Source organism: Lontra canadensis, unplaced genomic scaffold (assembly GCF_010015895.1).
Source record: "Lontra canadensis isolate GAN:19392208 unplaced genomic scaffold, GSC_riverotter_1.0 scaffold7, whole genome shotgun sequence".
NCBI classification, from domain to species: domain Eukaryota; kingdom Metazoa; phylum Chordata; class Mammalia; order Carnivora; family Mustelidae; genus Lontra; species Lontra canadensis.
In genome coordinates, this window is record NW_022631001.1 from 36,432,590 (window position 1) to 36,576,768 (window position 144,179).

The following is a 144,179-nucleotide window of genomic DNA, read 5'->3' on the forward strand; positions in this document are numbered from 1 at the left end:
AGAGCCCAACATGGGCTCAATCTCACAACCCTGAGATCACAACCTGAGCTGAGATCAAAAGTCGGACAGGGGCACCAGGGTGGCTCAGTGGGTTAATCCTCTGCCTTCGGCTCGGGTCATGATCTCAGGGTCCTGGGATCGAGCCCCACATCGGGCTCTCTGCTCAGCAGGGAGCCTGCTTCCCCCTGCCTCTCTGCCTACTTGTGATCTCTCTCTCTCTGTCAAATAAATAAATAAAATCTTTAAAAAAAAAAAAAGTCGGACACAACTGACTGAGCCACCTAGTTGTCCCAGAATTCTAGAAATTCTTATCTAGCTTAATATTATGATCTGCAGTTATCAGAAACCTGTATTCTAGAGTGCTTGTCAGGGTCTTTTCAACAGATCTCCTTAGAGATGAAGCGTATTTGCCTACAGTTGATGGAAAATGCTCTCAGAGAATAATTAAGAGTAAGACAATGGTTTATGAATGACAAAAAAAACCTTAAAAATAGCCATGGTTACAGATCTGGTGAGAGGTCACTATTAAAAATATGATACAATTTATAATAACATTTGGTTATTTTTGTAAAATGCAATGTTTTCAAGTAATAATTGGAATTATGACTGATTATATAGGTGGTAAGGGCAGTGACAGATTTCTAGGAATTCTATACAATTTTAAATATTGGTAACATCTATTCATACAAATATGACCTAAAGAAAGTTAATTATCACTTTTATTTGACAATGTTTCCCATGTAATTTCACATCTCAAACAAGCTATTAGTTTAATTTCTTTTTGTAAGGACAGAGAACAAATCTTTAAGATCATTTAGGGACTCTGAGAAATTCCAAAGTTAGCTGAAGGTCAAGAGACTCATTTTGAATTTGATTTTGGGAAATTTGTCAAAAATATCTAAAGGTTTGGATCTCCCCTTGACATGGTGCTGAGGTGGCAGCCAGCGCTCTGGGTCTGTGGCCAGTTCTCGAGCTCTGTGCTCAGCTGCCCTACTTCTTCCTGTTACTGCTTTCCAGGGATAAGAAAACTAAGACCTAAGTCAAATGTCCTTTCCAAGACTGCATTCCAAATTTATTTGTTTATTTTTATTTATTTATTTTCTTTTTTTTTCTATTGTGTTATGTTAGTCACCATATAGTACACCATTAGTTTTTGATGTAGTGTTCCATGATTCATTGTCTGCCTCTAACACCCAGTGCTCCAAGCAATGCATGCCCTCCTTAATACCCATTACCAGGCTCACCCATCCCCCAACCCCCTTCCCTCTAAAACCCTCAGTTTGTTTCCATGTCTCTCATGGTTGGTCTCCCACTCTGATTTCCTCCCCTTCATTTTTACCTTCCTTAATGTCCTCCATGTATTTCTTTATGTTCCACAAATAAGTGAAACCATATGATAATTGTCTTTCTCTGTTTGACTTGTTTCACTCAGCATCATCTCCTCTAGTCCCACCCATGTTGATACAAAAGTTGGGTATTCATCTTTTCTGATGGCTGAGTAATATTCATTTGTGTATATGGACCACATCTTCTTTATCCATTTGCCTGCTGAAGGGCATTTTGGCTCTTTCCACAGTTTGGCTATTGTGGACATTGGTGCTATGAACATTGGGGTGCATATGGCCCTTCTTTTCACTGTATCTGTATCTTTGTTTATTTTTAGAGACAGAGTGCAAGTTGGGGAGGGGTGATGGAGAAGTAGTGGAAGAGAATCTCAAGTAGGCTCCCTGCTGAGTGCAGAGTCCAAGGTGGGACTCAATCTCTCCACCCTGAGATCATGACCTGGGCTGAAATCAAGAGTCAGAGGCATAACTGACTGAGCCACCCAGATGCCCTGAAGGAAAGTCTCAGTTACCACTGTTATTTTTATAGACAATATTAAAAATTTATTGGCATATAATGAGGTGATCCAAAATCCTAAGATGCAGGAATGATTGTAGAGTACTAAGGAGTTAATGAAAATTTTGTTATAGGTTTAGATTTTGTGATATTTATGTGGCCATCTTTTAAAATTTCTAATTTTTTGTGATTTTTGTTCTCATTCTTAATAAATATTCACTTATTACCTAAAAAAACAAAAAGCCTAAAGGTTTAAAAACACTTGATTAAGTAGTATCCCAGTGACAAAATACTTAGTTATCCATCTAATTAAAGTGACCATTAAAAGGTTTTAAAGGTAAATATAGAAAGTCACATAACTGTAAACAAACAAACAAACAAACAAACAAAAACTCCTCAGCTTCTTTAAGATTGAAGACTCAGTTTTCCTAAGTAATCAAAGATCTAATAAAGACAATGTGAAGCACAGGAAATTACTTTGATAAGACATAGAATCTTTATCTCCTTGGCAGATGATATAAAAGGTAAAGAAAAACCTTTTATAATCTCTTATTAAAAGCAGACCAATAATCTAAGAAACTTTCATTTTAATGGGGAGAAAATTAAACTTATTTTGTATTAGTATATTATTGAGCTCATTTTGTAAAACTCTGATAAATTATCCATTTAATTTTGGCCAGCTTTGACCTTGCAACATAAAATTTCTTTTCCACAAACATGCAATTTTCTACATCCATTTGATTTTGTCTTATTCCTTTCCTCTTTCTTATTCTGGAACATTTAATCATTTTGCTGAAGGACAAAATTACTTCCTTTTTGCTTAACAAAAACACATCATCGTATACTCTTTATATAATAACACATCCCATTCTTCTTTTATACTTTGTACACGAAGTTTTTTTTTCTTCACCATTTTTAAGTTTTATTTTCATATATAGATTGTAAATATTATTATTCTAAATATTTTATTTATTTATTTCACAGACAGAGATCACAAGTAGGCAGAAAGGCAGGCAGAGAGAGAGGAAGGGGAAGCAGGCTCCCTGCTGAGTAGAGAGCCCGATGCAGGGTTCAATGTGGGACTCGATCCCGGGACCGTGGGATCATGACCTGAGCCGAAGGCAGAGGCTTAACCCACTGAGCCACTCAGGTGCCCCTATTATTGATTACAAATTTTAACCACTTAGTAATCTTTATTTTCTAGTGAAAATTAGGAAGCAGGCAATTGTGAACTATTATATTTGTTAACATTTTCTAGTAGGTTAGTAAATTTCTAACTACATAATTATAAATGTTTATAATTTTTGAAGACTTAGACTTTTTCATAGTACAGTTTCTTAATGTGGTAAAAGATATGCTTACTAACAGACCCAAATATCTTTCTTCTCTCTATAAGAATTGAAAGGCCAAAAGCAGATAAATTTATAGTTAGCAATTAATGTTTTAGTGTATTATCTTATTTAAATATTCAGTGAATATCCATCATTTAATTTAACTTAATATGACTTTAAGGTTTCAAGTTTCCTAAAAGATTTTGGAAACTATTTTTAAGTAGACATAATACTTTGTTTAATGAAACAAAGGTAGCATAATCTTAAGTTACTCTTCTTTAGATAATCACAGGAGGGAAAACATATGGCTCTCTCCAACTTTTATTTTTATATTGCTGTGTTTTATTGTTTTTTTTTTTTTAAGATTTTATTTATTTATTTGACAGACAGCGATCACAAGTAGGCAGAGAGTCAGGGAGAGAGAGAGAGGAGGAAGCAGGCTCCCCGTGGAGCAGAGGGCCCGATGTGGGGCTCCATCCCAGGAGCCTGGGATCATGACCTGAGCCAAAGGCAGAGGCTTTAACCCACTGAGCCACCCAGGCGCCCCTGTACATCTTGTTTTTAAACTGAATTTTATTTAAACTCAGTAATAGTCTTAAGCATCTAGTTGAGATAAACTCATTTGATTAGTAAACCTAAGAAGAAAAAGATGTATCTCTTCATTATGTTTAATATTTACAACTCTGAAGACATTATTGTTTTTATTAAACCAACAAACTTTAAGCTAGCTTTAATTTACCAAAGATTGTCCTAGATCTTGTGAACTTGAAAAACATTTAGGTTAATTTCTATGTTTCTGAGAGTTTTAGGAATACTTAATTTATGTAAGTGCTTATTTTTTTAAACTGGTTAAATAGAGCTCTTTTACAAAGTAATTATGGCAATATAATATGAAAGTATAAAGATAACACATTACAAAATATGTATACCTAGATGCATACAGACATACAAAAAGAGATCTTAGAGTTTTCATTTTAAATCTCATTTATGAGTTAGATATAAATTCAGAAACACAAAATTTACTAACTTATGTAAGAGTGATCTTTGCCTTATTATTTTTCATTTCAATTTGATCTTCTTACATGTAACAATAAGACATTTGTTTAAGATGAGAAATCTCTAAAAAATCCTTTTAAAATAAGGGTGCCTGGGTAGTTCAGTTGGTTAAGCATCCAACTCTTCATTTCAGCTTAGGTCATGATCTCAGGGTCCTGGGATCAAGCCCTGCAAGTGACGCTCTACTGGGCGTGGAGCCTCCTTGGGATTCTGCTTCCCTCTCCCTCCAGCCACCCACCCCCACAGCTTGCACATGCAAGCACTCTCTCTCTCTCTCTCTCAAAAAAAAAAAAAAAATCCTTTTAATTATAAAGTCCAAATATTCAAAAGTATACCTTCTTTTTAAAATGAAGTAAAATTGACGTACAATGTTATATTAGTTTCAGGAGCACAACACATTGATTCAACAATTCTATACATTTGCAGTACTCACCATGATACATGTAGTTACCATCTTTCATATAATGTTATTACAAAATCCCCTATGCTGTACTTTTCATCACCATGACTTATTATGTATAATAAATGGAAGTTTCTACCTCTTAATCCCCTTTATTTTGCCATTCCCCACAACCCCTCTGGTAACCCATTGGTTCTCTGTATTGAACAGTCTGTTTGTTCATAAGTTTAGTTTTCTAGGTTCCACATATAAGTGAAATCATACAGTATTATCTTTCTCTGTCTGACTTATTTCAGAAAATATACCTATTTGAACTGTGACTCAAAAACAAAATGTCTTTTTATGGCTTAAAATCAAAAAGCCTTTTATGGCTTAACCACAGACACCGGAGGAGTCCCTAAAGACAGTGCACCCCCACCCCCAACCCAGATCCAGTTAAGTTCATTCCCAGAGTTAGCCTAAGAGTGCAAAGACTTTCATTGTCACAGGTGGTAAGAAGAGTGTTTGTGAAACTAGCGTCTCTTGTTATCTATGGGAAGATGAGATGCCTCCAGCTATAGTCCAGCTTATCTGTGGTCCTGGGTGGGGGATATCAGGATGAGAGTTTCCTAACACTATGAACACAATGAAGACAATGAGACAACAAGGGCCCTTCATGGACTGGGACCTCTCATTAAGACAAACTTCCTCAAGGCAGGTTGGACAAAGAGAATGCTGCTTGTCATTTTTGTGTCTTGGGTTTCCAGCCTGTTTGTCTTGTTCCCTGATGCAAGACAACACTTGTACCCTCCGGGTGATGGAGATCCAAAGACAAGCTCTCAAGACATAAAACAGTATGAAAGGAATGTGCTCTGATTTTTTTTTCCCCTTACGATAAACACCTTAAAAGACATATAAGGAAAATAAAGACTAGGAAGCTATGGATTATACCAGTTGGTACCCAGAACCAAATTTATAAGAGTTACAATTCAAAGAACTAATTTTGACAAATGTTTTTCTCCTGTCAGTCTATATTTAGAAAGAAAAAGATACAGGGAGACTCTTAATGTTCTCCTTTTGGCTGGGTCTGAAGGCAGAAATCTAAGATACTGATATGGTAAGGAGCTTACCTTCTGCTGGTTTTTTGTCAGATGTCCCAGGATTTCTTAATGTTACAGTCACTAACATCCCATCATTGTCACCAGAGATTGTAGGGGAGGCAATATTTTACCTCTATGTTCTCGGGGTTTTTCAGCTGATCCTGAGAATTAAACAGATATAAGACAGATTAACATGAGAAAAGCACACAAATTTATGTTTTATGTGATGCAGGATCTCTCATAAGGAAGAACTAAAGAAATGGCAAAACCTACAGGCTTTTATATCAGGTTGAACAAAGAAAGGCAATTATGGAAAAGTATCTAGACTATATGGGGAGGCCATAGGAATTATTTTAACATGGTCTACTTATACAGGATTCTCTTGGTTTTGATTCCCCACTGAAGAATATTCCTTTTCTCCTGGTACAGGGAGGGCATCTTTCACAAGGGAGTGTTTGTCTCCTGTTTTAAGTAAGATCAAGGGAGATTAGAATACCCCCCTTTTTTTTTAAGATTTTATTTATTTATTTGACAGAGAGAGATCACAAGTAGGCAGAGAGGCAGGCAGAGAGAGAGAGGGGGAAGCAGGCTCCCTGCCGAGCAGAGAGCCCGATGCGGGGCTCGATCCCAGGACCCTGAGATCACGACCTGAGCCGAAAGCAGAGGCTTTAACCCACTTGAGCCACCCAGGCGCCCCTAGAATACCCCCCCTTTTTTTTTTTGCATCTGCTGTTTTTTAAGTGCTTTTCACTCAAAAATAGTCCTAATGCCAAAGTGGCATGTTTGGGGCTGGTGTATCCTGTCGCCCTTCAAGAACCAAAAAGTCAAGAGTAGGATATGGGAATGATTTAGAAGGGCCATGAACATATCAGCTATATTTTTGTTTCACCTAGGTTGAAGTTGTTGAATAACGGAGGGTCAGATGATTAAGTGCCATGTGAAAACCAAACGTATCTCACAGATTTCTGAAAGACTCAGAACAAACACTTAGCATTGTTTCAACCTCCTTTTATAGATGGGGAAATGAAGCTACAAGGACCTGTGTGTACTTGTTCAGACTGGCAATAGAGGAATAGTGGAAATGTTAGAAAACCTGGAAAATTTGTCCCCGCCCCCCCTTAATAACAGGCTTTAAAAATATGTTTAAAGTAGACGGATTCTGGATGTCATAATGGAGTACAGGGCAAGGTAGAGATGACCAAAAGATTTGCAGAGAATAACTGCCCTCACTAGAAATTTGTCTCTCTTGAGAACAGGGGCCTAAAACTCTTTCCAGGCTATGAAAGTGAGCATCTCTAATGCATTCTAGATGGCTGTGATGGGTTCTCCACCTTAAATACAAAAGAAGTTGTGTTCAACTTTAGTTTTGTCAACATGAGTATTTTTAATGTAAAAGAGTTACTCTTAAATAGTTCACATTCTCCTTTGTCATGGAATCTGTAAAGATAAAGCATGATAAAAATAATTAATTTATTTTTATAAATTATTATAATTTATAAAATTATATTTATAATTTATAATTTATATTATATATATAATTTATATATATATTATATATATTATATATATAATATATATATAATTTATAATTTATAAAATTATTAATTTATTAGGAGGCCCATGAGAGATGTATGTAAGATTCCATGTTACTCATTGCGGGGGACACAGAGATGATAAGGACAAGGTAAAATGACTTGATCTTGTTTTGGAGATTGCAAATGTTGGCTTGGTAGAAAGACTATGGGGTTTGCCATCAAACAGATTTAGATTTCTATCCCACTTTTGTCACCTAACAGCTGTGTGGTACTGGGCAAGCTACTTGTCTCACAGAGCTTCAATTTTCCCATCTATGAAATTCAGATGAATAGATGAATACTTGCACAGGGTTGTTGGGAAGATAAGAGTGAAGAATGTCATCAGAACCATTTAATAATGGGATGCCTGCGTGGCTCAGTTGGTTAAGCATCTGCCTTTGGTTCAGGTCATGGGATCGAGTACCGCATCAGGTACTGGGATCGAGTCTCCTGGGATCGTGTACCGCATCAGGCTCCTTGCTTGGCAGAAGACTACTTCTCCCTCTGCCTGCTGATCCCCTGCTTATGCCCCCAACCCCATAAATAAATAAATAAAACCTTAAAAAAAAAAACTGTTTAGTAAGACATTGGCAGAAAAGCATGTGAGTTAAAAAATGACATGTGCCTTAAGACAAGTGTTTCCTCAGAGCAGGAAGAAGGAGTGTTTATATAAAAAAATTGATGCTTGACCTTGCTTTTGTTTTTAAAATAGTTACAAAATTCCAAGGGGGTCATAATAGCTATAACAACATTATGTATATCCTATGTGTTTCTGGTGTTTATTCCTATATATTTTCTTAGAAATATGTGGTATTTCTCTAGGTTGTCAACTATCTATGAATAGATGCAAATTATTTTTGCTTGGTGGAATTTACCTTCATTTACAGAACTGTGTTCTATAGCTAGGATCAAAAGCACATACAGGTATATCATATTTGATTACAATACAGTTGATTCCAATACATGCAGCCCAATTTTCAGGGCTCTTGCTGCAAGATGTAGAAAGCATTTGAATGAATGAATACTTTCTTTGGTATTACAACACTACTACATATAGGTTTTTTAGACTCTGGGCAAAATCCTTCATTGCCTTTTGTGGAGACTATTACTCACTTTTTGTAGATATAGGAATTCTTTGAATTCACTTAAGAATGATGGTACACTGGGGTGCCTTGGTGGCTCAGTGGGTTAAGCCTCTGCCTTGGGCTCAGGTCATGGTCTCAGGGTCCTGGAATCGAGCCCTGCATTGGGCTCTCTGCTCAGCAGGGAACCTGCTTCCTCTCTCTCTCTGCCTGCCTCTCTGCCTACTTGTGACCTCTCTCTCTCTCTCTCTGTCAAATAAATAAATAAAATCTTAAAAAAAAAAGAATGATGGTACACTGAGGGACACTGGTAAATAAAACAACATGGCTTCCCCATGAGTTTGTACCATCTCAGAGAGTGAACCACTGTTTTAATTTTAGGTCCTCCTCCAGAAAGCCCATCTTGGCTGGGATGGGGGGTACGGAGTGGGTTGTGGAGCGATGTCTCTGCTGGAGGTGCATGTTATATACACATTGACTTAAATCAAATGAGATGCCTTTATGCTCTCAATCCTAATGTTATTTTAGAAAATCATAACATACTCATTAAGCAATTACTTAATTTTTTCATGCGGTTTCCTGAGAACTAAGTAATAGTATATTTTTATATAACTATTTGAAAAAAATAATGTTTGCACAAAAATGTAAAAATCTGCAATGGAAGTATTCTCCAGAAATAATGTCTAATTGTGCATGCTGATAAATCTCAGTAGTGGTTTACTTAGTTCTGGTGTCCTGAGAATATGCCCCTAAGTTACCTAAGCATTTAGGTCATTAGATAGCTGGCATTTAAATCATTATTGTTTTTATATGTATTTCCTCGTCCTGAATTACACTGGAATGATTCATTTATGTCTGTCTTCCTATTACACCTTATGCTCTTTGGAAAAAATACTCTTACCTAATTATATGCCTAGTTCAGGACAAGTACTTTAAACAAAGGCATTTATCTGAACTGAACAACTTAATGATTAAATTAACAAATATGAATCATGTAGTCTACATTTTTATGACATTTTTTTATTTTTTAAAGATTTTATTTATTTGACAGAGAGAGCACAAGTAGGCAAAGCGGCAGACAGAGGGAGAGGGAGAAGCAAGCTCTTCACTGAGCAGGAAGACCCATGCAGGGCTGGATCCCAGGATCCTGAGATCATGACCTGAGTCAAAGGCAGATGCTTAAGGGACTGAGCCACCCAGATGCCCCTGAATCATGTAATCGTCAATTCTTTTGCTGCTGGTGCTCTTTCACAGGCTAGAATTTGACCCAGAGTTCTTATGTTTGTTTTGGAAAGGTTACTGTAAGGGCCTGCCCCTCCCAGAGGAACTAGCTTGTGGACCCCGGAAGTAGGGGCGGGGCAGGCCTGGTGGAGACGTCCAATTGGTGGGGTGTGGGTATATCCACTGGGTAAATTGCGATTCAATTGGCTAACTGTGTAGGGGCGGGGCTCAACCACCCCCATAAAGGTTGGTCTGCGAGGCTGGCGGGAGCAGAAAAAGAAGGAGAGCTGTCAGAAGGAGCAGAAGAAGGAGAGTCGGTGGAAACAGAAGAAGGAGAGTTGGCGGGAGCAGAAGAAAGAGAGCTGTGACAGCTCTTGTAAGAGCTGTAGGAGCTGTAGCAGCTCTTGTTAAGAGCTGTAGGAGCTGTAACAGCTCTTGTAAGAGCTGTGAGAGTTGTGACAGCTCTTGTCAGATCTAGACGAGCAGCCCCGCCCACACTACGGCTTCGGCAGTGGCGCCGCGGGGAGCAGCGGAGCCACCAGCAGCCTTGAGCACGTGAATGGTCCCAGCACACCAGCGGTCCCAGCACGCCAGCAGCAGCCGAGACGCCAGCGGTCCCGATGCCAGCGGTCACGACGCCAGCGGTCCCGACGGCCAGCTGTCCCAGCATGCCAGTGGTCCCAGCACGCCAGCAGCAGCTGAGCCACCAGCCGTCCCGACGCCACAGTGGTCCCAACACCAGCAGTCCCGATGCCAGCGGTCCAGACGCCAGCTGTCCCAGCACACCAGAGGTCCCAGCATGCCAGCAGCAGCCGAGACGCCAGCGGTCCCGACTCCAGCGGTCCCGATGCCAGCTGTCCCAGCACGCCAGTGGTCCCAGCACGCCAGCGGTCCCAGCACTCCAGCGGTCCCAGCACTCCAGCAGCAGCCAAGCTGCCAGTGGTCCTGACGCCAGCGGTCCCGACACCAGCGGCCCCGCCAACACACAGCGGGGAACGGCCTAGACGCCAGCAACCTCACTGCGAACGGCCTCGCTGCCAGGAGCGGCCTTGATACCCTGAGCCTGAGCCTCAGCCTCGCTGGAGCTGCACCATTCCGGGGAGCGGCTTCGTCTGGAAAGAGGCTTTCTTGGTGAGCAGCCCTGCGGGAGGCAGCATCATCAGGAAAGGCTTCCTCCAGAGTGGCCTCTTTTTGTGAGCAGCCTTGTCCAAGGAGCGGCCTCGCTGGAGCAGCCCTTGTCCGGGGATCAGCCTTTCCGGGGAGCAGCCCTGTCTGAGGAGCGACCTCATCAGCTGCGGCCTCGTCCTGGGAGTGGCCTTGTCCATAGTGGCCTCATCTACAGAAAGGCCTTGTCCAGAGCAGCCACGTTGGGAGTGGACTTCCTGGGGTCATCGTCGTCACCTTTCGTAAGAGACAGCCCTGACCGGTCAGTTTGATTTTTGATGCTTGGCGTGAAATAAAACTTTGTTTGATTTTTGCTTTATATCAGTCTCGTTCCTTCGATCACAGACCCTAACATTGGGGGCTCGTCCGGGATCAAACGACGAGAACTGAGCCAACATCGGAATTTTTAGGAAAAACCTCTGGAGGTATTGGGATCTTGGGTATTGGGATCCTGGGTATTGGGATCCTATCTGTCTGTCTGGTTGGAGCTCCAGGGTATAGCCCACCAGGGAGAAGCTGGACGCAGCCATGCTCCCCAGGGCTGGAGTGGATGTGGGGACGCCCCATCCCTCTGCTGATAGATCGATGGGGGGTTCGAGTCCCCCTGGGTGATAGGGAGGTTCGAGTCCCCCTAGGCGGTCGGGGGGTACGAGTCCCCTGTCTCCCCCTAGACAGTTGAGGGGTTCGAGTCCCCCTAGGCAGTTGGGGGATAAAGAAAGCCCCCACCAGTGGCAGGTTCTGGGTAGGAATCACTGGGTCTGCAGTTGCCTTTGCCTGGTTCTTTTGTTGTCTATTGTGTGGTTTGTTGTGTTTGTAGGGGACCAAGAAAGTCCCCACCAGCAGCAGGCTCTGGATGAGAATCGCTGGGTCTGCGGTTGTCTTTGCCTTGTTTTTTGATGACTCTTGTGCTGTTTGTTGTATTTGGAAAAGTGGGACAAACGGGGAGTGAGGGGCCTGTTGTGACACCCCTAGGTCTTGCTCTTGAACATTTCAAGGATTTTCAAGGTAAAGCCACCCAGTCAGGTGACAAGGTTTATCTGGGAAAACTAAAAATATCTGCCAATTAGAGTGGCCCACTTTCTCCACAGGGTGGCCACCGGAAGGAACGTTTGCCTTGACTCAGATTTATTCCACACTGGGTGAGGTCTTTGATCTACATTGAGACCAAATACCATATATTGTGGCCTGGCGATATCTAATAGAAGAGCCGCCATCATGGCTCAAGTCCCACCTTCCCCCTGCTAATGAAACCATTTCTCTCCCTCTAAGGCAGGACAGAGCACCAGAACCAAAACAGATGAGGGGGATCCAGGGAAGAAGACCGTTCTACCTCCATTGGATATGGAGGATGCGGAATTTCCCCCCTCTTATTTGTCCTCTAAATCTGACTCTCAGTCTCAAAATGCCTTTACCAGTCCACCTCATACACAGTCGGGGTCCACCTGTGGGACCACCATGCGGAGAGACTGCCCTGATCCTTCCCCTTTCCTCTATCCCCCTCAGCCTTCCTTTACCCCACCAGTACTGTCCGCGCCAATGCTGCCTCTTCATGAGGTTGCTCTACCAGACAGAAGAGGGCGGCCCTACCTAAGCTATATCCCTTTCTCCTCTTCTGACATCTATAACTGGAAGACCCAACATAAATCCTTTTCTGACCACCCTCAGGATTTAATTAGCCTCTTGGAGACTGTCTTTCTTACTCATCAACCTACCTGGGTAGATGTTCAACAGCTCCTTATGGCTCTCTTTAATGGGGAAGAACGGGATCGCATCATGTGAGAAATCCATAAGGTGATAAGTGAGAAACTTGGCAGGGACCTCGATCTCTGCCGAATGGAGGACTACTGCCCGAGGGAGCCCCCCGACTGGGATCCAAACTCTGATGAAGGTAAGGAGAGCTTACGTTTCTACCGCCAGGCTCTACTGGGAGGCCTCCATGCAGCTGCAAGGAGACCCATAAATTTATCCAAAATTAGTACGGTGACTCAGGGAAAGAATGAGTCTCCAGGAGCTTTCCTAGAAAGGCTAATTGAAGCCTATAAAATGTATAACCCGATCAATCCTGAGGCACCCAAAAATCAGAGGGCAATGAATTTTGCTTTTGCCAGCCAGTCAGCCCCAGATATGAGGAAACTTCAGAAAATCAAAGGATTTGAAGGGAAGAATCTGACTGAGTTATGGGAATAGCAGAAAAGGTGTTTAACAACAGGGATGCACAAGAGGATGAAAAACAGACAAAAAAACTGGTTAAGGTTTTGGCATTACATGAGGCAGAGAGGAGATGGGTAGGGGATAGTAAATGGAAGGAAAAGCCTAAGCAGAGAGAAGGCAGGCGGGAAGATTTAGATTCAGATCAGTGCGCTTACTGTAAGGGAAAAGGACATTGGGCCAGGAAGTGCCCTAAAAAGAAGACAGCAATGCTTGCCACTAGAGACTGAAGGGGCCATGGTTTGGAGCCCCTCCCCGAACCTCGGGTAAAAATTGAAGTGGAGGGGAAATCAGTTGATTTTTTGGTGGACACAGGAGCCCAATTTTCATCATTATTTAAACCTATGGGAAAACTATCTGGAGAGGAAGTTTGGGTACAAGGAGCAAATGGCACAGAGAGACATAAATGGACAACAGAAAGGACTTTAAATTTGGCCTCAGGAGTAGTTAAACATCGATTTTTGGTCCTCCCTAATGCCCCATATAACTTGATGGGAAGAGATCTTCTCCACAAGTTAAGAGCTGGCATTCAGTTCTCGGAAGAAGACATGACTATAACCTTGAGACAACCCACTGTACAAGTGCTTATGGCAGCAGCAGATGAATACCTCCTTTACGAGCCAGTCTCAAAACCAGAGGAGACAAAGGGGTGGGGGGCCTTCTCCAAATCCTACAGGACGAGTTTCCCCAGGTCTGGGCAGAAGGGAAGCCCCCTGGCTTGGCCAAAGAACAACCTCCAGTGGTGGTGCAGTTAAAGGCGACAGCTATGGCTATTCGCGTTCAGCAGGACCCCCTTCCCCAGGAAGCAAAGGAAGGGATCAGAAAACATTAACCGCCTCCGAGGAGACGGGATCCTAGTTCCTTGCAAATCTCCATGGAACACACCTTTGCTGCCCATCAAAAAGGCCGAGACTGGGGAGTACTGACCCGTTCAGGACTTGCGGGAAGTTAAAAAACGGGTTGAAGATATCCACCCGACGATGCCTACCCCTATACCCTTCTCTCCCTCCTGGGCCCCAAAAGAACTGTATATACTGTCTTAGATCTCAAGGATGCATTTTTCTGTATACCTTTAGCAAGGGAATCTCAGCCCTTTTTGCTTTTGAGTGGTCTGACCCACAGGAAGGGTTTCAAGGCCAGCTCACGTGGACAAGACTTCCCCAAGGATTCAAGAATTCACCCACCATTTTTGACGAGGCCCTACATGAGGCTTTGCGTGAGTACAGAACCTCCAATCCAGGAGTCACTCTGTTACAGTACGTTGATGACTTGCTAGTAGCCGCTGAGGACTATGAGTCCTGTTTGCGAGGGACGAGAGCTCTCTTACAGACTTTGCAGGAAAAAGGGTATCGGGTGTCAACGAAGAAAGCACAGCTCTGCCAGAGCCATGCCACTTATCTAGGCTTTGATCTCCATGAAGGAGTGCGTTCACTGTCTGAATCCAGGAAACAGGTGATCACCTGATACCCCCACCCCACCACGTCCTGACAAGTGAGGGAGTTTCTCAGGACAGTGGGCTACTGTAGGCTGTGGATACCACGGTTTGTGGAGATTGTCCGACCTCTCTATGAACTGACAAAAGGAGGGCTCACTATGATAGAGTGGACTGCTGAGGCAGAAGGAGCATTTTGGGAATTACAAACAGCCTTACTGAGTGCCCCAGCATTGGCCATCCCAGATGTTACCAAGCCCTTCCAATTGTATGTGGATGAAAAAGCAGGGGTGGCCAAGGAGTTTTAACTCAGACTCTGGGACCTTGGCGAAGGCCAGTGGCCTATCTTAGCAAGAAACTAGATCCAGTAGCAGCTGGGTTCCTCCCTTGCCTCCGCATAATTGCTGCAATGGCCCTCCTGGTCAAGGATGCGAATAAACTGACTTTGGGTCAAAATCTTATCGTAACCACCACACACGCTATTGAGGGCCTCCTCCGAACTCCACCAGACCGATGGATGACGAATGCCCGAGTAACGGGGTATCAGGCCCTTCTCCTCAATGAACCAAAAGTGACCTTCCGACCCCCAGCGGTGCTAAATCCAGCCACACTGCTGCCAGAGGAGCTGGCTGACCATCCACACGACTGTGGGGAGGTCCTAACCCAAGTCACAGGAATAAGGCCGGATCTCAGAGACATTCCCCTCCCCGATGCTGAGATGACTCTGTTCACAGATGGGAGTAGCTACATGGCCAATAGAAAGAGGTATGCAGGGGCTGCGGTGGTTTCTCCTGAGCAGGAACTCTGGAGAGCAGCCCTGCCACATGGAACTTCGGCACAAAGAGCGGAACTGATTGCACTCACTAAGGCACTGCAGATGGCCAAATATAAAACCGCCAACATCTATACGGACAACAGGTATGCCTTTGCTACTCTCCATATACATGGGGCTATTTATAAAGAAAGGGGCCTATTAACAGCAGAAGGAAAAGGAATTAAAAACAGAGGAGAAATATTGGCTCTCCTCCAGGCTATTTGGGACCCAAAAGAGGTGGCTGTTATGCATTGCCCGGGACACCAGAAGGGGACTGATTTGATTTCAAAAGGAAACCACTTAGCAGATCAAGCCGCAAAGCAAGCAGCTCGAGAAACAGTGCAAGAACTGGTTACACTCCCGGCTCCAGCCCTACCAGAAAAACCGAACTATTCAGAAGAAGATTTAAAGTATTTGCAGAAATGGGTTAAATTGGACTATGAAGGGGACTGGGCTAAGACTAAAACAGGAAAAATAATTCTTCCTTGAAGACTAGGTAAGAAGTTAGTAGACCAGATACATCAGGGTACTCATTTGGGGACATGCACACTCAAGGAGCTTATAGGCAAGCAGTTCCAGGTTTCTAAATTAGGGCGTATGGTTCAGGATGTAGTTGATAGATGTGCTCAATGCCAGGCAGTTAATGTGGGAAGAACTAAGATGGGAAGAGGGAAAAGAGAAAGAGCTAAGGAACCAGGAATTTATTGGGAAATAGATTTTACGGAAATGAAACCCGGAAAATATGGGCACAAGTATATGTTGGTTTTTGTGGATACCTTTTCAGGCTGGGTGGAGGCTTTTTCCGCCAAACATAAGACCAGCAGGAGTGGTAGCCAAAAAGCTATTAGAAGAGATAATTCCTAGGTTTGGGCTGCCTCTTGTGATTGGGTAGGACAATGGCCCTGCATTTGTGAGTTCAGTCTCACAGGCATTGGCCAAGGCCGTGGACACAAATTGGAAACTACATTGTGCCTATTGGCCCCAGAGTTCTGGGCAAGTAGAGAGAATGAACCGGACTCTTAAAGAGACTTTGACAAAACTAATTCTGGAGACTGGCTGTGGATGGGTAGATCTCCTTCCTTTCGCCCTCCTCAGGGCCTGATGTACACCCTACTTAAACAAGGTGACCCCATTTGAAATGTTTGGGAGACCCCCCTCCCCACTCTGTCCTTGGCTACAGGAGGTTGTCCTAGCAGAAATGACTGATCAGTCTGTACTTCAGTCACTGCAAGCATTACAGTCTGTCTTAAAAAAAGCCCATGCAGGGATCCAAACTGCCCACACTGGGACAGAGACAATGGTGGAACCACATCCTTACCAACCCGGGGACTTGGTTTGGATACGTCGCTATCAAGTGGGGAACTTGGAGCCTCACTGGAAGGGACCGTCTACTGTTATCCTAACCACCCCCACGGCAGTAAAAGTAGAAGGCATTAGGGCCTGGGTTCATGCCGGTCACGTTAAACGAGCCGAGAGTAGGGAAGCCCCGCAGAGATGGAAGCTGCAGCCAACAGACCCCGCTGACCATGGACTAAAACTAAGACTAAAAAAACTGTAAGTTTATTGTTGCTGTACTAAAGAAAAATTGGAGCGATAAAATGTTAGAACTAGCTGAAAAGTCAAGGATTTCACTAATCTCCAAAGAAAAGGGGGGAATGTAAGGGCCTGCCCCTCCCAGAGGAACTAGCTTGTGGACCCCGGAAGCAGGGGCGGGGCAGGCTGGGTGGAGACGTCCAGTCGGTGGGGCGTGGGTATATCCACTGGGTAAATTGCGATTCAATTGGCTAACTGTGTAGGGGCGGGGCTCAACCACCCCCCATAAAGGTTGGTCTGCGAGGCTGGTAGGAGCAGAAAAAGAAGAGCTGTCAGAAGGAGCAGAAGAAGGAGAGTTGGCGGGAGCAGAAGAAACAGAGCTGTGACAGCTCTTGTAAGAGCTGTAGGAGCTGTAACAGTCTTGTAAGAGCTGTGAGAGTTGTGACAACTCTTGTCAGAGCTAGACGAGCAGCCCCATCCACACCGCGGCTTCGGCCGCTGTGCGCCTCGGGGAGCAGCAGAGCCACCTGCAGCCGAGCTGCCAGCGGACCCGAGCCGCCAGCGGCCCCAAGCACGCGAATGGTCCCAGCACGCCAGCGGTCCCGACGGCCAGCTGTCCCAGCACACCAGTGGTCCCAGCACGCCTGCAGCAGCCGAGACACCAGCGGTCCCGACTCCAGTGGTCCCAACACGAGCTGTCCCAGCATGCCGGCGGTCCCAGCACTCCAGCAGCAGCCGAGCCGCCAGCGGTCCTGACGCCAGCGGTCCCGACACCAGCGGCCTCGCCGATGCACAGCGGGGAACGGCCTAGACGCCAGCAACCTCACTGCAAACGGCCTCACTGCCAGGAGCGGCCTTGATACCCTGAGCCTCAGCCTCGCTGGAGCTGCACCATTCCGGGGAGCGGCTTTGTCTGGAAAGAGGCTTCCTTGGTGAGCAGCCCTGCGGGAGGCAGAATCATCAGGAAAAAGTCTTCCTCCAGAGTGGCCTCTTTTTGTGAGCAGCCTTGTCCAAGGAGCGGCCTCGCCGGAGCAGCCCTTGTCCGGGGATCAGCCTTTCCGGGGAGCAGCCCTGTCTGAGGAGCGACCTCATCAGCTGCGGCCTCGTCCTGGGAGTGGCCTCGTCCAGAGTAGCCTCATCTACAGAAAGGTCTTGTCCAGAGCAGCCACGTTGGGAGCAGACGTGCTGGGGTCATCGTCGTCACCTTTTTGTAAGAGACAGCCCTGACCGGTCAGTTTGATTTTTGATGCTTGGTGTGAAATAAAGCTTTGATTTTTTAAAAAATATTTTATTTATTTGACAGAGATTACAAGTAGGCACAGAGAGAGAGGAGGAAGCAGGCTCCCTGCTAAGCAGAGAGCCTGATGTGGGGCTCGATCCCAGGACCCTGAGATCATGACTTGAGCTGAAGGCAGAGGCTTAAACCACTGAGCCACCCAGGTGCCCCAAGCTTTGTTTGATTTTTGCTTTATATCAGTCTCATTCCTTTGATCACGGACCCTAACAGTTACCACTGACCCATTAATAACAAGGGTTTCACCTGGCCTTGGCTATTTCAGAATTCTGCTATTGGACTGGATTCCAGGCGGGAATGACTGTGCATGGCGCTGGACTGTCAGCTCCACCAGGGCAGAAGCTATGATATCTCTATCTATCTATCTACCTATCTATATTTATTTGTATCTATTTATTATTTATATATTATTATTTGTTATTATATCACATTTATATATTATTATATTTATACGTATTATTATATTTATTAATTATTTTTAGAAGCTATGGTATTTAGAGTTTCCTGGGTTCAGAACTTAAGAGAACTTAGGTCAGCCACGAGGTAAGCAGGTCACTAGACTTTTGTAGTTTCCAACTGGGTGCAGTGCCACTAAGAGGGCCAGGCACTGAAACAAGCTCTAAATCCTCAAAGAAAAATCGGTCTGAATCATCTTAGCTGGTCCTTGAGTATCAACCCCTGTGCGCTAATCACTGTGCCAAGAGCTTTCACTCGGTTCGATTCTCACAATCCTTTTCTTTTTCTTCCTATGGTTTGCAGTTTTTGAATGACAGGTAGCTAAATCCTAGTGAGAGTGTTTGTACCACCGGAGTGTCACAGAGCCTAAGGTTACAGTAATGTTATTACAGAGTTACTCTCACAATCCTTTTAGTTTAAAAATTGAGATACTATTCAATTACATTAAAGTGACTCGAGTGCACTAATATTAACTGTATGCTTGATAAATTTTTACAGATGGATACCAACCAGATCAAGAGACAGAACGTTTCCAGCTCCCAGTAGGTTCCCTCGTGCCCCTTCTTCCAACCCTGAGGTAACCATTATTCTAATTTTTGTCACCATCGGTAAGTTTTGTACGAAATTATTGTGGCACGACTGGTCCGCGGCGGTGGACGAGGTGCACGCTCGGCTTCCTTCCTAAAAAGCATCCCACCGCGGTTCCAGGAGTCCACAAAGCCCCGGCTCCCCTCACATCGACCCAGCGCCGGACTCCACGTAGGCGCTGCGGGAGCACGCCACAATGGCTGCCCGCGCTCACCCGCGCCTGCCTCACCGCATTCTCCCACCTTTCCAAAGGGTACGCCTCCCGCGCGACGAGCCAGCCGGGCGTGGCCCTGGGCGCCACCCGCTGGAACCCCAGGGGCCAAGCGGACGCTCCTGAGCCCCGGCTGTGGGGCGCGCGCCTATTGGCTGAACTTGCCCCCGTGGACCAGCCGGCCGCAGAGCCCGCCTCCCAGCCCTCTCTCAGCGCTCCCATTGGCAGTTCGCGTTCCTACCTCCCGACCCCGCGCCTGCTCCCGCCCCCAGCCAGCCGCGATGGAAACGGGGTTGGGGAGGGTGGGAGGCCGAAGCGAGGAGGAGGGGGTGAGCTTTCCTCCCGGTAAGGGGGCGCGAGAGACAAGACAGGCCAATCAGGACAGGACGTGGAAAAGAGGCGCCGCGCCAGCCAGTCACATCGCGAGGTCCGGGTCGGGAAGGCTGACGCGAGTGGCACAGCCAATGGGCGTGCCACTACCCGTCCGCTCTTCAGCAGCCGGTCGGGGGTGGTGGCGGAGCGAGTGAGGAGAGCGCGACGGCGGCGGCGGAGCCATCGCTGGACGGCCAGGGGGAAAGCGAGGCCCGAGCCTCTGCGTCTCGGTGAGAGGCGGCGACTGCCGGGCGAGGGGAGGCCGGGCAGCGGGCCGCTCCTCGCCTGGTCCCGGCCGCGGCTGCGGGAGCCGGGGCGGCAGGCCGCCAGAGGCGGAGGCGACACCCGCCGCCCCGCCCCCGCCCCCACCCTGGGCCGCCCGGAGCCGAGGGCGCCTGCCTCTGCCCGGGTGGTCTGTGCGCGGCTGAGCCCGGGCCACCGCCCTCCGGAGGGCCGGGCCATCGAGCGGTGACGCAGGGAGGGGCCTGGTTGGCAGCCGCGGAGCCTTGGGGGCTCCGTCTGGTGTGGGGAGGCCGCGGAGAGGTGGTGAAGGTGGGGCGGGGTACTTAACGGAGGAGCGGGCTTGTGTGCCCCGGGGCGGCAGTCGGAGGGGGCGTGTGATTGAAAGAATTTCTGGTCTGACGGGGAAGAAAGTGATGGGAAAAGGGTGATGCTCAGAAAAGGGTGCCTGGGGTGAAGGTGCGGAACCGGGGAATGTGGCTGGCCTTTTGGAAGTAGGCACTGATGGAGTGGAGGGCGAGATCAGCTGGGAGTGAAGGGAGGGAAGGTTTTGAAGGTTAAGATCTCTGGACTAACGAGGACGAGTGGATTTGGAGTGAGAGGGACTTACTCAAACCGAAAGGTGACTGAGAGAAGATTTTAGATGAGGTGTGGCTGGAAGCTGTTTGACTAGAAGGCGTTAGGTGACCAGTTAGAAACTGTACAAGTTGCCGACCGTCGGGTGTGGATCTTTTATGACTAAGTGAGCAAGAATAACTGTTCCTTTTGGGAGAGGCTGGAGAGCCGAGTGTTCCAGGTAGGAAGGACTCAGTCAGCCAGGTTCATAGGTTCATACACTACTCATGAGGGCCAAGCACTCAAAGTTAATTCTCACTACTGAGGCTGGTTGTGTCTCCCTTCTCCACCCCATTAGTTCATCTAATTGTTTTGCCACAGCAGCACACACACCCTCTCAAAAAGCAGATATTGTTTGTTTTTCATGGATGGCAATGAGGACTCACCTAATTCTTTGTCTTAAAAAAATTAGAATCTGTTGGTTTAAAGGCAGCATCAGAAGGTACATTCAGAAAATCTGCCCTGTAGGGGAATGTCTCACCTATTTTGTTGGACATAGCATAAAAATGATGCAAGATCTCTGAGAGTAACACAGTGAAAATTAACGTGGAAGTGCAGTTCTGTTACTGTAAGATCAACCACTTTGATGCAGTAGAATTTGATTATATATCCTATTGTTAGGAAGTTTTTTAGTCTTGGGAAGAGCGTTATAGCTAAATAGGTTCAAAGTTCTTTTCACTTAGAGGAAAGAAAGACATGGTGTGTGTATTATCACTGCTGTTACTTCTCTGTTTAAATCTTTAGGAGTTTTTAGGAAGGAGGAGAGGGTCTGGAATGGGAGTGTGTGGCGTAAGGAGGAACTGTTTGTGGAGACCATTGCAAAAGATGCAAAAAAAAAAGTTTTTATTTGTGGGGTGTGGGCAGAGGTTGAGGACAGAGAAGTAGTAGAAACAAAAGTGGCCCACTCTACATTTTCAGTGGATTTAAATTGGAGGTGCTGATAGGCATCGAGATGTAATTTCTGCTTGACCATAGTACAAAAGGATTGTGAAGAGTTAAACACTTCTTGACAAACATAAAGTGCCGAAGACAGAAACCAAAGAGGGCATATGTTGTAGAGGTTATTTCCTTAGCCAGATGACCAAAGCATTGTAGTTAATGGACCATTCTTTTCTAGGAGATAGAAATAATTTCGTGGAAGTAATTTCTTGGCACTGCTATTCACTGATCACATTTTACCCTTAGTATAACAATACCCAAGTGCTGAGGTGACTCAGAGCAGAGAACTAATCCAAGTGGTGTGGAGTTAATCAGGGAAGGTTTCCAGGAAGAGGTTAGTTTTGAGACATCTTTAGAACTAGGAGTTTGGGTATGTGTTACTGGAAGACATGAAGATGACATTCCAGTAGTTTGGACATGCTATCAGCAACTTTGGACAAGAATGACACATTAAAAAATGGTTTTAAGGAGGATGGAATATTTGAATGGCGATATAAGAGTGTGGAGATCAATTGAGTCTATGATTGTAGTTTAGTTGAAAAACAATGGTTCTGTCTTGTGGCTAGGAGAGAAGAATTAGAATAGTTAATGATGGATTGGAGACAGTAAGGGAAAGAGCGCAAAAATATTTTTTGATATTTGTGATAAGAAAATATGTTGACAATAAGTTGGGTTATTGAGAGGTAGATTTGGTGTTCAACCATAAAACAATCAGAAACATTTTTGAGTCCTGTACTAGATTATATTGGTAACAGTAGCAAAATTTACTGGGTTCCACTTTGTGCCAGACACTGTTTTGAGCTATTCGAGCATCATCTTTCTTTGATTATCGCTGTTTTATAGATGAGGGAACTGAGATTCAGAGAGATTTAATTTGCCCAACGTCACACAACTAATAGGTGGCAGGTCAGGATTGACAAAGTCAGTAAATACTAATTGAGCCTAAGCTTCCTGCCAGGCACTGTGTTAAATGCTGGAGGTACAAAGTGGACAAGCAAATCCAAAGGTCAGGCTGGAGCCATTTTTTTGGAGGTTGTCAGTTATTAATAGAAGAGAGCCAGTGAAGGAAGAGAAAAAGATGAGCTAGAGAGACTCTTGTAGATACTGAGGAATATATTGTTTTGGAAAACTTAGGATACAAATAGTTTTAAGAAAGAGGAAGTAGTTAACAACAAAATATGTAGCTGAGAGACTCGGAAGAACAGATCGAGAAGAAACCGTGAGTTAAGTCAGAAAAAAAAACTTGTGTGAATTTAATCTCAAAAACCAGAATTAAGATAATAAGGTATAGGCAGATAGTTACGCATTTTTAGTGGCAGGTGCTCTATACATAGTTAAAATATGATGGCAGTTACGGTCAAATTCATAGGAAAGATGTTGGTATGTCCCTTTCTAAAATTTTAATCTTTGGCTGCTGAGATCATGGGTGTTTTAAAAATGCTCATACACTTTGTATTTTCCAAGTTCAAAAAAACAAGCATTACTTTTATAGTTAGTTGGGGAGAAAATCATTCTACTGAAACGAGCTAATAGGGAATATGTGTGTGGGCTTCTCTGCATTATGTTTGGGGAAGGGGAAAGATGGTCTTATTTCAGTGCGAATTGCTGCTTATGAGATACTTGGGTAGGTACATTCCTGTCTTAGAAATGACCATACAGGGGCGCCTGGGTGGCTCAGTGGGTTAAGCCGCTGCCTTCGGCTCGGGTCATGATCTCAGGGTCCTGGGATCGAGTCCCGCATCGGGCTCCCTGCTCAGCGGGGAGTCTGCTTCCCTCTCTCTCTCTGCCTGCTTCTCTGTCTACTTGTGATCTCTCTCTGTCAAATAAATAAATAAAAAAAAAAAAAAAAAAAAAAAAGAAATGACCATACACATCCTGAAACTGTATATACTGAAAGATGGCATTTGCTTAATCTGAGGGATCAGGTTACTAAATCACCTTGAAGCATGGAGATATGGTCTTGGTTTTTCTGAACGTTGTTTTTTTAGGGTTTAATAAATGAATTTAAGGTTAAACAAATGCATACCACTCATTCGATTAGTGGCATTAGTCACTTTAGTCATTCTAGTCTTCGATTAGTCATTTTAACTGTGTCTTTTGGATTTTATACCCTTCTTTCTTCCTACACATTGGTTCTGTAGTTCCTCTCTTACTGGGTTTGTAATGCGCTTACAGTTTCAGTTCAGTAAGACGATATGAAAGTGCTGAATTTACATATCACTAATTTAACCTAAAATTTGTCATTGTTTTCTGTTCCCAATTTGAAGAAGAAAAGAGACAAATTTCAAGACAATGAAATAAGCTTCTCTAATCAAATAATTATTCAAGAGCTAATGAGTAGGATTTGCCTCAGGATCAGTACAGTTTTATTCTGGTCTCTAAAATGGAGATGGAAGAATCTTGTAATTCAAGAATAGGATCTAATTTTTAGTTTAATTTGGCCCATAGGGACTGTGGGAGGAAGCTTAATATTTCATCTAGGTACTGTACTATGTTCCTTAAATAAATTATTACATTCAGTTCTCATACAATTCTCCAAGGTGGAGAACCTCTTATAGATGAGAGAATGAGGCTCAGAAATTAATAACTTTCCAAATGTTGGAGAGGTAGAACAGAGCTGAGATTGAAACCTTGCTTTGTGGAAAGCCAGAATTCATGCATATGAGATAAAAGGCAAGAAAGACTTGTTTATATTAATATTTACAATTTTTAAAAAATGCCACAAAAAAAATTAAAAAATGCCACATAGGCTTAGGTGTTTAGTAACTTTGTTACCTTAGAAGATGGCACTGTTGCTCTGTGTATTTGTTTTATGACACTGGCTCTTAAATGATGGTGATTATTATGTGTCTTTTAAGGGTGCATTATATTACCTTTAGAGGGGTATGTTTTCACATTTTAGTATTTTTTAAAATGAAGATGTAATTTACAGTGTCTTTTTGAAAATGCTTATGAAATGGGTACTTTGTCTTTTTTTTTTTAATTTGAAGATCTAATTCTCTTTATTAAATGATTCATGAATTGGACAACACCTCATCTAGTAAGTAGAGAGGCACTCCCAAATGGCTACTATGTCTTAAAGTCAAATGTGTGTCTGAGAATTGAGGAAGTGTGTATGTATGTATGGAGCCTTATAGTCTGCATGTATGGGGCCTTAGGAGTTTGTTGTGTGCATTTTCTTCCCAGCTCCTTCCTTTACTTAGTCTATTACCTTTTTTTTTTTTTTTTTGGTGTGGTATAATATAGAACTGAAGTATATATTAATAATAAAATACTCATTCTCTTTAGTTAGTGAATATTATAGTGTAGAAGAAAGTACTTTGATGTGGAAAATTAACATTGCCCTGTGAATCAGCAGATCTGAGTTTTAATTTTGGTTTTGCTAGTAACTTGATGTGTGTAGCTTGAGGCAAGTCACTTCCCCTCTCTGAGCTTTAGTTTTCTCATCTCTAAAATGGAGTTGGGAGAGGAACTTACAGACTTGTCCAGCTTGAACAAACTATGCTCTCTCTTTAAAAATGTAGATGCCTTAAATCCTTCTTAAAAACTGTACTGCCTGCCTCTCTGCCTACTTGTGATCTCTGTCAAATAAATAAAATCTTTAAAAACAAACAAACAAACAAACAAACACATCCTCTCTAATACATTGGATCTGATAGTACTCTCAAGGATCCACAGAAAAAAGGCAAGGAGAGAAGGCAAAGACATGAAGACAAAGAAAAAAATAGCAGAAAGCTAATAAATACAGTTTTTTTTTTTTTAAAGATTTTATTTATTTGACAGAGATCACAAGTAGGCAGAGAGGCAGGCAGAGAGAGAGGAGGAAGCAGGCTCCCTGCTGAGCAGAGAGCCCCATTTGGGGCTCGATCCCAGGACCTTGAGATCATGACCTGAGCCAAAGGCAGAGGCTTAACCCACTGAGCCACCCAGGCGCCCCATGGGGATGTGTTATTTTTGATAGCCTGCATTTACTAAGACAGGATATTTGAGAAAGTAGGTACTTAGTAAATAGTTAACAAATGAATCTATGTTTTATTTGAGTTTTATAAAAGGACTATTTAAATAAAATACCATACAGAAGCTGTTAAGGTTTCTTTGAAAGGTAGTCCTGCCTAAATAATGAAATGTGTTTAGTGAAGTAAATTTATCTGCTCTCTGTGGGGCAGGTGTCTACAGAAGAAGACTACTGGACCTGTCTTTTGAGAAATTCTCTGTTCTAGTAGGAGAAGGAATCTTCTTTGAACTTTGTATTATGGAAAGTTGCTGACATAAAATGACATCACTAACTTTAGCAATTACAAACCTGTGGTTAATCTTGTTTCATCTCTACTTCCACCCACTTCTCCCTTTTTTATTTTGAAGCAAATCCTTAAACATTTTTACCAGGTACTGCCATACAGCATGATGAATGTGACAATAGACACTAACCTAAGTGAAGTAGAAATTGTTCATTTAAATATTTTTGAGACGTGTGTTATACTGTGCTAGGCAAGAGAAATTAGATATAATAATCTACTGTAGGATGGGGTTAATGTAATTGGATATACTTAATATATATATATAAAACAATATAGCAACATGAGATTATATACCAAAATTGGTGATATATATTTTAAATGAGAGATGACATTATTTCTGAATGAAAGGATTTAGATGGGGAAAAAGAATATTAAGGGGTGCAACGAGGGTGATCATATGGAGAAAACATATAGTTAGAAAAAATCTAACTTTAGGGGCGCCTGGGTGGCTCGGTCGTTAAGCGGCTGCCTTTGGTTCAGGTCATGATCCCGGGGTCCTGGGATTGAGCCCTGCATCAGGCTCCCTGCTCATGGGAAGCCTGCTTCTCCCTTTCCCACTTCCCCTGCTTGTGTTCCCTCTCTGTCACTGTCTCTCTCTCTGTCAAATAAATAAATAAGTAATCTTAAAAAAAAAAAAAAAAGAAATCTGGGGCACCTGGGTGGCTTACTGGGTTAAGCCTCTGCCTTCCACACAGGTCATGGTCTCACAGTCCTGGAATCGAGCCCTGCATCATCAGACTCTCTGCTCAGTGGGATGCCTGCTTCCCCCTCTCTCTGCCTGTCTGTCTGCCTACTTGTAATCTCTCTCTGTCAAATAAATAAATAAAAATCTTAAAAAAAAAAAAAAAGAAAAGAAAAATCTAACTTTAGCTCCATAGAAAGTTTTATCTAAATCTGTATCTCTTTTAGACCCGTACAGCATATTATTGACATACTTTGATCTTAAATCAATATTTGAAAAAAGCCAGTTTCTCTGTTACAAGTTAAGACACACTTCTTTATGACTGTCACTGTCTGTGGTGAATTATTTGGCACATTTCATTAAAAAGCCTTCTAAATATCTTAGTACCGCATGTATAAATGGATCCATTTTTTCTAGAATGTTTGTGTGTGTGCCACCAGCTTTCATATATAAATCATTTTGAGATCTTAAATGGTGGTCTGTACATGTTGTGTTTAAATGTTAACTGTTAGACAATTTTAAGATTACTTTGAAATACCTAGTTTACATCAATCTTGTATTTTATGGAAATCTTGCCAGAAATATTGGCGTGACATAAGTTTTCTCACATGAGAAATCCTTGTTGAATTTAAAGAATTCTTAAAATTATATATTATTATTTTGGAGTATTAAATATTAATTGAGAGTAAAATCTTAACATATGTTCCATAATGCAGAGATTTTTAGTCAAGGGTCATGATCTCTTTTGAGCATCTCCCCAAAGCTTTGTGCTATCTCCTTAGAAAAATAAACAGGAATCCCTCCTTGTTTGTAGTTTTGCTTTATGTGGTTTCAGTTACCCATGGTCAGCCTGGGTCTGGAAGCAGGTGATCCTCCTTCTGACATGTTAGAAAGTCGTAGTAGACTAATAGTAAGTCACAATTCCTACATCATTTTACCCTCCTTCATCTCATCTTGTAGGCATTTTATCATCTCACATTATCAGAAGAAGGGTGAGTACAGTACAATAAGATACTTTGGGAGGGAGAAAGACCACATTCACATAACTTTTGTTACAGTATATTGTTATAATTGTTCTATTTTATTATTATTATTATTAATCTTTTACCATGCCAAATTTATAAATTAAACTTACCATAGGTATGTATATATAGGAAAAAACAGTATGTATAGGGTTTGGTACTATTTGCAGTCTCAGGCATCCATTGGGGGTCTAGGAATGTATCCACTGCAGGTTAGGGGGGAATTACTGTACTTGCACACTTTGTTTTTCATATAATTTCAGGGGGTTAATAAGATTGAAAGAACCCAGGGTACCTGGGTGGCTCAGTCAGTTACGCATATGCCTTCGACTTAGGTCATGATCCCAGGGTCCTGGAATGGAGACCTGCATTGGGCTTCCTGCTCAGTGGGGAGTCCACTTCTCCCTTTCCCTCTGCCCCTCCCCCACTTGTGCTCTTTCTCTCTCTCTCTCTCAAATAAATAAAATATTAAAGAAAAAGAGACTCTTAGAACCCATTGTGGGTCTATGGATTCTAGTTAAATAAACCATTCTTTAATGTATAGGCAGAAAACATATTGCTAAAATTAAACTCATTTATTTTGGTGTGTACTGCTCACCTTTTATAAACAAGTGTTTCATTATTGAGTGATTAAAAATTCTAAAACTCATGCATATGCCTTATTTTAAAAAATAAACCAATTCTTTTTAAAGATTTATTTTATTTTTATTTATTTATTTTTTTAACAATCTATTTTAGAGAGAGAGAATAAGAGAGTATGAGCAGAGGGAGGGAGAAGAGGAAGAGGAAGAGACAGAATCCTCAAGCCGACTTCCTGCCAAGCACAGAGCCCGACATGGGGCTCCATCCAGGACACTGAGATCATGACCTGAGTCAAAATCAAGAGTTGGCTGCACAACTGACTGAGTCACCCAGGCGCCCCTTAAACATTTTATGTATTTATTTATAAATAAAAAGATTTTATTTAATTATTTGTCAGAGAGAGTGCTCACACAAGCAGGGGAGAGGCAGACGGAGAAGCAGGCTCCCTGCTGAGCAAGGGCCCCCCCCCCCCCCTCATGTGGGACTCCATCTCAGGACCCTGGGATCATGACCTGAGCTTAAGGCAGATGCTTAACCAACTGTGCCACCCAGGGACTCATACTTACGATCCTGAGATCAAGAGTAGCATGCTCTATCAACTGAGCCAGCCAGGCACCCCCAAACAATAGAACAATTCTTAATTGGATTCTTAGGAAAAAATAAGCTATAGCTAGCTTAATAAATATATTGAATGATTTTATCAAAGATTTTGGAGTAAGTGTATGGTATTTCATATAATGACTGCTATCCATCCTGAATTAAGAGGAAGTAAATATAACTAAGAATGAATAAATGTATACATACCATTTTTTTTCAAAGGTAAAGGAAAAAGCTACTTTGGCCTTAGCTGCCCTTATATAGTTGAGACCTGTGGAGAAGAGGATCTGTTAAAGTATTTTGAGTTGTACATTTGTGTTAAAATCATTCCTGTATGTGATAATGGGGCTTAGAAATGTGTTTGGGCTGAAAGGATTGATTCTCTTTAGAGCCCTGAAATTGTGTTTATCATCTATCTAGTTTGAAGGATGGTCCTAAATAAGTTTCTTAGAAATATGTGGTTTTAAAAGGTTGTGGGTTACACCTAAAATGTAATCATAATAGTAGTTTTTAGCATAAGCAGAATCTGCAGGAGATAGGAACAGTTGAATTAGCTGCTATTGAGACATTTGACTGTTTGAAGATCAGTGAATTTTAGGTGTATTGCTTTAATGTGATAACCTTCATGACCTGTTAGAGTTAATAATTATCTGAGTAATGTTCTACTAGGAAACAGCTTATTCTAATACACAGTATTGACATATAGACTTTGAGAGCTAGGAGAAGAAGGATTTAACCATCAGTGATTTGGGCTCCTTTTCAATGAATTCTGTGAATGATCAGAGCATTTAATTGACTGACCCAAGGTCAGTCAGGTGGTTACTGGCAGTCCCAACAGTATAGTTATTCGTTACTGATTTTTTTTAACTTATTTAAATTCTGTTAGTTAACATATAGTGTATCATTAGTTTCAGATGTAGAGTTCAGTAATTCATCAGTTGCATATAATACCCAGTGTTCATTACCTCACATGCCCTCCTTATTGCCCATCACCCAGTTACCCCATCCCTCCACCCACCTCCCCTCCCTCAGTTTGTTTCCTATAGTTAAGAGTCTCTTGTGGTTTGTCTACTTCTTTGATTTCATCTTATTTTATTTTTCCCTCCCTTTCCCCATGATCCTCTGTTTTCTTTCTTAAATTCCACATATGGGTGAAACCATATGATAATTTTTTCTCTGATTGACTTATTTCACTCAGCATAACACCCTCCAGTTCCTTCCATGTCAATGTAAATGGTGAGATCTCATCCTTTTTGATGTAATGATGAGTAATATATGTTCTATATATGTATATATATCACATCATTTTTTTTTTATAAAGATTTTATTTGACAGAGAGAGTGATCACAAGTAGGCAGAGAGGCAGGCAGAGAGGGGGAAGCAGGCTCCCTGCTGAGCAGAGAGCCCGATGTGGGGCTCTGATCCCAGGACCCTGAGATCATGACCTGAGCCGAAGGCAGGGCTTAACTGACTGAGCCACCCAGGTGCCCCTATATATCACATCTTTATCCATTCATCAATGGACATTTGGGCTCTTTTTGTAGTTTATCTATTGTGGACATTGCTGCTATAAACACTGGGGTGCAGGCACCCCTTCAGATCATAGTGTTTGTATCCTTTGGGGTAAATATCTAGTAGTGCAATTGCTGGGTCATAGTATAGCTCTATTTTTAACTTCCTGAGATTTCTCCTTAAGGTTCTTGAGGAACCTCCATACTGTTTTCCAGAGTGGCTGTACCAGCTTAGGCATTCCCACCAGCAGTATAGAGGGTTCCCCTTTCTCCGCATCCTCACCATTTGTTTTTTCCTGACTTGTTAATTTTAGCGATTCTGACTCAGGTGAGGGGCGTGTCTTATTGTAGTTTTATATTTATATTTTCCTGATGCTGAGTGATGTTGAGCATTTTTCCATGTGTCTGTTGGCCTTTGTACGTCTTTGGAGAAATGTTTGTTCATGTCTTCTGCCCATTTCTTGACTGGATTACTCATTACTGATGTTTGATAGGTCTGTTGTGCTTACTGATTTTGGCTGTCTTCATTCTGGATCTGTTTCTGGAGAAGGAAGTATCTTTACACTAGCGTTTTTGTGGCTTTGATTCTCAATTGATAAATTGACGAAGAATTACCTGGATTTTTATTCTCTTACTGTTTTTACTTCGCTGTATATGTTCTCAACCCATTTTTAGCACAATAACCGGTAGTTACAATGCTTATGCAGGTAAGGTTCTTAGGAGCTTAAATACAGTTTCACAGCTGGAAACAGATACTAGGAATCCATGAAGTCATTAAACACTCCCCTTATGCTTTCTATACCTTTCTGGACTGATCCCTGCCTGACAATATTTAATTGCAAGCTTTATCTATGAACCTGGGAAAGTTTTAAAGGTAAACCAGGAAAGGATTTCTGAGAACAGGGTTTGTTATGGAATTTAGCCCTTTTTAAGGCATTTCTAGATGGTTCCCAGAACTAGAGACTAGAGGGATCGTTCACATTCAAGTTCAGAGAAGTTATTATTACTTCAAAGAAGGGCCTGATTCCAAGTCCTTATGTCATTTGGTTGGTGTAGACCTACTGGGCAGGGAGAAGACCTGCCCCCATGTTGGTGACCCTATATCGAGGGCAAGGACACTTAAAACAGTGACTCTCAAGCTGTTTTAATCCCAGCCTTTAGCTGGGCCATTCTTTAGCTCAATAAATTCCTGCTTTCTGGTGGAAAAATAATTATAAATGTAAAGGTACAAGCATTTGGGGGGGAGAGGGATTTTTTTTCAGCAGTTAGAGGTATCGTTCATTCCTAATTGAATCATGAAAAACATACTTAAGTCTAGACTGGCTAGAAAACTGTGGGTCTCAAATCCAAGTGATGCATTTGTATAATACATTCTGTAGGTTTAATAAAACAACTAAAATGATATGTATGAAGCTCAGCTAATGCTAATTTTTAATTAAAAAGTAAAAATAATGATTGTTGAAAACCATGGTCAGCTTAAGACAACACAACTTCACTGACAGTGAGTGCTAAATTTCAGAATTCCAGCTTTTGAGTGCGCGTGTGTGGTAGGAGCTTTGTAGCACTGGGAGTTGCAGCAGCCAAAGGGATTAACTGTATATAGATTGCAGTCTTTGGTACATTCTAATAACATGCCCATTTTTGCAGCTCTTAATTATTGGCTTAATAGCTTATTCATAAGTAGTCTTATGCATCAAAGGAAGATCATGCTTTCTAAATCATTTGTAGTCCATGGGAGGTTTGGTCCATTTTTGGATAATCATTACCTTACAAGGTAATCTGTGAGCTTCTCCGGAGCATTGTTTCTCTAGCTGTATTGGGAAATTTGTGAAAGCCTGAGTTGAAATAGAGTTCAGTGGGCTTCTTCACCTCAGGACTTTGGTAGTCTTGATATGCTAATATACTTTGTTGTTCCCTGGTTGTGGGTAAAGTGTACAGTTTCCTAGCCCCATTTACCATGATTTGGAAAGTGCTGTCTTGGAGGACGTACTGGTTTTTAGGTTCAGCCTTGAGAAAAGATTCAGAAGGTATGTAAGAAAGTGATGCAAAAGAAACAGGAAACGCAATGTACAACATAAAGCAGGAACTTCAAAGCACTTTTCTGCTGTTACGGATTGGCATTTGCTATAATAATGAGACTGAGTCTGAACTGCTTCTAAACTGAATCTAAACTGCTTCTATAAGCAGTGAAATACCTGAATTCTACCAGCTTGTTGTGAATGATCTTAATCTTCGTGAGTAGACTTTGATAGTTTTAAATTACACCACATAAGATACTTAATTAGTAATCTGCCTGAGTCAATTTTTGGGTAAACCTGTAGGTAGTCATCTACATGTAATGTTCATGGTAAACATGATACATTTTCCTGTTAACATCAGTTTTGGTTAACTTGAAATATTTTTACATTAACCCTTAGATATATTACAGAGTCAGATGTACAACTTCCACGAATTCCTAAGCCAAACAGGGTATTCCCTTTCTTTAGTTGTGTTCAAAAACCCTGATTTTTGGTAATAGACTTAAAGTATTAGTATAGCGATGTATATTGGAATCTTGTATCTCACTTTCTGAGTCTAAAAGTATTAGTATGAAAATTTCATGTCTTGGGGCACCTGAGTGACTCAGTGGGTTGAGCCTCTGCCTTTGGCTTGGGTCATGGTCTCAGAGTCCTGGGATTGAGCCCCGCATCAGGCTCTCAGCTCAGCGGGGAGCCTGCTTCCTCCTCTCTCTCTCTGCCTGCCTCTCTGCCTACTTGTGATCTCTCTCTTTCTCTCTCAAATTAATAAATAAAATAGTAAAAAAAATTTCTTGTCTTAATATGAAAATAATTTTATTAAGGTGAGGAAAGAATATAGAATAACAGAATGGAATTGGACACATGCTTTTACAAGCAATGGAACCATATATTACCAAACCGTGTTAATAGGAGCTCAACCCTTCTTCTGTAGACTTTACAGTAGAGAAGTTACCCCACTGGTATAGGCTTTGAGAACAAAAAGAGAAACAAAGGAGAATGGATATTGATGAAAAATTGAAGTTTTCTTGTCAGCAGATAATTTTAATGTTGTAGAATTGGCATTTACTTTTTGTTGGAGGAAAACTTGACTTTTTAAAGATGTATTTGTGTTTTTTATATCACTCAAAGGAATTTGGAGTCTGATTTTTGTTAATGTCTAATATTTTCCAGGGTAATGAAGCTTTAGAGACATTTAATGCTGGCCAGATTACCATGCTATGGAGCAACCTCAGTGTATAAAATAGTCGTGTAGTGCCACTGAGAGAGCTAATGAACCTATTGGGATTTTTAACCAGCAAGAAGTATCTTAGACATTGAGGAAGATAGGATTCAGAGAGTTAAGTATTCGTATGCCAGTGTCTGTGTAGGCAAACAGAGTGCCCATTATATCTACTTCAATGGGTGCTTACAACAGGGTTAGACACTAGCATCTTTTATTGAAAAAAGAAATGTTAACCAAGATGCTACAGCTATTCTTTTGTTTGTGGAAAAATGCCTTATAAGCCTTAATTTTTGAAAAAGGAAAAAGGAACCCACTATCCTTATCAGCTTGAGTACAGAAAATAGTTTGTGCATTTTGAATTTGCATTTTGGCCCTTTATTTGTTGCTTACAGCTTACTTTCAGAGATGGTTTTCTTTTATGTTGAGTCTTAAAACATTAAATAATGATTACAGTTATTAAAATATAATAGAAAAGACATACAATCAGTGGTTCCCAATATGCCTCCCAATGGAAGACTATCAGAAATCTTAAAGTATATATACCATCTACAAGGTGAAACCTCTTCATAGTTGAACTAGAATGAGTTGGCTTTGCTTTTGGCTAGAAGTGTGTCAACTCCAAGTGGTAACTTACTGGTTAGTGTGGTTCACAATTAAGTGAATAAGCAAAATTGAAGTTTTAATTCAGTAATATTTTTGGTAGGCAAAATAATTTGAAGTATGAGGCCCATAGGGCCATATTTTTATTTCTATTTTTATTTATTTATTTATTTTTAAAGATTTTACTTATTTGACAGAGATCACAAGCAGGCAGAGAGAGAGAGAAGGAAGCAGGCCCCCTGCTGAGCAGAGAGCCCGATGTGGGGGCTGGGTCCCAGGACCGTGGGATCATGACCTGAGCCAAAGGCAGAGGCTTTAATCCACTGAGCCACCAGGCGCCCCAGGGCCATATTTTTAAAAGCAGTTTGGGTGACTAAAAATATGTAACAAGGAACAACTCTTTATTGTTCCCTTGCCCAAGAAATAGGTCCAAAATGGATTAAATAGTTGATAGTCTCAAAAGTAATTAGCAGTTATCTCTCCATGCTTTTGGTGGCAGATGGTAATTTTCTAAAGATGGTTTTAACGATATCTCCCATCTCACATGTTCTTTCAGTGTGATCTTGACTCCTCTTTTCCTGAGTTGGGGTTTATGTCCCCTCCCCTTGAATTTGGGGGGTCTTGTGAATCATTTGTAAGCAACAGAGTGCAAGAGAAGTTATACTGTATGATTCCAAGGCGAAGTTAGAAAAGGTGAGAGAGCTTCCACCTAACTTACTGGAATCCTGGTCTTGAAGACCTTATCAGCTTTTTAAGCAATCTAGCCTGAGATTGCCATGCTGCAAAGAAGCCCAGACTTCTTTATGTGGAGAGATACAAAGGATCTAAGATCAGGAGGTAAAACTTTTCAGCTAGAACTGTTTAGTTGAACCCTTTCCAAATTCCTAACTTACAGATAATTGTGAGAGAGATGAAAATGATTATTGCTATTTTAAGACACTAAGTTTTTGAGTGATTTTGTTATATAGCTATAGATAATCAGAGCACTGCTTTACCTGAACCTGCTACTATATACTGAGATTTGACCATGTGTAAAATGTAAGGACCACACCCCAGTGATTTGTTCTGGTATCTAACATTAACCTTATTTTGATATTTTACTTTTGTGATATAAAACTTTTTTACCCCTTTATCCTGCACCGATTTGGAAAAGCCAGTCCATCTTTAAATATTAAGTAGAGTGTGTTTTGGTAACTGAAGGTATATCTCACATGTTTGGAAATGTCCCTGATATGTTTATTATGGCATGAGAGGATATGCATCATCTTTAGAACGCCTTTTCACTGTTAATTTTCGTTGGCATTGAGATTGATATTTGGCTATTAGTTTCTTAGGCCTGCTGTAACAAAGTACCACAAACTGGGTGGCTTAAACCAACAGAAATTTATTGTCTCATAATTCTGGAGGCTAAAATCTGAAATCCATGCTCCCTCTGAAACCTGTAGAGGAGTCCTTCGTTGCCTCTCTCTGGCTTTTTTGTTGACAATTTTGGTGTTCTTTGGTTTGTAGCTATGTAACTCCAGTCTCTGGTTTTGTTTTCACCTGGAGTCCTCCCTCTTGTGTCTTCACAGGGCCCTCTTCTTATAAGAACAGGAGTGATAATTGGATTAGCAATCTACTGTCCTCCAGTGTGGTATCATTTACCTTAACTAATTACATCTCCAACTGTCCCATTTCCAAATAAGGTCACATTCTGAGTTACTGAGGGTTAGGAATTCAACATAATCTCTTTTGAAGGAACACAGCTCAAACCATAACAGGCCTCAAGGCAGATTGGTATAATTATGTTTTAACCATTTATAAATTTTTATTCCATCGCTTCTCGGCCTTTTGGCTAAGATCAAGTGTAGTATAAATTTTTATTCCAGAGTAGATGTGAATGAGGTTTTTCATTAGTACCCATGAAGTCTGTTCTCTGTATATTAAGACCCCTTTCCTTCCAGCATGCATAGATAACACACATAGATAATCTGATAAAAAAGGAATGGATTCTTTCCCTAGAAAAATGTGCTAGATGTGTGCGTGGGACTGTTTATGTGCACACATATATAAACACACAGCGGTATTTTGCTTGAAACTTTAACATGTTCTTGAACCTCTACCCTATCCCCCCACCTCCAAAGCCTGTTCATGAACTTCTGGATTAGAGTTAATTAATTTCTATTGGTTAAAGATACCTAATCCTCATATCCCTTTTAGTGGAAAAACAGAAGGAAAAAGGGAGGAGGCAGAGGTGTGTGTTGGGGGGGGTTGTATAGGCTCCCCTCACGGTCATTGCAGCTGTGGCTGCATGTGGCTTTCTGGGGGATTTTCATGTTTATGTGATATTTATCATAGGCTTAGTCTCTTTTCTTCTCGCTTCTGCTGCCCACCCCCATAACCTTTAGCTAAATAAAATTGTAAATCATATACTTTTGAGTGGAGAAGAATAATCTAAGTCCTTTTAGATGTGTACCAGTATATATAAACAGACTTTTATTTATTTTTTTTTTACAAACAGACTTTTATATCTTGATACAGTGTTGGATTAGCTCATGACCTTTTTTTTTTTTAAGATTTTATTTATTTATTTATTTATTTAACAGACAGAGATCGAAGTAGGCAGAGAGGCAGGCAGAGAGAGAGAGAGTAGGGGAAAGCAGGCTCCCTGCAGGGCTCGATTCCAGGACCCTGAGATCATGACCTGAGCTGAAGGCAGAGGCTTAACCCACTGAGCCACCCAGGTGCTCCAGCTCATGACCTTTTTAAATTCTGTTATTTTTAAAAAAATTTTTAAAGATTTATTTATTTGAGATAGAGAGATTGAGTGTGAGAGCACAGAGTGGGGAGAGGCAGAGGGAGAGAGGAACTCATGCAGACTCTGCACTGAGCATGGGAGCTTGACACTGGGCTCTGGTCTCAATACCCTGAGATCATGATCTGAGTCAAAACCAAGAGTCACCTGGGCAGAAACCAAGAGTGAGACTCCCAAGCAGCTGCAACACTCAGGTGCTCCAATTCTGTGTAATATTTTTGACTATTTTATCAAAGTTATTTTGAAAAAGCTAGTTGTCTAGGGTTCTGAGTCTGCAACAGGAGTGTATTTTGTGCTCTTCTTCACTTGTTGCCTTTTCTCCAAAATAATATTGCCCAAATGTCACCCCAGAACATCTTAATGGGCTTTCCTTTTAAAAATACAGATTTTTTTTCTTTTACGTGCCTTACAACAGGCTATAAGTTATGTTTTGATTTTGCATTTAGCCACTGGCACATTTTTATTTCTGAAGGCTGGCATTCATGTGTATCAAACAAGTATTTACTATCAAACAAGTGTTACTACAGTGATACACGTGGTAAGTCTAGACGTAGTGAAATCACAAGTGATGAATTTTCAGACCAGACTGGTTTCCCATTGATTTGTGTTCATTTTTCTGAATATAAAATGCTGGAAATCATTATTTAGAATAGGGGTTAGCAAACTGGTTTTCACACTGCCTTCCTCCTTTTGTGAATGAGGTTTTATTGGAACACATCTATACCCATTCGTTTACTTATGGCTGATTTTGTGCCCCAAATAGCAGAATTGAGTAGTTTATATAAAGATTGTATGGCCCACAGAATTGAAAATATTTATTACCTAACCCTTTACAGAAAACTGTTGCTAACTGTTGATACAGAATATTTTTGCTAACTGTTGATACAGAATATTTTTAAGTCCCCAGATTCTTTTTTTTTTTTCTTACTTTCTTACTTTTTTAGAGTTCTTTAATTTTTTTTTCTTACTTTCCAGTGATGGAATCTGAAGGATATTAAAAAAGGCCATCTGTAGAGACCTACTTTTTATCTGGCACCTGAATTTCTTTAGCTATTCCTTCCAGGTGGTTGTCTAACTTAGAGGCCTAGGACTGTGAGACAAACAAAATTGAATGTGCTGTGTTAAACACAGAAGAATGACCTCTGAATGGGAGTTAGTCATTAACTCCCAATGAAAAGATAGATGAAATATCTTAATCTTTGTCTGTTAGGTCTCCCTTCTGTCTCTTGGTAGGTTATGACTTTGGCTTTGTATACATGGTAAAGGTACAGAGGAACCAGATTTTAAGAGGAAGACAACTAAGTGGACCCTACTTCAAGGTACAGCTGTTAATTTGTAGAAGTTTATAGGAAAGTAGATTGAGTGGTTAGACATTAACTTGAGACTTTCGTATTCAGTGCTTAATTGCCCTAAATAAATTTGTAACTGCTAAAACAGAACTTAGTCCTTTTTTTTTTTTTTTAAAGATTTTATTTATTTGACAGAGATCGCAAGTAGGCAGAGAGGCAGGCAGAGAGAGTGGGAAGCAGTCTCCCTACCGAGCAGAGAGCCGAATGTGGGGCTTGATCCCAGGACCCCGAGATCAAGACCTGAGCCGAATTCAGATGCTTAACCCACTGAGCCACCCAGGCACCCTGAACTTAGTCCTTACAAAGAAAGAAAGATTTGTCAGATTTTATAATTTGTGTTAAAATTGCTGATACAGAAAGAAACACATACAGGTAGAACAAGTCTAGACTTCACTGCAGAGCTGTATTTGGTAGTTATATGTACTTGACTACTTAGTGAACATGGTGGACATAGGAGATCTCTCAGGAGATGGAAGAGAGGGTTATTTGATCCCAAGGTCAACAATATCTGGAGGGGGGAATGAATTTCTCTCATTCCATTCTTGAAATCCAGCCTGTTAAGAGTCTTGTTCTTCAACAGTTTCATAGTTATCATCTGGTTTTTAATCTAATGGGTTTTCCCATCTAATAAAGAAGTGGATGAAAATGTAAGCAATAAAGATTAGCAGAAGAAAGATACTACCATTTTTTTTCCTTCACAACACTACCCTTTTATTTTCACTTTTAAATTTATCAGGTGTGACTCACTGTTTCTCTGTCTCTGTCTCCCTGTCTATCTCTTGCCACTCTAATATCTTGAGAGTGTACTTTTTGCTTAAATAAACCTTCCTGCTTGTGTTGCTCAAAAAAAAAATTGTCAAACTTTTTTCTAACAGATGAACATGAGTTTGTAAATAGAAGACAAAATATAGTGGAGACTGGCTAATTGAGAGGAAAATTTGTGCTTTCAAATTTTTTTGGTATCCTCTGACTTTTCTATTTTATAAAAAATGTTTTAAAAATATATAACCCATGTACATAGTACATAATTTAAAAATGCACAGAAGGATATGTAGTGAAAAGTAAATGCTCATCATCTCTATTCCCCACTTGTTGAGTTCTCCCTCCCAGAGGTAACCATCATTACCAGTTTTGGGGAGGGTGGTTGCCAGAAGTAATCTGTGTATTTATAAGCATGTACATACTTTTTTCCATTCCTTTCTTCATAAAAATTGGTGTATCATATGGTGTTTTACTTCTTGACTTTTAAAATTTATCGTGAGTGCTATTGCATATCAACATTTATATTTTGAACCATCTCATTCTTTTTTTAGATGCAGAGTATGCCATGATAGTAATACACCACTTGGTTTGCTCAATCACCTGTTGGTGAACATTTAGGTTTTCAGCCTTTTGGAATCAGTACAGGGTTGGGAGGGGTGGGCAGTGGCCCATGAACTTGGTTCTAAATTGGACTGGTAACAGTATTTGAGGTGTGAATTTTTATGCCTTAAGGAACTGGAGTAGGCGTCTTTGGATACAGCTTTATCACTATAATGTTTCATTTCCATAGGGTCCAGAGGTCCAGAACTTAGTAGGATTGAAATAGAATTTCCAAATAGAGGCTCTAGGTTTAGGGACAGATTCTGGGGAGAGGGAACTGGGAAGCGCTAGACAGACTATGAGGAGTTCACCCAGGAGGAACAGTCAGCTTTATGGCTTAGTGGGAACACAATGTGACCCAGGAACTGGAACAGAAACTCAGGATCTTGATCTATGCCAGGGGTCTACAAATTTTCTGTTTAAGGGCTACACAGTAAATATTTTAGGCTTTGTGGGCTGTAAAATCTCTGTTGTAAATACTCAGCTCCGTTGTTGAAGTATAAAAGCAAGCTTGGGTAATTCACAAGGCTGGGTGTTGCTGTGTTCCAACAAAATATTATTTATAAAAAATGAAATTAGGAGAGATTTGGCTCTGGGGCAATTCTTTGCCACCCTCTGGTCTAGACTCACGCTATGAGAATAGGGAATTAACTGCAGCTTTTTGAAAGGTGGGTGTCTCAGAAGCTCATGTACCAAATAATTGAAGGCCAGATTTAAGGCAGCAGATACTCTATACATCCCACTTTGCTGGTAAAATCAGGTTTCTGAAAGTTCTGCCAGGGCTTTTCTCCCTAACAGTGCAGTACCTTGGGTGGGGCCTTTAGGCTGAAGTTCTTTATTCCCTGAGGTGGACAGGTATAAGGTTCTAAAGGTTAGGATTAAGAATTTTTTTTAAATCCCTGCCTGTTACTTCTTCCCTTTTACCTTGAAAATGGACTAGGCAGTGTTTCTCAAAGTTTGAATTCCAGTCAGCCTGCCTTAAATCAACTGTGGTTCCTGAATTTGGAAAGGGCTCTTGGGGAACTGTTTATAACTATAAAAGATGTAATTGTGTGTCCAGTCTTTTGCATATTACATTTACTCTTCACACAAATGCTGTGAAGTGAAGAGGAGGTTGGGTATGTACGCTATCTGTATTGCAGAGATGAGAAAACCAAAGAACCGAATAGGTAAGTTACTTCACCCCCAAGATACATAGGTGTACCTGGATTTCAGCCCAGCCCTGCTAGACCCAGAGCCAAGGATTTCTGCTATATCATGGCATCAGGTTATATGAAAGGCTTGTTCCCACAAAGGGCCTACGTTATTTAGCAGGAAACAGTTTATAGCAGAGACTGATTTCAAACAGTACTGAAAATGGGTTCACTAGAGATTTAGTTTCCTACTTATGTAGTAGAGGAAATGTTTTTCTTCTGCCCTCTTTGATTCTATGGCTGGTGCCTGCTAATTAAACTGACAAAAGACAGATTAACAGGAGGAAGAGGGTATTGTGTATGTGTGTTATTTTATATATATATATATATATATATATATATATATATATATATATATACTTTTTTTAAATGTGCACAGGGTTTTCATGTCACAGAAAAGACAAGAAAACCCAAAGAGAGGTGGTAAGATTTGAAAGGTTATATACCATATTAACAAAGGGTGATAAATTATGAAGTGATGGGTGGGAGAATGGGTGAAATAGGTGATGGGAATTAAAGAGTACACTTAAAAATGAGCACTCAGCAATGTATAGAATTTTTGAATCACTGTGTTGTACATGAGAAACTAATATGACACTGTATGTCAACTATACTGGAATTAAAATAAAAACAATTAAAAAATAAAGTTAATTAAAAATGCAAAATAATTATGGAGAAGTGGCTAGACAAAGGAAAAGGAATTCAGGCTTCTGGAAGCAGCAGATTGTAGGAAGGTAAATATATGGGAAAAGTAATAGAAGATAGGGGTTATTTTAGTAAGGTTTGTTATGCACACTCATCTCAGTGCTACATTTATTTACATCATCTTCTTGGCCATAAAACTCCCCCAGAGTCCTCATATGGCAGTCCTCATTTCTCAAAAGTTCCTGCTTTTAGTGAGGTAGGGGAAGCTCAGGAAAGACTTCTTTCTGCATCTGTTAAATCTCTATTGCCTATAGCTCAAAGTAATCTATATGCCAAAGTGACATACTTTAAGGTATATATATTCTGATCTGCCATGCTCCCTCACACAGCATTTCTATTTTTCACAGCTACGTACCATACATGTTTTCCAAAATCAATGATCCTTAGGATAACTTTGGTATAGGTATTTGTAGAAACATGTTTGAATTTGTTATTTAGCTTAAGCAAGACCCCAGAGCTTCTTGTCTCCCACCCTTAAACTACCTCTTCTGACCTGTGTTTTTTAGTGCTAATACTCCAATGAATGATTCTGTCTAAGTAAGGTCTTTCAGTGGTTTGGGTGGAGCAGAGTTGGAAATAAATCCACTAACCTTTGATAAGTGTTTATTTCTTAACCTGAGGATAATGTCTTTTTTATTCAGACTGATATTGACAATAATTAAGCCCAACTAAATGGTCTTTGAGACAAGTTCTGTTTGACAGTTGACCTCTTCTGCTCTCTTTGTTGACTGCCTCTGGAATCTTGGGGAAGTCCTGGTAAACTCTAATTGCCTTTACATTTTAATTAAGGGTCTTCCTGAACCAGTTAATATTTACATTTCTATTCTGTGTTATTAGCTAGGCCCATCGACTCCTGTTTGGGAATAATGTGGAATTTTCAGGATTCTTCAGCCAGAATTTGCCTTATTTCATATGTTAAAATTTCTGTGAAGCAGATTTATGTCTGTTATATGTTAGGAAGGCTCTGTAGTGAGGAGTGATGTTCTGTTTCCTCCTGTAGGGAATTGTACAAAATGAAATGGACCCTCAGGGACCATCTTTTCCAGCCTTTCTGCTTTCTCTGAACTTCTCTTCCAGTGCTCACAGTCAGTCCTTACCCATGAGTTGATGCATTTGGCTCACCTCACAGGACAAGTAGAAACTTTATCCACCACGCCCCCCCACTCCCACCCCTGCCCCGAAAATGTGGGATTTAGTTTGAAGATACTGGTTTAGTTTGGCTCTGCCCATAGGTATGCTGAGCAACCTAAGGCAGGAGGATTATTAAACACACTTGCAGTGGATTTGTGCTGAATTTTCCTTTCTTCCCTTTGTTATGTATTGTTTCCATCACTGGTGAGTCTTCTGTAAAACTTGGCTTCAAGCCTTTGGAATTGCCGCTTATTCCTTCCTCCCACCATGTCCTCTCTCTACTTAATAGTTCACATTTGTCTTTCTGCTTAGCAAGTGTCTGAAACAACTAGTTGACAGAGTATTAAGAGTTTTAATTACAGTTGTTTTTACCTCTAATACAGAGAGGAATCCCTATTTCTTGACACCGAAGAGCTACCTTTTTCTTCTTCGCTAGATTTCTTGCGGTTTTCTGGTTATTTTAATACCCCAGTTTCTCACTTTTTAGTAGCTTTATCTTTTGAAAGATCTCTTAAAAAAAAAAAAAAGATCTCTTCAAAAAGTTGAAATGGGAGAGAGAGGACCTGGTCTTTACTCAGTTTATCTTAACTAAGTTTCTTTCTTTCTTTCTTTCTTTTTTTTTTTTTAAGGTTTTATTTATTATATGACAGAGAGAGACACAGCGAGAGAGGGAACACAAGCAGGGGGAGTGAGAGAGGGAGAAGCAGGCTTCCTGCTGATCTGGGAGCCCGATGCAGGGCTCGATCCCAGGACCCTGGGATATGACCTGAGCCAAAGGCAGATGCTTAATGACTCAGCCACCCAGGTGTCCCTTAACTAAGTTTCTAAAACTAATCAAGACAAGATGATTAGCCTTCCACTAATACTAGGACATTTATTATGAGAGTATAGTTGTGTTACAAAGGTGCAGTTTATATTAACTGAATGACTGCTATTTAGGAAGTTCTCTGTGGTTTCTCCGTTTGTGGCCATTTCAGGCTTCTTTGTCTTTAAGACCTATTGCATGTTCTCTTTTTACAGATAAGGAAACAGGTTCAGAGTAGTAATTTTATCTTAGGATCTGTGGCCAAAGTGGCAGCATCTGGACTTAAGTGAGTGAATGTAGGAAGTGTATATATCTCCATTTTTTAAAGTACATTTGTAATATGTTTTCTTAATATAAATATAAATACATAATGTAAAACCACTGGGAGAACCCACTCTAGCAAGAAAACCTTGAAAGTAATAGTGATACTTGGTACCCAGCATTTTTACTGGTCTTTGAAAAGACCAGTATGGTCTTTAACTTTGGAACCATAAGAGAGGGGTTTTTTTTTTTGTTTTTGTTTTTTGTTTTTTTGTAATTGAAATATAATTGACACACAATATTACATTAGTTTCGGGTGTACAACATACTAATGCAACAAGTATATATGTTATATTATGCTTACCACAAGTATAGCCACCAATTGTCACCATACAACTCTGTTATAATACCATTGACTGAATTCTTTGTGCTGTACCTTTCATCCCTGTGACTTAATCACTCCGTGACTGGAAACCTCTACCTCTCACTCTCCTTCACCCATTTTTGCTTATTCCCCTGGCCCTCTGCTCTGACGGCCACTCGTCTTTTTCTGTATTTTGGGGTCTGTTTCTACTCTTTGTTTATTCATTTGTTTTGTTTTTTAGATTTCACATATGAGTTGAAGTCATATGGTATTTGTCCTTCTCTGTCAGACTCATTTCACTGAGCATAATACTCTCTAGGTCCATACTTGTTGTCCCAGTGCCAAGATCTCGTTGTTTTTTAGGTTGAGTAATGTTCCATGGTGTGTATATATATGTGTTTATGTGTGTGTGTGCATGCACACGTGTGTGTGTACTCACCACATCACCTTTACTGATTCATCTGTGGAGACTTAGGTTGCTTCCGTATCTTGGCTATTGTATTGCTGCAGTGAACATAGGAGTGCAGATCTTTCTGAATTAGTGTTTTTGTTTTCTTTGGGTAAATACCCAGTAGTAGAATTATTGAATCTTAGGGTAACTGTGTGTTTAATTTTTCAAGGACCCTCCAAACTCTTTTCCATAGTGGTTGTAGCAAATTACATTCTCCTCAATCGTGCAGGAGGAGGGTTCCTTTTTCTTCACATTCTCACCAACATTGTTATTTTTTGTCTTTTTGATACTAATTGTTCTGACAGTTATGAGGCAATAGCTCATTGTGGCTTTGATTTGCATTTCCCTGATAATTTGTGATATTGGGCATCTTTTTCACCTGCCTGTTGGTCATCTACATGTTTGTTGGAGAAATGTCTATTCAGGTGCTCTGCCCATTTTGAATTGGATTTTTTGTGATTTTTGGTGTTGAGTTGTAGAAGTTCTTTATGTATTTTGGGTATATCATTTGCAAGTGTCTTCTCCCATTTAGTACGTTTCCTTTTCATTTTATTGATGGTTTCTTTGCTGTGCAAAAGCTTTTTATTTTGGCATAGTCTCAGTAGTTTATTTTTGCTTTTGTTGCCCTTGCCTGAGGATACAGAAAAATATTGCTAAGGCTGAAGTCAGAGAGATTACTGCCTGTGTTTTTTTCTAGGAGTTTTATGGTTTCAGGTTTCATATTTAAGTCGTTAATCTGTTTGGAGTTTAGTTTTGTGTATGGATTAAGAAAGTGGTCCAGTTTCTTTCGCGTTTAGGTGCCCAGTTTCTCAATACCATTTGTTGAAGAAACTTTTACCCATTGTATATTCTTGCTTTCTTTGTCATAGATTAATAGACCATATAAGCATGGGTTTATTTCTGAGCCCTCTTTTGTTGCATTAATTTATGTGTCTCTTTTTGTGCCAGTACCATACTGTTTTGATTACTACAGCTTTGTAGTGTGTCCTAAAATCTGTGATTGTGATACATACAACTTTGTTCTTCTTTCTCAAGATTGCTTTGGCTCATTCAGGGTCTTTTGTGGTTCCATATAGATTTTAGTATTTGTTCTAGTTCTGTGAGGATAAGGTATTTTTTTGAAGAAAATACTCAGCTGCCACTGTGAAGTGATGTTTTCTATAAGGCAGCTCAAGAACAGTAAAAATAAATATGAATCACATTTCATAGCCCTTCCACCCTAGCACACAGGAATGATAATACCGCTGTTCTTCCTCAGGATTGAAAGCTGCAGCTACTTTTCAGCATATGACAGGAGCTTTAGATATCTTGCTATGTAGTAGAATCACACAGTCGGAATTAAAACAGCATGCTCTAGAAAGATGGGCAGCATTTTCTTTCCTGGCTTCTGCCTTTCTAGTAGCTTCTGGCTATGTTGGCAGGACTATGTGGAAGATGTGACAAGTCTGGACTTGCCTTGAAAGAATTCTCATTTGTCCTGGCTTTGCCATTAAATTAGTATAAGGGTGAAATAAATGTATTGATAGATGGGGGAAATCAAGAATACCTAGACATAGAGTTTAAAAATACTTAGTGCCTTTAAAGTTTTTGGTAGCATTGTGATAAACTGGGAGGCTTGTGGGAATTCTGTTCTTTCTTCTGTGAAGAAAATCATGTAAGTCACATGTAAATAGCTTTGGGCTAGTTACCTGAAACTGGTAAGAAGCAGTTTCATTCTTTAGCCTTCTTAGCAAATAGCTTTTATATTGCTAAGCTTGAGGAGAAAGAATTAAGTTTGGTAAAAATTTTCTGTTATTTGGTGTTAACAGATTTCTTACTTAGGCTTCAGAGGGAAGTTGTCTTTGTAGATGAGGGAAGAAAGTATGTAGTTTGTTAGTTTAGGTTTGAGACAATCACATATTCAGGCTGTAAATCCTCAATTATAAAAGGGAAAACTGCCTGATATCTTTTTTTGTTTTAAATGCATATGTGTAACTGTGGCAGACTTTCTTGTGGCTGGTGTCTTGTAGGTGCTTAATAAATACTTACTGAATAAATTCTTACATGTGAAAAAAATGAAGCTTAGAGAATCAGATGACTTGTTCTAGGTCATGTTCTCAGTACACTGTGGTTAACATACAATTAGTGTATAATTGTTACTAATCTCTACCAGATTTGTTAGGTATGTTGATGTGCAGTTTTCTTCATATCTTCCCTATGAGGTTATTAACATTTTAACTTTAATATGCTGTTGTTTTAATTAGGCTTTTGGTCACTGAAATTTTGAAACAGTCTTATTTAGACCTGAAGCTGGTTATAACGGTATAATTTATTGTGCAAACTGAAACACTTCAGAGGGCTCTACTCAAAGTCAAGTTGGGATAGCGTGTGTAAACCAGTTTGTTCAAGGCAAACGAGGATGTGACATATGGTTACATGCTGTTTTTATTTTTAAAGTGTGTAGCATACTTTCAGAAAGTCTTACCAGTATCTCAGAAGCCTCCCTCATACCACTTTCTGGTCACTACTGGTTGTTCTGACTTTTAACTGATGAGTTTTACCTGTTTTTGAACTTTCTGTAAATGACACTATATAATATACACTTTGTGTGCCTGGCTTATTTGACTCGGTGTTCTCTTTGTGAGCTGCACGTATGCTGTTATGTAGTGATTGTTACTTCATTTCATTGTTTTTAAATATTCCATTGTATGAATATACTATAATGTATACAGAATATTGTTGACAGACATTTGGGTTTAATTTGGGGCTATTAGGAACAGTGCTCCTATAAACATATTTGTTTATGAGTCTTTTGGTGAGCATATGTATTTATTTCTGTTTGGGTGTATAGTTAGGAGTGGAATTGCTAAGTCATATGGTATGTTAAGTGTTCAGCCCCAGTAGATAATACCACTTTTGCTAAGTGTTAAACCCTGTCTATGCTTCCTTAGCAGTAGGTGAGAGTTCCAGTTTCTCTGTGTCCTTACCAATACTATGTATTGTCTTTTTCATTTTAGCCATGTTGGGGACAGTGTAGTGGGATCACATTACGATTTTATCTTGAAAACTAATGAAGGGGAGCCCCTTTTCATGTGCTAATAGGTTATTTGGATTTTCTTTGGTAATGCCATTTTGATGCTCTCCTTTATGCTCCTTGAAGCGTTTCCCATTTTTCTATTGGTTTATCTCGTGTCCTTATTGAGTTGTAGTTCTTTATATATTCTGGATAGTAATCAGTTGTCATTATACATACTACAAGTATCTTTTACTCTAATTTGCCTTTTCTCTTTATTAATAGTATTGTGGGATGAACTCGGTTTTAGTGTCTTCCAGTTTATCAATATTTTTCTTTTCTGGTTAGCAATTCTTGTGTCCGTTTAATAAGTGTTTGCCTACTCCAAGATCATGGAGATGTCCTCTGTCATCCTCTAGATATGTAATTATTTTACCTTTCACATTTAGGTGTATAGTCTATCTAGAATTCATGTTTGTGTATGTGTGTGTGGTATGAGATAGAAGTCAGGATTCATTTTATATAGGGATAGTGAATTGACTGCACTATTCTATCTTTGTTCCAAAAACACATTCCTGTAGCTCTATACATCTTGTTGTTTTCAATTAAAGATTTTATTTATTTATGACAGAGAGAGATAGCGAGAGAGAGAACACAAGCACAGGGGAGAGGGAGAGGGAGAAGCAAGCTTCCTGTTGAGTAGGGAGCCCGATGTGGGGCTCTGTCCCAGGATGCTGGGATCATTACCTGAGCTGAAGGCAGTTGCTTAACGACTGAACCACCCAGGCGCCCCATACATCTTTGTGACATGGTAACGAATTTCTCCAGCTTTGCTGTTCTTAGTGCTTGTCTTGGCTATTCTGGTTCCTTTCTAGTTCTATAGCATTTTAGAATCTTAGTTTCCATCCACTTGTAAAACAACTTAGAGTTTGATTGGGATTGTATTGAATCTAAGGATGGTGAACTGACATTGTATAAAGATGTCTTCTAATCCAGGAATGTACATTGCATATCTGTTTATTTAGGTATTATTTAATTTCTCTGTGTTTTATAGTTTTCAGAAGAAGAATCTCAAATATCTTTCAGATTTATTTCTAACTTAAAAAAACAATTTCTTGAGATAAAATTTATACACTATATTAATCATTTTATTTTTGAATTTTTTATTTTTTTAAAGATCTTATTTATTTGTCAGAGAGAGAGAGCAGAGGCAGAGGGAGAAGCAGGCTCCCCACTGAGCAAGGAACCTGATGGGGAACTCTATCCCAGGACCTTGGGATCATGACCTGAGTTGAAGGCAGACACTTAAATGACTGAGCCACCCAGGTGTCCCTATATTAACCTTTTATTTTATTTTATTTTATTTTATTTTTAAAGATTTTATTTATTTATTAGAGAGAGAGTGAGAGAGAGCATGAAAGTGGGATGAGGGGCAAAGGGAGAAACAGACTCCTCACCGAGCAGGGAGTATGATGTGGGGCTCCATCTGATGTAGGACTCCACCCAGGGACTCCGGGATCATGACCTGAGCTCAAGGCAGAGGCTTAACCAACTGAGCCACCCAGGTGCCACTAACCATTTTAAAGTGAAGCAGTGTTGAACAACCACCACTCTGTCTAGGTCCAAAGCATTTCCATCACTGTAGAGTAAAACTCCATAAGCAGTTTCTCTTCACTACCCATGCTCCTCACCCCTCAGCTGCTGCCAACCACCACCAATCTGTATTCTGTCTATATGGATTGATTTATTCTGGATATTTCTATACATGAAATCAGTGTAGTATGTGATGTTTTGTATCTGAATTATTTCCCTTAGTATGTTTTTGAAGTTCATTTCCCTAGTGCAGTGTGTGCCAGTTCGTCATTCCTTTTTATGGCTGAATAGTATTTCATTGCAGGTGTGTGCTGTTATTTGTTTATCCGTTTATCTGTTAATGGGCATTTTGAGCTATTTGTATTTTCTGGCTGTTGCAGACAGTGCTGCTATAAAAATAGGTATGTACGTGGACTTGTTTGAGTACCTGTTGTCAGATTTTTAGGAGTGGAATTGCAAGGCCATACAATTCTGTGTTTAACTTTTTAAGGCACCACTAACCTTTCCCACAGCAGCTGAACCATTTTACATTTCCACAAGCAGTGTACATGGGTTTTCTCTTTACGCATCAGTACTGGCTATTTTCTATAGTGTTTTGGATGGTGTGATAAGTGATATAGTTTTTTGTTGTTGTTGTTACTTCATTTTCTGTGTTGCTGATGTATAGAAATACATTTGCTTTTTTTTTCATATAAAACTTAAATTTTGTGACCTTTTTAAATTCACTTAATTTAAATAGTTTATGTATTTATTGGATTTTCTCTGTTCATCTGAATTTCTGATTTTCACAGGCTTTCTTACTCTTCTGTTCCTTTTCCATAGTAGTTTGTTCATTTTATGGATGCAGTATTCTTGTGAATGGCTTGAAAAATTTCTATTAGAATTTAAATTCTCTTTAAATTTTTCATTCCTTTTGTTTCCTTTGTGATTGATTCTGTTGCTTTTCATTTTGATCCTTAATTTTGTTGGGCATTTCTTAAATATCTGGTGATCCTTGGTTATCTATTCATATTTATGAAGGACCAGGATGACTAGTTTTGGTGGTTCATACTGGCTTCCTCTCAGTTATTTGAGGTCTGTTTTTCCAAAAGAGCTTTTCTCTAGAGATTATTGATTGAGAATTCTGTGTGAGTTTGTCTTAAAGGCCAACAGGAGTCGGGTAGGCTTAGGACCTAAAATTTATTCTGAGGCTCAAGTGCTGTGAGAGACTTTTTTCCTTTCGGTTGGTTTAATTTCCTCTCTCCTGATTCTCCACCTCCCCCACCAAAATTTGTGGATGTTAGGAGCGATGCCAGGCTCAGCCCTACTTCTCTTTTGTTCCTAGAACCCATGCTGGATGTTCTTCTCAGCAGAACTGAATACTAAGCCTCGGGAGCTCAAGTTTATACAGGAAGTAAGACTGTCGTGAGTGGCTCTGCTGTTGTGTGAAGCAGTCCTTCAATTACCTTGATTTCCCTATGCTTTAATTCACAGGCTTGATCCCGAGCTTGGTCTTCTCTGTTCAGCGGGGTGGGATATCCCTTGGCTCCATGCACGTCCTTTTCTATGCTTGCTTTGCTTTAGTTGCTGTTTCTTCTGCTATGGCTTCTCTGTCAGTTTAGTCTTGGCAGTTTCTTCTAGAAATAATTTCCTTCTTTCCTTCCATCTCTCCCTCCTTTCTGCTTGTTAATGTGTCTATTTCTTTGGATTGTTATGAATTTATTATTTTATCATGAAAAATTTGGACATAACATACATGTGTCCACTCCCTAGCATAAAGAAAATATAAATACAGTTGATGTTGAAAGCTCTTCTCTGATTGTATCACACTCCCTCCGTGCGTCTATTAATATTATCCTGTGTGTGCATTTCTAAATAGTAAAGAGCATTGTTTTCAATGTGTTTGAGCTTTGAATAGTGACATACTGCATAAATCCTTCTGCATCTTGTTTTTTTCCCGTTCATCATGGTTCTTTTGTTTATTTGTTCTCTTAGTATGCTGTCTTTTCTCCTGTTTTAGTAGAATTTGGACAGGGAAGATAAGTTAGCCAATGAATTTCTTTCTGTGACTTTTTTAAAAGGGAGATTTAAGCACCTTTTGGATATATTGTCACTACAGACGTGGAAGAGAAAGGACTTGGTGTTACCTCTTCTTATTCCAACTGGTGTTGATAGGTGAATATGATACTTCACCATCTTATACAAGCTAGGCTATTGAGTCTTGCTGCTGACCTCTCTTTGGTGTTATAAATCCTTTTGGAGTCAGAGAAATAGGATTCATTTGTGTGTAGGGTTTAGCAGAGGTTTAAATGAAGATTTGGGTTCTTATTGCTGGAAGGAATTTTTAGAGGTCATTTAGTACAAACTGTACTAAAGAAGCCCAAGCCCAGAGAAGGTGAGTGATTTGTCTGGAATGATCCAGGGGGAAAACAGGATCAGAAGCCAGTTTTGCTGTTCATTATTCCTGCCACCTTACTACCGTGAACCAAAGATTAAAGTCCCCTTTTGTTAACATTTGACTTTAATTTTTGCCTGTCCTTTAAAATATTTCGAGGGGTACCTGGGTGGCTCAGTGGGTTAAGGCCTCTGCCTTCGGCTTAGGTTGTGATCCCAGGGTCCTGGGATCGAGCCCCGCGTTGGGCTCTCTGCTCTCAGCTCTGCCTGCCTCTCTGCCTACTTGTGATGTCTGTCAAATAAATAAATAAATAAATAAATCTATCTTAAAAAAAAAAAAAATTTCGATACCAAGAGATTTTTAGTACATAAGAATTAACATAAATCTTTGAACTAATGTTTATTTGCTGTGTTTTCCTTAGGATCAGAATGGTTTCAATCCCAGAATACTATGAAGGCAAGAATGTCCTCCTCACTGGAGCTACCGGTTTCCTAGGGAAGGTACTTCTGGAAAAGTTGCTGAGGTCTTGTCCTAAGGTGAATTCAGTGTATGTTTTGGTGAGGCAGAAAGCTGGACAGACACCCCAAGAACGAGTAGAAGAAGTTATTAGTGGCAAGGTAAGTGGGGGAAAATGATCATTTAGAGGAAAGAAAAGAATGTGTTTGTATGTATAATTATTGTAATCATCAACAGCTCAGTTTATTTCTTCAGTGTTCTGAAAAATATTATTGAAAAAAAATCCTACAGGATGTCAGTATACTAGATATGACTTATGATCAGTAGGAGAAAAATAGCTTTCCTCTGTGATGGGCAAAATTGTATGACAAGTTCTAAAATGCCTGTATGTTCGATATTTAATGTGTTTTTAGAATATTTGAAACCTATTACTTGTAATTACTAGATATTTTAGATAGTATTCAGAATAATAAGAGGTGGTTTCTAACTAGGACCTACTATGCTGTTAAACACTGTCCTTTTATAACACTTAAAAATTTGTAAGCACTGACTGCTCCCCACAACCGTGTTAAGAAGTATCAAAGTCACATATTCCTATTTGAGAAATAAGAACATGATGACAGGGGTCATTTAGGATACAAGAATAGGTCATACATTTTGAAACTTTAGAAAAATATATTGTTAAGAAAAAATGGAAATGAGCTGGTGTAAAATTATCTCACAGTCATAAGCTTTGAATTCTCTCTGAATGAATGAATTTATCTGACATTCATTGGCAGTAAGTTTAGTGTAGTAGCTATGTAATTTTTTACTTAGTAGGTAGTATCTAATATCTTTTAATCACTGGTAATTATTATGTTTTAATCCCCCCTTCTAACAACTCCCTCCCCTAGTAAGAGGTTATTTATTGTTACTCATTTCTTATATTTCAGAAAATATTTACTGTACATACTAAGTGTTGGGCACTTGATTTGTTGTAAGGGGTTGAATTCAGGGATAAATAAGATAGAATCATTGCCTTAATGGGCAAGAGAGTTTTTAAGAGGGAAAAGGAAGCAAGAGGGAGTATAGAAGTGTCAAGAAAGACTTGATAGGAGCAATTACTGATGTTAAAGTCTTGGCTGGAATTGAGAGCCTAAGTAAAATGTCAGAGGTTTGGCCATCTCCTATGGGGTCTCTAGGGCAGTGGATCTAAAAACTTTCCTCAACAGTAAGTCTGATTTTTAGAGGAAAAGAATACCTTATACTTAAAGCCTGAATTTCTATTGAACTTTAGTAATTTACCTAATAATAAATTATATGGAGTTTGGATGTCAGAAGCTCCTCCCTCCTGGCCCGGCCTCCCAGTTGTGACAACCAAAAATGTCTCCAGACATCACCAGATGTTCCCTTGGGGGAAACATTTCCCCAAGGTGAGAACCACTGATGAATGTTTCTGAGAAAAACTCCATTAATATGGTGGTAGGTTGAACTAAAATAATTGACCATGGAATAAATTCTGGAAGGGGAACAAAGTATATTAAAGAGGCCATTAGTGAACATAATAAAGTAGGAACTTGTTGGGGTGCCCGTGGATTAAACACACTGGAAGAGATAGTGTTGAATAAAGAGATGGAGGCTAGGGAAGGGAAGAGTATCAGGTCTGAGATGTAACTTACGAAGCAGCATGAGCCTGTCTATCTTGTTGGCTTGAGATATCTGATATGAACAGGAGTTAAAGGTCATTGGCAGTGTGGGAGAATGAAAAGTGTAAATTCAAGGTATTAAACTTTTCTGGTCATTCCTCAGGTTGCTTTTTTTTCAGCCTGCCCCTTAAACATTGATATTCTTCAGAGTTCTGTCGTAGGCCTTGATCTCTTCTTACTAGATCCAGTTAGGTGATTACTCAGCACCCTTTATTTTACGAGTCGGATGGTTGTATTTTAATAGATCTGGAAAAAGCTTTATCTAGTCTGGACCAAGGGTGCTCATCACTGCTGTTATCTGGGTGATCTTCTCTTCCCAGGGCTCCCTGTATGTGATTAGTAAAATCTGTGTGTAGTCTGGCTCTTCTCTTCCCTGAACTGCAGACCCAGTTGCTTCTACTAGATCTGTGTTCTGGGTGTCCCCAGGCCCTTTACACCCAACATTCAAAAACTGATCTTGTGTCTCCATAACTGTACTTTGTTCTCTTCCCAGGTCTTCCACTTAATTAGTTTATTCACTTAACAAAAGTTTACCATGTTTACATCTTGCCAGGTACTCAGCTAATTGGGACCTTAGTGCTGAACAAAATAGATGTGATCCCTGTCCTTGTGGAGTTCACATTTCCTTATCCCTCATATTTAGTCACTGGATAAGTCTTATTGAATTATTTTAACTCCCCAAATGTTAATGCTCTCTCACTTCTAGGTAGTTATATATGCTGCTTTCTCTGCCTGGAACACTGTCGTTCTAGTTTATAATTTCTGGTCCTTCCCCAGCTGGGTTAGTTTTTCTCCTATACAGTCTCATAGCACTGTAATATTACCCCTATTTTATTACCTTTAACATAGTATTTTAATTGTGCTTACTTGTCTGGCTTTTCCTATCAGATTCTAAATAGCTTGCGGGAGAGATTGTTGGTTTGTTTTTTCAGTGTCTAGGAGGTGCTTGGCTCATCTGAAATGCTTTGTAGATGCTTGATAACTAATACAAGAACACATAAATGTTGAAATCACTAGATAACAGTAGTGGAAGGGAACAGTTAAATCCATTAAGGGAGTGAAAATGAGCATTATATATGCTGTATTGATTTTCTTCCCACATTGAGAATCTCTGCTTAAACTACAAGTATGAACTTTAAATGAAGTGGAGACTCAAAGTATAATAGAGCAGTGATCTAGAGGTAGCATCTGTATTTCTTTATAAAATCTGAGATGAAAAATTAAATTTTTTGACTCACAGTTGAATGTGCCTTTACCCTGTAATCACCTTAGGAGCTAACTGATTCTTTAGTTGATTTATTTCCTCTAGTATACTTAAGGAATATTGTATATATGATATTTCTCAAGTTTGTTCAGATTCTAATCTGCATATTTGCTTACCAGCTTTTGTTTTCTTCAACATAATTTGCTTTTTTTCCCCTCTAAAAATGTTGTAGGTTTTCCAGATTTAATATAGATCATGAATCATGGTATTTTACTGTAATCTACTGTAACAGAATAAAACCAAAATAGAATGAAGTGATAAATTAAGATCTGGATTTTAGAAATCTGAATGATCATTTTAAACATTGTCCTGATGTCAAAAAAAAAAACAACAAAAAAACATTGTCCTGATGTCTATACTGCTTAAGTCTATTCTGCGGGACAGTACAGTATAATCTAGTCAGCAAAGGCATGGGCAGTTCAAATTTAATTGCAAACTACCAGCTCTGTGTCTCAGATTCCTCATCTGTAAAATGGGGATAATAATGTGGGTTTCGTGGGGTATTTTCTGTACACAATGGTAACAGGAATAGCAGTTTTAGGATTAACATAGTTGGAAGTTTTCAGAATAGCAATCTTTGATGGGGTGCTGGTGGGCTTTATAGAAAGTTGAAAAATACTGCCCTAACATTTTATCCCCTTGGATAGCTCTTTGACAGATTGAGAGATGAAAATCCAGATTTTAGAGAGAAAGTTATAGCGATCAACAGTGAACTCACCCAACCCAAACTGGCTCTTAGTGAAGAAGATAAAGAGATCATCATAGATTCTATCAATATTATATTCCACTGTGCAGCTACAGTAAGGTTTAATGAAAATTTAAGGTAAGTAAACGTATTTATATGACATTTGAGCTTCAGCATCATTTAAAAAATGTGAATTCTTTTTAGTGAAATCGTTCCGAAAGTGATATAAAACTGTTTGCCCTATGTTAATTGTGGCTTTCAGTGTCCTAAAGAGTGTTAAAAGAATTTTTTTCTTGTTGCCAGTTTAGAAGCATTGGGCAGCTAGTCTGTATATTAGAAGAAGTTGCCTTGAATTTAACTGTAAGGCAGGGAAGTATGGAGTAGGAGAAAGAAATTTTCCTTCAGTAGGTATGTTGGTCTTAACAGCTTAATAGTGTTTGTTTCCTCTTTCTTTCAGAGGCCTATATCTCAGTGGCTTTTTTTTTTTATTCTGCACATATCCATCTGAAAATTAGAAAAAAAGAACTCAGGTTTTGCAGAGTAAGGTAAAATGGCTTATAAATTTAAGTCATACCTTTTTTTTTTTTAAACTTGGTAGCATTATTAGGGATAGGCAACAGTGGACAGAAGTTTAATTAGAAAAATAATTTAAAAAAAAGAAAAATAATTTGGACTTCTGTCAGGATGCCTGTTTCAAGAAAAAATAACATTTTACATGTTTACTGTTTTTAAAAAATCTCATAGATCTGCATTTCAAATAATGGTTCTTAACTTAGAGGATTCTTTTTGATGATATGTTCAAAAATACTGTTTTTTAATGTTTATCTAATTGTATAGACTTAAGCCAGTTAAAATGGGGCAGGCTTTTTTAGGATTTAAAATTACTTGAAGCCCTTCTTAAAATGTTTTAAAATTAAGTTTTGTTTATAAAGAGTTTTTAGGGGTGCCTCGGTGGCTCAGTGGGTTAAAGCCTCTGCCTTGAGATCAGTTCATGATCCCAGGGTTCTGGGATCGAGCCCCGCATCGGGCTGTCAGCCCCGCATCAGGCTGTCTGCTCCGCAGGGAGCCTGCTTCTTCTTCTCTCTCTCTCTCTCGGCCTGCCTCTCTGCGTACTTGTGATCTCTGCCTGTCAAATAAATAAATAAAATCTTTTAAAAAAAAAAAAGAGTTTTTAGATTATTTCCTATAAAGTCTTTAATGTAGAAGTATAAATCTTAATTGACATTATATAATGTGACAGTTCAGCACTAAAGCATTACAATAAGTTTTGCCTGTATTCCAGGTGAGGACACTGTGATAGTCACTTACATTTCTTTAATAGTACTTTATAGTTTTCAGGGTAAATTTTTTCATTCATTATTTTATGCCATGCTAAGGTTACCACTGTAATATTGTGGGCAAGTCCATTTATACTTGAGGAAGTTGAGACAGCACTGTGTCCTGGATAGGACATGAGTTTTGGAATTACATACCTTAGCTCTAACTTTGAGTTTATCATTTATTATCTGTGATAATGATTTATTTACTTTCTAGTTGTTTTAATATAGCCATTATGTATTCATGATTCAAGAGTGACAAAAGAATCTCAGTAGAGCTATAGTAATATTTCACTTTCACAAAAGGTATGTGTACATATATGTGTATTTATATACATTTTTGATACTTGCCACTTACTGTCCTTGGACAGTATGATAACAGGTAGGTTTTTAGTATTAAATCGTAATCTAACAGATATTTCCCTCCATAGTTCTAGCTTTCATTGTTTTTCATAACCAAAAGAAAATTCACACAGCCTTATGAAACTGTTTTCAAGGAAAAAAGGTATATATTTACTGTCTAATTGTGGTATAGTCCCCATTAAGCTTAAAGGGGGAATTTCGGTGCTTATTTTAAAGGGGAAGTTGATTTGCAAACAGAACATTAGGGTGAAACTCCTCAAAGGAACCTTTATGGAGAACGACCAAAGTACAGTCCTTTCAGGGAATCTTTTCTCTTTTTTCCCCTTAGGGTAAGCAAGTCTACCATTGAGGAAAGGGAAATCTTTTCGTTATTCTTTCATCTTTTATTAGAGATCTCATGGTGCAAGGAGGATATATAGATGAATAATAAAATTTATTGCCTTGTTAAGGCATCTATATTTACTGACCTAACCTTAGTCATTACATTGAAATTATTGTTTTCTGTGAAGCAATTTTAATGTATATTAATATATAAGTGGTGATATTGCAACATTAGATTTGGGCCAGACATTTTAAAATAGTGTAGGTTGGTGTATAATAACTGCTTAAAAAACATTCTTCATAGTCATTTTTAACTTTAACTGACACAAATAAAAAATGGCACAAAGACTTTATTGCCAAGGCAAAAAATAATCCAGATTTTATTCCCAGCATTATACCCAATATTTTGGAAGAAGCCAAGAAAAATTGTACACAGATTCTATTCGCAAAGTCCTTATAGTCTAAAAAGGGAGATAGATTTGCTTAAATAATTGTAAAGTAGGATAGAAAGTAAGGAGTCACTGAAGAGCATACTTTAATTTCTGTGAGAATTGAGAGGTGATAGAGCTCATTGATTTTCAGATATGATGGTTTATAAATCCTGAGGTGGGAAAAAGTAGGTAGATTAGGAATTGTAAAGAAATACTGACAAAAGATGAGGGGAGAGTGATATTGAGAATAATGAAGGGAACTTCTTACTTGATCCTGGGGTCTGGTGTTTCTAAGGTAATAAAGAAAGTAAAGGTAGGACAGTGGAGTTGAGAATAAAGGAGTGTCAAGAAACTAGAGACCATGATGAGGACAGAAAACAGGCTTATAGGGAGAAATGAAAGGGCAGATGGTATGGTCTGGGGGAAATTCTGAGTATGAGATTCCAGAGATGCAGCAATTTAAATGTGAGAATATGCGAATATGAACATATGCATATGGGAGTAGGTATTTGGAAAGGCATAGAAGTAAAGATGGATGATGAGAAAGGAATAAGAAGCTATTAAGTCTAAAGGGCACCGACTATCCCACTTCAGAATGCATTATATGAATCTTAGGAATTTCTGGAAAATGTGTTAAAAATGCAGAATTTTAGACTCTATTTACAAAATTCAGAATCTCTGGTTTGGGATAATACCCAGGAATTTTTATCGGTAATGAGACTCCTGAGTATGATTTTAAATTATAGATGTCTGGGTCCCCTACTGTAAGATTGATTAATTAGGCCCTAGACGTCTGTATCTATGTCTTCATTGAATTAAAAAAAAAAATCAGCAATACTGATGAGATCTCATCTAGGAAGTATTTTCTCAGAAGTGGGGAAGGGGAAAGAGATATCAAAATGGTTTGGGGAACTTATTTAAAATATGGTTTTCCAAGGGCACCTGGCTGGCTCAATCGGTAGAGCATGTGATTCTTGACCTCGGGGTCATGAGTTTGAGCCACATACTGAGGATAGAGGTTATGTAAAAAAAATAAAATCTTGAATATAAATATATATGTTCATTATATATAATTTAATATATAAAACCATGTAAATAAATATATACGTAATATATATAGTTTTCCAGGCTTCAATTCAGATATTACGAAGTGTCTGAGGATGAGGTCCAGCAATATACATTTTTAATAAGCTCTCAGGTGTTTGTCATGCCAAGCTGAGATCTCTGGTTTAAAGTCTTAGAAGTATTACCAACACAGATTTTGAACCATCCAGGATATCTGCACAAGGCAGGTGAACAAGAAGATTTATTGGCAGTTCAAATAGAGTTCTTTCTTTCTTTCTTTCTTTTTTTTTTTTTTGAAGTGACTTCTATGTCTACATTAATGATGGACCATAATTAACAGAAATGTGTTCATTTTGCCCCCTCCTCCAAAAGCTAATGTTATTTGAGATGATTTATGGCTCCATATAATCAAACGATGGGAATATTATTATTTTTTTGGCTTTCTGATCTAACATGTCAGGGTCTCAGCCTGAAGTTCGGTGGAGTAGAAATCGAATGGTGGTAAAACATAGTGAGATTATTAGCCTTGCAGAGATACTGAGAGTTACATAAGTAAGCTTTCAGGTTTGTGCTCTCAGGTACAGGGGTAGCAGACAAGGTACAGGAATGTTCTCTCTGAAATTATTCCTTATTTTCAGTGACCCAGAAATGCTGCCGTCCTCAGGAACCTGTAACAGAATATCCTTTGTGTACTGCTCCCAAAACATTACTCTCCCTTGCTTCATTGTTTTACAAATGCAAAAGAAAATAGCATATTGCCTTACAGTCTAGTGGACTGTATCCTCTCTGTGAAATGTCTTTTTTGCTGAATTTCCATTTGAGCAGATTTTCTCCCCTCAGTTGAGATAAAGAAGCAAAAAGATATATTTGTGATCATAAGACCTCAAACCAATTACTTCATTTAAAAAAAAATTCTCTCTAGTATGTTTTCATGAACCCTCGGATACTATTAAATTAAAGGAAAAAATAATGCACAGGACTTTTTCTCTCTTGAATTATTTCTTGTTCTTGGTGACCCAGAACTTGTTGTCCTGTCCTCAGGAACCTGTAACAGAATATTTTCTGTATAGTTCTCAAAACAGTACCCTCCCCACCACCATTGTTTTCCAAATGTGAATAGATATCAAAGGACTGCTTTATACTCAAGTGGACCAGATTCTATCGGTGACATATTCTGGCCTTTTAAAAGAATAATTGGATTTTTTTCTTCTTAAATACTGAAAATGTAAGAACTTGGGGAAGTATTTAAAAACTATTATAATTTTAAAAACATTCCCTTGTGGTCTGTCTTTGATCATACATTGTTTTATGTAAAATGTAAACAAAGAGCTTCTGATTTTACTTAGGGAAATAATTTCCACATTTCTAATTTTTTTCATAGTTAAAATTTTTGTGATGTGATGGTATTCCACCATGTTGATATATCATAATATGTGTATAATGTTCACTAGGTATAGCAAATTAAGGAAATTTTCGTTTCTTTCTTTGAAAAATTACAGTTAGAACAAGTTTTTCCTTTGAGTTAATTTCAGTAGGTTAACTAGGTTAGTAATTATATCATTTCTGTACTTTCCAGTACTTTGTGTTAATCTCTTTTGTATCAGTTATATCAGTGTGGTCACCAACAATGTATTACTTGGCCAGTTTTATTACAGTATTACTGGGATTGAGTATATCAACTTTTTTTTTCGTTCGAATAACAAGTAAAAACTACCCACCAGCTATTACCGTTAGTTATATTTACTGAATGCCTGTTTTAGTGCCTGTTTAGGAATGAATAATGCTAAATATTTACAAGCTCTTTATTTCACTTAATTTTATACAAATCCTAGTAGGTAGACTGTTCCCATTTACAGGTGAGGAAATTGAGGCCTGAGTGCTTGACTAACTATATAAGGTCCCTGAGTGCTAGCTCATGAGTAGCCCAAGTCAGAATTTGAACCCAGGTCTTATTCCAGAGACTTGTTCTTAATCATGCTATACTTTACAATATATGTATTTTTAAAATATTCATGCAGATTTCCCATGTTTTCATACTTACCATATAATTATTTTAAATGACTCTATTCTTCTGTTATGATAAAATACCTGCTTTGTTAAAGTTTATTTATTTCATTCATAGTAAACATTTATGTTCTCTAGTCTTTTGCTATTACTAGATGAGACTTTATTATTTTTCTGCATATATATTTTTGCATTTGTGGAATTATTTACTTCGGCTAAATTTCAGTGAGAGAATACTATATAGATCATTTTTGTGTCTTACATGTGCCTCTTGTGATAAAATATACCCATTTTATTATAATACACCTTTGAAATTGTAAGCTGGTCTTTAAAATGTATTTGGATTAATTGCTACACAGGGAAATAAACATATTCTTACTTGATTATATGTTAATATGACTTAATGTTTCTGAGTTTTCTTTGACTGTTTTACCGTTATTGGTGACTCTACCTTAGCATTTTAAAATTACTTGACCATTCTGATTACTTATTCGTAATTCCATATCATGAAACAGTGTATTTTTAAAAATCAAGGTGCAAGAGAAGTGTAACATGACTTCAAAATGTATGTATAAAAGCCAAAGACTGAAGTTACTTATGTTTATTTCTGGGTAATTTAAAAATTTTAATTTTTTTTTTTTTTAAATCCTAGTGTGAGGCTTCTTTTATAAAATCAGAATATCTTTCTTTTTAAACTCAACTAATAGAATGGATGTACTTTATATTGAAATGAGATACAAGACCAGACCTAAGGGATTAGTTGTAAAGAAACAAAAAAATCTGTCTACTGGAAATAAAAATATTTTAGCAGGTGAAATAAATGACTTTCTAATTTTTCACTGGGAAAGCTTCCTAATTTTTCATTGTCACTTTTTCTTTTATAGAGATGCTGTTCAGTTAAATGTGATTGCTACACGCCAGCTTATTCTCCTTGCACAACAAATGAAGAATCTGGAAGTATTCATGCATGTATCAACAGCATATGCCTACTGCAATCGAAAGCATATTGATGAAGTAGTCTACCCACCTCCTGTGGATCCCAAGAAGCTGATTGATTCTTTAGAGTATGTTTGTTTTAAATTGATACATATTTGATTTGATCCCAAAACCTTGGACCCACGTTTATCTATTTGTGTGTATTTCTTGGTCTATTTCAATTTCTCTCTCTTTCTCTCTCTCTCTCTACACCTATACGTATCTATACATTTATCTCTTCCTTATTCAATTATTACATATCTACTATGTTCTTACTGTGCAGATTTATATCTGAATGACTGTTGCTGAAGTCAGGGTGGATCTTTCACATTTGACCAGGTGTGAGGGTTGGGGGAAGGTCTCTGAACAACCCATCCAAGATATTAGGGCCTCTGTTTTCCAGAGAGTTAATCTAGCAACTATAAGAAGTGCCTGATACCCATGGAGACTAATGACTTGGCTGTTCAATGGCAAGGTTCTAATTGATTAAAAAATTATCCTTTTTTCCCCTAAGTGGAGAGTATCTGTGTAGAGGCCTTAAATTATTAGATGATCCAGTCCTATTCCTTTAAATGACACCCCTAGTGTTATTGTTTATTATCTTTCTGAGGACTAGGATCATATCAGCAATTATTTGAGAAATACTTGTGAATATTTGATAGATATGGCATAAGTGAAGTCAGCAGGGTCAAGATTTCATTTACTTCAGGCTGCACTTTCTCATCAAGTGAACCAAACAAATAGGATCAGAGCAAAAACAAAAAGAAGGGTCTTTCCTTCTTTAGTGGACTAGAGTTATGGAAAATTCTTGGTCCATCATATCTGAACATATTCATTAATCAACTCCAATAACAGCCCTGTGGACTTTGTCCTCCTTTGTTCTTCTCTGTTTCCCTTAGGTTTCCTTTCTTCTTAGAGATCCTGTCTACTTTCAGCTCTGTCTACTATCTCTGCTTTCTCAAATTATTTTTTTCCTAAGGATGCTAGAGAGTGTTCATTGTTTTTCCCAAGTTTTTTCCTAAAGTAAGCACATATAAGTCTTTTTCTTTAAGGCTTTCCTGCTGATCAGTGTGAGGAAGCAGACAGGTTATAAGAAAATAAGTAAGAATAGGAGTTTACCAAGACATTCTTATAATTCCCTGTTTCTGTTTTTTGACTCCATTTCTTAGATGGTCCCAAATACTTACCTCCTTGTCCCCGCAGGTCAGTAGTCAGAAGAGTTTACTATCTCAGGGGAAAGTTGAATGCAGAAGCTAATGAATCTTTTTACTTTTTCTCTTTTTGGTGGTTGATATATCTAAACATCTAAGTTGCTGAGAAAGCACTTGTAATTCTGTATCTCTTTTCTTTGCGCACAAAGAAATCTAGCTAACAGATCATTTTAGGGCAGCTCATAGATTGGCTCTGTAAACTCACTCCCAGTGATGAGGCTTCCTGGCTAACATCTCCTTGGTTTAGCCAGTTCATACTTTATGCTGTTGTTCTAGTGCAGCAACTGTTCCATTTTTTAAGACTCCTCTCCACTGTGGAATTTTTCCTAAGTTGAGTAGCAACCTACCTTCAGTTTCACTAGATTCTTTTTCTTCCACACACAAAAAGTACTTCTACACACAGAAGAAAACTTATCTTGATAGTGTTTTATGCTTCCTCGTCAGTTAGTATGAGTAGTTTTAGAGTGTGGCATTATACTGCATGTACAACTCTGTATATAACGTTATAGACAAGAAGAGTATCTGAAAACAGGTACATAACATAGTGGAATTGGAAATGTAGAATTGGGAAGACGATGGATATCACCTATATATCACCCTCCTTTTACAGATGATCAGAGTAGACCTTTTCTTCAGAGACACTACGAGAATTAGAGGAATTTTGTGACTTCATAGTAGGTTGCTAATTGAATTTTTATAGCATGGTTCAGTGCATTTTATCATTTACCTTAGTATTTGTTAGTCTTGCTGGTGAGAACGTAACATTTTAAGGGCTTTACATGAACTACTTAGATCCTTAGACCTTTTATATTAATTATAAATGTGTGTTCATTGCAAGTAATTAACATATGGTGCTGTTTTGGTGGTTATATGGTGGATCTGTAATTCCTAATCTGAAACCTTTGTGGCCAGATATATTTTGGAATTTCTCTGGACGTCAGTAAGGAAATATAATCTATGTACTCTGTAATATGAAGTAACTTCAGCTAGATCTGGGGTAGTACCCCTGATCAAATGTATATGAAGTGTACGAATATTTACCCGAAGTGGTACTTTTTAAAAGGCCATAAATCAGTTCAGATCAGTTATTACCACCACCATATTATTAATGAAAGAACTCTGTTGGCTTTCAGAGCTTTCGGGATATAGAAATTACATATAAGAGCTGTGGACTTGTAGTTGATGTTTAATGAAAGTAAGATTCACTTCCTTTTTTTTTTGTAAAAGTCAAATCATTTGAGTCAGCAACAGATATGTTGAATATGCAAAATTAAGTGGTTTTGATTTTATAGTAAAACATCTGAAAATATTTTTGCATGCAATTTCTTTGCTAACCAGGTGGATGGATGATGGCCTAGTAAATGATATCACACCAAAGTTGATAGGAGACAGACCTAATACATACATATACACAAAAGCATTGGCAGAATATGTTGTACAGCAAGAAGGAGCAAAGCTAAATGTGGCGATTGTAAGGCCATCGATTGTTGGTGCCAGTTGGAAAGAACCTTTTCCAGTAAGTTGTGAGAAATCTTTGTGAATAATGGAATTGAGAATTTTAAGTCTTATCTTTGTATAAAAAGAGGTGGCAGTTGTTTGAGCAGGTGTTATTTACTGTACCTGGCTTACTATGGCAAAATTGTTCTCATTCATAGAAAGAGACACTTATTGGTACTTTTTTGTAATGTGATGCTGTGTATATAGAAATGCAGATAAACATTAAAAAAATCTTAACTGAAAATTAAATGAAAGGCTGTGATGTTGTCTGGAGTCAAAGTGGACCTTGCATTTTACGTTTTCTCGTAACTGGCAAGATATTGGACTCTGACACATCAGCATTTGTTGGATTTTAAAATTATTTACTTTTTTTTTTTTTTTGTACCATTAGTTTCCCCTGTGGAGATGAAAGAAATAGAGATAAGAGTATTCAGGAACTCATTTTATTTTGTTTGTTTTAGGGTAGCAAAAAGAGGCAAGCCTTCCAAGCCTTCCCTGTAAAGATCATAAGCTAAGAACAGCATAAGAGATTTCTATGATAATTTGCTGTAGAAAACAGGCTATTAATGGTATTTGTGAATCCCTGGAATAAGAGAAAATAGATCTAAACTAAGATGAATTGATTTACAAAACACCTAGGTCTCTGTAATGATAGTAAGTGAGAGCATCTTTTTGTTGTTTTGACAGTGTTGTCTTTTCCTCTGTTTTATTCAGTAATTTTGAGGTTTTCCCATTTCCGCCTAATCTCAGGATGCTGCTTCAGTAAATAGAACAAAATCAAAGTTGAGTAGGTGTAATTTAGCTAAAATATTTGACAGATATAAACTCCTTTTTATTGAATTCTCTTTGTAGTGAGTTAATGGAAGAGTAGGTAACCCTTTGAAAATGACTTAATTTCACCATTTGCAGTATCAGGAGAACACTGCTTCTGTTATAGAAGGAGAGAAATACTCTGATCTGAATGCTGTCTTTTTTAGTGTTTAGAAGACAACTAAGTATATATATGGGGTTGTATATTTCAAATAATAAATCTCTAGTTTATAGTATTTCTAAGCTCCCCCTATTTTTAATTTTTGTATTAGGGATGGATTGATAACTTTAATGGACCAAGTGGTCTCTTTATTGCGGTAAGTAAAACTTATGACTTACTTAACTTTCTGCATATTTTTCTGTTTTCTGTGTGTGTGTGTGTGTGTATGCTCTCTGGCTTATAAATCTTAAGGTGTTGTTTTTAATTTCAACAAAGGCAGGGAAAGGAATTCTTCGAACAATGCGTGCCTCCAACAATGCCCTTGCAGATCTTGTTCCTGTAGATGTAGTTGTCAACACGAGTCTTGCGGCAGCCTGGTATTCCGGAGTTAATAGGTATATGAGGTGACAATGTCGCTTGTTAAATACATAGTAACTGTGAAGGGAAAACAGAGTTAATGGCTAATGTTATTAGTCCCTCAGTACTGATAATTTCCATATCAATAGGTACAGGTATTATCACTTCCAGTGTAGGAATTGATTTAATCATAGGTAATATAGCAAGTAGTCCCATCAGTTGTCATTAAGAATTAACATTAATTTTCATATACTATCTTTAGGATAGACAGGTTCTCTTGGGATTAAGAATGAGAAAAACCCAAAACCCTGCTACCCCCCAGTGCTTTTTTAATCCAAAGTAAAAGTTGGTATAGTCATATAAAAATCTGAAATTCTCAGAGAATGGCTTACATATATCAAACATGGCATACTAGAGCAACTTTAAAGATTTATCTATTTATTTGTTTCTTTGTTTGTTTGAGAGACAGAGAGTCCACAAGCAGGGAGGAGGGGTGGGGGGGGAACAGACCCCCCCCATTGAGCAGGGAGCCTGATGTGGGGCTTGATCCCAAGGACCCTGGGATCATGACCTGAGCTGAAGGTAGACATGTAACTGACTGAGCCACCCAGTTGCCCCACTAGAGCAACTTTAAGTAACTCAGGTCTCTTTTTAAAAGGGAGTAGTATCATTTACAGGTAACTCTTAAATTTTAAGCTTTTCAGCATTTTTTTCTCTAATCCATAAACTGCCCTTATTTTTTAAATCAGAATTTTATATCCTAAAAAAAGAGGGTTATGATTATATAAGTATATTGTTTCTGGTAAAAGGGAACTCAGTCTGTAAGTTTTAAACTAAAACCTGGTATTGAGAAGGAGATAGGAAGAGCTGAGGTTGTTTGTCATTGTTGTTTTCCTTACATTTAAAAACAAGATACCACTGCTATTATAAGGAAGAAAAATATGAGAAGAGAAAAATATTGAATTTTTTTTATAATAATTTTTTGGTGGGGGGAAGGGTGGTTATAAATAGTCCTTCAGACACAAAGATTAATTGTTTAAGGATGGTTTTTAAAATAATCAATGTAGAAAAGGTACCCATTATCCTTATTTCTTCCTACTTGAATATTGTTTAAGATTCAGATTGGATAAGTTTGGCCTCTTTTTATGTTTCATTGCTTTGATCTTTGTCTTTGCAGACCAAGAAACATCATGGTGTATAATTGCACAACAGGCAGCACTAATCCTTTCCACTGGGGTGAAGTTGGTATGATTTTACCTGTGTTTTTGAATGTTAGAGTAAATCTTTATTTAAAATATTCACTGAGTTTTTATGTTAGAATATACCCACAAAGCATTAAAAAGCCACTGAGTTACCAATTTATTCTTATTTTAATTGCCATGTTAGAGTATCTATACCTATACTGCCTCGTGGTCCTTAGCAGTGTTCCATAAATTAAAAAATATCCTGCAGTATATTCCCTCCTTGGCCCACCCTTTTCTGACTGTTACTATTTTCTTGCTGCCATCTGCAGCATCCCTCACAGACATATGCCCGTGGCAAGGAAACAGTGGTTTTTTCCGTCCCTCATGGGTACTCTCAGTCCTGATGTTGTCTATCCATAGGCAGTATCACTTCCAGCTGTAAGAGTTGTTATATCAAGGAGCCAACTAGCTCCTAGCTACCTACGTAGCCAACTACCCCAAGAGTATTAAATTAAGGAGTCAGCAAGTAGGATATGTTTTGCCAGAGTATTCTCTATTACATTCACAAATTCACAGGAATACGTGTGTGTGCTATATTGCCTGTTTTAAAGAAGGCTTAATAGAACTTAAAGCCTACTGAAATTGAATAATTTTTAAGTTGTTTATGTTTTCAAACTTTAATGTGAGAGATAGTGATGCCATTGATTTACTAATAGGTCTTATTTTACCTCTCATTGGACAATTTTTGTTGCCCTTACAGAACAGTTTTGATTTTAAAGTAAATCTTTATGTCATTTGTCCTGGGGTTTTTCTGTGCCATTTTTATTTCAGTTTAAAGATTGGCCCTTATAAGAAAATCATCCAATCTAGGGTGATTTTAATTTTTTGATAATTATTTAAATAGTATTTTTCTAAGGATTTTAAAACACTGAAATGAGTTAGATTTTTGTAATCTCCCATTGTGTTGTGAAGTTTAGTAAAAATCAAGTTGAGCATTATTTTTAAGTGAATTTCTCAATATACGTTTTCATTGAAGTATTAACATAGCTAATAGGTTTGATTTTGTTGATATTGTATTATCTAAATAAATTACAGCAGAAATTAATTTTGGGTTGTTTTAAGCTTGTTGATGTATGTTAATTTGAGCATTGAACAGCTTAATTATTTATAAGCAAAGGATGATGATTTTCCTTTTCTTTTTTAAGTAAGTATACAGTAATAAGAATCTGGAAAGAGGAACAGAAAGAAAGAAGCTATCGTGAGAGGTGAATTATAGAAAGTAACATTATAAAATGACATCGGTAAAACATTAAAAGGATTTTTAAGAGTGAATTGTAGCAAAAATTCATTTATCTAATTAAAATTCATAATGACAGTTCTAAAACCACTCGAGTTCAGCAGTCTAATACCCATATTCTCTTAGCTACTATCAAGAGTAGAAAAGTTTGTTTTTTAATTGAGCGAACTCTGACATCTTTGGTAAAATATTTTGCTTTGTAAAAACATGATTTTTTTTTCAAAACTTCATTACATGGTTATTATCAAAGCTGTTACACAACTTTTCTTCCTCAGAATACCATGTAATTTCCACTTTCAAGAGGAATCCTCTCGAACAGGCCTTCAGACGGCCCAATGTAAATCTAACCTCCAATCACCTTTTATATCATTACTGGATTGCTGTAAGCCATAAGGCCCCAGCATTCCTGTATGATATCTACCTCAGGATGACTGGAAGAAGCCCAAGGTAATGGTGACTAGCTCTGTCTTATCTGTTCCTCTGACTGTTAAACAACCCATGCTTACACTAAAATGCATATTCATTAACTCTGTATTTGTTTATGCTTATGATAAGGCTTAATGGCCTTTTGTGAATGAGAAGACTCTTGAAATTAAGACTTTGTCAGAAAAGCAAAGGTAGTGTTGTCACTTACTCTAATTTATTCTGAAGTTCGGATGATAAATGATTGTCATGTGCTGAATTCTAGGTCTGACTTTAGGTATATTTTCTGAATAACAAATAACATTCAAAATGCTCTGACGCTTATTTTTCCTACAGGATATTATCTAAATCATTCCTTCAAGATGAATCCTTTAAACCAAGTGGTCAGGCGCCCCAATATTAAGTTGTATTCCAACAACTTATTGCTTCATTATTGGAAGGGTGTCAGACATACAGTACCTGCATTATTGCTCGATCTTGCACTCAGGTTGACAGGTCAGAAACCGTGGTAAGAAGAATAGCAGTAAATACACCTATGTATTGGTAAGGTGGTGGAAGCTTGCTGGAGAGACAAAAAAGTCCGCTAGCATGAGCTTTACCTTTAGAATTACTAACCTGATTAATCACAATCACAATCAGGATGCTAGGACATTTCTTAGAAATTGAGGATATTTGGGGAGGCTAATTGTGGATCTCATTCTTATTGGGCAGTTGATCCTCCAAAATCCCATATTAGAGGAAATGTCCAGCATCAAGGTTGTCATTGTTATTATAAGCTGAAATTGAGCCCCTCTCCCCCCTTAAAAACTTAGAGGTGAGTCTATAGGGGATTGAGGGTAAAATGTTTGCTGAGTGGATTGTGCAGTTTTATGTGAAAAAACATAGAATGCTTCTAGAAAATTAATGGTCTGAAATATCTCAGCTGCCCATTCAGCTTATAATATAGTAATTACATTTTTGACTAATTTTCCAGGTTGAGAATGTCATAGTTTAAAACAAAAGTTAACAAATGGGAAGCTTTCCATTTTCTTATGGTTGTTACATAGCCTTTCTTTCTTCTTTTCTTTCTTATTGAAACGCCACAAACTTAAAGTCCTCCTACTGTCTTTACCAGAATTATAGTGCAATGTACCATAAATATATTTATTTTTTTTAACTACATTGGCATTACAGTGGAACCTTTGATTGGAGAGTTCAGGATTTGAGTATTAATGTATAAAGAAGATGCTGATTCCAGAACTTCCATCAACTGTTCAAAAAATAAAAGTGAGGTATCTGCCAGTTATAGTGTATCAGGATCTGAGTTTCTTATAGGGATTTTCTGTGGATTCAGTTGTCCATTATGTTCCTAACCCAATGTGTTAAATACTGAAACATGTGAGAGGTGTCAAATTGAACAACTTTAGTTTAGGTAAAGAAATTGTTAATGGAAAAAAGATCCAAAGTTTATCAAAATTAGCTTCAGGTTTTTTTGGAGTGATCTGCGAAATGGAGTATTTATGATGGGCAGCATCTTCCATGTCTAAAAAGCAAATGTAAATTTGTGAGTGATGGCATTACATGCTTTCCTTATATTAATACAGTTATTACATATTAGAGCTGAAAAGTCAAAACTAGGTCAAAAAAGTAAAAGAGTAAACAATATCACAAAGCCTTATATAGAAAAGAGGGCTTAGTAAAGTTAAAACAATGAACAAATAACCAAAGTTATTGAATAATTTATAGTAGGTGTTGCTATATAACAAATTATCTCAAACTTAGTGGCTCTTAGAAAAGCAGAAGTTACTTTATTATTTTTTTCAGTTTATTGTTTCTCTCAGGATCAGGACTTCAGGGGGGAATCAGCTAGGCAGTTTTGGCTTGGGGTCTTTGTTGTGATGGAGCTGAGCTGAAAGGGGGGCGTGCAGTGGAAACACCTTGTGTCGCTGTCTCTTCATAAAGTGTCAGGATCTCCTCCTATAGTCTCTTTTCAAGGTCTAGCCTTAGGGGAAATGAACTGCTTACCCAGTGACTGAAGGCTTCAAGGAGAGGTCTTACAGCAGGCAAGTGGAAGCTGTGTGCATCTCCTGACCTACCCATAGAAACCATGCAGCACTACTGCCACCTCATTCTTTGAGTCACATGCAAGTCACACAAGTCCTCCAAAATTCAAGGAAAGGGGATGTAGAGAATGTTCAAGATCATGTAAAACTTGAGCAAGTTAGTTGAAAGGTATTGTTGAAGCCATTTTGGAAAGTGCAATTGGCTCTAGTCAGCCTTCTGGCCACAACAGTTCTTACTCCTCCCCCATGGAAAATACACTTACTCTTCCCCCCCCACCAGGACCTTTCTGGCACCCACTTGAAGCCACCATTAGGTCAACTGAATCTGGCACAATTATAGTTGAGGCTTTTTAGGAGTGGTTTTGCAAGTGTAGGCAACAAGAGCCAGAAAGGTTTTTTATTTAGACAGTTTTATAAATGTTAATTACAAAGTCTTATCATTTATGTTCTTTAATTTGTTCAGATATTTACTGAACAAGGTACTGGGCTTTCTATCTTATATTGGGGCCTTCATATAATGCCTCCTACATTAAAGTAACGTTAATTGTGTCATTCGTGGTGTCCACTTTACACATTTACATTATTCTGTGTGTCAGCTAGATAAAAATCCAACTTCCTCTGTTTCTTGACATAATGATATGTCACTCAAACATGTGTCATAAGGAATCCTGGGTAACAGTCACTGGGGACTATTATTATTATTACAAGTGGAGGCAGTGTAAATTATTCACTATTACTCTTGAAGTGCAGTCGATAGTTCATCACTCTTAAAAATGACATTAGAAAAATGGTTCTATAGTCCAGTTATTTAGCCTAATTCTTTCTAGCTTAACTTCTGTGAATTTGATATTTTTTATCTTTCTGGTTGTTAGTGGAGGACAGTTTTGGCCTCCATCAAGGAACATTTGAAAGTATTCGGGATGTTTTTAGTTACTACAACTGGGGGAGGTTATGCTGCTGGCATCTAATGGATAGAGCCGGGGTGCTGAACATCTTACAAGTATAAGACAGCACCCCCTCGCCCTGCCACCACAAAGAAGTATTTGGCTCAGAATGTCTGTAGTGTTGAGGTTGAGAAATCCTGGGCCAGATCTTGCCCTACTCTAAAGGATTGTGATGATTTTTTTGCAGGTTGCCATAATAAAGAATAAATACATATTCAGAACATACATGGTCATGTGGTCTCAGGGGGGATCTGCTCATAGGGCATTTGAACGAAAGAGTGATTATGCAAAATTTAAAGTTTTTTTTATCCCCATAATACTCAATCTGGTACTTTTATAGCTTGATAAATATTCTGTGAATGTCACCTGGATGTGGCTTCTCAGATTTCCTTTTTCCCCTCCAGTTTTTTATATTTTTGAATGCCTGAATCAGTGATTGGTTGCAGGGTAATTCTGTCACTTGAGTGAATCTGAAGATAAGATTCTGAAGATAGATGAGAATTGTCAGTGAAAAAGAAATTAGGAAGAGGAACTTGTTAAGATGTATGTTGGAAAATGATGTTAAGCGAATACCTGTATGTTGTAATTCAAGTGTACTATACTGGTTGTAATAGTAGATATTGATTTAATTACCTGTTACATCTTTTTTGTTTTTGTAATAGGAAGAAAATGGTCTAATCTCTTTCTAAAAGGAGCATGTCTTGGTTCCCCCCTGCCCCCATGTGCTTTCTATGTGTCTGAACTATTCCTGTCCAAATACAGCTTCAGTGTAATTCTTCTCATGTTTGACGGAAGTTTTATTTTGAGATTATTTTCTTGCATGAACCATAGTTTTTCTTTGCATAGTCCATGTTTTCTCATTTTCTTGTAGTATTCTGGATTCAGGATTTCTTTCTAAATGTATTGAATGTGTCCTCAGAATTGTTGAGCTAATGTTACTGCTTTGACTTTTCCCCATTTCTGTTTTTCTAATTTTCTCCCATTTTCCTCATTTCTAAAACCCCTGATTGGGGGACTTTCTAAACTGTGTAAATGCTAATCCTTATTGTGGAAATTTATAAATAGAATTCTTTTAAACTATTTTTCCACAAATTATTTTTCTGTTTATCAGAGGCCAGGAATTTTGGGTGTATGTTTTGTTTCAGAAAGTTCTTTCTTCCCTTTTCCTACTTATCATAGGTAATTTTTATATATAGATATTACTACTCTGGTTAGTGTTATGATATCAATGACTTACAGTGAGCCATGACATATAAAATGATAGATTTAAAAATTAAGGCCCCTTGTCCTTTTTAAAAAAGAACAAATAACAAATAACAAACTTTCTTATTTCTATAAGGATGGATAATGGGGGTTTGGGGAGTTAATTGAATATCTTGAATACCTATTTCAGAAAGTTTTAAGTGGGAGTCATTGATTTCATAGCACCTTCAGACAACCAAGAGTGGTACCTTTCTGTGTTAAAGAGAAAATTACTTTAAAAGATATATGTGGAGAGAGTTGATTAAATGGCAAACAAATATTTCTGTATACTTTGCCTCCATGATGCTAAAGAGTTGAAATTATAATGTAACACCATATGTTATGAATTCACAGGAAATCTTAGTAATTGTAGCTGAACTAAAATGTGACTGAAAAACAAAGAGCAAGGGAATAACAATTGAATCCATTTATTTGCTTAGGATTATAGTAGAAAAGTTGCCCTCAAAGTATTGTATTTCCTTTGAAAATTAATTTCATATATCAACAGAACTTTCCTTAGGCAGCATTAAATTCATTTGCTGCTGCTAAAAAATTTTTTCCATATTGGATTTATAAAATGTTCTTTAAAGATACAGAAATATTCTTACTCTCTGGTAGTTAGGTACGTTTACTGAATTACGTATTATAATTTTACTGTTACTATCTCAGTATAGAAACTGGTACCCTGGGTGGTGGTGAGATTTTTCCTAATCTATGCAAATTATGAATCTGCCCATTTTTCTTACAATGCAGGATGATGAAAACAATAACTCGTCTTCACAAAGCTATGGTGTTTCTTGAATATTTTACAAGTAATTCTTGGGTTTGGAATACTGACAATGTCAATATGTTGATGAATCAACTAAACCCTGAAGATAAAAAGGCAAGTATTTTCTGTTTCATATTAGAAAATATGTAGTATACTAGTTGGAGAACCATTAGCAACCTGAGAAATAATTGGATATTTTCCACAATCAGTATGCAACAAGAAAGACATTTGACCTATTTATAGTGTTTCGTTAAAGCTTCAGTTGTATTGGTGGCGGTAAAATAAAATTGCTCGATCTTAAAATTTATAGTGTAAGTATTTGCGAGTGGCAGAGGTTCTTCCATAGTATGATTGAAATGTTGATTCTTTTTTGCCCTTTAGTCAAATTCATAGAAAACTTGGACTTTATGCATTTTTCCTTCACTTTGTTTTCTTCGAATTTCAAGAAAAATTCTCTCAAATTGTTTTACTCATATATTCTTACATTTCTTACCACTCGTCATTTTGTCCTCTGTTAGTTTGAAACTTAAACTCTTCATGTGTGTGTTTTCTTTGAGGTTACCTTAGATTTTTTAACATGCATACCTAACAAAGTCTAATTAAAGTTCTATGGCAGTCCTTCAGCTGTGCCTAAGCCATCCCACTGAATTTTTGATTTCGGGTAATTTCATTTTTAGAGGTTTGGTGTATCTTTCAAATCTTACAGACATTTCTTAAATAATCTTTAGAATTTTTTTGACATGTGGTAGACATAATTGATATAAATTCTATTTCTGATAATCCACACTCCTAAAAGCCGTGCAGTTTAGCATTAGCCGCTTCATCTGTCCTTTAAGCTAGGTCTCACTCATGGCACCTTGTTTCTTGTTTCTTACTCTTTGACTATAAATTCACATTCTTTGAGGATTTCTGTGGGAATTTTTTGGAGCCTGTGTTGAAATTGCAGTTTCCCAAAAAGGATTTGCCCTTGCTTCTGCTAGAAGCCTAGGGACTGTTCGTGTTAACTAGCCAGGTGACATTAACAGGCCCAGACCACTTTGAAATATCTGATGAAGTTTTTAGCACAACTCAGGTGAATGTGGGCCTTCAGTAGGCTGGTTCATGATTGCAGTTTCTCAAAGGAGATTTTGTTTTTCACCTTCCCAGTTGCAACTTCCTTTCTCTTTCTTTCTACTTCTTTCCTTAAAAATTTTAATGTTTTATTTAATATATCCAAAATAGTATCATGCAATTTATTTATTTACTTACTTACTTACTTATTTTTTAGATTTTATTTATTTATTTGACAGAGAGAGATCAAAAGTAGGCAGAGAGGCAGGCAGAGAGAGGGGGATGCAGGCTCCCCGCTGATCAGAGAGCCCGATGCGGGACTTGATCCCAGGACCCTGAGATCATGACCTGAGCAGAAGGCAGCTGCTTAACCCACTGAGGCACCCGGGTGCCCGTATCATGTAATTTAAACAAAAACTTAAAAATTACTTAAAATTTAAAGAACTATTTAAAGGATATTATACTTGGCAATTTTTTTATATTGAGCCTTTGAAACCCAGTGTGCATTTTACACTCTCCAGCACATCTCAGTTCAGACCACTTTTAAGTTCCCAGAGATGTGTGTGGCTTGTGGTGGCTACCATATTAGATAATGCAGATTTAGTCTCATTGTACTGGTTGTGCATAACAAAGGCATCAAGAGTGCAGTTTTTCTGTCCACTTCTCTGTGTGGTGGGTTTACTTTTTTTCCCTGCCTTTGCTCTGAGGCTACAGCTTTTGGGATTTTTATCTTTTTGCAGAAGTATTCCATAAGACTCCTTAACTTATTGGGCCATAGGCTTTGTAAGCCAGTCTTCCTCCTTGCTTACAGCCTTCAAAGCAGAAGGTGTAAGGTATCAGGGTCCCGCAGATAATCTCAGGTTAGAAGATTTGTGGCTTCTACTGATCCTTATTTTCTCCCTTCCCATCTTCCCTCCCCCCATCCCAGTGCACAACACATGCTGCCCAGTGGATTTTCAGAAAGTGAGCACCCAGTTGAAGAAATAGAACATTGTTATCCCCAGAAGATCCCCTCGTGCCCCCTCACAATCACTTTCTCCCAAAAGTAACAACTGTCTTGAATTCTAACACTAAATGGTAGTTATACGCATTGTTGGCTTTGGGCAAATATTATCATACAGTATTTTTTGTTTGTGGCTATTAGGAATAATTCTTTGAATCATGTGCACATATTTGTTATAGGATATATTCTAGAAATAGAATAGTAGCTAAGTTAAAGCATATTTGTATGCATAATGTAGCTGATAATGCTCAACAGTTTTCCAAAGTAGTTGCACCAATTTACATTTTAAGTGGCGATTTATGAGAGTTCTTGTTAATTTATATCCTCTGAACAGTTGGCCTTTTCATCTTAGTTTTTAATTTTAGCCACTTTGGTGGGTGTATAGTGGTATCTTAAAGTAATGTTAATATGCACTTCATATTACATAAAACGTTTTGTGTAGAAATGGCAAAAATTACCAATAATCCTGCTGAAAATGGGCTAGAGATGAACAGTTTACAGCAAGTAAATGCAAATGATTCTTAACCATTCAAAAAGAATGAATTTCACTCATAAAAATGGAAATGTAAATTGAAACTAGACTGAGATATTTACTACTTAACAGTTTGCAGTTTGCAAAAATGCAGGCTTTGCCAACATACCCTTCTGGTAAGGCTCTGGCCAGTGGGAGCTCTCATACATTGTTGGTACAAAGGTATATCTTTCTCTGACCTTGTATTTTCAACTTTTCTCTATCCTTATCTTTTAGATATTTCTCTTATAAGCAGAATAGAGGTTTATTTTCAGTCTGACAATTTTGGACCCTTACTTGGAAAACTTAATCCATAATGTAATTTCTGATAATATTTGATTTAAATCTAACTCCTAGTGCTTTCTATTTGTCTTATTTTAAGTTCTTTTTTTTTTCTTTCTTTGAGGTTATTTTTTACAGTTTTCTATTTTCCCATCAGTTACACAGAAGTATATTAGTTGTATTGGTAGATTACTCTAGAGATTACAGCAGCCTTCCTTACTTTATCAAGGACTAATATGATATTGGTACTACTGCCCTTTTATGGATAGTGCAGGGACCAATACATATTTTATTTATTTATTTATTTATTTATTTATTTATGTTTTTATTTTTTTATAAACATATACTGTATTTTTATCCCCAGGGGTACAGGCCTTTGAATCGCCAGGTTTACACACTTCACAGCACTCACCATAGCACATACCCTCCCCAGTGTCCATAACCCCACCCCCCTCTCCCGACCCCCCTCCCCCCAGCAACCCTCAGTTTGTTTTGTGAGGTTAAGAGTCACTTATGGTTTGTCTCCCTCCCGATCCCATCTTGTTTCATTTATTCTTCTCCTACCCCCCAACCCCCCACATTGCATCTCCACTTCCTCATGTGAGGGAGATCATATGATAGTTGTCTTTCTCCGCCAATACGTATTTTAATTCTGCATGTGCGTTATAGGTCTCACACTCATTATTCTTATTGCAGTCTGTGCAGTAAGTATTCTCATAGATTTACCAGCATCGTTGCTCTTCATTTCTTCTTCCATCTGTAGACTTCAATCTGGAGTCCTATGCATTCTGCATAAAGAATACCCTTCAGTGTACTTCGTCTGCTGTGAGTCATCTGCTGATGTCACATGGTCTCAGTTTTTATTCTTCTGGAAACATCTTTATTTGTCAAAGATGTTTATACTGGTATAGAATTGGATGGTAACAGTTTTCTTCAAGCCCTGGAAGACCTCCTCTCATGCTTGTGCCCTCCATTGCTTCTTTTGAGAAGTCACTGTCAGGTTTAATACTTGTCCCTTTGGAGATAATCCATAACACCTTTTTCAGCTGTCTTTGAAATTTTCATCTTTGATTTTCAACAGTTTGCTCTCATGTGCTCAGATACATGTGTGTATATGGTGTATGTGTGTTTTGAGTCTTTGGCTTATGTATCATTGTTTTGGGGAAATTTCCGACCGTTGTCTTCTCAGATAATACTTCTGTTCCACTCTTTTTCACTTTTCCTGTGGGGGTCCAGTTACACATATGTAATGACTTCTCATAATATCTGAAGTCAAGTCTCCATTTTAGTGCAATGTTACTTTAATGGTTTATTTATGGTAGCTTTTTTTTGGTCTACAACTTGATATTTTCTGATACATGATATACTGAATAATCTGTTTATTAATCCAAAAAAAGTAATCTGATTCTGTATGGAGAAGCACTGAGTAGTACACAGCCCTCTTATTTGGTCATGAAGTAGCATTTTTGTAAAGTTTTCTTTTCTAGATTTGTTCATCCTTTTCATTAAATGGATGTTACCTAAACTCCTAAGCCAGTTTTCACAATATACTCTTTCTCTTGATGTCATCACTATTCTATAGGAAAAGCAGTCTGGGTGGTATGCAGGGTATTAAAGAAGAGTTACTGTAGATAGAAAGAAACTGGAAATAAATGTATTAATACATGTGTAAAGTGGTGAGTAAATGGACAATGGAATTTTACCTTTTTTTTTTAATTGTACAGGTTTCTTTCTTCTTACATTTCATATACTTCTCTTTAAACGCTGACATGAGTTTTTAGATTATCTTCTGAAATGTTTCCGTGTTTAGTGGAAGGTATAAAATAGGGATAAGAATTTCTTTGTGAATAGTGTAAGATTTTAAAAGTTAATATTATAAACATTTTGTAATCTTATCATAGTCAATTGGCTTTTTAAAAAAGTATGAATTTGGGGGGCACCTGCATGGCTCAGTTGGTTAAGCTTCTGACCACTGATTTCAGCCCAGGTCATGATCTCATGCGTCCTGAGATCAAGCCTTGTGTCGGGGCTCTGTGCTCAGCAGGGAATCCACTTGGGTTCTCTCTTTCTCTCTCTCGTGCTCTCTCTGTCCCTCTCTGTATGCCTCTCTCTAAAATAAATAAATAAGTCTTTTTAAAAAAATTTTTAAATGTGAATTTTTGACTAGTTATGAAAAAATTATTCAAGAAAGTAACTGATAGGTTTTTTTTTGTTTCTGTAGACCTTTAATATTGATGTACGGCAGTTACATTGGGCAGAATATATAGAGAACTACTGCATGGGAACTAAAAAATATGTACTAAATGAAGAAATGTCTGGCCTCCCTGCAGCTAGAAAACATTTGAACAAGTAAGTTTTTTTACATCAGCTTGATTTCAGCTTGTCTTATGAAACATTACAAAAAAATTTTTTTTTGTAAGCTGGTATATTGAATGAAAGATGCTAGTGTAATATATTGCATTTAGGAAAAGTGCTTACCTTTGGACTGAAACTATGAGAGTTTTAATTTAGCTCATGATTGTTGAAACTTACTGTCAATTTATACTGTTCCTAAGCATTAATTTCAGGTGAAATTTAGTTTATAATCTTTCCTTATATTGCTACTGAAGAAGTAAAGATATTAGGAGAAAATAAAGATGTATTTTAAACTAGAGGTAATTTTAAAAAATAAGCTAGAGGTAATTTGTTTGAAGGGGTTTTTGTTTTCTTTTTTTTTGGATTTTTTTTTTTCCCTAGTCAAATACATCTTTGGAAGGGAAAAAGAGATAAAATAATACATCATTCAGAATAGAATTTTTTCTTTATTTATAAAACCAGAGTTGTAATTATTCCCTTCGTCTCATTATAAACATAATGTATACTTACTGTTATAAAGCTTCAGACGACACAGGAAAAATCATTGCTGTCCCATAATTCAGGGATGCAGTTAATTTCAATAGTAACCTCTTTTCATTTGTAGTATTTTTATAATAGTTTTTAAGACCTTCAAATCATTCTTCTTTTACCTCCAACTTGTATGAGGCTCTGCAGGGCAATTAGTTGTGTGGCTGAGGAAAGGGAAGCTTAGGGAAGTTGTGTCTGCCTGGGTCATTTGTGTTAGGTGGCAGAGGAAACTGGAATACTAATCTTTGACTCTTAATTCAAAGGTCTTGTTTTTTATGTCAATGTATATTATAGTCCTATCTTGCAATGCCTATTGAAGTTAATGGAATTTATGTAGCATTGTTACATATCTGAATGTTTGTTTTCTTTTCTAACACCATTAAAATGATAAAAAAGTGTTTTGAAACATGAGCACAGTAACATGAAGATTACTCTTTGAGAATGGGAAGTTTCTCCTATGTAGACTAGTGCCATGGTTCATTCATGGATGAGGATTTGTCCAGTTGGCTTTTGATCATGTGACTGTCACCTACCTATAACTAAAGAAGTTCACTTGTCTGACAATTTGGAAGTTGTTAAAGATGTTTAAAATGTCTATTTTATCTAGAAGATGATGTATATAATGAGCAAACCTTTTTAGATTAGATGGGAAGCTCCAGAAGTACAAGGGGCATATCTGTTTTACCTACAATATACTTAGTACTGGTCACACAGAAAGATGCTCAGAAATACTTGTTGAATGAATAATTTGCATCCCAGATATACTGTTATAAAAAACCTTTGTGTTATTCATTGTTAATAGAGGTACTGCATTTGATGGACTACATGGTCAGGTCTGACTTTTGCTAACTTTCTAACTTAAGGGCTTCTAATTAATTTTTTGTTTTTAATTTTTTTTTTAAAGATTTTTATTTATTTATTTGACAGAGAGAGATCACAAGTAGGCAGAGAGACAGGCAGAGAGAGAGGAAGGGAAGCAGGCTCCCTGCTGAGCAGAGAGCCGGATGTGGAACTCGATCCCAGGACCCTGAGATCATGACCTGAGCCGAAGGCAGTGCCTTAACCCACTGAGCCACCCAGGCGCCCTCTAATTAATTTTTAAATAGGTTTCAGATTAATAATGGATTTGAAAACTGAGCATCGAGTAATCTGCCATCCAACAATATTTTATTCTAGAAAACATTGTCTGATATGTCTCTTGATTTGCTTTCCAGGTTGAGGAATATACGGTATGGTTTCAATACTATCCTTGTGATCCTGATTTGGCGTATTTTTATTGCAAGATCACAAATGGCAAGAAACATCTGGTACTTTGTGGTTAGTCTGTGTTACAAGTTTCTGTCATACTTCCGAGCATCCAGCACTATGAGATACTGAAGACAAGAATTTAGCATTAGAACATCTATGCATATGGTGGTCTGAATGCACAAAATGTAAAATGTACTTAAGTCATCTCACCTTTTGTCAAGACATTAAACCATCTTAGATCAGAGTGTGGAGTAAAGTATGGTACATTTTATGTAACATTTTAATGTTTATGCTTATAATAATGTAGTAAACACACTGTGGTCATGCCAGCTCAAATCTACAATAGCCACCAAAACCATGACTTTAACATTTTGATCCCTGGGGACAAGGGGTAGGGTGAGGGTAGGAGTGGGGAAATAGGAACACTGACCAGTATAACTGTGCAATTCTGGAACATATTAATTAAAATATGCCTTAACATTTAGTGACTTTCTAACTCAAATATATAGTGCAGTGGAAAGCATTTATTTGGACAGGAATACTTAGGTAAGTTGGTAGATAATTCATTCTTCAGTGTTTGATTTTTTTCTTCAGTTGAAATAGGTTTTAATTTTGTTAAAACTGTAGCCAAAACTATTTTCACATCATTCTGTAAGTTATTGAGTGGTCTCCAATATGAAAGACATGTTCTCATTTTCCTTTTTCTGATTAGTGGTCTGGTGCACATCATTTTTGTATAAGCAATCAGTTGCTTCCATAATCAGAAGGCTATATATTATTCTAAAGACCCTACTGGATCTAAACAGGTTTGAGAATCCATATCAATATATGCTATGTATTTTTTGAAGGAAAATGAGAATGGATTCATTAAGACTATTACTATCAAAAAGAATAGGAATACATTTTTCTTGTCCATATTATGACCAAATAAAAATCAGTCCTGTAAAGTTTTGTTCATGTTTTGAAGTTGGAGGATTTCTTGAGACTTTGGCAAAGGGAGGGTGCAGGTGGGGAAGGATTCATCATATTTGTGCTCTCTTCCCCTTATACATTTTATTAACAGGACTTTTAAAAGGCTAAGTACAGTCTTCCCAATGAAAACTGAAAGTGCTTTATTATGGAAGAATGTATTTGCAGGTAGTCATAATATTAAGAGAATGTTCTCACATGTGTGTAAACACATACTAAACTTTTGACCTTGAGAGCGGAATTCCTTCAAGAAAAATAAAATAGTGCATAAAATAATGTGTATAAAATTAAAGGACTTTATTTACATACCACATAAAGTAACAAACTGTTGAATGAGTTTCAAGATACCATTTATTTTTTCTGCATGTAGTTTTAGCTTTAGAAAGAAATGCATTATAGAAACAAGTAATAGCAAGAAAATTAATGTATATTTTAATGATAATTATTCCCTTTAAAGCTTAATAGTAGTTAACTCTCCTTACTGTTTTAACATACATTTGGTTTAACAGATTGATCAGCATAACTGTTCTAATTTAGCTGATCAAGTTGTACTATATTTAAATCATCAACAGTATATCTTAAATGTGTTTAATGAGGTCAGTTCACAATACAAAAAGTTACATAGTACTTTACACCTTAATTTTCTCTGTCAATTTAAATGCAATGTGTAAGAAGTTTATTTTGTTATTGTGAAAAAAACTAAATGTAAAGGAAACCACCTTCTTCCATGCAGGTGGGTAATCTTGAAAAGGAAAAATGCTTCCATGTTGAAGCCAGATTTTCTGTAGTAAAACTTTTAAACATTATTTTAAAAGAAATATGTATATAAATATATAAATATTCTTTGAAATGATACTAAGTCTCTGGTCCAGGACCATACCTTGCGTAAGGTGTGAGAGACCATGCAGTGTCTGAAAATGGAGTAAATGATGATGCCTTTAATTTAAAGTGGCCCACTAATTAACTCTGGATGCTCTATACATTGAGTACTCCATCACTCCAAATACATTTCCATAATATGTTGAAAACATGCTAATAACATTTGTGTGATGTGAATACTTCTGCCAGATACACTTAGAATCAGATGAATTGTCTTTGTATCTTGCAGAAGAATCAGGTACAATTTTGACAGGCATGTGAAGTACAGACAGCGGGGGTATGTCTTCTGACCTATGTCATTGTTCTTGTAATCTGACATAAAGAAATGCTAGCTGGGACGGGTGCTGAGGCCACTGCATTAATGTTGTGTGTTTGTTTAGAATTCCATTGTCAGAAGAAACTAATGAATAAATTAATAAATTAATATGACATTTTAGAACTTAGTTCTAAAATTAGTATGAAGAGTATATTGGTTGTTAATCCCTACCAACTGGACTTTAAGCTTAACTCAAAGATTTTGGAAATCATTTTTGTTTGTGTCATTTGCTAGACATGGTTTTTAGTTACGTTTGATTATATTTTCTACATGAACTCAATTTTTAACACAATAACGTAATTAAATTTAATATTTAATTCATTTGATAAAGCTATATTGTAAAACATTTGGTGTTTTCCCCACTATTCACTCTTGAGTCTCTGCATTTGTCAATTGTGGCATCATTTGTGGCTATATTGCAGTTTGACTTGGCAACATTAATATATTTTAAAATTCAACAAAGCAGCATGGCAATACGCTCTTTGACTTAAGAATGGTATAAACATGGTATAAAAAATGGTAATAAAGCTTGGAAGCAGGGAGGAAAAAAATCTTATTTCTCCCCTTTTTTTGTGTGTGTCTGTAGGAGCTGGTTCAGGGTTTTTTGCTTTTTGTTTTAAATGTAAATTGATAATCTTTTATAAGAAGTAAATAGAAGCATTATTGGGTGCCTTTGTTTGTAAACCAAAAAGTAATAAATGAATCCCTATATTTCCATTATAGTATTTATTGTATTTTTACAATAACCCAGAAAACTATACTGAAAATATTACCTGTCAGATAATTTGGTTAGAATTATAGGAAGCAGGCCTCACGTATACTACTTACCTTTTTTTAGGTACTCTCATTATCTCTTGTATCCTAATGTTACTTAGTTGAGTCTCTTAGAAGCATTTTAGGGGAAGCAGACAGGATGAATACCTTTCATTAAAGTATTATTTTTATGTATTGTCTGGAATGAGGTGGTTTTTCTGTTTTCTAAAAACAGTACCAAGAGACTGCCAGGATCTCATTTAGGTGCCAGCTACTGTCCTCCACGTTGAATGATACCATTTTAATTTATAGATACATTTGTAGCAGTTTATCTATTGAGTAAGGATAGGGGAATCACTCATTAGTAATAGAGATTAACTATAAAAAAGAAGGTATTGGGCTCGTTCAGGTGAGTGTAAATGGCCTTCCAAGAATGCTTTCCAGGCTGCTTCTAAGCCCTAACTTGAAACAATTAGCACTAATTTGCTGTACTTTGAGAAAAAACTCTCTGAAATTTTGCATGAGAAACTAGAGACTGGAAGGTATGCTGCATAACTTGATATAGAAGTGAGTTAATTAAACTTACAGTCTCTGTAATAAAAGAAATAAAACTATTTTCTTATTGAATTAATGTTTTTATCTTGAAGCATTTTCTAGTCATAGAATGAATTTATCTTTTTTTTTTTCTTTTGGTGGTGCGCTCTTCCATTTCTGTTACTCTTAAGATTCCTAAGCTAATTGTCTTTGTCAATTGAGCATAGTTGTGCATAATTGTTAAATAATTTCTTTGATTTTTCTTTATTAAAGAAAAGTTTGAGTAACATTAAGTTTGACGTGCTCCTTTTGCAAGTTGATGGCTCTAAAATACATTTATGTAGAAAAACTTAAAGTGATAAGTGTGAATTCAATATCTTTACTGTGGTCCTGAACTCAGGGAAATAAGGCTATACCTGTCTTTTTATTTTTCTTTTTCTTCTTTTTTGGTAGGGTGGGCAGTCACAGATCATAGATACTAACTATGATTTTATACAAGAAGAGAGGCAGTGGAGTGGAGATTTTTCTAGTTATTCTCTTTGAAATGTTTACCTTAATATTCTCAACTAGACATAACTTCATTTTCATGCTACAGTTTAATGGAGTTGAATTAGGCACAGAATTCCATTATTTTCTGCTGGTTGTACAGAAAACCTAATACAGTCTCACTCTCTGTCTCTTGTGTGTGAATCTGTGGAGAACCCTTGAGATTCTCAAGGAATAACTAGAAAGGAATAACTAGAAAGTATTAGGTTGAGCCATATAAAAATGCTAATATTTGATTGTCTTAAACCTATAAGGTCTAAAACTTTTTAATGTGACTCATTCTAGTATTAGAGCTCCTTTTTTTTTTTTTTAAGCAAACATCTGAACCTAAATAAACAGTTGAATGTGGTCCTATTTAAAATAATCATCCTAGGAGATTGTATATTTCATCAGTAGTTAAGTTTTTAAACATTAAACACCTAACTTTCTGCAACTTGTGTTGTATCTTTCACAGGTTCTTGTCATTTCTCCCAACTTGAGTCTTGATTTCTTTAAAGGAAAACCAGCCTTGCACCTTCCATGTTGTAGAAATAACACCAGTGAAAGTTTGTTGAGCACTTGCTGTGTCAGGCAATACTCATATATGTGCTCATTTATGCCTTTCAGCAATGCTTTGAGGAAGGTTCCTCTATCACCTTTTAAAGGGGTTTTATAGGTGAAAAAAAGCATATGATGGTAACAATTTACCCTTGTTACACTGGTAGTGACAGAGCCAAGGTTTGTTTTTTTTTTTTTTTTTTTTTAAGATTTTATTTATTTATTTGAGAGCGAGACAGTGAGAGAGAGCATGAGCGAGGAGAAGGTCAGAGGGAGAAGCAGACTCCCCATGGAGCTGGGAGCCCGATGTGGGACTCGATCCCGGGATTCCGGGATCATGACCTGAGCTGAAGGCAGTCGTCCAACCAGCTGAGCCACCCAGGCATCCCCAGAGCCAAGGTTTGAACTCAGGTAGTCTCGCTCCAAAGCCCCACTACACAGTGCCCACCACACTATACTTTCACTGTAGGAACACAGGTGTTTCTGGACTATTCAGGTAAGTTGTCTGACATGCTCTTGTACTAAATGTCTTTATTTGCTTTCTTATTTTGGAACCCAGCAGTTATCAGAATATTCAGAACTTATTATGTGTTTATCCTGTGTTTTATATTGCAATTATCTATTTATCTGTTCATATCACTCACCACAGTGCAAGCTCCTCAATGGTCTAGACCTGCGTATAACACACTACCTACCTTTTAGGATTTTGTGACTTAACATAGGAAAGTAAACATAGTTTTCATATAACATACGAAGAAAGAGAAGGACGAAATCCTAAAAGCACTGCTTAGTATTTCAGGGAAGAGCTCATACAAACATGACATTGAAGTTGTGGTTGTAAGTCTGATTGGGAGAGGGGTGCATTCCAGGTATAGAGAAGAGATTTGTAAAGCCTGGGAAGTGTGGAGCAGTGAGGAAATATTTTGATGCTATGGGGATAAGATGATAAAGGAATAATGAGGCAGTTGGAGGTCAACTGAGGGCCTTCAGCATGGTTAGAATCAGCTATATAGGCTGTGAAATACCTCTGGTCTAAAATAAAGTCTTCCTGGCCGAAGCATAAACGGTTCCTATTAACTATCAATAGACTTTGGACTTGAACTGACCCATTACGTTTCTTTTCTAAATGAAATCAGTTTGAGAGAGAGAAAAAAAGAGTCTACTCATACAGTGTTACTAAGTATTTTTGAGAATACAAACCACAACAGAATTGAAACAACTGGCCTCTGGTTTTCAGTTATTTGAGTTATCCAGGTGGGATCCCTAGACCTAGATGCAGATGCTGCATCTCCTGGGACCTCAATATAGAAATGCAGCTTTCTGAACCCATCCTAGACTTGCTCAATCAGAAATGGGTGGGACCAGCAATCTGATTTGACAAGCCCCGCCTCCCCAAGTGGTTGGTTGGTGCGACTGCTGGAGGTGGAGCAGCTCCGGGCTCTACAGTCTCTTTGTGAGGAATCAGCCTGGTCACGCACAGTGCTGCCTTAGGATCCAGGACAAGGCCTGGAAATTGCCACTTGAAACTGAAAATCAGTATATAAAACACCAGGCAGAACACATAATAGATGGAAAAGGGTCTGGCCTGGCAAGAATAATGCCGAAATTTTTGAGAGGTCAGCTTTGTGTGTGGAATTATGGTTGGTCTCGCTTTTTGTCCCTATTCTCTCATAGTTTTGAAGTTTTCTGCAGTGAGTCTGAGGGGTTTTTGTCTTTTTGTTTTTTAACCAAAGTTTTTATTTTAAAGTGACTTTACAGTGCATGGGATCTGGAAAAATAATAAAAATGTAAAAATATGTCTTTTCTCCAGTAAAAGTCAAGGTCCGGATTTTCTGGATTTTTAACTCCAGATCTTGAGGTGGAATTCTGTTTTACAATTAAGTAATGACTAGGTCTTTGTTAAATTTCTAGTACTGGTAGATAGGTTTATTTTTTGCGCTTCTTAGTTTCTTACTCTATCTTTCTCTGATGTCCTTGCCATCCGTGATTGTATGTCTTCTTTGTACAGCCAAGTACAAGCCCTCCAGCTAGTTTAGTTTCCCAGTGTAATTCTCATTAATTGGTTAGTTGTGAGTTCACAGAGAATCAGTTCCCAGAGAGGCTGTTCAGCTCTTGGTCGACTAAGAAGGTATTTCTGTTCTTAAAGCTGAGTTCTAGAACCTGTGCCATTGGAGACTCTCTTGACTACTATAATGTGGTGCAGGCAGTTGAAAGTACTGCTAGTTTTATAGGGTCTTATTTGAGGAAATTGGAAATGATCAGAGTTCTTTTGCCTTAATGCTTTATGAAAATAGGACCTGCCCTCATGAAATTGAAAAATACATACTCACTTTGTTTTCTGCATTTGATTGTGGGCTCTCCCGTAGAACAGGGCCTGCTTTTTATGTTACCTGGCACATAGAAATTACTCAGTAAACCTTTCAGCTTACTGATAAGGTGAAGTTTATCTTTCCTTCTTTTAGTCACAGGATTGTTCAGCTTCCTGCTCATGTACAAGATTTTGCAATTAAGGAGACTGCTGAAAAGGATGTGAAAGTTGTTTACACCAATAACTGTTTGTTTATTATTTATATACGTCCTAGAGATGCTAACAAAACAGTGCAAATGCCCCAAGTTAGAAACTACACAATTGACAAATTTTACTGTCTTTTTTTTTTTTTTTTTAATTTTAATTGACAGAGATTACAAGTAGGCAGAGAGGCTGGCAGAGAGAGAGGAGGAAGCAGGCTCCCTGTTGAGCAGAGCGCCCAATGCGGGGCTCAATCCCAGGACCCCGGGATCATGACCTGAGCCAAAGGCAGAGGCTTTAACCCACTGAGCCACCCAGGCACCCTGACTAAGTCTTTTATTCAGCAAGACTTTTTGTCCACTACTACAAAATCATGCTTAAATACTATCTTCTAAACCCTCAGCCAGTCATAATCAGAGTAGTAACTCTGAGGACTGTATTACCTCCAGAGTCTGTCTTTATCAAGATATTTATTCAAGGAAACCTAGTTGTCTAGACAGACAGAAGGGCAAGTTCATACTTGGTGTGTGATGATTCCTAATGGTGAACTTCAGAATAGAAAAGCTCTGGGTAAGCTTCACGAATGCTTAGCTCAGTAGTGCTAAAGCCACAGGGAGAGTGGGCTGTGTGTACCATCTGCCAGCACTGTAGCATGGCTGACTGAAACATTTGACCTGGTATATCCTCCGCCTTCTTCCCCACTGTGCCAGAATGCATTGCATAGGTCTGGGCCAACTTTTGAGTTGTCTTCCTCTGACATAAGAGGTGTTCTCAATGTGCTGCAAGAACTGCCCACCCTGCTCTGATGTCTTCAACCCTCAATTCCTTCATTGTAGAATTTCAGTTTTGTTCTAACTCATCATGTTAAGAGCACCCTCCTACCTTTCCTATATTGTCAGATGCACTTTGCCTGCTAGCACACTGGTATATCCATACTTGTTAGCTTAACAAACCATCAAGTTCTAGGTCATTACAGAGCAAATGGACTGTTTCTTGAAGAAATATCAGTACTGAGGTCTTCTATAGGATTTAGCATGATTTTTACCCAGGGATCCTCCTTGGTACTAGGGCAGACACATTAGCATCATCTCAAAAAGATACAAAGCCATCTGCCTTGGAGGAAAATAAAACAAAGGCAGATAGCAGAAACATGCAAAATTGTGATTCTTTCACATTTTTTGGCAGATTCCACTGCCATTTCTGTACAAATACACTGTTTTGTAAATGAATACTCCATGTCAGCATCTCTGACACACTATTCCATGGTAACTAGAATACACAGTACAAGTATACAGTCACTTCTAAAATGTAGAAAATACTGTTACTACTTTTTCATAAAGACAGAGAAGCAAGGTCAGATAGTGGGAAAAGCATTAATTGCATTAATTTTGCAGTGAGACAAGGTAGGACTACTGCCACCTCCCAGTTGTGTTTGGCCATGAGTGTGTCATTTAGCCTTTCAGCCCCACCTTCCAAATCTATAAAATACCATCCTGGGAGTATAGTAATAAAGTGAATATAAAATGTATGATTCATATGAAGTGTTCAGTAACTACTCCCTAAAAAATCATCATAAATATCCAAAGAATAAAACTGGAATATTTATAAAATGAATTCTGTTAATGCAGCCCAACTTCTATCCTCTGATTCTACATTGCAATTTTCCAATTTCTGGTATTTCTGTCACATTTGTTTTATCATTAACAAATACAGATTCCGTACTTCTTTTGTAAAAATATAAGAAACCAGCTCCCTTTTCCCCTGCAACATTAATATCACTTTCACTGAGCACCCTTCTCCACTGTGGCTCTTCTGCCACCAATAGTTCTTGCTCACTGGGATGGAAGGAGGATCCTTCAAAATTTCCTCATCCGAGGACAAATTTCCCATAGTCATTTCACCGAGGGCAAAATTATTTGAGGATGGCCAGTTCCCAAATCATCCATTTCCATAGAGTTTTTGTTAGCCACATGCCTGAGACAACTCACTCTCTCTCTCTACCCCAGTGATCTGTAGGCTCCTGGTTGTCAAGCGGTTTGTTTTCCTCCTAGGGTGAGAGATTAGAGCATGTGACCTGAGCCTAATTTGTGTTCCAAGTACATTTTGGGAATTTCCCTCCTCTTGCTCGTATTTGAGAGAAAACCTGAAAAGCAAAACTGTTTTGGTTTTTTTTTTCCTAATTATATAGTGTGCCTCCTAAAGTAATTCACATTCCATTAGCTCTGTAGTCCTCACTGAAAAGTGAAAAGACACAGGAAGATCGGTGGCCTGTAATTAGAAAAAAATCTTAAACTATTGTGAAACAAGCTCTGGAAATCATCCCACCCTCACATATGTGCATTTATAATCTTCCTGTTTGAGCCTCCATCCTTGGGAAAATCTTTGGAAAAGTCTTGCAACTAGGAATTGCAGGGTACGTGTGTTTGGAAATTGTTAAGTCACAGGTTCCTACCTCTAGATGTGGGTCTGTGCTTCACCAGGCATTCCACACAGCTTTCTCACCCTTTTTCTTTTTCGAAGGAGAATGTACAGTGTTTCCACTTCTAGTGGTCAGGATTTGGTTTTTGGCCTAATTTTTTTTTCCATGCAGTTTAAGCCAGTACATACACAAAATAAACCTAGTTACCTTCTACCCTTTTTTCCTTGGCTAGAACCTCCTAGTTATTCCATTTGAGTTGAGTTTCTAATTCTCACAGTCCTCACTTTGGAGTCCCCCACCCCCACCTTTGCCCCCAAGAGAAGGTTCCTGTGCATGGTGTTTTTTCACCCCTGCAGACATACTCTCTGTTTTGCACCTGCTCTTTGCCACTGATTTCAGTGACTACAGTCTGGTTCCTTTCCAAAGTACGCTCTTTCAGCAGCTGAATTGTTTTCCTAAATCATAAGTCTGTTCATGTTCACCACTAAATGTAAAACCCTATGTGACTCCCCTTCTGTAAACTGCCCCCAGGATCAAGTCCATACTTCATAGCACAATTTTGACAGCTCATTATGATCTGGACAACTTTACCTCTCTTTCTTCCTAGTCCTCATGCCCAAACCACTTGCTGTTCTACCAAAATTCTAATCTCTTTCTTGCCTTGATCATGATATATCCTTCTACCTGCAAAATTTTGTTTATTCTCACCATCTTTCATGTTTCACTTTAGGCATCAAGTCTGGATCAGGAATGCTTTCAACTGCAAATATCCAAAAACCCAGATTGCAGCTAATTTTTCTAATTTTTTGCTACCATTGATTTATTGTCACCATCAGCATTGCTGGTATTACTTATAATAGTAAGATCAGTCTTCTAACCTGTGTTCTTAATTGATCAGTAGTTCTGATAAAACTCCATTCCACATTCTCATTTCCCTGGTTCAAACCAGGGATTACAAACAGATAGTACCTTAGCTATTACTGCCAACCGGTTAATAACTGATTATCTGTGTTGGATTTTGAGACTCGAGATGCTCAGCAGAAGAGAATGCCTTTCATGATCATTTAGTGATGTCTCTCATGGCTGTAGAAAGCAAGCATGGCATGTGTGAAATTTATCTGCCATCTTTTTGCCAAATTTCTGCATCTCTAAGTGGCTTGGTGTTAAAAGTTCCAGTTAGCTTGTCAGGATGGAAAAGCACAGTTCTAGAATAGGAAATCATTATGATTATTTTTCTTATTAACATTAATAAGATGCATTATCCCACTTTATTTTTTTATTTTAAAGATTTTATGTATTTATTTGACAGCACAAGCAGGGGTTGCGGCAGGCGGAGGGAGAGGGAGAAGAGCTCCTTGCAGAGCAGGGAGCCCGACACGGGGCTTGAACCTAGGACCCTGCAATCATGACCTGAGCTGAAAGCAGATGCTTAACCTACTGAACTACCCAGGCGCCCCAACATTATTCCACTTTAAATGATAAAACAGCCTCACTTTTTTGGGATTAAACCCAATTTAGTTGTGTATCGTCTTGTTTGTATGTACTATTGAATTCAGCTTTCTAGTGGCTCCACTTATCAGTCTACTTTGAATTATTGTTACACCACTTAGCATGTCCGAAACTTACAAGAATATTTCCATTTACCTCCCTCCCTTTCTTCCTGCCTTTGTCGAACTTTCTTTTAAACGTTTCCGAATAATACACACTGCAGTACCTTGTTAATATTTTTGCTTCAAATAGTCAATGGTGTTTCTTATAAATGAACTTAAGAAAACAAAATGTATTGAACATTCTTCATGTAGACTCATATTTGAACCTAACATTTACCCTTGACCTGAAAACGTGAACATTTCTGGTAGTATAGGTCTGCTGGTGGTGAATTCTTTAGCTTTTGTGTATCTGGAAATGTCTTTAGTTCATCTTTCTTTCAAAGGATATTTTCCCCGGAAAAAGAATTCTAGTTAAACCCACCTAGTAAACCCATGTAGTTAAATTTCATTCAGATATTATAACTTTTAGTTTTTGAATATGCGTTTAGTTCTTTTTTTATAGTTTTTATAGTTTTCATTTCTGCTAAGATTTCTTCCATCTTTTCCTTTAAATCTTCCATATATTTATAATAGCTCTTTTGAAGTCCTTGGGTATTAATTCCATTGCTTATGTCCTCTTGAGTCTGTAGGATTTTTTTGGTGGGGGGCAAATTTTGTTGCTGCTGCTGTTTCTGGTTGTAGGTCACATTTTCCTGCCCCTCCTCATGTCTAAAATCATTTTTACTGCTTGCTGAACCATGTGGATATGATGTCACTGAGAGTCTGGGTTTTGTTTTCTTCCTATAAAGAACATTGATTTTTGTTCTTTTAGGCAGTTAATTTATTGGCAGATTAGCTTAATCCAGTTGGGTCTTGGTGTAGCCCTTATGCGAACGCAGACCTACTCCTGTGTACAGCCCGTCTGAGCTCTTCACTCAGCGCCTGGGTGCCATTTTATTCTGGGTAGTCGTAACACACATACCATGGGTTGTTCAAACTTCAGAAGCTCCATTTAGCTTACACAGACCCCAATGCATAACTCTTTTCAGACAGACCTGACAGATTAGTATTAGACCAAAAACTCAATTGGGTCCATATGCAAATTTCAGGAGCTGCTGCCCTGAGGTGCTTCCTCCTTTTCTTGTATTCTGAATTTCAGTTTCCAAGCACCTCAGTAGCTCCAGACTCTGATCTTTGCTTCTTTCACCTAGCACCCTTAATCCTAGGCTTCCCAAGGCTCTGGAGGTCCCTCCTGAGAGAGCCAGGTGATCTTGGTACTGTTTCTGGCCCTGTGACAAGGGAGGTAACTGATAAACAGGAAGAAACCTGCACATCCCTTTGTGCCTTTAGACCCAGCTGAGGCAACAGCTCCCTGTCCCCGACACACCCCTTGCTAAGACTATCTCCATACTTGAGTCTTCCAAACAAGAGAACTCCACCAGAGGTGTCAGTGGAAAGGGTGGGATTGGAGGGGCCTTAGTTCCTCCATCGTCTCCACTAACACTCCCTAGCTATTGCTTTGGTATTCTTTGATAGGGATTAATTTTTCTCAAATGTGTGAAAAGCTTGAATATAAGAATGCTTAAAAATAGTGCCATCTTTATAAATTTAAAAATTTAGCATGGTCACTTGGGTTCTTGGGAGCAGGCTCTGGGTTAGGGTTTCAGGATCACGTTGTTTACTAGGGATCAAGACCCGTGCAAAGGAGGGAGTGGCAGCAGGATTGGCAGAGGAGGAAATTAAACTGTGTTGGAGGTCTGATAAGGCTTCAGATTGAAGTTTAGTTGGGAGCTTGGGAGTCACTGCTACCTGTCAGGTGTCTTGCATCAAGCCGGTGTGACTGAGCCTAGATGGCCCACCCCCCTCACTCAGTCACCAGATATGTGCTGCCCCAGTTAGGGCAGAACTTTGGACATGGCAACTCTTGAGCCAAAGCAGACCCTACAGGAGCTGACCTCAGAGGCTGTCTGCTGACTACACTGCATTTGAGCAGCACATCCTCCCTTGAAGGGGGATGTAGTGGTACATCTCCAGTCTACACCACAAAAAAAGAAAAAAAAAGTTCTTGCTATAGACATGCAACTTTAAGACAAATACCCTCACTGATCCTCCTAAGCTGATTGTTACTCCTAAGCTCCATCTAGTTAGAAATTCTGGAGCCAGCTAGACTCCTCTTTTGAAATACCAGGAAGTAGTGAGGACAAGACTATCATGGAGCCTCACTAGGGTAAAGTTGGGGTGGGGTCACCTGGCAGTCTCCAATATGCCTATATCCATACATCCATACATCTGTCCATCTCTCCATGTGTCTGCCCACAAATGTTCCCTGGGCTAGGCTCTCGGTCAAGCTTTGGGAAGGTACCTGTGGCTCAACTCCTCTGTCCTCAGGGAACTCAGAGACAGTGGGGATGACATCACAGAGAGCACAGCAGCCCTCCCTGTGACCCAAGCAGATGACTGGACCTATGGCAAGAGGGCCTCAGCTAGTCAGTCGTTCCCACTGCTTCTGGGTGCAGAAAGCAGTGTCAAGCAATTGGGAGGCATTGAGAAGTCAGCCCATGGGGAGAAGTACCAGCTGAAGCCATGGGCAGGGCTGAGCTGGCTGCCAAAGGAAGAGTCCGGCCTGGGTATGGGATGCATAGGGTGGACACAGGCCATGGGCTCTAGGGGAGTCCCAGAGGCATGTGGGCATAGGATGCAGCTGAGCTTTGAGGTACCAGTGAAAGTGCAGTGAATCCAGATAAGAAAACGTGAGTAAACAAGCTGGGCAAATGTAGGTGTGGAGTGGGGTGAGGCATCAGTGGTGTCTGTGGCCAGCAGGAGTGGCAGATTGAAGTGCAGAGAAAAGGTCCATTTCCTCTGGGGTGGAGGGTACTGTTGCTCAATGTTCTTTCTCAGATGTGCTTACTTGGTTATTCCTTACTCTTTCCCTTATGCTCTGTTGTCTTCCCACTGACCCAGGGCTGACCTTGGAGGCTGGGTTAAGGGGCTGGCTGGGAAGCCTGCCTATTAGCATCTCCAAAGAGAAAGTCACAGTGAATGAAAATGAAAGAAAGGGAGATCAGCCTTGAAATGTGCACCCTGCCAGGAGACTCTCACCTGGGGGCAGGGCTCTTCCCTGAGGGCTTGGGCCAGCAGGAGGACACCAAACAATTACTACCCCACTTTCCCTCCCTCTGCCCAGTGCAGGGAGATGCCCCACATCTTTCTTAGGCTGCAGTCATTTCTCATTTTCCCTTCCTGCTTCTCCTCCTCCTGTACCTCTACTCAGCTCTGCTCCTCACCACCTCTTACCCCAATGACTTCAGTGCACCCACGCCCTAGTAGATCCACTTCCTCCTCTCTGGCACTCCTTAGATTCATGTAGGTAACCAGAACAATCTTTCTAAAGCACACAACTGATCAGTTCACTCATCTGCTATATGAGATATCCTCCCACTGTCTTAAAGTATGATCTTTTCAATATAGTCTATAAAAGCTGGCTCCTGTTGGCTCCTCTGCCTTCTCTCTCCCTGCCTTGCATTTTATACTCCGGTAACAACAAGCTGCAGGCCCTGCTGCTTTGCTCGTGCTGCTCCTTCCATCTAGAGTGTCATCCCTAACTTTAACTTTCCCTACTCATTGTTTAAGGCTCAATCCAGGTGTTGTTCTTAAAGATACACTTGTCTGATCTACCTGCCCCTACTCGAGGATAGCTTTTGGCACAATTGCACTGTAGTTACTTATGCAAGAAGAGTGTTCTAGCTGAGGCTAGAATGGGAGTCAGAATTGGTGGACTGGGTACCTTGTTGGATTCTGTTCACATGAGCTGATAAGCATGAGGGTAGTTTGGGCGGAAGCACTGAGTGTGAGACTGGAAAACAGAGAAAGGTGGGAGATAGGGACACGGTGGGGCTGTTTACAAGAGGCATTTATTCTCTGCCAAACCCCTTGAAATGATGGTGAGTCTTGGTGGAGAGGTGAATCACATACTCTGGGCTCATACAATGCAAATTCGGGGTCTTCTGGTGACAAAGTCCAATGCAAATGTGAAGTGAGGCCATTCTCTCCTCCTTGACATGGAATCCAGTATCACTCTGGCACTCCGAGGCCTGGAGGTTTAGGAGGCATTCTTGGCATCCAGCCCTACCATGTATGGGTTGTTGCACAGGTTGTGACTTGCACATGGGCACCCAGAACAAAGGGCTGGGAGTAGGGCTCAAGTCCACCCAAAGCCAGGCGGAGCTTCCTCTATTTTGTGTAGAAGGCTTTGTGGTCTTGTGGCAACCATATTGGAATAGCTATGGGTTTGTCATTTATTGGTGTGTGGAAGCTCCCTTTTGCAGCTGTAAGGATAGAGGACGTTGACAAGCAAGAACCTGGGCGAGTAAGTGTTGATGAAACTGATGGATTGGTTCAAGATTATATGTCAAACACTCTGGGAATTTCAAGAAATATTTGAGGGACACTGCAGGGAATTGAAGTCTCTGAGTGAGTTAGTATTTTCAGTTTCCCCACACTGGACCCCAAAATCTGAGGGCTAGATGATTCTTGTTCCTTTTGCTCCCTGCCCAAGTTCTGTCTGTTCCCCTTCCTGCTTCCATCCCGTAGCTCTCCTGGGCCCCATTCTGAATTGAGTGAGGACCAAGAGAGTTGTGGGCTTAGAAACCTCATCCTGTCCCTGCGGCCTTCTGCAGACCATGTCCTGCCAGGTTGCTGAAAGAAGATGCCTGTATTCATTGCCTGCGAACCGCCTGGCCTTGGGTCCCTTTCCGTTTTCTCAGGACAGAGGAAAAGGGTATACTGGGGAAAGAACAAAAGTCCTTTAGAGTCAGAGAGATCTAGGTTCAAGGTCTTTCTCTGTCACTTGAGCCCCTTAGGCAGCTCATTTAACTTCTCGGAGTCTGTTTTCTCCCCTGTAAAATAAGTCACTGTGAAGATGAAATGTGATCGGGTATGTAATGTAGCCAGGAACATGCCTGACTCAAAGTCAACTTGCTTAATAAGTGCAAGCTAGCTCTTAGAATCAGTAACAGGCAAGCCTGGGAGCACAAGCTCTGGTCTGCTCCTGCTCCTGGGGTGCAGACCTTCCTACAGGCTCAACAGAGTTTCTGACAACCCCGTGGGGCCACCTTTACTCAACCCAAATATACACGAGCCACACAGAACACAGATTTTCTCTCCCGAGCTGCTACACTGGGTCTGAGATGTGAATGCAATTGGGCCAATGACCTGAAGTGCCTGTTGGTGTCAATATTTAGTCTGGTGTTTGAAAGGGAGGATGGCATCATTTGGGGGCCGGGACAGGTCCCCTGGGAATCTGACGAAGAGGCCATGGTGAGGGGAGCTGGGGGTGGGTGGAAGCATCGGGAGCACAGCTAGGCACAGTCTGAGCACACCCACCGCAGCTTCTCCCTCCCAGAGCCCTGTAGGGAGGCCTATCCCTGTAGATGGGAAGGCATTCAGTGGCTCTGTGTCACTGCAAGCAGGCCCCAAACCCAAAGTCTAGCCATGAGACCCTTCTCAGCTTGGCCCTATCTTTCCACCTACCTCCCTTACTCAAGCTTCCCTTTCCCAGTCCCCGCTATCGATGATCAGTTTCTCAATGGAGCTGCTAGTCCCATCTCAGGCAGCACGACCTCACTGGCTTCCCCTCACCGAATGCCCGTGGCCCACACCCCCTACCATTCATTGTCAAATGCCTCCTCCCTTTCCCAAGTACACCAGGCACTCTGTACTTGCTTGTTCCTCTGCCTGGAACATCCTTCCTCACCACCGCCTCTCCACCAATCCCCTCAGGAACACCCACCTCAAAGGTCACATCTCTGGCAGCTCCTACTAATTCCCCAAGAGGCCCAGTCACAGCTGTGGTCCCTCCCCTGTGAGTCAGCAGTGATCACCACTATTGCATGGCTGTTTCGAGGTCGATTTCCTTCCTTACACTGCAGCTCCTGAACGGCTGGACCACATCTTAGAAGCTTTTGTGTACTTCTCCCAGTCCCTAGCATCCAGCTTGAGATGCAAAAGGGGCTTCACATTGGGGTCCTCAGGGAAAGCCTGCATCATCTTCGGCAGGGGGCAGGGTGGGGACGGGGATGCAGCTTGGCTTCCCATGCCACCCAGTGGCAGATCTAGTGCCCGCCTCAGAGCTATGGAAAGAACCACTGGGCGGGCGGCCAGAGCCTTGGGCTCCTGAGGCCGGCTCCCGACAGTGCTCCCGGCAGGAGCCTGGGTGGCACAGCAGCCGTCATGATCACCATCACTGTGACAACCACTGTTTAGCAGCTATATACAGTTTAAGGAGCTTGCATTTCACACATACTCTCTCACCCAAACCACACAGCAACCTTGTGAAGTCGGTGGAGCAAAAGGTCTTAGTCGTATTTCACGGATGGATAAAGGAAGGTGAATAATATCAATAACAACATTAGCTGCTACTACAAAAATAACATCCCTTCTCCCACCGCCTGTCTTTTCCCCAAGCCTAAAGACTGAGTAGCTCACAGGTGCCAGGCAAAGGCCTGAGGGATTTACCAGCTTCGAGTCACAGACTCCGAATGGGGCATTTCCTGTCTCGGAGTGCAGGCAAGGCCCTAAAGGCATGGGCCCGCACATTTCAAAGCAGTGCTGTTCAACAGAAATGTAATGTGGGCTATACATGTAACTTAAATTTCCTAGTAGCCATTTAAAAAAAAAAAAAGAAGTGAAACAAATTTTAATGGGATATTTCACTCACCCAATATATCAAAAATATGATTCCTGGGGCGCCTGGGTGGCTCAGTGGGTTAGGCCGCTGCCTTCAGCTCAGGTCATGATCTCGGAGTCCTGGGATCGAGCCCCGCATCGGGCTCTCTGCTCAGCAGGGAACCTGCTTCCTCCTCTCTCTCTGCCTGCCTTTCTGCCTGCTTGTGATCTCTCTGTCAAATAAATAAATAAAATCTTTAAAAAAAAAAAATATGATTCCAACATCTAATTGCTATAGAAAACATGAGATTTTTAAAAAAGATTTTATTTATTTATTTTAACAGATCACAAGTAGGCAGAGAGGCAGGCAGAGAGAGAGAGGAGGAAGCAGGCTCCCCGCTGAGCAGAGAGCCTGATGCAGGGCTCCATCCCAGGACACTGAGATCATGACCTGAGCAGAAGGCAGAGGCTTAACCCACCCAGGCGCCCCTATAATGAGATATTTGATATTCCTTTATTCGTACTGAGTCCTTAAAAGCTTGGGTGTGGGTTATATTTCCAGTTTGGACTAGCCATACTTCAAATGCTCAGTCGCCATATGTGGCCAGTGGCTGCCATATTGGATACTGTGGTTCTAAAGAAAAGAATTTGGCTATCTAGGAAAGCCTTTGCTGACTGGAAGTCTCTAACCAGCTTGTGAGCCTTGTAATCCTTAGCCTACCATCAATGTCTGGACCATTTGTAAGAGGAAGTAAGGGATTGGAGAGTAGGTAGAACTGGGGAGTGGGACTTTCTTTGAGAAGAATTGTTGGCATGCTCTGTGACTCCCTTCCTGTAGCCTTGGAGGAGAGGCGGTTGGACCCCTTCCTCCAATCTGAGCCACATCATGGAAGTTTCTGTACAGCACACAAGCTGAAGCCGAAGAGTGAGCCTCCCTGGCATTGATCCTGATGTCAGAGCAAGGAGTGAGAGCTGCAGAGTGAATAAGGTGGGTTGTGTGTATGGCAAGACAAAGGGCATGCTCTCCATGGGACATTTGTCAGCTTAAGGGAGCCACTGCATTGTACTCATGCTGGTACAGAGATGCTGCATGGAATACACCAAAGGAGCAGGGACCGAGGGGCCAGTTGTGAGTGGTCAGCCAGAGCTTGCAGCACTCACAGCACAGCGTGGTGCAACAAGAAGTGTAATAGAAGTACTCCATGGGAGAAAGAGCCCATAACATGGCACCTGCCACCCAGGGGTTCCTGAGGCTACATTACAACATTTTCTATGGAAGCTCTTGCCCTTTTCCTCAAATCTCCTTCTCATCCCTGCATATGATCCGGGAGATGCCCCCAAACGGCAGCTTCATATAGTGGAAAGCAGTGGAGTAAAGAAGAGGGAAGAAACTGACCATGAGCTTCTTTTCCTTCTGTGGCTTCTCCAGTAGCTCAGATGCTATGGGGGTTATGGCAGGCAGGAACTGGAATTCCTAGAGGACACAAGACTAGGTGGCCTCAGCTGGGCCCTCCTGCCCTGCTTTTTGACAAGGCTTTTACTTACTTCAGTGACAGTCATTCATGCATGAATATTTACTGCACACACAACAATGGTAGTTGCTAAGGGCACTTGGGTGGCTCAGTGGGTTAAGCATCTGCCTTCTGCTCAGTCATGATCCCAGGGTCCTGGGATCAAGTCCCATGTTGGCCTCCCTGCTCAATGGGGGCTCTGCTTCTCCCTCTGCCTCCTCCCTTCTGTGCTCATGCTCTCTCTCTCTCTCTCAAAAAAAAGCCCCCAAAAATCTTAAAAAAAAAATAGTAGTTGCTATTATCAGTATGCTAGACTTTGTTATTTGGATTAACAATTCTAATAAATAACTGGTGGTAACACTACCAACTGTGGTTAACTATGAGGTTGATGTTGAAGGCCCTATAATATATGTAATCAGATATCTCTGTGATGTGCAAAATAAATCCAGCTCAAAGCAGCAAAAATGAAAAAAATAATGGAGTGGATCGTGTAAGTTAGAAATTTAGAAGTTATTGACCTCACATACTCTTTAATCCAGAAACTGAGACAATATTTTTTCATCTTTTAGATTTTTTACCCCCTGCTTTTCTCTGTGAGAAATCATAAACTCTCTTGCTAGAAATAGCTTCTTCTGCCAAGCTAGGGAAGATGGCTGTGCAGGGATACAAACTTGTGTCTTTCCAGCAGTATAACCAAAGGCAAGAGAACATTGTTCTCACTAGTTTTGGCAGTCATGTTACTAGGACTCTGGTCTGATTAACTCAGGTGTCCATCCTTCAGAGTTGGGGATTAGGGAAAGATAAGGTATGGCAATTGACTATATCCAAAACACAAGGATTGGTGGCAACTTCCTTTGAGAATATTGGCAGAAATGACATGGAGTAGCATGCCAAGAAGATGAAACCACAGTTACCACTGTCCACTCATAGAAGAGGGTGTGATTAGTATTTCTTCCCTAAGGAATTCTTAACAACCTTTGTCGAATACCTCACTTGAGTCCAGATACATTATGTATATTTAATTTTCCTAATAGTCTTGGCTGGTTGTCTCTTATTTGCCCCTCCAGATCTGTTCTCCAACCTTCTCATCCACCCTGCGCTCCACCTGCTCTGTTCCCCAGGAGGCTGACTCATCTGGACTGTATCAACAGTTCCTTTGCTCTCTAGCTGGATTTGCAATTGAGGTTGGCCAACAGAATCAGGAAATTGGAGGGAAAGAGAAAGATGAGTTGGGATATTTATTTTCCAAATTCCCTTAATGCAAGATTACTTCTGGCTGCCCAGATCTCTCCACTAAAGGTGGTGTGGCTATGAATACAGTAGCTCTGTCTTCGGGTTTCCACTCACCTTTGGGGTCAGGAGTGATGACCCACTGTTCTAGCCTGGGGTACTGCACTCTTCCTTTGGTCTTCCTGCTTCCTGCACATCTTTGTACACGGTTTCTTTATAAAATTCTATTTTAAAGCCATTGTAATTTGAGTACGCTATCTGTTACTTGACATAAAACCTCTCTGCAAGGTACACAAAATTATTGGTTGTGACTGTCTTTCAGCCACATTGACGCCATATGGTCTCTGCTTTTTTTTCTAAGCATTCACAGGCCATTCTCTTTACCCACTCCTTCTAGACTCTAGTAGGGAGTCAATGTCAGGTCTGGCAGGCTGTAGTTTCGGAAACACTCTTGAAAAAATACCACTGCATTTGCTGGTGTCAGTTCTTTAATACCCTCTCCTATGCCCGAAGGTGCTCTAGAAATTTGGCCGCTTCACCCTTCTAGTGTTTCAGTCGGAATAACCCGCATCATGGGGCGCCTGGTGGCTCAGTCAGTTAAGCGTCGGGCTCTTGATTTGGGCTCCGTCATGATCTCAGGGTTGACAGATTGAGCCCCACGTTGGGCCCCGCACACTGGGTGTGGAACCTGCTTAAATTTCTCTCCCTCCCTCTTCATCTGCTCTCCCACTCCAGCTCATACTCTGGTGTTCTCTCTCTCTCTCTCTTTTTTTGTTTAAGATTTTATTTATTTATTTGACAGAGACACAGCAATAGAGGGAACACACGTGTGGGAGTGGAAGATGGAGAAGCAGGTTTCCTGCTGAGCAGGGAGCCCAATGCAGGGCTCAATCCCAGGACCCTGGGATCATGACCTGAGCCAAAGGCAGACACTTACTGACTGAGCCATCCAGGCACCCCTCTATTTTTTTTTTCTCTAAAAAAAATAAATAAATAAAGAATAACCCAGGTCATGCTGTGGTAACAAACAACCTCCAACACTGAATGGCTTAAGATAAAAACCGGTTGATTTCTCATTCCTGCTAAGTGTCCATCAAGAGTTGGCAAAGGGCTCTGCTCATAGTGAACACTTAGGGACCCAAAATGACACCGGCAGATGGTGTTGGTCATTGTGCCAGAGGGAGAGTGAGTTCTGGAGTATCCTGCATGGACAATTAAATGTTTGGCCTGAAACTGACACCAAACTTGTCACAAGGCCCCATACCTCCATATGCCTCCAAATGGGCCAGAACGGCAGTCCTACTGTTTGCCTAGGAGGTTCCTGATTTCAGGGCTATGTCTTATCTGTCCAGCTGGGTTATAAAACCTCTTGGGACAGAGTTGTTTTTGCACAGCTTCTTTCTAGCCTATGTCTGGACCAAGATCATAATACCCACCTGAAAGGTGACTTATCCAACCATGATTTTAAGAGTGAATGACATTTGAAAACAAAAAGATATGCTAGATGTTGTGATATTTCACCAGCGGCTGCTAAGCTGTGTGTGTGTGTGTGTGTTAATGTCACTGGTAAATACCAGTTCTTCCAATAGTAAAATCTCATATGAAAAGTAAAAACAAAACAAAACAAAAAAAAACACGCAGAAGGGAAAGTGTATCTTCTAGATGTGCCCATTCTGTCATTAGGCTTATTTCGAAGTAAATACACAATTTGGATGGAAACCAACAGGATGCATGGCACATATTAGGCTAATTTTTGTGGAGCGAATGAGTATCATCATCTCCACATATTCAACTAGCCTCCTATATCAGCTTTTTCTCATGTGCCAGGCGACAGAGAACATATGTTCCCTTTAAGCATAGTGTAACATGGAGGAACTGAACAATGCCAATAAAGTAAAATACTGTGGCTTTCTACTTTAGTACAAAAACAGTAGAATCTGGGCTAGACAGCCTTTTACTTTAAGAGGACAAAGGCATTTGTGGAGACAGGCCATATCCACTATTTGCTGGCCACCTCAGCCCTATAATCTCAAATCTCCCTGGCTTCGCCAACCTGAGAGGGTAAGATATGGTTGAATTAACATTGAATCTCATATCTTTATTGCTATGAGTCCCATCTGCTTGCAAAAGGGCTCCAGGTGGTCCCAAAGTCACCTGTAGGTATTTCTGCTTGCCTGGATGCAGGCCAAGTCCATTCACGCTTTCCCACTCCTTGATGCAGATTGGTGCCCACAAACCTTTCTGTCTCTGCTAATGGTGCCCTTGATTTTGTTCATGACACAGCTCAGTCAGGCACAGCTGTCCTCTGTTGGTGGTACCCTAAGCCTTTAGCTGGGAGTCAGGGGTGGTGTGACCACCCCCTCCAATTTGGAGTCACACTGGATCATCTGGCTTCTGAAATAGCACACAGGTCCTTCAAGAACAGTGGCCTAGCCACATGCAGAAAAATGCAATTGGACTATTTCCTTACACCATACATGAAAATAGACTCAAAATGGATGAAGGACCTCAATGTGAGAAAGGAATCCATCAAAATCCTTGAGGAGAACACAGGCAGCAACCTCTTTGGCCTCAACCACAGCAACTTCTTCCTAGGAACATCGCCAAAGACAACAGAAGCAAGAGCAAAAATGAACTATTGGGATTTCATCAAGATCAAAAACTTTTGCACAGCAAAGGAAACAGTTAACAAAACCAAAAGACAACTGACAGAATGGGAGAAGATATTTTCAAATGACATATCAGATAAAGGGCTAGTATCCAAAATCTATAAAGAGCTTAGCAAACTCAACACCCAAAGAACAAATAATCCAATCAAGAAATGGGCAGAGGACATGAACAGACATTTCTGCAAAGAAGACATCCAGATGGCCAACAGACATGAAAAAATGCTCCACATCACTCGGCATCAGGGAAATACAAATCAAAACCACGAGATGCCATCTCACACCAGTCAGAATGGCTAAAATTAACAAGTCAAGAAATGACAGATGCTGGCGAGGATGTGGAGAGAGGGGACCCCTCGTACACTGTGGTGGGAATGCAAGCTGGTGCAACCACTCTGGAAAACAGTGTGGAGGTTCCTCAAAAAACTGAAAATAGAGCTACCCTATGACCCAGCGATTGCACTACTGGGTATATATCCTAAAGATACAAACGTGGTGATCCAAAGGGGCACGTGCACCCAAATGTTTATAGCTGCAATGTCCACAATAGCCAAACTATGGAAAGAACCTAGATGTCCATCAACAGATGAATGGATAAAGAAGATGTGGTATATATACACAATGGAATACTATGCAGCCATCAAAAGAAATGAAATCTTGCCATTTGTGACAATGTGGATGAAAGTCAATCAGAGAAAGACAGCTATCATATGATCTCCCTGACATGAGGAAGTGGAGATGCAATGTGGCGGCGTTGGAGGGTAGGAAAAGAAAAAATGAAAGAAGGTGGGATTGGGAGGGAGACAAACCATAAAAGACTCAATCTCAAAAAACAGACTGAGGGTTGCTGGGGGGAGGGGGGATGGGAGAGGGTGGTGGGGATATGGATATTGGGGAGGGTATGTGCTATGATGAGTGCTGTGAAATGTGTAAACTTGGCAATTCACAGACCTGTACTCCTGGGGATAAAAATACAGTATATGTTTATTTAAAAAAATAAATAATTTTTTAAAAAGTGTCCTCAGCTTCTGATCCTGTCTTCCCTCTCCACCCTCATCCTACTCACCACCCTAAGCAAATTATTTCCCCTTTCCCCACCCCTACCATTTCCTGTCCTCCAGTCTCCACCCCTGGTTGGGAATGGCTCAAAATTTGTTCTTCAAACTGGGCCAGGGATCTGTCAGCATTTCCTTCCCCTCACCTTGGTCCTTGTCACAGTCTAATAAGTAGTGGGTGGTGAAGCCAGGTTTTAAATCCTAACCCACCTTTGCACTCACTTTCCCCTAAAAGATACACTGAGACCCTGAGATAAAAATGAAATACAGCAATTATCTGTTTCAAGTCAAAACTCTTTAGTTCTTCTCCTTTCCCCAAATCTGTCCCTCTCCATGCATTCCTTGTCTTAGTAAATGGCTTACACCCTATCCAGCCTGCTCACATTCCATCCTGCCCAGAAGTCCTACCAACACTACCTACAACATGGAGCTCAGACCCATCCTGTCACCACATTGCCACTGTCCTCACCCTGATCCAAATCATTGTTATCCCTCTCCTGGTCGACCTGTCAAAGTTCTCCTACCTGGTCCCATCACTTCCAGGCTTAGCCCACTTCATTCTCCATATAACAATTCCACTCAATTCTCCAGAAAACAGATCCCTCCTCATTGGGTCTCCTATACCATGCTAGCCTCCCTCCTGTTTATTGGTCACATTTCAAAGTACTTATGTGCCTGTTTCACCCCACTCTGTCTTGTGCTCACTGACTTCCTTGACTTCTCCGAAAGGCAGATAGAAGTCCCCTACTGTGGCACTGGGGATGAAACCTGCAGATCTTTAACCGTAAGCAAAGAAGAAAATGTGGCTTTTCTAAGCAGAAGACTGAATATCCCCGTGCAAACTTGCAGGGTGAATGTTTGTTTTCTTCCTGGGGCGATGACGAGGGGGCAGGAACAGATTAAGAAACCTGTCATCCCCCGTGGGCATGCCCCCTTTCCATGGGTCAACACCCTCGATAATGCCTAGAATGGAAGGTGGGGGGTGTTGGTGCCTGCAGGGATGTGGGAGGCACGGAGGGAACCGATTTGTAATGGCCACTGAGCTGCTCCCTGGCTGGGAGATGCTTCAAAGTAGTGTTTTTCCAGGGTTGGGTTGGAAGCATATGTCCTCCCCGCCCCCAACCCTCAGGTTCCAAACCTTTTGGGGGAAGTGCGTATGATCTAAAAGTATCATTGCTTCGATTTGATTTTTCATCAAAGTATTTCGTTTATCATTTCAAAGTACCCTAGAATAAGAAGCGATGGGATTTTCACATTTAGCAAAAGAGGACAGAGGTTAAAAATGCTAGAAAATTCCTGTCTTAAAGTAAAGAAACCAGCATGTGCTCCAGTGAAGGACTTGTCATATGTATTTTTTTTTTTTTGTTTTAAAATTTTTGACTGGAGATAGATAGTCTTGGCTAGGGGGCCAATTCTTACTAACATAAATGAAAGCACTTTTTGAAGGATGTAAGTATCTCCTTTGTGCGGATTAGGGTTAGATTGTAATTAACCAGAGCTGCATGGTACACAGCTTTAATGCCGGCTGTGGCCAGTGAGATGTGACTCCTGGTGACGAAGGGGCCCAGGACAAGGCTGACTTAGAGCAGACAAAAGAAGGAAGAGGAGGTAGGGCAGAATACATTTGTGGTCACTCAGAAGCTGCAGGAAAGAGACAGATGAGAGACAAAAAGTTTTATAATAAAAATGAATCTTCTGTGCTTATTTGAGTGTTAGAAACCTCATAGTCCAAAACAAACAAATTTGGCTTACTTAGTCCTTTATCTGCCAGAATTAATAGGAAAGGCAAACTTTATCATTGTATGTGCCTCTGTGTGTATGTGTGTGTGTGTGTGCATGTGCATGCCTAATGCCTAATGCATACCTAATGCCTAGTAATTGTGCAAGAGCCCTGGGGGCTTATGGATAACCCCCAATGAAGCCTCTTTGCAGGTGGATGCAGCTCTTGGTTTTCCTTGCCCATGTCCTGTTGGATCCATTCAGAAGCAGTGACCCCCTTGCAACACAGAGATCTTTGCTAAGATTCCTAAACCCTGGTGCTTGGTGGCCAGTGTTCTTAGCCATTTCTGCCTGGAGTCTCTAGTAGTTTTTTACTACTCAGCATCTATCCCCTGCTTCTGCTAGTTATAGTACCCAATTTTCTAATTTCCAGAGAGGAAGCATGTGACTGGCCAGTTAGAGTGCTATGTGTCATGGATTTAGGGATTGGCTCAGTAATTGGCATATATTCTATTGAAAAGCCAATGCAATTTTTTTTTTGGATACAGCTGCTGGGGAACATAATGTAGATCCTGCCAATGAAGGCAACAGAGAGCGGGAAATGCAATACTGAGAGATGGATAGAAACAGTCCTCATACTCTTAATCTCGTAGAACAAACTGAGGGTTGCTGGGGGTCGGGGGGTCGTGAGAGGGTGGTGGGGTTATGGACATTGCAGGGAGGTGCGTGCTGTGATGAGTGCTGTGAAGTGTGTAAACCTGGCAATTCACAGACTTGTACCCCTGGGGCTAAAAATACATTGTATGTTTATAAAAAAATTAATTAAAAAACAAAATGAGAAATGAAAAAAAAAGAAACAGTCCTCATGATATGTTTTAGATTCCTGGATCAAGCCATACCTGACATTAGTTACCCATGTACTATTTAGTAACCAACCCATAAATCACCCAGCTTCCTTTATCTTTCTCCCCACTTAAGCCTGATTTACCTCTATTTCCCATCATTTGCAATAGAAGATATCCTAACAGATACTGAGTCCTCCTCCTCCTGGGAGCTTTAAGTGGGGCAAAGGTCATGGCTGTTTATGAATCCAGCATCTCCCTCTATCCTCCAAGTCTCCAAGAATATCATCCCTTTGTGGTTTGGGTGTTTTCCCCATTTTCAGCCCTTGGAAGACATTCCACTCTGGAACAATCCAGCTTGAGTTTCTATTTATAACTAGGCCTTTGAAAATGAACAGAATAAAGCCTGTTAGTTCTCCCATGAGGCAAGGGGTACTTAGATCTCTTGGACACAAATGCTTGGCTGGTTTTCCAGAAATGGGGAGGGGATTTACCTTTTCATTTGCCTGTAGGTGGGGGGAAAACTAGATATCTCAATAAATTATCTGCTAGTTGACTTTAAAGCTGTAATACTAAGGCAGCAAAGTCCTAGTAATAGAGCACCTAACCACTGACTGACTTTCAGGCAGGTTTGAAATACCAAAAGAACGAGACTGCAGAGCAAGCCAGGAGGCACCTGACCCAGGGCTTCCTGACCAACTGCCATTGGAGAGGCTCGTGGCCAGACCTACACTCACACAGCTGATTGCAAATTTGATGCATCCCAGGGCCAGGTGTGTAACAAAACTGTGACCTGGGAAGGATGGAGCCACACAGGCAGCAGAGGGGACCCTCTGGAACAGGAGAAGACAGTGTAGTAAACAGGCCACGGATACTCGGCTCAGCCTATTGTCACCATGTGGGGAAACAGGCACAGTGTGGCTCGAGTTTAAGGGAAGCCCTAAATTTTGCAAGTTCTAAATGTTTGCTGCTAATTACATTTAAAAAACGGCAAACAGGACTGTCCAGCCAAACAAAATACACAAGCTGGCAAGATGCACCTTTTTCTGTTCCTTTATTTAGATCCAAGATAAATATTGTCTCCCAGATAGTGTGTTCATCAGAAACCAGATTCTCCAAACGTCACAAGCTACCAGATGGGTGCCTGGCTTTGACTGCCATGGGAGATGGGTGTCTGGGTTGACCTGTTCTCCCCTTCCAGGTACTGGGCCTGCCTCTCCTTTGGGGATTTCTCACCCTCGATTACATGTGGTTTGGGTGAGGCTGACTCAGGCCCTGAATGTTGTCAGCCCACAGGCCCGACCCAGCCAGGGTCCTCATCCTCTTACCACAGTGGACTAGGGCAATAAGGCGATTCCTGGATTTCTTTTCCAAAAACTACTGGGAAAGAGAAGCTCTATTTCTCCTGACATTGCCAGCTAGCTACAGGATTATGGACCTGGAGGGTTCCTGTGCCATCAGTGGGAGAGGCTTGGAAGAGAACTGCACTATCACCAAGGAAAGCAGCACATGGAGAGGGCAAAGGTGGAAAGAGAGATAGACAGGGACAAAATGTGAGCTCCTGGTTCCAGCCGTACCTGAAGCCATATCTACATCTGGACTTTGAGGAGGTTAGCAAAATTTTCTCCTTAACATAGTTTTGGTTTGCATTCTCTCACTAGTCACCAAAATAAGCTTGTCAAATATATAGTGTGTTACTGACTACCTGATAGCACCTCGACTATAACTGAATCCTGGGAGCCCAGAGATTCAGTGGGGGCCCTGTGGCTGGAAGATGGGGATATCTGTGAATCCACGCATCGAGGCTGTAGGGAGAAGGCCAGAAGAAGAAACAGTGTTGACAGATGCACCCTTCCGGCAGGGGTTAGTGTCAAATATGTGGTAGGGAAGCAGTCCATGTTCAGCCTGGTTTGCTGTCACACTTGTATGCTGTGAGTGATTTCAACATAAATTAGCTGAAATGGGGTTGATAAGTGGGGGGATGATGTCAGGGGCATGTGGAAGCTGCCCTGGTTCCCGTAGGGTGCTCCCAGCCTGGTGAGAGCTGAAGCCCAAGTACAGGAACACAGCTAATGACAGCAAGGTCCTCCCTTGCCTCTTGTCACCTTAGTTGAGCCACAATCTCCATCTTCCCCAATCCTGGGCATGTTTCCTCATCTTCATGACTCAGAAGACTATAGCTTCTCTTACATTGCCTTCCATCAAATGACCCTTTCCTCATTTTTCTCCTTGTCAAGTCGCAGTCCTTTGTTTTGTACAGAATTTTTTTTTAATGTATTAAGAACTGAGCATTCTTTTTTAGACTCTGCTGGTATTTTTTTTTTCATCAAGATTGTTATAGCTTTGGGCGCCTGGGTGGCTCAGCGGGTTAAGCCGCTGCCTTCGGCTCAGGTCATGATCTCAGGGTTCTGGGATTGAGTCCCATATGGGGCTCTCTGCTCAGCAGGGAGCCTGCTTCCCTCTCTCTCTCTCTGCCTGCCTCTGTCTACTGTGATCTCTCTCTGTCAAATAAATAAATAAATAAAATCTTTAAAAAAAAAAAAGATTGTTATAGCTTTGGTTAGTGCTCTGGTTGCAAACTTGTGTATATGTTGAATTGTCTGCCTCAATCCTATTTTCCCATATGTCTTATTATTTTTAGTGTGCAATTTTACAGAAAATATTTCCTACCTCCCTCAGGTACACACAGATCTCGTTATTGCAGAACCACCTGCACTTTTTAAAATAAAAGGGCAGAATGATATATAGCCATAGATGTGCTGACCTTGGACCATGTTGTTTCAGTTCTCCTTCATTTGCTTGCTTTTATACATTATTATCAAAGTTCAACCTGTCTTTTAATCATTTTGTTTGTTTCGTATTGAACTATGAAAAGGCTTACACCTGAATCTCGGGTCCTAACAGCATGAGCCTGGAAGGTCTTATGGGTCCCCAAATTTAATTTTCAAACCTAGAAGTCCTCTCTGTGCCCCTCAGCATCCAGGAAGGGCCTTTAAGCAAAACCATGTGCACCAGCAACACAGCATAAGCAGATGCTACACGCTGTAAAGGACGTGAGATGCAGGCAGCTGGAAAATTGTGCTACAAAAATAAACACCCACTTTCCGCAAATTGGGCAACTCTCATTAGCCCCGGGAAGCTCATTTTCATGGTTAAGTAGTTAAGCTGCTGATTAAAGGCACAGAGCATTTAGGCACCTGCTTCTTCTTTCATTTTCCTTCTGTTTTAAACTTTGGCCAGGAGATGGCGCTCTTGAATGTAATTTGGCAGAGGATCCCCCTGCGTTAGTGCTACAAGACCAACTCAGCACCTGCAAACACTTCCTTCTTTAAACTGAGAAAATGACTTGTATTTTCCGCCGGGGAGAGGAATGCCTGAGTGGCTAAGAGCACAATAACACCAGCTGACCCGTTTTCATTTGAATCTAAAAAATTAAATTAATGCTGATTAAGTGGGGGAGGGGGGCAGGGGTAGCCCCAGTGTTGTGATGTTAAACGAGGAAGTAATACTTTGTACAAAAAAATAAGGCCCTTGAGGAAGGACTAGTATTTGACTTCCCACATTAAAACAAACACAGCTTGGTACACCAGGGTGTGGTAGACCTGGCTTTTATATCTTGTACACAAGTGCCACATAGAATGCTTATACCTTCCAGACCTGCCTTTGCATGTTACTAGAGGCCTTCAAAGCCATTGTTCCCAGGGCTGAGTAAAACAGGAGGTTTCCGAGACAAAGAATTTATGTATCTTCAAACATTGCTTTTTAGGCAGCATATATATATATATATATATATATATATATATATATATATTCACACACACATACACACACATATATGTATACATATATATTTTTTTAATAAATATTTTATTTATTTAAGAGAGAGAGAGAGCGTCAACAGGAGGGAGGGACGGGGTAGAGGGAGGGAATCCTCAAACAGACTCCACACTGAGCATGGAGCCAGACATAGGCTCGATCTCACGACCCTGAGATCATGACCTGAGCCAAAAACAGGAGTCAGATGCTTAACTGACTGAACCACCCAGGTACCCCAGCTTCCATTTATCCGAAGAGCAAGTTCTAGAATGTGGCAGCTGGAGGTCTAACTGAATCTTACATTGAGATGTGGATTCAAGGGTACCCTCCTAAAAGAGAATCATAATGTGGCTTGCCAGTACAGGGTGCCCTCTCTGAGGGGCTCTGAAGACAGTGTCTCTTTTAATTCTTACCATATCAAGAGGTGGTGACTTTTTCTTTTTCTTAAGCGTTCATTTATTTATTTGACAGAGTGCATAAGCAGTGGGAGCAGCAGAGGCAGAGAGAGGAGCAGACACTCTGACAAGCAGGGAGCCCGATGCGGGGCTCGATCCCAGGACGCTGAGATCATGACCTAAGCCAAAGGCAGCCCCTTAACCAACTGAGCCACCCAGGCACCCCAAGAGGTGGTGACTCTTATTATCCTCCCTTACAGATGAGGAAACAGGGGCTTACATAAGCTAAATAACTTGCCCAAGTTTAAACAGATAGCAAAGATTACAACTAGGAAATTATTCAGCTGGTTCCAGAGTCCATACTCATTACTGTGCTGTTAACACCCGCACCCCCCCCCCAACTTCTACAGTCTCTTTTCTACTTCAGACTTTCTAAGAGCTTTCATGGGGCACAAGACGGGTGCTGGATCCTCTAGCCTGGCACTCGTGGTCTTTCTTAAATCACATTCAAGCAAGAGCAGGTTAGAGAAATGGTAGTGATATTATCCAAGGCCATGTCTAAAGCAGTGACCATTGTTCTGAAGCACACACTCAGGCTCCATGAATATTTATTCATAAGTCACTTGCAGATTTTCTTGCCAATATATGCATTAACTATTATTAGACCTTTATTTCTAATTTTAAAGAAATTCTAAGTAATGTCTCAGAGTTCCTTCCCATAGTCTGATGGAGGCTCACATTCATCCCTTGTTATGCGCACCCCCTATACACTCAGGAAACCACCAGCCTAAAGCGAGGCCAGCCAGGGCCTCAGAATTTCTCTCCTGTTTGTGTTTGAGAGAGCTCAGGCCCTCAGAGGCGCTAGGTCTGGCGTACTGTGCTGGACAGTCAGCCCACCCTTTCTCAGCCCGCCCTTTCCCTGTGCTGGGGAGGGGGAATGGGTATCGGAATTATCTCTAACTTGGTGAGGTTGGAAACAGAACCAAGACAAATACAGGGACTGAATGATGCTCATGGTTGTGGGGATGGGGGTGTCCAGGATGTGCAAAGCCTCTTTGCCATGGTATTGTCTCCCCTAACTAAAGCTTGGATGGTGTATCCATTTGCCAGGGCTGCCACAACAGAGGACCACAGGTTGGGTGACTTAGACATGAGAAATATGTTCTCTCACAGTTCTGGAAGCTAGACGTCTAATCATGGTGTTGCTGACATTGGTTCTCTCTGAGGGTGTGAGAGAGATCTTGTTCCAGGCCTCTTCTATAGCTCCTGGGGATTTCCTGCCCATCTGTACCTTGGTTTGTGGAGGCTTCCCTGGGAGCTGCCTTCATCTTCACAGGGCAGTGGGTTTTCGGTGCACACGTCTTCCAACGGTGTTCTTTTTATAAGGACGCCAGCCATGTTGGGTTGGGGCCCGTCCTAACTCCAGTGTGACTTCGTCTGAACTCCTTACATCTGCAACCACTTTATTCCCACAAAAGATCATATTCTGAGCTATTGGGGGTTCAGATCTCAACCTGATCTCAACCAGATCTATCTACTTGCGGGGGGGCGGACACAATTCAACCATAGCAGACGGTCTCTGCTGAAGGCGGCCTCTGTAATTCCCCTTCTCTAAGCTTATCTATGGCGGACCGTTCCCTGCCCATCAATGTGTACGTGACTTACTCCAGGGCTTTGGAACTTCTGGGCACTATTGACGTTTTAGACCAGATCATTGTTGTTTTGGAGGCTGTCTTGTGCACTGTCACTGATGCTGGGAGCACTCCACCTCACTGAGTGGTTGCTGTCAAACACGTCTCCAGAACCCCAGACATTGCCAAGTGTCCCCCGGAGGGCAGATTCATCCCCGTAGAGAACCACTGCTTTGGATGTGGAAACAGGTTGCCATGAGCTCCTGCTGCGCCTGTCCGCAGGTCCTGTGGTGCTGCTGCTGTTCCTGCCTCTGAGGGGAAGCTAGCTTCCCCCCCCCTCTTACAATGGTGGCTCAGGGGCCCATTCTCCCTCTTCAGTTCTCCCCATTTCTGTGAAGTGTGGTGTTGATCCCACAGGCCAGAGTGTGGGGCTCAGGGGAGCAGAGGAGAAACCAGCTGCTCCTGTAAACTTACGCAGGAAGTGTGAAGTGGCGACCTCCAGTGCTAGTGTGGGGAAAGTCACATGAGGCCGGAGGGCCTGCGGCCTTCTTCAGCAACAGGCAAGGCCCGCGGGAAAGTCTGAGAGGCCTGGGGGGTGTCCGCGGTGTCACTGTGCTGGTTTTAAGGTTATGCAACAGCACTCGCTGGGTCCCATGCTCAGTGCCATGCAATTTCACTGACAAAATCTCCTGTCATCCTCATACTAACTATAAGCTGTCACTACAATTAAGATCCTCCTTCTAGAGACAAGAAAACTAACTCAGAGAGGTGAAGTAACTTGTCCCAAGTCACACAGCTAGAGAGTAGCACAGTCAGGATTTGGGCCCCAGCTGGCCTGTTCTCCATTCCATGTCTTCTCAAAGGCCCACCTGAAGCCCACAAAGTGCAAGTTCCCAGAGGCATGTGGCAGAGCTAGGCTGCCTGAAGGTGACCCTCGGGTGGGGACAGTTTCCCTGCCTGGATTGACAAAATGGATTGAGAGAGACAAGGCAAGATCTTTGATCTACTTCAGAGAGCCAAGTGTTTCCAAGCAGCCTCCCTCGTTCTCAGGACACCCCTGACATATAGGGGTTCCTTGTTCATCACAAACCTGATCTCTTCCTTTGAGCAGGTCCCTTCAGACCCGTGCTGACGGTTCAGTTTATGTTGAGTTGGCGGCCATGTTTGCTCAAAAGTATACTCTTTTCTTAATTTTATCTGAACTGTGTGCGTGTGTGTGTGCGTGTGTGTGTGTGTGTTTGTGGCACTGGACTCGGCAAGGATGAGCATACAGGTGAGCAGAGGTTGGAGGAGGCTCAAGGCCCCTCACCTGTGGCTAGTGTTCAGCCCTCCAGGTGTGTAGGAGGGAACTCCCTGCAGCAATCCACATGACACGTCTCCATCCTTCCCTCACAGACCTGCCTCCCACAGTCACCCATTCCTCCACTCTCAAGTCGGCTTCCGTGTCAGAGATGGACAACGTGACATCACAGAGGAGCAAGGGGATAGGAGTCAGAAGGCGTGGGTGTGAATCCCAGCTCTGCTGCAGAGTGATTTCGAGGAAGCGACTTAACCCCTCTGAGCCTCAGAGCTCTGAACTAGGTCCTGAAAGGACAGTGTTTGGCATAGAGTAGGCCCTTAATAAGTGGGGGAGACATCAAATGCAACTGTGTACAAGCTGTTTATCGCAGGCACTAACATTTACAGCATATCCTTGCTGCATTCATCTGCATATCGAGCTGGGCTGGGCTGAGGGACCTCTAGTGAGTAGAAAATGTGGGGACTTAGGCTTTTTTTTTTCTTTTTTTTTTTTTAAGATTTTCTTTATTTATTTGACAGACAGAGATCACAGCAGGCAGAGAGGCAAGAAGAGAGAGATAGAGGAGGAAGCAGGCTCCCCGCTGAGCAGAAAGCCCGATGTGGAGCTCGATTCCAGGACTCTGGGATCATGACTGGAGCCAAAGGCAGAGGCTTTAACCCACTGAGCCACCGGGGACTTAGACTTTATGAAGCTTCTGAGAGAAGCCAAAGGTGGGCTCTGCAAGGCAGGGATGCCTGGAGTCAGGTATTGTTCTAGAAATATAATTAATAGGCCACACACCAGTGGGTCATTTCTTGGTCCAGACCTCATGTTAGGCCCCGGGAGATGTGGAAGTGAGTGAAGTCAGCTTTCTCTGTCAAAGGGCTCACAGTCCAATGTGGGAGGGGAGGAAAAGAGAGCATTAACCTGTAGCGTGATTAGAGCTCTAACAGGCCATTAGCAAAGAGTAGCAGAGAGCTTCATTGATTCTTCTGGAATTTCCTTCTCAGACATGACATGCAAGTTGGGTGGCTGTGTATTTTCCAGACAGGTAAGTGTCATTAAAAAGCAATACATGGGCTCCTGGGTGGCTCAGTCGGTTGAGTGTCGGCCTTCTGCTCAGGTTATGATCTTGGGGTCCTGGGATGGAGCCCTGCATCTGGCTCCCTGCTCAGCAGGGAGTCTGCTTCTCTTTCTGCCCTTCCTTGTGCTCTCTGTCTCAAATACTTAAATAAAATCTTTAAGAAAACACAAACAAAAAATAACGACAACAAAACTGCTCCAGACAGAAAACTTTTACAAAGGGACAGAAGCATATGTAGGAAACGTCCCTCAATTTCGTGTGGCTGGAATACTGAGCGGAAAGATCACGGTGGAGGGCTGGAAACAGCTAACATTTATTGAGCACTTACCTTGGGCTGGGATTGTGCAAAGGGCACTTTGCATGCGTTGTCTAGTTGGATTTCCTTGGTGCTGTTATTGTTCCATTTTACAGAGGTGGACATGGGAAGCTTAGAAGCGTAAGTGATGTGCCTGCAACCACAGTGCTAGATGATGGGAGAAACAGGGGCCATAGCTGGGTCAACCAGACTTTGATGCCAGACCTCAAAAAACCAGGCTCAGCCTCCCCCATGAAGAGCCTTGAACATGGCGCTAAGATGTTTGGACGCTGTTGGGCTGACAAACCAACCTCCATTGTCCTATGGGTGTGATCCACGGTTCTCAGGAGGCACAGCTCAGGGAGTTTATTGAGGTGAGGACAACAGCTGCAAGTCAAGTTTACCTGCGTGCAGCGGCCCAGGGAGTTGCCTAGCGGTTTGCCCGACTGTCAGGGCTGGCCCCTTGCTCCTCAGTGTGCCTCGGGAACGATGGGCAGGAGGGCAGGAGGGACATTTCAGCTTTCATTGCTTTTGTATGGTAACACGTTGGCCTCAGGATTCCGGATGAGTCCCTGGGACAAGGGACCCTCCAGGGAACAGACCCCATGCTGGGCTTCCATGTCTGCTCCCTTTTCTGCCTGGTTCACTGTCTCTGACTCCAGCTTTCCCTCCAGGGTGAATTCCTTCTCAGAAGATTCCTGGGCTTCTCATGCAAATAGGTTCTCAGTGACAGACCCAGCTGTACCTAGCTCCTAGGTTTGACCCCTAGAGTACCTAGACTGACCATAGCTTGGCTTCAAGCCAGGCCCTTCCGGCGATGTTTGCCTCTTTGTCTGGGTATGCCCTCTGAGAAATGGGTTCATGTCTCACATGGAGTGCATTTTTCAACTTTATTGTGGATACTCACTCGATTTTACTGTAGGAATCATCTTTATTTACTTATTGTGGGAATCATCTTGAGGCCGTGCATTCCCAACACGGGCAGTATCAGGTAAAAATTGGTTCTTTGCTACGTAGAAATCACAGACATACCCATAAACAGATAGATATACAGCATGTATGTGGCAATAACGTTTCACCGGAGGGTATTAAGGGAAAAAATGTCAATAAGGCAACTTGGGGGCAATAAGGAAATAAGGTAGAGAAATGCTCTTAAGACGCTAAAATAGGAGTTCTAAAGATAAAAGGAATATTTATATCAATTACAAGTATACTTTCTATGTGATTATCTTTCTGTCCATGCTTATTGATACATTTCATGTAACAAACATTAGTAAAACAAAATGAATGTTGAAGACTCTGGTAAAGACAGTTTCAGAATGTGTCTACAGATGTGTCTATAGAATGTGTCTACAAACATTTCGAGGAAGACTTTTATGTAGGCTATGCTGTATTTGGGGTATTTCCTATATTTGGAACTCTGTGTCCTTTTTTAGTGAAAACATAGAAATTCCCCAAATGGTTTTATTGGCGCTGGTTACCATCACAGAATTTGGGCTGAAAGCCCTTTAGACATCTGCGATCAATTAGCTTTTGATTATTGGCTAATTAAATGCACTTAAAATATATCCAAGAGGCAGATATTACAGTTGAGTATAATAATTAAACTAATATTATGATTGAACATATTTTAATCTCTCATCAGTCCAGGGCACTCATGGAAGGAATATTTGTTATTTAATTTTATATGTACAATTTACAAAATTTTCACGTAAGCTCTATTTCCTGGTTGTGTACCTTATCTGACACTCCCAAGAGCCTTGTGAAGTAGGGATTATTATTTTATCATTTTGTTTTAGAGATAAGGAAACCGAAGCCCAGTCAGCTTCAATAATTTCTTCAAGAGATTTAGCTGCCGATGATGTGTACGAGCCAACTCAGGCCACAATAATAAAATCTGATAGACTGCGTGGTATAGGGAGAAAGGATTCTTTTTTCCTACTACCTTATTAAGCTCTTTGGTTGGAGCCTTGTAAATTGGGCTGACAAAAGGCAGATCCACAAGAGAAAAACAGATTAATTAGCAAGTGCCTCACCCTTACACATGGGAGCACTCAGAGATGAGTGACTCAAAGGGTTCATTAGAATTTGGGCTTATGTAGCATTTTAGTGGGAGAACAATACATTATTAGTGTATCAAGACAAAGGAAAAGGACCTTGAGTCTTCAGGGGCAGCAAACTAGTGGTAGATAAAGGCTGGTTAGTGAAGTTAGTTAAGTGATTCTCTCCATTTTCGGGCGGATAAAGGTAGAAAATTGTCTCCAGCTACTGACTGTTGTTTTTGCTGGTAGAGAGGAGAAGGAGGATTTATAACCACTTTTTAGGCAAAGAAAGCTTTTCTTGTATCTACTTCTACTCAATTGCCTTCAGCTCAAAACAATCCTATGCCTAAGTGGCATATTTTGGAATGGCATATTCTGTCCCCCTCTAGTAGCTTAAACAACAGGAATTTATTTTCTCGGTTCTGGAGGCCGTAAGTCAAGGAGCAAGGCGCTAGGAGGGTTGGTGTGTGGTAAGGCCTCCTGATCTGGTTTACGGATAGCCGCCTTCTTGCTGGGTCCTCACTGGGACTTTCTTTTGTGCGTGTGAAGGGAGAGAAAAACATCTCTCGTGTCTCCTCCTCTCCTTATAAGCTCAACAACCTCTCAATTAGAGTCCCATCTTTATGACCTCTTGTAAGCTTAATTACCTCATTAAAGGTCCTTTCTCCAAATGTGTCAACACATAATTTGGTGGGGTAGGTGGGGGACACAATTTGGTCCATAACATGGTGGCATTGGGGTAGGATTCCTCTCTTCTGACTCCCAAACCTGTCTCCTGCCACCACCACATGATCCCCCCACATGCTAGAACCTGTGTCCTGAGCCAGACCACGGCAGCAAGCATGGTGTCAACAGTCAACAGGCAGCTGCTGATGCTGGTGAGTGCTAGAGGTGGGAGGAAGGTCTGCATCCTTGGCATCAGGGAGAGGAATCACAGGCAGAAAGGCAAGGTTTCCCTCTCTGTGGGCACTGCCCATCATTCAGGTGTTCCTTATCTTGCCTTGACTATTGGAAGAGTCCCCTGCTTACCTTTTCTGCCTCCAGCCTTGGCCCACTCTATTCCCCCCCCCCCCCCAAATAGACAAGAGTCCTTTTCCTAAAGTGCTCCTCCTTACTGTGTTTAAAACTGTTCAGTGCTGGGGCACCTGGCTGGCTCAGATGGTAGAGCATGTGACTCTTGATCTCAGGGCTGTGAGTTTGAACTCCACCATTGGGTATAGATTACTTAAAAAATAAAATCTTAAAAAAAAAAAAGTTCAGTTTTTCTCCATGTCTAGATAAAGTCTAATTCCTTAACTCTGCAGTTAAGAGCCATCTTGACCTTGGCCAGAACCACAGCTCTGACATCATCTGCCAGAGCTCTCCTCAAATTGAATATTCTAGCTACACAGAACTTCCTTTTGTTCTCTCCAACACACTGTTTGGGAAAATGTCTATTCTTATTTCAAAACCCAGCTCACAGAGCATCTCTTCTAGGAATCTTCCCCAGAACTCTTTCCTAAAGAAACCTGGCCATGGTTTTCTTCCTGAAGTATGATAATTTGGTTATAAGAAGCAGTTATCGTCTATGGAAATCATCTCCATTTTGATCCCCCCCTAATGGAATGTGGGCCTCATGTAGAATAGGGTTCAGCGAGTACTTGCAGAGCAAACAAATATTTCTGGTGGCAGGTCCCTCACCCAAGTGGGTCTCTTTTTTTTTTTTTTTTTAATTTTTTTTTTAATTTTTTTTTTATTTGACAGACAGATCACAAGTAGGCAGAGAGAGAGAGAGAGGAGGAGGAGGCAGGCTCCCCGCTGAGCAGAGAGCCCGATGCGGGACTCGATCCCAGGACCCTGGGATCATGACCTGAGCCGAAGGCAGAGGCTTTAACCACTGAGCCACCCAGGCGCCCCCCAAGTGGGTCTCTTCATTTTTATCATTTCCTCAGCAGCCAAGAAAGCCAGCTTGTTCTCATGTGGACCTGCAGCGCTGGCTGTTCTCTGATGGGCAATCCCAAGGAACACATTGACCCTTAAGGATTTTCTGCAGTAATAGAAAACATCACCAGAAAAAAGATGGGATTTCTCTTAACTCTCAGTAACCAGCACTTCATACCCTCCTCTATCTGGAAAAAATTCCTTGTATGACCAATATGGCAGTCCAACTCCATGTCGCTGCTAGAACTCTGGGGGTCTCTGAGGCTCACAAGAAATCAGTTCTCTAAGCTTTCCTACAGCAAGCCAAGGCACCTAGAAGGTCAAACACTGAGCCCTGGCAAAATCCCTTCAGTCGGAGTCCAGACCTGGCCTTTGACTTACCACCTGCAGCCAATTGTCTCTTAAACTAATTGGTTGGCTAACTGGGCTTTTTTTCACTGACCAGCTGTTTAACTCAGTGGTCTATCATTTCCTTTCTTACTTGAGATATACGGAATCTTCCACAGAAGACTTCCCTGTCTCAGATTTCTACCCTTCATTCTCTCTCCTTCCCCTTCTCCTGGAGCACAACCACCTTCAGTGCCAACCCAAGGAGAGAAAGAACTCAGGGTATCCTTAAAACTCTGCTGCTTATTCTGGAAGGGGAGAATTATAGTAACAAAACTGTCTTATCTTTAGTCAAACACACATATAATCCTGAAGACGATTAGAATGGCTCTTCATTTTAGGATCAAGAGATTTATTTCAGCCTTTACAGAGTCCACAGGGGGCGAAGGTTCATGCATGGTTTCTCAGTCCTGTCTAGCTCACTCCGATCATTTTTCATTGGCATGATGCCTTTATAAGACTCTCAGAATTCTCCATAGGCACATCCCTGTGGTAACAAAGAGTAACATTGCTGAACCTTTTTTCTTGTTCTCTTTTCTACACTCGTCTCTACATTTTACATGCTGGTTTTATTCCTCTTATTATCATACCACATTTTTCATGTTTGTTTTACATGATTGTTGCAACTGTTACAACTTAGTATTTCACCAAGTGCATATAAATACATTTTAAATTATTCTCATTTTATTTACAATTATATTATAATAATGTTATATTATATATAATTATATAATATACTTAATTATATTACATATAATTTAATTCATATTTATATTATATATAATTTATATAAATTACATATAACCTATATGTAATTTATATAAATATGTAATTTATATAAATTATATATAGGTTATACATTATATAATTACATATGATAAATAATTATTATAAATGTATTTAATATAATTATAATAATGTTATTTTTCACTCTTGTAGGTAACACTTTGATGGATGTCTTCACATACACACATTTAAAAAATTCTTTCGACTTACTTCCTTAAGGTTAATTTTCAGTAATGGAATGATTGGGTTAAACTGGATAAATATCACTCTGACCCTTTCAAACTGTTATTCTCTCACTTTATATACACTGTGACAACTTTGTGGAGGTGTCTACTTTTTTTTTTTTTTAAGATTTTATTTATTTATTTGACAGAGAGAGATCACAAGTAGATGGAGAGGCAGGCAGAGAGAGAGAGAGAGGGAAACAGGCTCCCCGCTGAGCAGAGAGCCCGATGTGGGACTCGATCCCAGGACCCTGAGATCATGACCCGAGCCGAAGGCAGCGGCTTAACCCACTGAGCCACCCAGGCGCCCCATGGAGGTGTCTACTTTTGAGCAAGATCACCCACACTGAGGGCTATGATTTTCAATTTATCTTTACTAATTGAATAAGTATAAAATATTACTTTCAGTTCTATTCCAATTTCCATTTAAGTCATGGCCAGCGCCTTAAAATACAACTTCTTAGTAAGGCATGGTCCATGCGGACTTTCTAAGCACCACTAACTAACGTGCTATTTCCAGGTTCTTTTAAATCCTATTCATTTCAACTTGGGCTCAAGACTTTATTGACGTCTGGAAATGTGACTTCCTACGCCTGCTTCATGGGTGCCCTTCCCTGTTCCCCTTCACCTTCTTCCCATCCTGGCCTACACTGCTGTCTACGCAGGTCGGCATCTCTCTAAATTATGCTTCTCTTCTGCCATGTGAGTTATGTCTAACTGCATTTCTTTCTCTAGAAACATGTTTTGACTCTTTGTTCCAAATGCTCAGGATTACTGTTCTGTTCCAACAGTGCTGTCAGAGCCCAAAATAGATTGGAAAATTTTCTTTGGAAATTGTTCTCAAAGCCATTGGCATGTTCTTTTGAATATCCTTATTAGTGGGAAAACTTGGTATTTAGAAGGTAGATTTTTAAAATTTGTTTTGGAAGGAAACTAGTATCTTTTACATAACTTTCATATCGGACGGATCCCGTCAGAAGCCAAAACCACACCATTATTTCAGCAGAGAGTTAAAATATAAAGAAACTCTTTCCCAGAAAGAAGAGAGCTGGGCAGACAAAAGGGGGATACTGGTGTATCACAAAGGTGGTAGTTGTAAGAAGCAGTTGTCTCCCTTAGAGATGGGGGAACAGAGGGGAAATGTTGGGATTACTAAAGCTGAGAAATTTCTAGAAGGAGCCTGCAGAGCTGGGACGCAGCACTCTATGGAAGAGGCAGGCTCAAAATGGAACTCAGAGCTTGGAGCTTGGAGTCTGCAGGAGAGGCTCCTTGGAGCTGGGATTCTGACCCCATAGGAGGTGGAATCAGCAGCGGGCGCTGGATTTCAGAGGGGGCTCAATGAGTTTGGTTCTGGGTGTGGAACCACGACAATCTAGAGTCACCTGTGCTGCTGGGACTGGCAGCCACCGCGGTGGAGTGAAGAAATGTTGCTGCGGCAACGCTGATAGGAAGGGGAAGCAAACAAAGGAGAAATCCTCCGTCTCCCTCCAACCCTCATACTCCCTGTGGCATCCCCGCCAGGCTGAGCCTAACCAGGAGCCAGCTGGAAAAGGAGAACCTCCTTCGCAGAGGCTCGGCCCCAGCATGAGAAGCAGACTTCGGAGGAGGGGAAGAACGGGCTGAGACCAGTGGTTCCATCACCAGCGAGCCGCCGGGACTGGGCTCTGTAAGTAGTGTTGGCCCAACTCCTCCTCTAGTTCTTGTGGCACTCCAGTTTCCGAGGACTTCCTGCCCACGTGTGCATGAGGGCTTGGAGCCCCGGACAGAGGAGGTAATAGCGACCGTAGCATGAGAACACAGCCTCTTCACTGGGGTTCTCTGCTTGGTCTGCTGCCTCTGCTGAAGGGAAGCTTTCTTGGGAATGACAGGGGGCTGTGGTGGGGGAGATGGGAGGAAAGAAAGGAAGGAGCCAGGGGCATGGCATAAGGCTGTGCCACATGTCCTAGGATTCTTCCCTGCGACCCACGCTCTACATCTCTAAAAATTTCTGCCCAACTCCTGAAATGTTTGGAGTAAGTGGGTTTCTTATGGAAACAGTAAACTTTGCCCTGCGAGAAAGACATCGTCTGCATATACAGCACAGGACTTAGCAGAAATCTTACTGGCGGCAGACATCTTGGGAGGCTTTATGACTTCACTAGGCTGTGTAATCCATCAGTATCTTAAGACCTAGGAGGCTCTAATTGACATTTAAGTTATCCCCATTTTATAGGCAGAGAATTGGAGGCCGAGAAAGGCTTGGTAACATGACCAAGATCCCATAGCTATTAAATTGTAAAATCTGGATTTGAACTCAGTACTGATTCCCCAGACACTTCTCTCTGAAACGGGATGGACAGAAGAAGCCTCATGGTATTATTAACTGCCATTTTTTTCAACATAGAGTACATACCTGAAAACATCCTCAGTGCTTATTTTGTTTAATCCTCATAATTTCATGAGGTAGATACTATTAGGCCTATTTCACAGATAGAAAAACTGAGGCTGACAGGCTAAATAATACACCCTATTCATAGTACACCAGGAGTAAGTGGAGCTGGAATGCCCAAGGCCACTGGACTCCGAGTTTTGGGCTCCCAACCAGTGCTCATTAGACTCTAAAGTGTCAGAATCACTGGAGGGGTGGGGGAGTCATGTTAAATGTAGATTCCTAGTCAGTGGCTCCTCAGTGGGGCCTGAAATGCTGCATTTCTAATAAACTTTATAGTGATGTTGATGCTACTGGTTCATGAAATTCACCTTAATCGATTAGCAAGGCTCCTAGCAATAACATCATACTGCTTCCCTATCCTGCCAAAACCATCTTACTGTCTTCAGTGTTGGCCTGCCACCAAGACCCCAGGAGGCCTCTTGGTCAAGCTCAGTTGTGATACGGCACATACAGCCTGTCCTTCTTTCTTTTTCCTTCCTCTGAAATTTTTCATAGTAAAGTAAGTAACCAAACAAATCCATCATCTGGCAGGTCATTAAGGAAAACATGATTTTTGCCCCCATGTGATTCCATTCAATTAATGAAGCTGTCATTAAAGTCCATGAATGTGTCAAGAAAATTAGTTTCAGGTGTTAGATTGTTTTGGTTCTAGAATAATGTCTATAGTTTTAATGAGGGATGTTTGAAACATCATCACCCTTTTCCCCATCAGGGGCTTAAAGCTCAGGAAACCTCAGAAGTCTGCCATATTGGGGGTCAGCGGGACCCTTACAGGACGTGATTCACAACAGCTCATTGTTGTCTCCTTCTATTATCTTGAGATCTGCTCCTTGAGCATTGAGAATGTTTTCAGAGCCTTAGCATTTCTTTAGGGATGGAGAAGCAAATGTAGCTTGGGAAAAGTGCTGACAACTTTGTAAAGGGACCTGAAGAAGGCTAGCCAGAGATCTCCCACTAAATATTTTCTGCCCAGAAAATGGAAAGCCTTCAAGAAGAGTCATTTCCCCTCTCTAACATAGAATATTTTTTATCATAAACTCTGGTTTAAAAAAAAAAACAAACATTTCTATTCCAAGAGGTATGTGAGGTGGGTTAATATTTAAAAATAATGGACATGTTTTCCCCTTGTAGTCCCACATTTCCTAACATATTTTTAAGTTAAACCTCAACGTTTTCAGCAATTAGTGTTGGGTTGTAGCCAAAGGAATGATAATGAAAAATATATAAATACATATATAGACATATATATGTTTTTGGCTTTGGAGCTTTAAAGCAGAGTCTGGACTGTAGCAAAAATATGTAAGTTTGCTTCCCCTTCACACCAGGGAGTTAAGCTAGGAATGTGTGAGCTGGAGCACTGAGGAAGCAATCAGGAAGGAGATAGTTAATGCCTGGTGGGGGTGTCTGAGAAGGAGCCTTGTTTTGTTCCTCAGCCATGGGCTGACATCCTAGGATAGGATAGGGAAATAATAGAAAGTAAGATAATGGTCCTGCTTGGCATTCAGTGTGTTTCTTCCTCTGAGAGGTTACTGTGGACTTTGATATCTTTTCTTTTTTTTAAAGATTTTATTTACTTATTTGTGAGAGAGCGAGAGAGAGCGAGAGTGCAAGCAGGCAGAGTGGCAGGCAGAGGCAGAGAGAGAAGCAGGCTTCCCACTGAGTAAGGAGCCCAATGTGTGACTCCATCCCAGGACCCTGGATTCATAACCTGAGCTGAAAGCGGCGGCTTAACTGACTGAGCCACCCAGGCATCCCACTTTTCTTTTTTACCTGCACATATTTATTTTTATTTACTTATCTTTTAAAAATATTTTTTATTTAAATTTCATTAATTAACATATAATGTATTATTGGTTTCAGAGGTTCAGGTCTGTGATTCCTCAGTCTTATATAACACCCGTGCTCATCACATCACATGTGCTCCTTAATGCCCATCACCCAGTTACCCCATACCCCCACAACCCTCCCCTCCAGCAGCCCTCAGTTTGTTTCCTATGATTAAGAGTCTCTTACAATTTGTCTTCCTCTCTGATTTCTACTTGTTTTATTTTTTCTCACGTCCCCTATGATCCTCTGCCTTTTCTCAAATTCCACATATCAGCGAGATTCTATGATAATCGTCTTTCTCTGATTGACTCATTTTGCTTCTATATCTTTTCAAACATCACCTTCTATTTTCTCTGTATTGTGTCAGTAGTTCAGTTTTTTTTTTAAAGTGATTTCTACTGTTAAATAACATGCTATCGTACGAGTATGCCATAATATGTTTTCCTGTTCACTTGCTGATGGACATTTGGTTTATTTCCACTTGTTGCTAATATGAATAAAACTGATAGGAATATTTGCATACAGCTCTTTTTAAAATATACTTTTCCTTTTAGAGTTGTTTTAGGTTTACAGAAAAGTTGCACAGCTAATACAGAACATTCCTATATATCAATATCCAGTTTCTCCCATTATTAACTACTTATATTAGCATCAAGTACTCATCACATTTAATGAACCGATACTGACATATCATTATCAACCCAAGTCCATCCTTTATTTGGATTTCCTTCATTTGTGACTAGAGTCCTTTTACTGTTCAGCATCCCATCCATGTCCATGAAGTCACCAGGCTTCTCCAGGCTGGGACAGTTTCTGAGACCTAACCTTGTTCTTTAGGACTTGGACAGTTTTGAGGAGTACTGGTCAGACATTTTGTGAAATGTATCTCAATTAGGACATGTCTGATATTTGTCCCGTAATTAGACCAGGGTAAGGGCTCGGGAGAGGAAGATCCTAGAGACATAGAGACGAAGAGCTGTCTCATCAGATCATATCAAATGTACATCCTACCAACATGTGGTCAATTTTTTTCCCATATGTTTTCTGCATCTTTTGAGATCCTCCTAATTTTCCCCATATATTTTGTTAACGTGGTGGCTTACATTAATCAAGTTTCAAATGTTGAATCAAGCTTGAATTCCTGGGGCAAACTCCACTTAGTCATAATGTATTCTCTTTTTTCTTTGTTTCTGGATAGAGGTTGGTGATATTAAGTTGAAGATTTTGTGTCTGTGCCTATGAGTTATATTGTCTTATTTTTCTTACAGTATCTTTGTCGGTTTTGTATCAGAGCAAAGCTGTCCACATAAAATAAGTTGAAAAGTGCTCTCTTCTATTTTCTGGAAGGGTTTGTGTGAGGTTGATATCACATCTTCCTGAAATGCGATAGGAGTCACGAGTGAAGGCTCTGAGCTTAGAATTATCCATGTTAGAAGTCTTTTTTTTTCTTTTTTAAAGATTTTATCTATTTATTTGACAGACAGGGATCACAAGCAGGCAGAGAAAGAGGGGGAAGCAGGCTCCCCGCTGAGCAGAGAGCCTGATGCGGGACTCGATCCCAGGACCCTGAGATCATGACCGGAGCCAAAGACAGAGGCTTTAACGCACTGAGCCACCCAGGCACCCCTAGAATTCTTTTAATTACAGATTCTACTTCATTAATAGATATATAATCATTAATTTCTTTCCTTCTTGAGTCAGTTTTAATCTGTTGTATTTTATAAGTAATTTGTCCATTTCATCTAAGCTATCAAATTTATTGGCATAAATATGTTCATAATGTTTCTTCATTATATCTTAAATGTCGGTAAGCCTTTTACTGATATCCCTACCTCCTATATTGGCAATTGGAATTTTCTCTCTTTCTCTTTGTTTCTTACCAGAGATTGATCAGTTTTGATAGATTTCAAAGAATCAGCTTTCAGCTTTGTTAATTTTTCCTGTTTGTTCTCTATTTCATTTATTTCCACTTTTATTTTTATTATTTCTTCCCTTCTTCCTTTGGGTTTATTTTTTTCTCTATCCTCTTTAAGTAAAAATTCTTAATTTTTAAAAAATGTTAAGCCATCTTTTTTCTGTGTTAACCATGAAAACTATAATTTCACTCTCAGCACTGTTTTTGCTGTACCCTTCACATTTTAATACATTGTATTTCAATTATTATTCATTTGAAACAATTTCCCAGTTTCTCTTGTGATTTCTTCTTTGACCAATGGATTATTTACAAATTTAAAAATCTGTTGTTTAATTTCTAAATATTTAGGGGGATTTTCTAGATATTTTATTGTTAATGATTTCTACTTAGTTTTATTGTCTATTGTGGCCAGAACCCATATTCTGTAAGACTCCAATCTCTTAAAGTTTATTCCAGATTATTTTATGTTCTTGCCACGTGATCTTGCCATTTCTCCTGCAAAAGGGGTAGAAGATATTTTCCCACCCTTTGACTTTCAAGTTGACTATGTGACTTGCTTCAGACAATGTAATGAGGTGGAAGTCATGGTATGCTAGTTCCAAGCCTAGGCACAAGAGGTCTGTGTATTTCCCATTGCCTTTGGGAAGTTCTGCCATCTCCAAGGAAAGAACATGCCAGGGCTCTTTCCTGCTGGCTCAGGAGGAGGACGAGAGACACAGGGAGTAAAGCCTGGCCTTAATCAGTCTAAGAAGTCAACCTCCAGATCTATGATCAAAAATAAATAATTGTCGTTTTAAGCCACTGAGAGTTTTGAATGATTCGTTATATAAGAGCTAACTGGTATAGCCATTCTCCATGACAGGGGAGTAAATGGATGCCCAAGGCCTAGCCAGCTGGTCTGTATCCCTTCCAATAGGCTTCCCTGCGCATTTGGGCTAAAGCTAACAGGCCTATGTTCCCTTCCTTCTAGCTGCTGTCACTGGTCGTATTCTTCCCTTGGAACAATGACAGTGAACATCAATGAGGTCATCAGCCTGATGAGTTTGCTGATGGAGTTGTCCTGACCCAGTCCCTACTGAAAGAGCTCAGGCATCCTGGGAGTGCATCAGGGACGAGTGGCAATGTGACCAGGGTTCTGGGACAGAAGCTGACCAGTCTCCATTTTCTCCACTAGCCGGGGGAATGTGGAATAGAGAGCACCATTAAAAAACCTATACTGGTCTGCAGCACCTTTTATGTTCGCTCCCAACCTTCACTCGTATGCTTTTGGATTACGCTAACTTCAAGATGTCCTTCCCTTCCTATGTTAAAACTTGACGACCTTGAATCTGGTAAAGATTAGGCGTCTGGGCCTGGCTCTGCGTTTGGTCTGTTTCCCTGTATTTATTCTGGCACCTCCGGTTTGGTAGGGAGAAAGGCGGCCAGCAGTGCCTGTTAGTTTTCCATCTTACCCCAAATTGGAAGCTCCAACTTTTCCTGTTTCTGTTAGTGTGTCTGTATTTGTGTGTGCAAATACAGATATTTGTGTCTGTGTACCTACAGGTTCACATTCTTTTTGTCTGATAGAGGTATACATACACATACATAAGTATGCATACAACAGGTATATATACATACATATACATATATATATTCCACTAATATTTATTCATGCTTTATTTATTAGTCTGCTATTGTTTTTCACCTGTGCTAAGTCTGGAAGAGGTGTGCTGGCTCAGTCTTTGTAGGACCTGAGGCAAGAGTAAAATAAAGGCTTACTTATCAATATGTCTGAATATTTAAAAGCTATAAAACTAACTAATACTTCACTAAACAGAATATGTCCTATCCTCCTATCCTGACAATGACTTCTTCATAAGAACCTGGGAAGATCAGGTTGAAATTTAGAACTCTTGTATCCCTCAGAGTTCTATATCAGAAGTAGTGGTATGGAAAAAGCTATTCCCTAACCTGGGGCCTGTTCCCTAGCTTTCTACCCCAGACTGGGATACACACTAGTTCATGCACTCAAGCATCATTTACTCTTCTGCAAAAAGTCACCCCTTGGCTGCACTTTGGGTATAGGCATGGACATTCTAATAGTACAGACCACCCTTGGGAGAATGGACAGGGGAAGAGGCCTGTGCAGGCCAGATAAACGGTTTTAGGGTCATTTTGGCAGGGAGTCCCAGAGTCTGAGACACCCAGATTGTCATCTATAAGGAGTGGGGGCAAGAAGAGACGTCTTCTTGGCCCTACAAACATTGCAACTGGTGGAGAAAAGCATAGCTAATAGAGGACAATAAATATACATTGTAATAATACTAGAATGCTAACATTGCTTCACTGAGGTATAAATCCTCATTAAGCATGTGTATTATTGCTTTAAAAAACCAGCTGCAAATATTTTCCATAGAATTTTTACATATTTATTTTTAAGCAAGGTTGACTTTTTTTTGTATGTTATTTATTAAGTTTTGGTATTAAGCTTATGCTGGGCTTATAAAGTGATTTGGAAAACTTCCCACTTAAATATTCTGAAACAGTTTCAGTCATTTAGGTAGGATTCTATGTTCCTCGATGGTTGGTTAGTTAGATCTTGCCTGTAAAACACACAGGGCCTAATGTTCTTATTTATTTTTACTTTTTAAAGTGCTGGATTTATGAGAAAACTTGCTAGTGTATTGTGTGGTTGTTAATGTGTTCTGATAGTCTACTTTTTCTTCAATCAATTTTTGGTCATTTCTATTGTGCTGAAAAAATCATCCATTTCATCTCAATCTGAAAATTTATTGACAACACTTTATATGATATTTTATAATTATTTTTACTATTTTTTGCAACTATGGTTTTATCTTCTTTCTCATTCCTGATGTATTTATTTATCTTGCACTTTTTCTGAGTCAAACTGCCTGGAGTATTGGGTTTATCCATTATTTCTGCTGGCCGTTGTTTTGTGATTCATTATTTTCAGCATTTTATCTTTATTAATTCCCCCATATTTCTCTTACTTCGTTTTGTTCTCATCTTCTAAATTGAATGCTTGGCTCATTAGTGTTCAAATTTTCAAATGCAAATCCCAAGGAAAGAGCAGGTGCAGGGTGGTGAATAGGTAGTGGAGCCAAGGGTCAGAAGGAGGACAGGACATGAGGTGGAGGGAAGAGAGCCACATGAGGAGGAGTTATGACAAGCATCATAGAATGTGTGAGGCTTGGTTGTCAGGGTGACATGTTATAAAACACTGCCATCAGTACACCCAGCCTCCGTAGGCTCTGCGTCCAACTCCTGTCTCCATTTTGGCCATGAGCACATCATGAAGAGTTTGCCAAATACTCAACAGAAATCCAGAGCCACAGTGTCTATTGCATTTGTGATCCAAGACTTTCAGTTAAAAAAGAAAGACTTTTAGTGAAAAAGAAAAGCCAATGGGGACAAACAGAGGGATACTAAATTTTATTTTGTTGCGGAAGGATCTTAAATATGCATACACAACCATTTGTTATTAGCACAGTGATTACAACCAGATTTAGGATACTTTAACATAGAAAAGTAATTAGCTCAACATCAGAGAATAACAGTTTTATTCCATTTGCAATGTGGTTCTTCACAGAATCCCAGCCCAAGCATCACAAAGCAGAGTATAGAAGCATGGGTTTGAAGCCAAGTAGAAATAGTTAATAACCAGCAGCTCATTTGCAGGGCATGGGGGAAACGTGGGAAGACCTACTTGTTTTAGGTTTAGGTCCTTGAATTTTAGATCCTAGGAGTAAGTATGAAATGGAATTTGAAGACTTATCACAGTGACTATAACTCAGCTTTGTTTTATCCCAATCCTTAACAATTATGAAGAACCCACAGTACCAAACACTAGGAAGTGGCAAATGTCAATCCTATCAGAAAGAAGATATGATCAGGTAGGTCACAGATTATTTCCACAAAGGATTTTATAAAGACCTTGTCGGGACTGGATAAAAACTAGCTAGAAACACAAAAAGACAAATTAATAAGAATGAAAACCATCAGAGACAGAACCAATAGGCCTTAATATATCAGAATGATCAGATACAGACTTTAAAGTAATGGGGATTACAGTATTCTAGAGGACAAAATACAATGTCAAGAATTTAAAAAAAAAATTTATTGTGTTATGTTAGTCACCATACAGTACACCATTAATTTTTGATGTAGGGTTCCATGATTCGTTGTTTGTGTATAACACCAAGTGCTCCATGTAATCTGTGCCCTCCTTAATACCCATCACCAGGCTCACCCATCTCCCTACTGCCCTCCCTTCTAAAGCCCTTCCCAGAGTCCATAGTCTCTCATGGTTCATCTCCCACTCCGTTTTCTCCCCCTTCATTTTCCCCTTCATTCTCCTAATGTCCTCCATGCTATTCCTTATATTCCACAAATAAGGAAACCATATGATAATTGACTCTCTCTGCTTGACTTATTTCACTTAGCATAATCTCCAGTTCCATCCATGTTGATGCAAAAGTTGGGTATTCATCCTTTCTAATGGCTGAGTAATATTCCACTTTGTATATGGACCACATCTATTTTATCCATTTGTCTGTTGAAGGAGATCTCCGCTCTTTCCACAGTTTGGCTATTGTGGACATTGCTGCTATGAACACTGGAGTGCATATGGCCCTTCTTTTTACTACATTTGTATCTTTGGGGTAAGTACCCAGTAGTGCAATTGCTGGATCATAGCATAGCTCTATTTTTAATTTTTTGAGGAACTTCCACACTGTTTTCCAACGTGGCGGCACCAATTTGCATTCACACCAACGGCGTAAGAGGGTTTCCCTTTCTCCAGAACTTCTCCAACATTTGTTGTTTCTTGCCATGTCAATTTTTGCCATTCTAACTGGTGTAAGGTGGTATCTCGATGTAGTTTTGATTTGAATTTCCATGATGGCTAATGATGAACACTTTTTCATGTGTCTGTTAGCCATTCTAGAATTTCAAGAGAGAATTGAAAGCTATTTTTTAAAAATAGTCAAATGAACATCCTAGATATCAAAACCAAAATTGAGGATGCAATTAATGGGTTTAGCAGTTAATGAGAGAATTAATACATTAGAAGACAGTGAAAGAAAACACCCAGATTGAAACACAGAAAGGCAGAGGTAGGAAAAACACAGAGCAAAGAGCAGAAGAGACAAAAGAATATAGGAATGTCCTAGATCGATTTAATTTTTGTATTATTAACATCCCAGTAAGCAGAGGACAGGGAAGGGGGTGGGGTAGGAGAGAAGGGAGAGAGTGATGGAGGGAGGAAAGGAGGGAGAGATGAACAGGAGAGAGTAAGAGAGAGATAGAAGGAATGGAGAAGCCATACTTGAAGAAATAGTGGCTAAGAATTTTCAAAATGGATGAGCAGTGTGAATCTGGTTTTGTAAGACTCCCTTCAAATGTCTTGTAGGACAAATAAAAAGAATTGCACCATTTTTACTATGATGTGTTTAGATGTGGAAATCAAAGACAAGGAAGTAATCTTAAAATCAGCAACGAACAAAGTTGTTTTATCTTCAAAGTCACAATAATAAGATCAACAACTAAGACATCAACAGAAAGAATGGAAGTCATTGGACAGTCGAGTAAGAACTTTTTAGTGCTGAAAGAAAACTGTCAATCTTAGAATTTTATATCCATCAAAAACATACTCAAGAACAAATAGGAAACAAAGAGTATTTCAGATGAATCTAAATGGAGAAAATTCATAAGCAGTAGACTGAACTACAGGGAGTCCTAAAGGGCAGAAGGAAATGATACCAGTTGGTCATATAGGAAGGAATAAAGAATAATAAAAGTAAGTAATATAAGTAATATTTACTGTATAAAACCATTTAAAATATTTACCATTTAAGTGTTTAAATTAAATTTATAAATAAATTGTAAGATGAAGAACATATAAATGAGAGTTGAAATGTTTTACATTGTCCAAGAAGGTAAAAGTACCAATTAATATTGGATTGGATAAATTCATAAGCCATGATGTAATCTCTAAGGCAGCCACTAAAAGAATTATAAAACAGCATTTGGCTTCCTAGCTAATAGAAAAGAAAATTGAGCAATTAAAAATATTTCAAGAGAAAGTAGGAAAGGAGAATAAAGAGAGAATATGTGGGACAAAGAGAAATAATAAAATGGTAAATTAAAACACCCCCTTATCGGTAATAAGAAAACAAATGGACTAAGCCCTCTGATTAAAAAATCAAATATTACTAGAGTTGATTAAAAACTCAATTTCATGCTTTAGATGAGATGTTCATAAAACATAAGGGTATAGAAAACAAGAAAGGATTGAGGTCACATTCACAAGTACCAAAGCTTAGGATTCAACATGTGTTTATGGGGAACACAGTTCAACCCACAACTATACCCTACAGAAACACATGAACATTGTGTACCTAGAGATGTGTAAGAATATGTATAAGAGTAGCATTTGTCAGAACTCAAACTGTAGTGTTATGTTATCAATAAGTTGTAGTGATATAGTAATATAATAAAATACTATATGATAGTTTTTAAAAAGATTTTATTTATTAGAGAACAAGCACAAGCCGGAGGGGTTGTGGGGGCAGAGAGAGAGGGAGAATCGGACTCCCTGCTGAGCAGGGAGCCTGTCATGGGGCTGATCCCAGGATTCTGGGGTCATGGACCTGAGCCAGAAGACAGCCACTTAACTGACTGAGCCACCCAGGCACCTCTTAATGCTATATGATAATTAAAATGGATGAATTAAAACTACATACAACAAGGTGTATATCAAAAATATAACATTAAGTTAAAGAAGCTAGATGTTGGGGCGCCTGGGTGGCTCAATTGTTAAGTGGCTAACTTTGGCTCAGGTCATGATCCTGGGGTCCTGGGATTGAGCGCCGCATTGGGCTCCCTGCTCTGTGGGGAGCCTGCTTCTTCCTCTCCCACTCCCCCTGCTTGTGTTCCCTGTCTCACTGTATTTCTCTCTGTCAAATAAATAAATAAAATCTTAAAAAAAAAAGAAGCTAGATGTAGAGAATACATACTATATGGAATCCATTCACTGAAAGTTAAAAACAGGCATAACTACTATTTAGGGGAAATATGTGAGATGGTTGAACCAAAAAGAAATTCAAGAAAGTGATCACCATAAAAGTCGAGATAGTGGTTACCTTTGGAGGTAGGGAAGGGGTTACAATGGGGAAGGTGCATGAGGAAGGTTCCTGGGTGTTGGCAGTGTTCTATTTCTTCACCAGGATGCTGGTTACAAAGGGTTGACTTTGTGATAAATCATTTGGTTATATACCCTTATTTCATTTACTTTTCAATATGTATGTTTTATTTCTCATTTGACACACACACACACACACACACATTTATAAAGAGAAAGAAAGAAAGAGAAAGTGTGAGAAAGAGAGCAAGAAAGAAAGAGAGAGAGAGAGAGTGAAAGAAAAGAAAAGAAAAGGAAAGGAAAGAAAAGAAAAGAAAGAAGCAAATCCAGAAGTTTAGTGAATTTGAGGCCATCTGGGTTACATTTGCAATCAAATGAGCCAAACCAAAGAAGTATAATTAAGTTTATTAGAAACAACATATTGTCCTCAATTCTGCTTACTAACCTGGATGAGTATGGCCTTGCTTGCAGTATCTCCTGAATATGAAATTGTTAATTGAAATCGTTGCAAATGTTAATTTATGCAATAATATGTTTTTGAGAACCCACAGTGTGCTGGACACCGATGTGTTTTTCCTCTGAGTTGAATTTTAGGGAGTTCTAAGGAAATATGGACAATTTTGGTTTGAGTAGCTGCTAGTCTCAGATTTCTTCACGGTGAGAATCTCTTCCCTCACACCACCCCCACCTTTGCCCACGCTCTAGTTGCAATGACTAAAACTTGTGAAATACTATGTAATAAAGCAGACAGGATGCATATATTCAAAAAATATCATGGCCATCTGAGATCAGGGTGAGAAAGTCTGTTGCAAATCTGTGGCAGCCTGAGTTGGGGAGTTGATGTGCATGTTCTCTGAATATTTAAGTTAGGTAAAGATTCTAAATCTCATTGCTTGAAAGCGATCCAAAATTCAAAAGTGCCAGCCCCACTGGCTCCTCCTCTAGGAATACAGATGTCATCAAACCTCAATAATGACAGCTATTAACACAGCACATGAGACTGAAAAGAAATTTAAGGAGACATTTACTGTTTCTTAAATTTTTAGTATCTTCCATCCCTGGCTTGAAATTCATTGCATATGATGTTGCCATCTTGCTTAATCGTGTGTTTAAGACTAATGGACCTGTAGAATATGCCAAAAATGAATTTCCAGGAGCCTGGCTTGCCCAGTCTTAAGTAACCCATGTGCCAAGACTGCAATCAGCTTGTCTTCATAGCCTTTTTCTCTTTCCAGAAGCTAGGAGCTTCAGGAGGGTAGAGACCATGTTGCCTTCTCTTAGCAATGTGTACTCAATATCTAGTACAGTATTAGGCATGCAGCAAACACCAAATACTTATTGATTGACTTGCTGATTGAGAAAACAAATGAGCAAGTACTCATGTTGACAAAACTCCTGTTTCCCTAAATTGAGCAGTGATATTCCAGAATGGTTCTATTTACATTGTATTTAACCCCTCTAACCCACCAAAAAGGGCCTGACTTTTAGACTTTCATGCATTCAATCAACTAATTTTTATTGAATGCTTACGTAGGACTTAGGGGTACATAGTTCTTTTGGTGATAGGAGATAGAAATTTTTTAAGTGGTAGGAAGTACTGGGGGCCAATTTTAAATAGAGTCATCAAGGAAGGTCTCACTGAGTTGATGTTTGAGTAATATCTGAAGGAAGTGAGGGAGTAAGAGGTGAAGCAAGGGGAAAGAAGAAGGGTAGGAGGTGAGAGCTAAGGGTATAGCTCACAGAACAGCATTTTAGGCAAAGAAAATAGCATGTACAATGGCCCTGAGGCAGAGAATCCTGGGAGAATTCAAGGGAAAACAAGAAGCTGTGTAGCTTGAGCATAGCAGAAGGGGAGAACAACGGGAGGTGAAGTCAGAGAGGTCCCTGGTCCAGACTCTGTGGGGTTGTATAAGCTATTAGTTTTTACTAACAGCAAGATAGACTCCACTGGATGATCTTGAGCAGGGGACTGACATGGCCTGTCTTGATTTTTAACAAACTCACTTTGGTGGTTTTATTGGAAAAAGACATAAAGATCAAGAGCAGAAACACACGGAGTCAGAGCGAGTCTATGGAAAATTCTAACCTCAGATAGACACAACTGTAAATGGAGAATTTGTTTTTTGCCAAGACCAAGTCAAAAATAGGTCTCTCCTTTCAGGAATACATTTGATGATAGAGTGGATACTATAACTACACAATAGATGTTTTCTTCTTTTTTGTTGAAAATTTGTATTTGGTAAGGCATGAATATGCTACTGTCACTTCCATTTGGAAAGGAGTTTTGGAATGTTTAAACAAAATGAGTGAGAAATTGTAGACTACTGTTTTGGATGTTTTTGAAGGGTACCATTTGGCATCTTTAAAGGCACTTTTTTAAAAGAACTGACAGGAGATTTAGATTAAAATTAATGGAATATGAAGCAAAAACAATAAAGATGAACAGTGAAGTCAATAGAAGTTATTTTAATACTGAGAAATGAATTGTAATAAAATTTTCAGATTATTTCAGTATAATAGCTGCAATATAAAAGCTGCAATTAAGAGGACAAGATCAATTTAAAATGGAAGTTACAGGGGTACCTTGGTAGCTCAGTGGATTGAGCATCTAACTCTTGGGTTTGGCTCAGGTCATAACCTCAGGGTTGTGAGATCGAGCCCGTGTGGGGCTCCTTGATCAATGGGGAGTCTGCTTGGGATTCTCTTCCTCCCCTTCTGCTCCTCTCCCTGCCTGTGTACTCACTCTTGTGCACTCTCCCTCCCTCTCTCTCTCTCTCTCTCAAATAAATAAATAAACAAATAAAATCTTAAAAAAAATAGAAGTTATAAAGTTGTCCATCCATAGATTTAAAAATCCAGTTAAGGAGAAGTGATTAAATAAGCACATTGCTAATTTGGCAAAAACCAAAACCAGTGACGTTAATGAAGATAATAAAAAAGTCAAAATATACCAACACAATAAGATACCAACGAAAACTGGTTAAAGAGCATTGTCTATTCAAAAAAGTATTGGAAAGAAAAGCTTGAGATACTCTGAAATCTTATGGTTCATTTTTAAAGGAAACCTGATGGAGATTTTCCCAAATTTGAAAACAACCCTAAAAACTCATATGACTTTAACAATAATAACAAGTTGTAAAGCTGAAAGAAGCTTTCTAAAATATCAGTATCAAAAATCTAATTTCATCAACCATATTAGAGAAAAGACCTAATTGTCTTTTTACTCTTGGTTTAGAAAATGGAATGTTGATCAAAGAGTATGCACCCCCAAAATGGTAGGAGAAAGTATGATAAAGTGTGTCAGGTAGTTAATTAATCAAGATATTGCTTTTGGATATTGCTTCTGGATTCACAAGATTTCGTTGACTTTTTAAAATTTGGATCTAGTTGTGATTTTTTTCTCACTCTTTTTAAATTAATTAAACAAGAAAGCCATTAGACTGAAGTAACTCTCATGAGGTGGCAGCCTACATAGCAACCCAAAATCTAAGCCTGTGTATATAAAATGCCTCAAGGTTATGAAATCAAAACCTAAGGACAATCGATCAAAAATGGCCAGCTAAGCTTTAAGCTATAGCCAATCAAATAATTTCCTTTCTGTGCTTCTACCACTTCTCATAGGTCTTTCTCCCACCTCCTGTCAGTGGGATGCCTCTAACCTCTTCTGGTTTGGCATCACCCAATTAAATTGATTTTTGCTCAATTTAAAAAAGAGTTTAAGAGCAAACTCTAAAAAATTTTAATATGCCTCAGTTACCTTTAACATTTTAGGTAAATACTTACTTTCTGCCTAAATTTTTAATGCAGTTTTTGAAAGAGGGACCCCCAGGTAATAGAAGCTTCAGGCTCCCCAAATCTGGATTCACCGTGACCAACAGGTTGGTTTGTGTATTTTAAGATTATATTAAAAAAAAAGTTAGATGTCCACAAAGATAGACAGATACACAAATTTGGAGTTCAGGGTAGAGGGTCAAGTTGGAGAAGTACATCTGTGAATGGAATGCTGTCCATATTCCAGGGTGTGGTTCTGATTCTCTGCAGATGCTGACTAGATGTCCCACAAATTTAACTCATCTGTGACACTACCTGAAAATAGTGTCAGATTTCACAGGTTAATGGCTCAGTCCCATAAGACTGCCCCCCGTTTCACTTCAGATGCCAAGCTCAAACCCAGGTGGTTGCCTGGGCTTCTGAACACCTTGCTTGAATCAGAGGTTCCCAAAACAGTCTCCTTGGGTTCCATTGATTTGCTAGAGTGACTCACAAAACTTGGGAATCTCGTTTACTTACTAGATTACTGGTTTATTGCAAAAGATATTAAAGGATACAAATGAACAACCCAATGAAGAGCTACATAGGGAGAGGTCCCAACACAGGAGCTTCTGTCCATTGGAGTTTGGCACCTGGAGCATGGATGCGTTCTGGTTCACCAACATGGTAAACCGTGTTGGAGACTTCATAACTTAGACATGACCGATCAAGTCATTGGCCATTGATTCAACCCTGGAGTTAGAAAGGTGGGACTGAAAGTTCCCACTAATAATTAGGTCGGTGCCCTAATAATTAGGAGGCAACCAGTCTCATTAACATAACAGAGATATCTCTGCTGCTCTTGTTACTTAGGAAATTCCAAGGGTCCTGCCAGATAGAGAACAAAGACCAAATATAGACATACATCATTTTATTTGTACTTGGTTTTACTGTGATTCATAGATGTTGCTTTTTTTTTTTTTTTTTACAAATTAAAGGCTTGAGGCAACCTTGCTTCAAGCAAGCCTATCAGTCCCATTTTCCAACAGCATTTGCTCACTTCATGTCTGTGTCACATTTGGATAGTTCTTACAAAATTTTAACTTTTTTCATTATTATTGTATTTGTTGTGGTGATCTGTAATCAGTGATTAAAACTCAGTAAAATCTCAGATGATGGTTAGTATTTTTTTAATTAAGTAATGTACATTTTTTTTTTTTAGGCATAATGCTACCTCACAATAGACTATGGTAAAGTGGAAACAGAACTTTTATAGGCAGTGGAAGCCAAAATATTTATTTGACTTGCTTTATTCTGATACTTGCTTTATTGCAGTGGTCTGGAACCCAGACCACTGCAATAATATATCTGAAATATTATCTAAGGTAGACCCGTACATATTTTTTCTTATAAAATCACAATACCACACATATCTAAATGGTATTTAAAAACTTAAGACTCAGGGCCATGTTATAACTTTTGTGGGCTCTAAACAATTTTGCCTTTGTGAGCTTCTTCTGCCATTAAAAAAATATATATATATGTATATAAAATCATAATTATTAAAGATTAATGAGTCAATACAATTAATATAATCAATATATAATGTGCTAATTAACATATTAACAAAATAATAAATAATTACATTATTGTATACTTATATATTATTGTTGTCAAAATCTGACCTCTGTACTTTGGAGCCAAAATATAACACAAACACAGAGTTTGGGATTAAAAAAAACAATAGCTTTATTGCTTTGCTGGGCAAAGGAGGCTATAGTGGGTTATGGCCTTCCAAAAATTGCAAGCCTGCCTGGAGGAAGGGACTTTTTTTTTTTAATTAACATATAATATATTATTTACCCCAGGGGTACAGGTCTGTGAATCATCAGGCTTACACATTTCACAGAACTCACTATAGCACATACACTCCCCAATGTCCATGACCCAGCCACCCTATCCCTACCCCCACCCCCAACAACCCTCAGTTTGTTTTGTGAGATTGAGTCTCTTATGTTTTGTCTCCCTCTCAATCCCTTCTTGTTTCATTTTTTCTCTCCCTGCCTCCCATGCCCCCCACCTTGCCTCTCAAATTCCTCATATCAGAGAGATTATATGATAATTGTCTTTCTCTGATTGACTTATTTCGCTCAGCATAATACCCTCTAGGTCCATCCACATTGTTGCAAATGGCAAGATTTCATGTTTTTTGATGGCTGCATAGTATTCCAGTGTATATATATACCACATCTTCTTTATCCACTCATTTGTTGATGGACATCTAGGTTCTTTCCATAGTTTGGCTATTGTGGACATTGCTGCTATAAATATTCGGGTGTCCGTGCCCCTTTGGGTCCCTAATCTGTATCTTTAGGGTAAATACCGAGTAGTGCAATTGCTGAGTCATAGGGTAGCTCTATTTTCAACTTTTTGAGGAAACTCCATCCTGTTTTTCAGAATGGCTACACCAGCTTGCATTCCCACCAACAGCATAGGAGGATTCCCCTTTCTCCACATCCTTGCCAACATCTGTCATTTCCTGACTTGTTAATTTTAGCCATTCTGACTGGTGTGAGGTGGTATCTCACTGTGGTTTTGATACATATTTCCCTGATGCTGAGTGACATTGAACACTTTTTTATGTGTCTCTTGGCCATTTGGATGTCTTCTTTGCAGAAATGTCTGTTCATGTCTTCTGCCCATTTCTTGATTGGATTATTTGTTCTCTGGGTGTTGAGTTTGATAAGTTCTTTATAGATTTTAGATACTAGCCCTTTATCTAATATGTTGTTTACAAATATCTTCTCCCATTCAGTTGTCTTTCCATTTTTTTGACTGTTTCCTTTGCCGTGCAAAAGCTGTTGATCTTGATGAAGTCCCAATAGTTCATTTTTGTACTTCTTCCCTTGCCTTTGGTGATGTTTCTAGGAAGAAGTTGCTGTGGCTGAAGTCAAAGAGGTTGATTCCTGTGTTCTCCTCAAGGATTTTGATGGATTTCTGTCTCACATTGAGGTCTTTCATCCATTTTGAGTCTATTTTGTGTGTGGTGTAAGGAAATGGTCCAGTTTCATTCTTCTGCATGTGGCTGTCCAATTTTCCCAATACCATTTGTTGAAGAGATTGTCTTTTTTCCACTGGACATTTTTTCCTGCTTTGTCGAAGATTAGTTGACCATAGAGTTGAGGGTCTATTTCCAGGCTCTCTATTCTGTCCCATTGATCTATGTGTCTGTTTTTGTGCCAGTACCATACTGTCTTGATGATGACAGCTTTGTAATAGAGCTTGAAGTCCAGAATTGGAATGTCACCAACTTTGGTTTTCTTTTTCAACATTCCTCTGGCTATTCAGGGTCTTTTCTGGTTCCATATAAATTTTAGGATTATTTGTTCCAATTCTTTGAAAAAAATTGATGGTATTTTGATAGGGATTGCATTTAATGTGTAGATTGCTTTAGGTAGCATAGACATTTTTACAATATTTGTTCTTCCAGTCCATGACCATGGACTTGCTTAGATGATCCTTCCATTTCAGTGAGGGGGGTGTTGAAGTCCCCTACTCTTATTGTATTATTGTTGATGTGTTTCTTTGATTTTATTATTAAGTGGTTTATATAGTTGGCTGCTCCCATGTTAGGGGCATAGATATTTAAAATTTTTAGATCTTCTTGTTGGACAGACCCTTTAAGTCTGATATAGTGTCCTTCCTTATCTCTCATTATAGTCTTTGGTTTAAAATCTAATTTGTTTGATATAAGGATTGCCACCCCAGCTTTCTTCTGATGTCCATTAGCATGGTAAATTGTTTTCTACCCCCTCATTTTAAATCTGGATGTGTCTTTGGGTCTAAAATGAGTTTCTTGTAGACAACATATTGATTTTTTTTTTAATCCATTCTGATACCCTGTGTCTTTTGATTGGAGCATTTAGCCCATTTACACTCAGGGTAACTATTGAAAGATATGAATTTAGTGCCATTGTATTACCTGTAAGGTGACTTTGCTTACAGGACCCCTTTCCATATTTCCTATAGGGCTGGTTTGGTGTTTGAAAATTCTCTTAGTTTTTGTTTGTCCTGGAAGCTTTTTATCTCTCCTTCTATTTTCAATGGCAGCCTGGCTGGATATAGTATTCTTGGCTGCATATTTTTCTCATTTAGTGCTCTGAATATATCATGTCAGTCCTTTCTGGCCCGCCAGGTCTCTGTGGATAGGTCTGCTGTCAATATAATATTTCTACCATTGTACCATTGTATATTACAGATGTCTTGTCCTGAGCTGCTTTCAGGATTTTCTCTTTGTCACTGAGACTCATAAGTTTCAACATTAGATGATTGGGTGTGGACCTATTTTTATTGATTTTGAGGGGGGTTCTCTGTGCCTCCTGGATTTTGATGCTTGTTCACTTCACCAAATTAGGGAAATTCTCTGCTATCATTTGCTCTGCTATACCTTGTGCCCGCCCCCTCTCTTTCTTCTTCTTCTGGGATCCCAATTATTCTAACATTGTTTCATCTTATGGTATCACTTATCTCCTGAATTCTCCCCTTGTGGTCCAGTAGTTGTTTATCTCTCTTTTGCTCAGCTTCTTTATGCTCCATCATTTGGTCTTCTATATCACTAATTCTCTCTTCTGCCTCATTTATCCTAACAGTAAGAGCCTCCATTTTTTATTGGATCTCATTAATAGCTTTTTAAATTTCAACTTCATTAAATTTTAGTTCTTTTATTTCTCCAAAAAGGGCTTTTATTTCTCTAGAAAGGGATTCTTTAGTATCTACCATGCTTTTCTGAGCCCAGCTAGCACCTTGATAATCATCCTTCTGAAGTCTAGTTCTGACATCTTACTAATGTCTATATTGATTAGGTCCCTAGCCACCAGTACTGCCTCTTGTTCTTTTTTTTTTCCTTTTTTTTTTTTTGTGGTGAGTTTTTTTGCCTTTTCATTTTATCCAGATAATAATAGATGAATGAGAGAACAAAATACTGAAAGGGTAGCAACAATCCCATAAAAATAAACACTAACCAAAGCAGAAGAGACCTGAAACCAGGGGGAGAAGAGAGGGTGGGAAAAAAGAAAAAAAAATATATGATTAGACTGGTAAGTAGAACAGAGCCATACATTTGATTTTGGGTGTATTTTGGTCTGTTAGAAGAAACTACCTCTCAAAATTTTAAAGAAAGAAAAACTTATATATATACAAAAATAAGGGTAAACATGACAAAGTGATGGAATATGACTGTAAAGATGAAAATTTAAAAAGATTCTATAAAAAGGAATTGATAAAAATTTGGTTGAAAAAAGAAAAGAAAAAAAAAAAAAGAGGAAAGACTGCAATCAGGCTGGAGACTAGAACAAAGCCATGTACTAGATTTAGGGTATATTTTGATCTACTAAAAGAAATTGCATCCCAAAATTTTAAAGAAAAAAAAAAACCTTTATGTATACAAAAAATAAGGTTAAATACAATGAAGGGATAAAATATGACTATAATAATGAAAATTTAAAAAGATTTTTAAAAAGCATATTGATAAGATAAAATAGTTAAAAAAAGTTAAAATAAGAAAGAGGAAAAATTTTAAAAATAGAATAAGAAAAAATAAAAATTTAAAAATTTAACTTTGAAAGACTAAAGGATCATGGGGAAAAAGTTGGATTTTTTTTTTTTTTTTCCATTCTGATACCCTGAGTCTTTTGATTAGGGCATTTAGCCCATTTGCACTCAGGGTAACTATTGATAAAGTTACCCTG

At 39.7% G+C, this 144,179-nt stretch overlaps 1 protein-coding gene and 1 pseudogene across 5 annotated transcripts; both read left to right on the forward strand.

Moving 5' to 3' along the window:
- The first annotated feature begins 19,533 nt into the window (after positions 1-19,533).
- FAR1 (fatty acyl-CoA reductase 1) lies at positions 19,534-84,570 on the forward strand. 5 transcript variants are annotated; one of them, XM_032853524.1, is made up of 13 exons: positions 19,537-19,884; positions 50,305-50,373; positions 51,776-51,971; positions 55,407-55,582; positions 61,829-62,008; positions 64,469-64,646; positions 65,710-65,754; positions 65,874-66,001; positions 67,132-67,199; positions 68,711-68,882; positions 73,840-73,969; positions 78,923-79,050; positions 80,799-84,570. In XM_032853524.1, exons 3-13 carry the CDS (start codon positions 51,783-51,785, stop codon positions 80,959-80,961), a joined length of 1,557 nt encoding a protein of 518 aa, XP_032709415.1. In that variant the 5' UTR covers positions 19,537-19,884; positions 50,305-50,373; positions 51,776-51,782; the 3' UTR covers positions 80,962-84,570. The 5 variants fall into 5 exon arrangements, with proteins under 5 accessions (XP_032709417.1, XP_032709415.1, XP_032709419.1 ...); XM_032853526.1 differs by lacking the exons at positions 50,305-50,373; positions 68,711-68,882 and adding an exon at positions 69,195-69,366 and having other exon boundaries at positions 19,534-19,884; XM_032853528.1 differs by lacking the exons at positions 50,305-50,373; positions 68,711-68,882 and adding an exon at positions 69,195-69,366 and having other exon boundaries at positions 65,874-65,992.
- LOC116865443 lies at positions 35,795-35,914 on the forward strand (annotated as a pseudogene).
- Positions 84,571-144,179: the final 59,609 nt, after the last annotated feature.

Bases quoted from the DNA above. Each gene is read 5' to 3' on its own strand.
- FAR1 (XM_032853526.1), top strand. From the start codon at position 51,783: ATGGTTTCAATCCCAGAATACTATGAAGGCAAGAATGTCCTCCTCACT. The intron at 62,009-64,468 runs GTATGTTTGTTT...TTTGCTAACCAG, and splicing joins AAGCTGATTGATTCTTTAGA to GTGGATGGATGATGGCCTAG. The intron at 73,970-78,922 runs GCAAGTATTTTC...TTGTTTCTGTAG, and splicing joins TAAACCCTGAAGATAAAAAG to ACCTTTAATATTGATGTACG.